At 44.3% G+C, this 107483-nt stretch overlaps 3 protein-coding genes across 3 annotated transcripts; all 3 read left to right on the top strand.

Moving 5' to 3' along the window:
* Positions 1-6545: 6545 nt before the first annotated feature.
* Positions 6546-63916, top strand: LOC119177009 (uncharacterized). Its single transcript, XM_037428357.2, has 3 exons — positions 6546-6812; positions 53917-54192; positions 63613-63916. The coding sequence occupies exons 1-3, from the start codon at positions 6798-6800 to the stop codon at positions 63775-63777; spliced, it is 456 nt and encodes a 151-aa protein (XP_037284254.2). The 5' UTR covers positions 6546-6797; the 3' UTR covers positions 63778-63916.
* A 22814-nt stretch (positions 63917-86730) lies between these two features.
* On the top strand, positions 86731-92469 carry LOC119176881 (uncharacterized). The gene is made up of 2 exons (XM_037428223.2): positions 86731-86795; positions 88250-92469. Exons 1-2 carry the CDS (start codon positions 86781-86783, stop codon positions 88766-88768), a joined length of 534 nt encoding a protein of 177 aa, XP_037284120.2. The 5' UTR covers positions 86731-86780; the 3' UTR covers positions 88769-92469.
* An 8103-nt stretch (positions 92470-100572) lies between these two features.
* Positions 100573-102760, top strand: LOC119175500 (uncharacterized). Its single transcript, XM_037426429.2, has 3 exons — positions 100573-100675; positions 101606-102010; positions 102528-102760. The coding sequence occupies exons 1-2, from the start codon at positions 100664-100666 to the stop codon at positions 101984-101986; spliced, it is 393 nt and encodes a 130-aa protein (XP_037282326.1). The 5' UTR covers positions 100573-100663; the 3' UTR covers positions 101987-102010; positions 102528-102760.
* Positions 102761-107483: the final 4723 nt, after the last annotated feature.

The raw sequence follows: 107483 nt of genomic DNA, 5'->3' as shown, positions 1-107483 counted from the left end.
CATATGACTGCTTTGCCATGTCCGCAGGAATTTTCAGCAAAAAGTCTCACTTTTCTTTGACTCCACTATCTTCTAAGCTCACAGCAGCACGGGGTACGCAAAGTACATGTTTTTTAAACAATTGTCCTCCATCGATTCATTCCACCGTTTCAGTTGTACTGTGCTGAGTGATCCAAGTGCAGTGGACGAAGTTCATGCCCACTGGCAAGTTTTTTATAAGTGCATATTCTTCCCTGTTATGCCGCCATGGCGACGAGAAAGTACGTATAGTGCAGCTAAATGCAGGAAAGACCTGTATATAGTTTGCAAAAACGATCTCGTTACTTCAATCACGTCATAAGAGAACGCTCGTTAAAAAAAAAACCAAGGTGGTCAAAATTTTAAGAGCCCTCCACCACCGCGTCTCTCATACGTTAAACCCAATATATCATGAGTAGCATAACGCGTTCATAAGTTGCATAAAGAAGCAGCATGATAACACGAAAGCTTCAGTTGGCCTTGTGCCTAGCGATGTGAACGCCAAAGTATGATAATCTGATAAAAAAAATGGCCCGAATCTTCATGTTACACTGTAGAGGTCGTTGAAAGACGATAGTCTTGCGTCTAGAGAGAGTGAACAAAACGTTTATTTGATGTTCTGCGCAAGAAAATGAGTGAATGGTACTCTGCAGGCGCTGCGTTAGAGTGCCTCGAGCATGTAGCGGAGGCGAACAAGCGCATCTAGGCATGTTAGACACGAGTGCCATCTGGCCGTTATCTTCGAAAACGAAGGCGTGCGTGACCGCGGAGAAAGATGCGCGCCAGTCTTGGAGGTGATAAGGTGTAGAATTCAAAGCGACGGGCAGGTACCACCACCGTGTCGTCGTAGCAAAGCGTTGGAAGCACCTTCTTGATCATCGCGTTGCACTGTCAGCGCAGCGCGATAAACGCTACAGTCCTTAGAGTTACTTGTGGGTGACTCTTCTAGTATAAATGCAGACATACAAAACATTTCCAATGGAGGCGGAAACGTTGTAGGCCCGTGTACTCAGATTTGGGTGCACGTTAAAGAACCCCAGGTGGTCAAAATTTCCGGAGCCCTCCACTACGGCGTCTCTCATAATCAAATGGTGGTTTTGGGACGTTAAAACCCACAAATCAATCAATTATACAAAACATTGACGTGTTGTCATGGCGCCTCATATATGCGCAATATTTGCTTTTTATTGAAAATCGCACAACTATAAACGCTAAACCTTGAGCAATATTGGTGGGCGCTGTGGATGGGGTTGGCTGTTTGGTGCCGTTTAGAGTAATGTTAGGGCAGACAAACAGACAAATGTACAGACAGACACACAGACCAAATTTTTTTCGTTGAAGGTCCCCAAGAATGACTATCGTCTTAAAAAAAACACTATACCTCAGCGAAACACGCAGCAGTGTCACAGCAAAACCTGGAAGAGCGGCCATTCTAGAGCCTTTTTAAAAACTTCTTGGGGTAGCCAGGAGAAGCCGGCGTGCATGGCACCCACTATAGACGCCACAAATCATAATCTATGTATACTACAGAAGCGTCTATTATACCATCATTCGTCATCCTTCGGATAATTTTTCGTCACCGCAGTGCTGACACGTGGCCATTCGTATACTGCTGTTCGACTTTACGGAATACACCACGCAGAGAAATATCCGTGTTAGGCTTTCAACAAGTTAGACGACCTACCTTTATCAGAAAAAAAAAAAGACTATTAACGCCCTCATCCATACCTAAAGTCACAGAAGAAGGTCTTACACAAGCGCTATCCTGTGATCTACTGGCCTATCAAAACGACTCTGAGTGGAATGCTCTTGCTTTTTCTCTTGTGATTGTTTTTCGCCATATTATTCATAATTTTTTTTTTCTCTCTCTCTCACTTTAAACTCCCCATTCGCCAACACCAGTGCAGGCTAGCATATTTTCTGGTTTACCTCTCTGCTTTCCTCTTTTCTTACACATCTCTCTCTTCGGAGAAGCGGGGTACCTGCTACAAACTTGTAAAGCATTTTGTGCCCTTTTTTGATGTTGTGGCTCACGACTATGAAAAATCATACCTGAGGCTTTTGTAATGAAAGTCTTCTCGCGATTCGCTTTGTGTGCCTACACCGTTTTATTGCACATGTTAACGCGATTTCTTACCCGACATGAAGCCTGCATAGGGTAGATTTGCAATGGCGTGTCAAGCACAGAATTCTGGGCTGCCACGCAGTGGGCCAGGGTTCAAATCGCATTCTATCCTCGGTATTATTTATTTAGCTTTTTTTATTTCGCGTGATAGTGGTTACGCACATTGGGGGCATCGGTGCTAAAATCAGTCCTTGCTTTGATCTCATAACAATTTTTGATTTAAAATGTTCGCCCCGCCGCGGTGGTCTAGTGGCTAAGGTACTCGGCTGCTGACCCGCAGGTCGTGGGATCGAATCCCGGCTGCGGTGGCTGCATTGCCGATGGAGGCGGAAATGTTGTAGGCTCGTGTGCTCAGATTTGGGTGCATGTTAAAGAACCCCAGGTGGTCGAAATTTCCGGAGCCCTTCACTACGGCGTCTCTCAAAATCATAATGTGGTTTTGGGACGTTAAACCCCATAAATGAATCAATTGCTTTAAAACGTTCGTAATCAAAAGAAAAGAATGCATGCGTGATAGTTTGACACATTAGTATATTTTATAGTTTGGTCGACATGTTTGATACTAGCACGTTCAGACGTTACGTGAAAACTATACACATTTTGAGTGTCTCCAAAGTGGATGACAGACAGTAAAAAATTATAGTTGACATGATAAATTGGTCACCATAAATAACACACATTGTCTTTAGAGAGGGAAAGGAATCACAGGATATTCACGGAGTGAATGATGATTGGTGGGGCGCAGCGTTCGTCAGTCCATCCGTGCTTCCATTCGTCCATTCGTTCTCACTTCCGTTCGCCCATGCGTGCGTCCATGCGTCTGTTTGTGTGTCCGTCCATCCGTGTGACCGTCGGTGCGTCCATCCGTCCATGCGTCCATCCATGCGTCCGTTCGTACGTCCAATCTTCCGTCCATCCATTTGTTCGCCTGTCTGTCCATCCGTCCCTCCATGTGTCTGTTCGTGCGGCCGTCCGTCCATGCGTCCGCCCCTTTGTCTGTCTGTCCGGCCATGCGTGTGTCAGTTCGCCCGTTCATCTGTATGTACCTCCGTCCGTCCGTCTATCTAGTGAACACTCAAAGTACCGCAATCTCACATCTTTTCAGCATGTATTTATCATAAACAAGTGCCGCCATCGAGCGGATATTCTATAAGGACCACTATTTCGGGTATGTGCCACCGGTGGTTACGCACTAAAACGAGGGACCCACAAGCCACGCCATAATGAGCTTTGCGCCTAAAAGTGAGAAAGGTCGAAGGTAGTCATGGCTGATAAATTCAAGGTTGTTTTATATGCCACCAGTTATGATTTTTTTAAAAATTACACGTTGAATACTTATCATGATTGCTTAAATTCTAAAAAAATGGAGTTGGGGCCCTGAAAAGTTTCTGCTTTTAAATCGCTCATATAAACACATGTCCTTTTTTAATTGCTGTACACACCCCTATAACTGGAACATACACACGATACACGAGAAAACGTATGGGGACCTAAACTGGTTATTTGGGTGTGCGATTATTGCCCGAAGATCCCGAGACGTGCAAGTGACCACGTTGACACAGTGAGTGTCTTGGTGGACGGAGATTACGTCAGGATGATCTGTTCGGCGCCGCAGCATCAACAAGATACGCTCTTCCCACAGCAGGGTTGATTACTCGATAGGTAAGTGGCACGGGGTGCGGCTATTTTTAGTTTCCTTAATTTTTTAGCCCTTCGTGATTCATCGTTGGCGCGGAATGCTACGCTCCTTAAGTCGGCCACACGTGCAACGTTTGAATAGATCGGTAGCTGCGCACGCACCGCCCCGAGGTGCTTCTGTTGGTCGCCGTGGCTCACATATAAGAGCTTGGGAGGGGTAGTAAAGAATGCGCCCTACTTTATGTAATGAGTCTTCATCACGTGAAGAGGAGTAGTAGATGACCGAATGAGTGTATAACATGCTCAGAGCCACCCCGTTATCGAAGTGTCAATGCTCACTCATCCACGTTAACGACTTTTAATGAAGGAGAATAGTTGTCTGGCACATATTATTGTCTACGGTGGCTGCTCTCTCACCATTTTTCCCACAAACTTCCACCGAACACGTGCATAAAGACCATCGGCTGTGTTTACAAGTTTCATTCGCTTTTAGGACAAAAGCCTTGAAACAACACTAAAGTAAAAAAAAACTCGGTCAATTTTTATGATTATTCATATCAAAGCTCTCCTGCTGGCTGTTTACTTACAGGAGAGAAAATAAACGAAGAAAAATTTCAATTTTATGTTTCGCGTCAACTTCGTGTGCATGTATCTCGTCGTGATGTAACGGCTTTCGAAGTGTTCTTGCGTGTTTTGTACGCATTCGTTTCACGCAGTTTTCTAAAAATTAAGGCGTCAGGTTCCTGACCTCTTCAGGGGACAATCCATTTCATACGTAGGTCCTGGTAGATGGTGGGAAATGTATAAAATTGCAGGGAGTTTGTGCGAGAACTTCAAGGTGACGTCGCCCCCTGATCTCCTGTTCGTACGTTTTATTCGCACGTCAGACGTTTTGGTATTGTGGTGTAGAGTGGTGCATCTGGCATCTTAGAAGAGTGTGTAGCAAATACGATTTTCTTTTGCTCCGCCGCGGTGGTCTAGTGGCTAAAGTACTCGGCTGCTGACCCACAGGTCGCGGGATCGAATCCCGGCTGCGGCGGCTGCATTTTCGATGGACGCGAAAATGCTGCAGGCCCATGTGCTCAGATTTGGGTGCACGCTAAAGAACCTTAGGTGGTCGAAATTTCGGGATACCTCCACTACGGCGTCTCTCATAATCATACGGTGGTTTTGAGACGTTAAGCCCCACATATCTATTGCTCCCAGAGTGTCATCAAGGCTACGTTACGCTATGTATCAAGGCTACGTTTTTCCTTGCCCGTACTTCGTGCTCGAGGAAAAAGGTCTAGGCAATTGCAGAGGCACACAAGGAAGTCGCTTCAGACATTCCTGAGAACAACGGCAGTCTTACGATTGCTTCAAGCTTGTCGCAGATTGTGCGGGTGTTTGCGATCATTTTGCGTGCGCGGCTGCCCGTGAGCGAATGTATATACGAGTACGTTGCTCCTCATCATATACGTGCTACGAAAGTGAGCCAGATAACAACTCCATTTTCTGTTGCAGTTTAAACGTGGCTTGCCTTCTCTTCATCACGCATCTCTTGATGTCATGCTTCAGTGCGCTAATAGCTGTATCAGCCTACGCTAAGCGGGGAAGCTTCTGCGTTTCTTTTGTGCAGTTTTGAGCTTTTTGTCTTGTTCGTTGTGCAGTGCATCCGTTTACTTTATGTCTGCCAGATTATAGTAATTTGGACCCGTGCACAGCCCTGCAGTCCACACCTGTATCCATAGTCGGAGGCCGATTGTAGTAACTAGGAACTCACTGCAAGCGCTACAACTGAGAGTGAAATCGAGAGAATTTCACACCCTGACATCTCAATGGTTCCAAAAAAAAGATAAACGTCCTGATGCTTTTACTGATAAGTTAGAGGATATGCGCATACGGGGAAAGGAAAGGAAAAATTCTGTGTACATTTAGAATGGCAATTAAAGGGGCGAGTACTATACGCTATAGCTTCCAAAGCGCGCAGGAGTTCTCTCGTCTTGTCTTAAACGCGCTTCTAGCGAATGGTTTCACAAGCGCGCATCCTTATGGAGAGCCTTGGCTGGACGCAACAGCATCGTTGGGAAGATGTCGGGCGCTCCGGGTGAAATTGGGTCGGTGGTTTTCAGCTCGAGGGAGGGAAGCCGACGGTAGGAGGAGGAGGGCGCGCGCGCTGTCACTGCAGTGTTTTCAAGGCCAAACAATTCTCCGAGCTCTCCCTTCACTCTTCTCGCGTCTGCGCCCGCTGATTCGGCCGGCGGCAGCGTTCACGGTCGAGCGATTTGGGCCCCCTTTGTTTCTCGTAAGGAGCACCGCGAGCGTAAAATAAGCAGCCCAAGAGCGACTAGAGGAGGAGGGCAGCTTTCGTGCAGACAGATGGAAAAAGATAAAGAAAAGAAAGCAACTAAAGGCGACGAGCCATCTCGCGAAGCGCGCGCACATGCCGGTATGGCAGCGTTCTCGCGGTCAGCTAGAAGTATCCCGGTAACCAGGTCGATCCCTCCACGCCCCGAGGCCGCCGGGTAACATACCCTTGCGCCAGACTGGGAGGAGCGAAAATAAAAAGAACGATAAGGTGTGCGGCTCCAGGGGGAGAAACCCATGCATTACGCTGTTTAGCCTCTTGTGGCAGTCGCCCAACTCTCCTCTGCAGGCGGCGAACGGATGAGTGCAAGCGGGAGCGAGTTGCGCTCCGAGGATCGCCTGACAAAAAAAAAAAAAAAAAAAAAAAAAAAAGTCACTGAACCGTTATGCGCCATAAAACTGGAATTGGGTGATGCTACCGAGACACTCTGCGGCCAGGCGGTACACGGCACAGTTCTTTGAGTTCTGATGGTGCTTTCGTGCTCATCCTCGTAAAACTCAGCGACGACAGTGACGCAGCGGCTGTCGCCCCTTTCGGCTCATCGAGCCGACCACAACTGCCACGGGCGTGGTCTTCGGACGACGATCACGGACGTACACGCGTGCGAACGCTGATCTGGACTGCCCTCGTTGATCTGAAACCGACCGCAGTATTTTTATTGGACTGGTCATGAGGACTCTCACGGTAAGAGCTTAGTTTTACCGATGTCTGACAGACTCATGATTTGTGTTTTCAGTGGGAGAGAAGCTGTATTTGTCCCAACATTGACAAAAACAGGCCCTCCTGCAAATGTTTTGGTATTGGTTACACTGTATATCTTTATGCTTTGTTTCAACGAGAACGTACGGTATGCTTATGTTCTCGTGTTTTTCTGGGAAAGTCGCTTATTTGCGAGTAGAAATGGTCTATTTTTTCTTTAAGGTAATTGTATCTACATCGAAGCAGTGAATAATAACAGTAGAAATAGGACCACACCCAAGATTTTTTCTTTTTTGTTTCATACAGCAAATGCAAATTGTTACACAGTTCTTGCTTCTCCCGCATAAAACATCAACACTTGTAAGATGTTAAGGCCAGAAATAAGATAAGCAAAAAGTATGTAAATAAGTTATATTGTTGCTAAGTTCATGCTTTTCGTTCAAACTGTTAGTGACCAAGACAGATCAACACCGCTTGAGAGGTATGAAATAAAACAATGTATGGCGACTTCTGCTAGCTCAGATGAAGAAATGTTTCAGTGAAAAAGAAGAATTGTTTCATTCAAAGTTATGGTTCTACAACATTAATCCCCTTTTCTTGCAAATTTAAAAAAGCTGCCTTCTAATAAAATCTCCAATAAATGTCACTAAAATCTTTTACCATTCAAAGTTAAGTTGATTGCTAAAACGCAACGTGCTTCAGGTACACGAGAGCCGTGATGCAGAAACCCCAAGCCACCCTCGCAATCTACCATATAATCATGGTTACCCTTGACAACGCATCAAAACACGCGATCCTCTTTTTCTGAAAGCAAATGAGACACAGCAGCGATTTATGAAGACAAGCAGCTCCCAAAACTTTTGAGTAATGTACAACGCGTTGACAGTAGCAGAATCTCTAGAGTGTTATCCCTAACTGGTATTTCACCGAAAAATGTTGAACGTTTATTACCCATTGCACGTGCCCACACACTTTTACGCACACAAACGTCGCCCCTAACTTACGCACCCATTGTTCTAGCAACTGAAAAAACATACACCAGTCGTCATCGAAGTATACTTTAGGTTAAACGCCTCATCGAATCAGCCTTTTAACTTTCATATACAGGGTGTTACAGGCAACTTTAGCCAGACTTAAAAATATTCCGGCACACGCAATTACGACGCGACTAAATCCATGTTGCTCTCCGTTGCCTGGAATTAGTCAGACTATTTTTTGTGTTCTCAAACATTGTTTAATTAGATCTGCTTAATTAACTAACTTTTGAAAGAACGAACATGGATCAATAATTTCATTGAGAAAGTTGTAGAACAGTCTGCAAGAAGTCCGAATAGATAGTTTTTAACATTATATCTGTTAAGTATTAGTGTTTTTCTGCTAATTACAAATGCCCACAATATACAGAAAAATACCCCGTGACAAACCCGCTCGCCCATCAGTGCGCATGATGATTCTAGTGCTCCCTTACGTTCCGCATTCGAACAATACGCTTCCCTCGCATCGGTTCATGACAGCGATAAGTAGTAATAGTGATTATGGTTTTTGTGGCCGATAGCAAAACGTGTTCATTGTAAAGCCACCACCATCGTTGCGGCCCTGTCGAGACAGCACAATCGAGCAAATGGTATGGTCGTTCGTACGTGGAACGTTAGGAAGCACGCGAATCATTGTGCGGACTGGCGCACGAGCGGGTTTGTCACGTGTTATTTTTGTATTTCGCGGGCATTTGTTATTAGCAGGAAAACACTAATACATAACAGATATAAAGTTCAAAACTATCTAATGGGACGTTTTGCAAAGCGATCTACAACTTTCTCATTGAAATTTTTTATACATCTTCGTTCCTCAAAAAGTTATAGAATTAAACAGATCAAATTAAACAATATTTGAGAACACAAACATAGTTCAACTCCAGGCAAGGGTGAGCAACATGCATTTGGTCGCATCGTAATTGCGTGTGCCGGCATATTTTTAAACTCTGGCTAAAGTTAACTGAGACAACCTGTATAACGTTCCCATTGTTGCAATGCCACGCTATAGCCTTGATGCGCCGGGTGAGATACGAAAACGTGACCTTGATATAAGTTGTGGTTCGAGCAGGAGCCGAATACCAGCATTGTGCGTGGCCATTAAGTGTTCTACCACACATTCACGTCCACGCTTCGCAATTTTGTTTTAAAAAGATGCACTATACAGGCGTCTTGTCGTTACTTTAATGACATCATATTGCGTTCCAGAAGAGTATAATCGCACCAGGTGTCACAGCACGTAAAATGCTCGACTAGTTGGTGGTTTAAAGCTTCCTATACAATACAAAAGGCCCAACCACAATCTATCGTCGTCATGTATCGTCAATCTATCGTCGTGAAGGAAGCACCACCATGATGAATCATCAGCCTACCTACGATCTGGGCTTCATTCATTTACCAGCACAATAGCAGTGTCATGTGAGAGAATAAATGTGATTTAGGTGTAAATGACGTACAGTACACATAAGGTGTTGGTACTTTAACACATCGACAAGCAAGAACATATCGATAAGGCATAATTCATACACCGTCTTTCAGGTATAATCAAACGCTTTCTGGAGAAAGGCAGTCGCATTTATTTTGTAGCCTCAGGAACGTGGTTCGGGAAAGATATAATGGCAGAAAATAATAAAAAATGAAGATGTATTGATTTAACTCACTTTAAATAAAGGTGTTACTAATCATAATGTCGGATGTTTAAAAATGAAGTATATAAAACAACAGTGTGCCACCACGAGACAAGCAATAAGACAAACAATGAATCTTCACGAAGCCACATTGAAGATTGAAGCGAGGGCGTCTGAATTTTAAATGACAGGTAAAAGGTATGAGGTATAGCAGAAGTCACTTCGTAATGATTGGGACAGCATTCTACAGTCACATCGAAGAAAGCAAGCTCTTCTCAGGGGCAAGCTTTTTGGAATGAAATGTAATAGATCACTGCCTTCACTGGCTTTCACTTTTCGATCGCTGGTATTTCCGAATAGCAGAGTACAAGCACTTTACTATGCAAATCCACTGCGTTTCTCGAGCATGTTAGAAATAACTTGACAAGATGGCGCGTCCTATCGTTAACGCAACGTATCGGTTGCCATTTTTAAGCTTCACGCTTGCAGCCGAACTTTGCATACACGCGTACCATAATGATTATGATATACATGGTCACACAAGCAGTATTCCCCTTCATTGTGAGCACCCTGTAGGATGATGAGGATAGTTGCTTGCCGCAGGCTAATCGAGCCTTCCATGAGCGTGTGGCATGCAATTGCTCTTCTCGAGTGCCACTTATCAAGGGCGGTACAGGGTCGCCATCCTCTGAGACACGATTACGGAGAGAGCCAATTTACAAGACGCTTGATTACCATCTGAAGTTACCCCCTCTATCTCTACACACACACACACACACACACACACACACACACACACACACACACACACACACACACACACACACACACACACACACACACACACACACACACACACACACACACACACACACACACACACACACACACACACACACACACACGCACGCACGCACACGCACGCACGCACGCACACACACGCACACACACACAAACACACGCACACACACAAACACACACACAAACACACACACACACAAACACACACACACACGCACGCATGCACGCACGCACGCACACGTGTGAGCGCGCGCACGCACACTCACAGCGTGCATACGAAAAGAAAAAAGTGTGTGAGGACTGCTCAAAGCAGATTGTAAATTAAGGTCAGCAATATATACGTAATTTCCGCCACTTTCGCAATTTATTAAGCTTGAGCGCGCCTAGAGAAAGAAAACAGTGCACTTCTTTGCCACGACTTTTGTTAATATCAAAAAACAAGTAAAATACCATGCTATGACTTTATGTTTTTTGTTGCCAATCCAAGTGCATCTAAAAAAATCACAAACATGCCAAACAACACCAAATACCATAATTTCAGAACTTTGTTGCGGAAAAGAATTTCTCAAAACAACTTGGGATAATAAAGCTCACTACGTAATAATAACTCCAATACATTCACTCCAGTTATTTTCGTGGTTTGATCGCTCTCTGTTTTACTTCAGATTGCGCTGAAACGTGATTGGTTTACCAAAAACGGCAAAGTCTGAAAACAGTTACCTCAAATAGGACAGCAAATAGGCCAGCAATATCACAGCAAGGAGTGTCTTACGATGCTAGGAAGTGAATTTTTACATTAATCAACTAATTAAAAGTACACATGCGACCCAGACTACAGCAACGTCAATGGCTCTGGGCGAATCAGTGACATTCGTGGCGTCAAGATACCTGATGTTATTGTAAGGTTTTCCCAGGAAGAGTTGCACGTCACCGCTCTCTTTACAGGTTCTGTTCAGAGTCCCTGTAGTGGTCGCGAAAACTTCACCTGGCGCAACCACACGGCCGCCCCTTGTGAACACGCGCTATGCACCTCGACGCGCGGCGTTCGGAGGTGGCTTTGCAGTTGCTGTACAAGTTGTCACGGGATCATAGGGGGATGTGACAAGTTTTAGGCTGGTCGTCGGAGACAACATGCTGCGGCGCCGCTACAAGAGCTTCAGTGTGTCGACGGCGCATACCGATGTTTACAAACATAGAGTAGGTCCATACGTGCGTCATGATCACGCATAGAACTGTCTTTGAACACCTTTGTTATTCCAACGAAGAAATCTCACAGGGTCCCTTGTGCATTCACTAAAATTTACCTGAAGACCAAAGACGCGTTATTTTCCTTCTCAGTCGATTTTGGCTCGCCACCCGCCGAAAGCTTCTTGCACCTCACCTGGTTTTTCACTGCCTCTAGGATAGCAGGTACCTCACCTGTTTCCATATTTTCATCATGGCTGATCACCCATTGACCATGTGGCCATGGTATAACAATGTTGCTCGCCAAAATGACGTCATGGTGACGCCATATGATGACAACATCGCGTGACAATTTTTCTCTATCAATCGTTTTGTTACTGGCCCCGTGGGACGCCGACGGCCAATTTTTTCGTTTGATGAGATACCCAAGACTTCCGCCTTTCAAACACAGTTTGCCTAAATTTTCCATAGGGATGTCATAACTATGGCACAAATGAAAACAAGCAGATAATGAAGCCAAAGAAAGTAAACTTGAACGTTGCAGGTTAGGTCGCTTTTGGCAGCAAGTTGACTTTTCATCCACTCTACTTCTTTCACATCTGTATTGCAGCCTACCTAGCCCCCCATTCAACCTGACTACCTCATTACCCCAATTATTCCTGAATATTGCAGTTTATTCCTCCTCCTTCTGCTCTTCCCACAAGCGCTTATCCTGTAAGGCGATGTGACATCTGCTGGTAGACAACCTGGTGAACCTCTACTGCAGGCGACACGTATCTCGATAGCTGCAACAAGCAGGAAGTCAATATGGCGCTGCGAAGAGTAGCGCACAAGTTGCACACGGGGTTTGTGAATCTCCCTGAAAAGATTGCGCTCGTATACAGTTGAAATCGTACATGCTTTCCTCAAATATTGGAAATGCAGATGTCACAATGTGCCTTCAACCCCCCCCCCTCCACCACTGGAGAACCCTGCACATGCCAATGTTTAGAACTACATCAACAGTTACACATTTTAACATGAAAGTGTTTTATGCCGGGATACACCATGGTTCCGCTAGCGTACGGCCGTCACGGGAGTGACATTGAAAAATATATAGAGTGAGACTGCAAAGAAGGAAAATTGGCAGATCCCACGTACAGTGGGAATCGATTATATGCGAAGCCCGAATGAAGAAGGCTGATATGTCACTTTGAAATCAGCACAACGTTACGAAGCAGATGCAAATTATGCCGTACAATACTTCCATGCCATGATTATAATGTTTGAACGTGTAATTTATCATCGTCGTCTATTCACGTCAAGTGATACCAAATTTGCTATACGCGGAGCTAGCGATGCCCCGCCGCGGTGATCTAGTGGCTAAGGTACTCGGCTGCTGACCAGCAGGTCACGGGATCGAATCCCTGCTGCGGCAGCTGCATTTCCGATGGAGGCGAAAATGTTGTAGGCCCGTGTGCTCAGATTTGGGCGCACGTTAAAGAACCCCAGGTGGTGAAAATTTCCGAAGCCCTCCACTGCGGCATCTCTCATAATCATATGGTGGTTTTGGGACGTTAAACCCCACATGTCATATGTGAAGCTAGCGAAACGGCCGCGAGCCCATCATGAGTGTGGCATGTAGTCATGTTTTTACATGACATGCATCTCATGATTATCATGTTTGAATCGGTCACAAGCCTTCGCCATTCATTTACGTGACGTAGTATCAAATTTTCGTAACATGCGAAGCTAGCGAAATGGCGGCAAGCGCATCATGAGCGTGGTACGTTGTCATGTTCAAACATGGCACGCATGTCATGATTATTATGTTTGCGCCAGGCATATACATTCGTCATCCATTCACATCACGTAACACCAAATTTGGTATAATTGAAGCTAGCTGAACGACCGCGAGCGCACTAAGAGCGTAGCATGTCGTCATGTTTAACTTGACACGCATGTCATTATTATTAAGTTTGGAGGAGTCATCTACCTTCGTCGTCCGTTCGCGTCACGTAATACAAAATTCCGTATATGTTAAGCTTGCGAAACGGCCACGAGTGCATAATTGAGCATGGCATGTAGTCATGTTTTTACATGACACGAATATAGAGTTTATCATGTTTGCACCAGTCATATACCCTCGTTGTCCATTGACATCACGTAATACATTATTTAATATATGTGAAGCTAGCGAACCAGCCGTGAGTGCATCATGAGCGTGGCATGTAGTCATGTTCTTACATGACATGCATGTAAGGATTTCCACGTTAGGGTCTATCACGTTTGTCATGCAGTTATGTCATAGCATGCCAGTTTTGTTTTGCAATATGTCATGTGAACGAAACCCCCGAAAGAAATGCACGACCATGAAATGTAAATTATGACATTGATTACATACATGTCATGATTTTCATGTTATGACTAGCCACTTATGCTCGTCATACAGTCATGTTATGCCATACCAACTTTCGCATCGATACCTTATCGAAACGGCCAGGATAGCTGAAAGTCGTAGGCAGCTAGATAGATAGATAGATACGCTCCAAGTCACCAAAGTTTGCTAAGAAACACTTCGAATTTAAAAACAAAAGGCAAAATCTCTCGCGCGGAATCGAACCCATGACCTACAGATTCCAAGCGCGGGCCGTAACCGCTATACTACGGAGCGTACGATGACTGAACAGCTAACGGCAAGCAATTTCTATACAGCAAACACCATTTGGTAGTCCTCAGAGCTTAGAAACTTTAGCGCGTAATCGTTATCAGTAGCGAGATGGCACGACAGGCTCGCGTTGGGTGAAGCGCAACCTCAACTATATATAGAGTGGCCTCCACGGAGCATGGTCTCTCCTGCGCGCGCGCTTATACCAGACTCGTAATGCTGGAGAGGACGAAGGTCATTTCGCACGCGGCCACGACTACGTTTACAAAAGGAGTGCGCTGCTGACACACGACGCAGGAAAAATTGTGACAGTTGTTCGTGCTTGTCCTGTGCAGTGGCGTACCAACTACTTGACCAGTAGGTAAAAAGGGGGGGGGGGAGGCAAGCTTACCTAATTCGTTCGCGGAATATATATATATATATATATATATATATATACATACATATATAAATATATATATATATATATATATATATATATATATATATATATATATATATATATATATATATATATATGTTTATTTCTTCCAAAGTTGAGAGCCTGCCTTCGTCGGGGAATACAGGGTACACGCAAAAACGCACTTTTTTAAAGAGATGAGTACGGTGGGGGCCACTAGCGCGCGTCGCTATTATCTTCATAGATATGGCATGCCCCATCACGGTGGTCTAGTGACGAAGGTACTCCGCTGCTGACCCGCAGGTCGCGAGATCGAATCCCGGCTGCGGTGGCTGCATTTCCGATGGAGGTGGAAATGTTGTAGGCCCGTGTGCTCAGATTTGGGTGCACGAAGAACCCCAGGTGGTCGAAATTTCCGAAGCCTTTCACTACGGCATCTCTTATAATCATATGGTAGTTTTGGGACGTTAAACCCCACATATCAATATATCATATGAAATATATCGTGTCACTATCAATAAAAACAGGCACTTGTGCGATATGGTTATGACTGTATGAAAACATTGCAAGCAATACACAGTTTTCTGCTACAAAGTATGTGGTATGCGCAGAAACATGCAAACGGACAGTGCTGGGATGTATACTAACGTTGTTATGTCTATATATGATGATGGGAGATGCACACGGAATATTCGTGGGTTGCGCGATCGACTCCGAGCAAGCGCCTCTTACATCACATCACTTTGTCGATATGGCGGCGATTTTTTATGCATCACCTCACAACTCTCTGCATAAATACAATTGGTTTATCCTTGCCGAAAAATAGAGAGTAATAAGCAGCGCTGAATGTGCGCGCTTCTTTAAGTCTACTTAGTGCAAAAAACCACGGACTTCCCTGGTTTGTGGGATCAAGTTCAAGAACTATCTCCCTGGTTTGTGGGATCAAGTTCCAGCGAAATACTAGCAGCTGAGCTTCCCACTGCTCGATTCCACCGTTTTATTCGTCGCCATTTTAAAAGCTGCTGCCACCGTTACAAGGTACGATAAGCAAAACTGATCACTGATTTGGGTGATTGGGGACTTAAGCGCAAACCTTTTTTCCCTCTTTCATTACGGCAAAACCAAACATTGAAAAGAATTCATCCCACTCATAGGCTCACAGCAGCTTAGACAGAGCAGTGGTGATGCTATTCTTTTTCTACGGAAGAAAATTATTTTCGTGAAGCAGAAAGTGGTTTCATTAGTTCACAAAAACCTTGTTCATTCCCATCTGTAGCCGCTTGAGCCAGGCAGGCACAGCAGAATAAAAGCGTGTGATGTAAACTTATAGGGCCCTGTTCAGGGCTAGCCTGCTCTACAATGTTACAGCACAAGGCGCGAAACCGTTGTACAGCGGTCCGCACCGCAAAGAGTCTACTAGAAAAATCTTCACAGCAGATTTGTTGGAATTATTTCATTATATGTAACATTTTCTCGTAATATATTGATCCCCCCATAACATTATAACTGAGTGATTCCTGACCACGGTCAATGAAAACATTTCCTTTGTTGTTCGTTTCCCCATCGTGCAGCCAACATTGACGACTGTCGAAAGTGGGGGGAGGGGCTCAGCCCCCCTACCTCTTTTTGGTGGAGGGGCTAGCACCCCCCTTACCCCGTTCCGCTGTTTGCGATCGCTTTTCACTTGACTCAAGCTTAAGATGAATGACGAAAACAGCATCGATAATGCTCGTAGTAAAACGACTGAAAACTTTTGTTTAGTACAATCACCAACGGTTACCGTGCTCCACCGTACATTTTGATCAGTTTTGTGTTGTCGCGCTGCTAAACTCGACAATGGGTCCGATTCTCGGCCGCAGCATTCGCATGCCGACGTGAGTGAAGTTCAAGAACATGTTTGTGCTTAGATACAAAGCTATTGTACGACGTGTCCCGTATTCAAGTCGTGGTTTTCACACATATGACAGCATATTTATACTAATACGTCACTTTCTTCTCAAGCGGTTCTTTTCTGAGGCATGATGTTCTCACTTCCAAAAGCTTTATTTGTATCGAACACTCGTGAATATCACCCCGCCGCGGTGGTCTAGTGGCTAAGGTACTCGGCTGCTGACCCGCAGGTCGCGGGTTCGATTCCCGGCTGCGGCGGCTGCATTTCCGATGGAGGCGGAAATGTTGTAGGCCCGTGTGCTCAGATTTGGGCGCACGTTAAAGAACCCCAGGTGGTCGAAATTTCCGGAGCCCTCCACTACGGCGTCTCTCATAATCATATGGTGGTTTTGGGACGTTAAACCCCACAAATCAATTAATCAACTCGTGACTATCTGGCCGTGGGGGTTTTTTTTTTCGCCTGTGTAACAAGCTCTATATGCACAGTTGCAAAAAAACCATGCAGTATCGAGGCTTGCAAAGCATCTCCAAAGCGCTTGGACGGGAATACCACCGCAGCAGTTGTATTTGTTTTTTTAGGTACTTGCTCACTCGTAAAGTAGTTTGACGCTTTCCTCGCAGTAATTTAGGGTCTTCATTTCACTAAAAATAACGAGTTGAAGTTAATTTCAAAAACTTCATGCAGCATCCTAGCAACAGCACTCTTACACCTACACCTGATCTTCATCAACTTGTATGTGGATATGACCTGCGAGACCAGACACTGTCTCACTGAGCTGAACACCGTTTAATTATTACGTGGGCCACATCGCTGAGAACACCATCAAAATCATTCACAACACTCATTTCGAGTTTAAATTGTTTGGCAAACGATTGTAATCAATAGTGCTCCCACGGGAATTGACCATTACCGCTTTTGACGCGGTGTTTGATCGGGCAACAAGTTCATGTAAATCGGAATATATGGCCACGTAATTTCTGGTGACTAGCTGTTTACAAAAATTACTTAGGTAACTAAAGTACACTAACATATCTCAGCATTTCTCAGAACGTTTTGTGTGTAACCGTATACATTCTGGATATACTAAAAAAATTATGGTAGACCATCAAACATTCCTTTTAGCGAAAATAGCAACTTTGTCAAATCACCCTAATAATGTGCGTAAAAACTGCGAATAAATTTATTCTTTGTAGTTTTTGGGGACACATGTATTTTAATCCTGGAGTGCACGCCAAGTTGTAATCAAGTCAGAATCATCAGCGTAAATACATTCAGCACTAGTTTCTTGGCGTAAGCAGTGACAACTGCGAATGACTTTTTCTAATTCCCCACCATTATCACAGTGAATCTCCTGTTTAGGCGAGAGTCTGGTTTTTAGAAAATTGCAACTTTCCGCAGCTCAATTAACTTTCGATAGCAGTGTAAGCAGCCGCATTCTACCTTGGTAGATTTGCATCGCAACGATGAGCAGTTTTCACCACCGCATCGCGTAAGAGTGGGCGCGGGAAAAGGTGATAGTCAACCATGGAGCCAGCAAGTCCTTGCTGTGACGTCATTTCGCCCTGACTGCCACACCGGCATTGTTGGTTCTCGGGGCTAATACAAGTGAATTAAGCTTGTCTACTTGATGCTAAAAGTTTCGTGCATTTTGTGAGCACAGAAATACGTCAACGCTGATTCAATGAACAGTGTTGCTATTGCCTTTTTAACAAGGTTCATATAAAAATTTTCATGAAAGCGATAGCAGTAGGCCCAGCAAATGTGTCACTCCGGTAGCGTCAAGGATAAACAAAAAAAACGCATATTGTGAACTAAAGGCAGCGCTTGTGCACAAGAACTCTCGTTGTCATGCCTAAACAAAAGAAGAACATCATCCACCGCATAAATGGCTGTTACAGCAGGGTTAGCTTTTAAAATCACTAAAAAATTGTCAACACATTTAAAGGCGTGCAGCACTTGGCATGTTGGCGTCTTCAAAAATCGAAGCCAACTTTCGGCCAATAGTAGCTAAAAACAAACAACAAAATTGGCTGGAGTGATGCACCACCCATTCCAGATACCTTGACGCTGGATATAGTAGTGATCCTCGCAACAAACGAAGGTCGAGGAAATATGGAAGTCTAACAAAGTATTGAAGTTATCAACTGAGATGCCTGTGCTACTATCAAAAGAAAATACTTTATTCTGTTCGATGCAAAACTGAAATATTGAGAACAGTTCCGCGTGTATAATCGAATATAACAAATAATCATCATCCAGAGAAGTCGGAGCCACCGGTGTCAAGATTTTGCAGAAACTTCGGGACTTTTACTGTTGTAGGCATATTTTAATAATGTGAAACAAGATGTGTGCATCAGTGACCCGTCTGTCACCCTGCGTAAAGCAAAACCGCAATTTTATGATATCATGATGTCCTGAACGTGTGATTGTTCGCCATTGCCTTGCAGTGTGCAGCTGGAACTGCGAACATGTCTGCATGTATAAAAAGGAGCCTTTCTTCAAATAAATTTAGTTGCAAGTGATGTTCTATCTTGTCCTCTTTTTTTTTCGTCTACGAGGGTTGCGTCCTTAACATTTTTTCAGTATGAACTATCCCAACAACACAATATATAGAGGAAGATATTATACACATGAGAACATAACCATGAATATTTTTCATCGCCTTCGAGAAGAACTACTTATAGGTTACCAAAAAATACACGTGATTTGCACTTGGGGCTAAAAACCCAGAAGAAGCGAGCTTCCTTCAAAGGAAGTGTATTTGGTGCCGTTGCGGACGCGAAGTCTCTTGCGTCTTGTACCTACTTTACGATCTCATAAAAAAAAAGTTGGCCAGACATTTTTCGACACTATGGTGATGGCGGACGAACAATCTCAAGGTTACTTAGGAAAGATCAATTTTGCACGTAAGAGACCAGTTACTGAGCATGCGTGTGCAGCACGCAACTGTTGATTCTTAAATTTTAGTATAATGAATCATTGGCTAAAGGTCCTTCATGGACGCTTGAAAACCACAAGTATATGTACCTAATTATCTCTAGAACGAAAACATATACACAAAGTTTACATTTAAACTTAGTGATTAACTGCAGAATATTTGATTTGAAGTATTTCTAGTTAATTTTTACCGTATCTTACTTGATTCGGAAATATTGTTATATACGAACGCATCTTTTTTGTTGTTCTTTCCTCCGTCATTTAATGTTTTGCGGGTACTCATGTTAACTGCTCGATTGTTCCATTACATGACCATCCTGAAACGTGAAACCACACGAAAAGAGCCTTACTTGAAGAGCTATCATTTACTTGTCTGCGTGCCATGGTTGCGGCTGGAACGAAGCCTGTGAAAGGGGACACGAAAAGCTATGCCCGAGGCTATCCTTGTTTTTCATCGCTGGCAACCATTCCATGCAGCGTACACAATGCTCCATCAAACCCTTTATTTTCATTTGAAGTCGTGGGCAGATCTACGTGTCAGAAATGTCCTCGTGAGACTGGAACACACGCCATGGTCGTGGAGTCATTATTTGGGAGCTTCTTCCTGCTTTTCTGTCTGACAGGGTAACACAGATGCGGCTGTGTTGCGGCGTAGGTCATGAAAAGTGTGGTTTCCGTTCGCTGCGGCTCGTGCCCATCCTGTCGAGTCGATTGGAGGCCGGCTGACCGGAATCGCGGCCCCGAGAAAAAATGAAGAATGACGGGCCTAGAAATGAAACTGGGCAAAGTTAGGCCGAGAGAGAGAGAGAGAGAGAGAGGAGAGAGAAAAACGTCTGCAGCGCTCACACGAAAGACATGGGAAACACACAAAGAAAAACTCCCCGACTTACACACGCGTGCAGAAATAGGTTTTAAAAAAGAGAAATAAGTTTTTAAAAAGTGGTGTTGCTAATGTGTGCGCACTGACGTGCACTGCCATCAAGAGCTTACCCAACTCACTCAGGAAGGATTTCGCACCGAGCACAAAAACCTTTCTTTCTTTCTTTCTTTCTTTCTTTCTTTCTTTCTTTCTTTCTTTCTTTCTTTCTTTCTTTCTTTCTTTCTTTCTTTCTTTCTTTCTTTCTTTCTTTCTTTCTTTCTTTCATTCATTCATTTAGAACAAAGAGAGACGGACACGTCTATCCGCCGTCGGTGTTGCGCGTTCGGCATGAAGCAGCAGGTGGCCCAAGCTTGCGTCGCCCATGAAATGACCGCTGTGTGGTCCGCACAATGCAGAAGTGGAAGTGCAATCACCGACAATTCCGCGATTCTGTGGTTGGCGGCTTCGGAAGGCTTACTGGCGGCTGCTGCAACCGCTGCGTTGGCCGCTGGAACAAAGGCAAGTGCAGCATCAGAGAAAGCGTTAGTAACACCAACCGTATCAGGTAAAAAGAAAAGCAAAACCAATCAAGCAGCTTGTGCGTCCGGAACTTTCAGCAGAACAAAGCGTGCTTCAAGCAACTGCTCTTCTAGAGTCGCTCGAACCGCAGGCCTGCGTGCACGTAATGGGGTGTTGTATCGTGATACGGGTAAACCACTACCGCCCAACCCTTCAACTGGGGACAGACTGCAGATAAAGAACAAGTTCTGGGGAGTTACTTAGTTTGTCTTTGTACGTTCTTTCATCGCAAAAGTGTATAGATATTTCAAACCTAGATGCCCGCACATCAGGAGTACGATCAATGAAAGCATAGGGGATAAAAGTACGACACAGTACCCCCTGAATAAATGACAGGACAATGCGCTACATCGAGAGTCGATAAAAGAACGATGTTTTCGCTATGTATTGCGTGTTAAAACGTGAATTCAGTCCAACGGTATGCACACGAAATAAATAAGTTTGGGTTAGTATGAAAAGGCGAACAAAATACTTCGCTCAGAGGTAGATGCGTGTATCCTGCTAAGCTGGGATCGATGGCCGTTTATAAAGTGTTACTTTTCTTAGAGCAGCGCCCAGAAGGCGGTAACACCAGATAAAGCACTCTACTGGACAAAGTGCGAAACAATAAACAACTTGTTCAGACTCACATTATATTGCACAGTATCGCTGTATACGAACATGCGCACTAAAATTATTGCTTCTTATCTGCATACGTGAAAGGATATTGATATACCACTCGTCGCTAATTCCATACTTCTACGATGCTTTAAAGGCCAACTCCGGCAATTTTCGAGGTCAGTGGATCTCAATGAAATTCGCTGGGTACGTTCGATTAGATATTTCCGTCATTTATGCCAAATCACAGGCTTCAGAGATGCGCTCATTCTTTGAAAATGAATTTTAAAGATTGCCTTAAAAAGCTCACATTGCTTGCCAGAATTATTGACAACACTGCATGTGTGACGTCATGTTTGGCTTGTCAACGGAAGTGAAGCAGCCGATGGCATCGCTACTTTGACCGCTACAACGTTTATTGTGCTGGCCACAAGGTGACGGTGTTGTTGGTGGCACGGATAAAGAACGGGAGAGCTTTCTTGCTTCCTGTGTGGTGTTTGGCCGGCGCTTCGATGGTCTCGCTTTCACAGTTTTCATACTACGCGCTGGCAGGACTATTATACGGCCTCCAGTTTTTACCAAATAGTACGTCATACGCAGACAGGGCGCCTGGTCTGGTTTCGGTTTCGGTGTGGCACCTTCTTGCTTATTAAAAATTATTCTCAAACTTCCTGAGCATTTCAGCTATTGGTCTTATGACAAGAGTGTCTAAGGAACATAAAAACACAATTACCTTGACATGGTAAAAAAATTGCCGGAATTGGCCTTTGAAGAACAACACCTAAATCACCTAATCACGGAACTTGCTCAAGGAGCCCCAAACTTTGTTCTTTATAACAAAATCAGGTTTAAAAAAATTGGCAGATTCCACGTACAGTGAGAATCAATGATATGCGAAGCGCGAAAGAGGAAGGTTGATATGTCACTTTAAAATCAGCACAACTTTACGAGGTGGACGTAAATGATGCCGTACATGACTTCCATGTCGTGATTATCACGTTTGCACGTGGCATCCCGTGGCATTTGTGTTTTTCGTCCATTTAAGTCACGTAATACCAAATTTGGTATATTTGAAGCTGGGGAGGCGGCCGCAAGCAGACTATGAGCGTAGCATGTAGTCATGTTTGACATGACACGCATGTCATGATTATCATGTTTGGACATGTAATTTAACTTTGTCGTTTATTCTTGTCAGGTAACACAAAACTTTATATATGTGAAGCTAGCGAAACGACCGTGAGCACACCATGAGCGTGGCGTATAGTCATGACATGCATGACGTGCATGTCATGATTTCCACGTTAGGGCCAGTCAGTTATGTTCGCCATGCAGTAATGTCATGCCATATCAGTTTTTCAATATGTCATGTGAACGAAACCACCTCAAGAGATGCAAGACCATGAATTGTAAAACATAATATTTATGGCATACATGTCATGATTTTCATTTTGTGACAAGTAAATTGTGCTCGACATACATTCATGTTATGCCACACCAATTTTGGTGTATATCCGCTTATCGACACGGCCAGTCGTAGGCGGCTAGATTATATATATATATATATATATATATATATATATATATATATATATATATATATATATATATATATATATATATATATATATATATATATATATATATATATATACTTCACATTTACATTTCAATTTTGTCTAATAACTTCCCTATGCTTTTCTTGGCATTATTGTCTGTTAGATCCCATTAATATTGTGTGAAACAAGGGAAAACGAGCCCTTAAAGGGGCCCTGCGTTACAATTTCAGCATGTATTTTTCATCGGTTCTTCTGGTACTGTGGAAGGCGCCGATATCGTTGTGCACATGGTAACGCTGAAATCGACCCTGTTATAACTTTATTTCACGGGCCAGACTACCATGATTTCAGACTGTAGCGACACACATCGGCTATTTTCGTTGTAAGAAGTGGCGTCGTATCATGTGACGTGACGACAAACTCCGTTCGCTTTTGATTGGCTTGACGTAAGAAATGGCGTCCAATATTCACGTTGGGGTAGCTAGGCCATGCAAGTGAATGCTAAAAACAGGAAAAACTTTTTTTATACTTCTTCACAAAGAAATTATTCTTGTTTCTAAATGATGTATTTTCAGAACAACCAACACAACAATTAAAGCCTGCGATCGAGGCTATACGCCAGCAACTATAAGTGGGAACGCATGCCGCTTTTTTAGCGAGCCTAAAAAGCGACAGGCGGTGGGCGCTGGTGTCACCGTAGAATGCGTCTTGCATGCAAGTCGAGAAGTGACCCCGTCCAAAGCGTATGTGCGTATCTTGCACAGTGCTACCCGACGCACGCGGTTCGTAGTAACAATGCCAACGACGCCGTCAAAAATAGCGGTAGCCTGGTATTTTGTGAAGGCCGCAATGAGGTGACAGTTCCGGAACGTTTTTATAAAAAAGCGTGGTGTGATAGGAAGCGGTCTTTGACGTCAGCAGGCGAGGGAAATGCGAAAGAGAACGTTTCTCGGCGTCGTCTGCTCGAGTTCTGAACTTTGAGGACTCATAACTTAACTTTCCGTGCACCAATTTGCACAATTTTTGTTGCATTTGTCTGAGTAATCATCGCTATACGCGTTCCGGGGCTAACTAAGGCTTTGCCAAAAATGTCGCAGGGCCCCTTTAAGTATAGACTTCTTTCCTTAATTTATTAACGGGGGTCTCGTACGGGCAGACATGGTGCCTTAACTTAGGTTGTGTATAAAGGTCTATTGGTCAGCTGCCAGATCGTAATGATTTCACGTGCTACGTGACGCTAAAACAGGCGCATAAAGAGTGTGCTACACTCTCCGGTGTGGCTATAGGTGGCGCTGACTGACTGGCTGGGGGATAGCCGCCGTAGTAGCTCAGTTGGTAGAGCATCTAACGCGTTATTCGAAGGTCGCAGATTCGGTTCCTGCCCACGGCAAGTTATCTTTTAACTTCTCCTATAGATTCCTTGGCATTATTGTATGTTAGATCTCATTAATATTGTATCGAACCACGGAAAAATGAGTCCTAATGTATACACTTATTTCCACACACAGACACACACACACATATATATATATATACTGAAGTTCACTCAGAAACAGAAATGCCACGCTTGCTGTTAACTAAACCCATTGTTTCGACAATAACAACTACGCGAACACGCTGAGGGATTCGAATGACAGTAATGTCGCCAATGGAGACGCTAGGTCTTGACATAATTGACTGTAGCATACAGGAGTGGCGCCTATGGTATTGTGGCCGCTCCTACCAGATTACCACTCGTCTCTTATTCATGAAGTCGGCTGGATGTATTGCGAATGGCAGTAACAGGATCCGCAAATGTGTGCGTTATACTTTAAGGTGACCTTGCCATTTCCCCATCTTTTCTTTATCTTTTTATTGCAACTGTTAGTTTTAGGAAGGCCAATTTACAACGATCCCGTGAAGAGATCATTCAGTTGACAAAGTAATCTTCGCACGGCTGAATGGGTTTTTTGAATGGGATGGCTATGTATAAACAGTATGAGTGGGGCAGAAGGAAGCGCTCTCCATCAGAACAAATGCTGGCCTTGAAGTGCACTTGCCAACTTCGGCCCTTTAGATACCTAAAAATCCGAGTAAGCTTAAGCAAGCTTATCAATAAAGGCATTCTTACACATTGATGGATGACAAAAAAAGCTTTATTAAGGTACCTCGTTGCGCGCTTTGTATAGCAAGGAAATAGAAGGTACAAGCCAAGTTCTTAATTGAAAAACAACAACAACAAAAAAGGGGGGTAAGAATTGAAAGAGTTGGCTATGACTTTGTTCAGATACCATTCACAACAAGCATGTCTGCTGAAATACAATTTACAGAAGTGGAGCTCTGCGTCTGCTCACCAGGGAGCAAGGCCGGATAATGAGAGGCTACCACGAATCGACTTGTTTTCTGCCACTTCAATATACACTTAAGCTTTAATCTGTGCAGTGTCTCACCTCTTTTATCAGTATGCGATCGACCATTCGCACAGGCAGACAGCAACAACGTAAAGAAAAGAAAGCTGGCCAAGAGGTGTAGTCGCATTACACTGCGCGCTCTGCTAGGTGTAAAGCTCAGACGGTGATCTGTAGTTTTCCTTACGCCAACGAAAATACAGTGAATCAACAACCCTCAACTCATATTCTCTTCTTAAAAGAAAAAATGAAGGAAAAAAACAAGTTCTTGCAGTGTGGTTTCCTAGGTGGTGAGTTAATACCTGTGCAGACTTTATAAGACGCATGGCTGCCAGATAGATGAACTGCAGCATCAGAAATGGCCGACACTGGTTGACTGCGGCCAAAATCCATCGCACAGTTGGCATACCTCGCGCATGGAGCGGCCCGGCCATTCGGCGAAAGCCTGTAATTGTAGCGCGTCGCGTTTTCTTTCTCCAACGCCGGACAATTTGCATGATGGAGCACGCGGTGCCTGACACGCGGGCGTTTATATATAGCAAAAGTAGTGCCACTTCGTGCCACGGATGGGGCCAGTTTTTCGGAGCTATTAGCGAGCAGACCCTATGAGTACGCGCATAAATACAAGCTCCCACTGAAGCCGTGCAATCAAAATGGGAAGGAGGAAAGCCATTTTTCCTCTGGCCCAAAATTCTTCTCGTATGCACGCTCGAAGTTGATGACTACCACGTGCGCGTCCCCCTTCATCTTGCCTCATCCTCCCAAAAATTCTCAAGGGAATTATGAAAATAAAGAAGGGAAATGATGCAGGAGATAGTGGATGAGATGGGGAATGCTGAACATGCATATATTGCACGGCGCTAACGAAGAATAATCAATGAGGCGCATAAATATACGGTCTCTGTGCATCTATTTTTGGCACTTCCTTTTCTTCCCCCCTCGCTCCCCCCTGAAAGCCTCGCAGAATGCATCAATTACAAACCTGCTTGAAACACCTGTTTGACACCGCAAGAAGACTCTTTTACCCCACGCATTGTCGAGCTTTGCGGTGGTGCACTCACTAACTTCCGGTAACATGGTTTTCAGGACCTTCAATGTTAAGCTATCTATAAAAAATAAACCCCCAACGCGCTTTGATAGAGCAAGATCAATTTTTGAGACAAATCAGGGTGCCTGAATCATAAATAACGAAAACTGTGAGTGGTTGTTCTCTGTTACAAAGTATCAGCAGTACGTCGTGAACTTAGTGCTTGGTTGTTTAATACTGACGCTCTAGTGTACCTGCGTTCAATATTATTGCACTCAGCAAAAAATGATGAAACAACACTCTGAAACAAAGCTTGTACAATTTTTCACCGTCTTCACTAAAGCAATACTTGCAAACACATCATTACCAGTGTTTCAACCAATCATATTGACGTCAAATATGGCAGAGGCAGAAAATCCGTCGTCAAGCTTGAAGACCCACAGTGTTGCACATTGGAATCGGAGCGACCTTAGCAGGTTTTCACTGATTTACTATTTTTGTTCTCCTCATTATTTTTACTGAGTGCTTCCCAAAGCAAGCTTGTTTCGTGCGTAACAATGTTTACTACCGTGTGACCTAGCCCACCAGGTTCTATTTTGGTACAACTGAATTAGGATACAACCTGCTGGTGCCTTCTGCGCAAATTGGCTTCAGAGCAACTGGAATGCACGCATATTGAAGCCCCCCCCCCCCCCCCCCCCCCGTGCACGTTTTAATTTTTTTTTGTACTTGTATCCACACTAGAAGGGTGCGCATAGCAATCTAGAAGAAGTCAGTGTACGCTGCCGACAGTAGGAAACAAACTTGGCACGTGGTGTCCGTCGACCAGCTTCCGGCAAGCCTGCAGTCACTCTAGAAGTGAGCGAGTGTACATGTCTGTGTGTACGTAGAATGCGCATCGAACGACCCGGGAAAGAGTTTTTTTTTTCGTACACAAAGCTTGACGCTTCAGGAATAGCAGCTTACCCCGTCCGGATCAAGTATGCGCACGTCCAGCGCGTGCAGCAGGCGCCGCTGCTCTCTCAAAAAGCGCCTTTATTTCTCCTTCCTTGAGGGCGCGATGTCGTTTAGCGCTGGCAGCGACATGTACCGACTCTTCGGGAGCACACACGGCTGCTTCCATCGTCGAGAGCAGCGCAAAGCTCGTTGGCGCTGAGAACCCAAAGCCTCGCTGCAGGAAGCGTGCTCTCCTCGTCCACCGACAGCGCGTTGTATATATACCGACAGCGCCAAGCTGCGTCGGTATATATGCAACGCGAGGAGGCCGATTCCGGAGAAATTCGCAGGAGGAACACGGGCAGGAGACGGCGGCTTCCCGCCGGCGCTTTTCAGCGCGAGTGCCACTCAATATTCCGCGATGCGGACAGCCCGCCGAGCGTCCTCGACCGCTCGCGAGCGGCGCAGCCGGGCATTTCCGCGTTCGCGTAGCACGCGCGGGAATACGGGGGACGACGCTGCTGCCACCGCCACACCAGCGGCGATAAGGGCACGCTGCTGCTGACGAGGGAGCCCTTGTTCAGTCCGCAGTTGTCGTGAAACCGTGCTGGGAAGTCACGTGAAAGTGAACAGCGTTAAGAGCGGTGCCGTTGAGGGCACCTCTCCACCGAAGGAAGCTAGATCTCAGATATGTTCTGTGGGCTCCGCAGTTTCGGGCGTACTAGCCGTCCGAATGTGTATGCTAATGAGCCACAAAAAAGAAGTAAATCTAACTGGGGCACCACTGCATGAGCAATTTTCACGACGATACAACGTTTTGCATGTTTAGAGAAGGTGTGTCTCGCGCGTGCGTGGGCCAAAAAAGAAAAATATTTAACTACAGTAATTGCATGTTCTTCAGAGGTAATTTACTATTCGTTTGGCAGGTGGTTTGAGCGCCAAGTTCTCACGCGCCGTAGCACTAAACGGTGCATGGGAATAGAGCCCTACTTATGGGCATAGTATCAGGATCATATACAGCTGGTGCGATGCGCAGGCTGAGTTTTACAACTGGAACATCTTCATACGCATCACCACAGAGTGGTCACGCGTCGGCACTATCTCTGCAGCTTCATGACACCGAGCAGGTGATAAATCAAGACAAGGGCAACCGGCTTCAATACAGAGGGTGTATTTGACGTGCAGAACTCTATTAGTGATCTTAGCGGTTTTCTGGCAGGCGGGTTGTGCCCATAGCGTCACTAGCGTAGCCAGAAATATTTTTCAGGAGTAGGCAAAAGGGGGTTCAATAACACTCTGTGTATGCTTGTGCGTGTTTGTGTAGGTGGTGGTAGTTAGAAGAAGAAGGCGCCTAATTTCTGCAGCCGGGTAGGGAGCACGGCGTAGTGCCTGTGTGTATGTATGTGGGCGCGTGTACTCACGCAATCTAAAAAAAAATTAGGAAAAAAAGGTTACACCCCCCCCCCCCCTATCTGGCTACGTCACTGCTTAGCGTTGATTGCATTGTCTTCTATGCTCCGTGTGTAACACATAGGCATGCACCTTTCTGCTGCCCACACGAGTAATAAAACATATTTTCCCTATTAATGGCAATCGGCTGTCTACAATACTGTCCATTAAGTTATATACTACAACTACCTTATTCTTTTTTTTGTCTGTACTTTATGTGGGTGAGAATAGCATCATCTTACTAACTTTCTCATTTAAGGGCACAAGTTGTGTCGAGATGTAAACATGTTCACCGACGGATGAATGCAAGATTCTTATTTTCTTTATTTATTTTTATTTCAAAATACTCCTAAAGGCTTTCGAGGGTATAGTAGGGGGATATATAGAAATAAATTGAAAAAAATAATGAAGTGAAAGCGTCGGGAAAAAAGTACAGTTTTGACAATTGGCTGGTATACATTTGGTTAGAAAACAACAAGAACAACAGCAAAGAAATAAGTACAAGCTACAACATACTTTGAAATTAGAAACTGAAGGAACTAAACACAAGTAGTAATAAAAAGCTAGAAGTGCAAACATAGACGGCAATTACAGGATGCCTTCTCAAAGCGGGTACATCAATAACACGAAATGTAGAAGGAAGTACACAGACACTAACAAAAGGGATACGCTACAATACATAAAAAAGTCGCGTAGGACATCATATCTAATCATGTAGGACACCGAATTTTATTATGTTTTTTTCGGGTAGCTACGTGAGATGGTAAATGGTTCCATTCATTGATATTGAGTGGTATGAATGAATTAGCGAAACGATCAGTGTGACATAAGGCTCGTTTGACGTTGTACTTGTGATTGCGGCAAAGGAAAATGACTTCAGAGGGCTGAAAGAAATTGTCAGGAAAAATTGAAAGGTTGTACAGTTAATGAAAAAGCGAAAGGCGAGCTGCTTGGCGACGATGGGATAATGGTTGAAGTTCGGCGCGATCTCTTAGTGCAGTGATGCTTGAATGACGTGAGTAATCTAAAAAAGTGAGACGCACAGCGCGGCTTTGGAATGATTCAATATTATGGATAAGATAGGCTTGAAGTGGGTCCCAAATTGTGTGAAGCGTATTCGATTTTGGTTTTAACAAGTGACAAGTAGACGAGCTCGCGTATATGGGGAGGGGTATTTTTTAGCGAATGTTTGTTTGATAAAGCTAAGTGAACGATTAGCTGAAGTAAAGATGACGTCAGTGTGATAATGCCACGTGAGATCGGACTGAAAGGGAACACCGAGGTATTTATAACTACTACTGAGAGCTAATTCGGCATTATTTCAAACGTAAGACGTTGGTATGCGGGCTTTACGTAGGGTAAATTACGTTAACTTTGTTTCGGATTCATCAAGGTTCAGTAATCATGAGGTACACCTAGTATTAATATTAATATGGTCAGCTTGGAGGACTTGCAATTGAAATAAATATATGTTACGGTACAGTGCACAATCATCGGTGAATAGTCTAATATGGGAGGATACACAATTAGGCAAATCATAATTATAGATTACAAGAAGCAACGGACCTAGAGCACTACCCTGAGGGACACCTGATGCCACTTTCACATAAATAGAGTGAGAGTTTTTGATAACTGTGTACTGTGTTCTGTGCAAATGGATTCTACAATTCGTGAAATAACATTGGGATGAATGTTAAGTTCGGTCAGTTTTATTATAAGTCTGTCGTAGAGAACGTGATCAAAGGCTTTTGAATAATGCAGAAAGATAGCATCAACTAGCAAACAAGAGTGTAGTGATGAGTGCAGGTCATGTACAAAACCAATAGGTCGAGTTAGTAACCAATATATCGTGCTAGTGTCCTAGACCGAATCGGGCCGCTCCCATGTTGAGACCAAATTACCTAATCTTTCAGCCGCTTCGATGAATCATTGGAGTGCCCGTAATTGTCCCACCGACTCACCAAACTAATAAATCTTATCACTGCTGTAGACCTGTCCTGTACAGCTTGCATGTCTTAAAATAAAAATAACATAGTTTATTTGCAGCAAAAATACAGAATTTTCCTGCGGGCGGCAAAGACTAAAAGCTAAAAGCCTGACGAGATCTCACCCCCTATTAACCAAATTAGTCTGCACCAGTGTCATATACATTTACACATAGTAACACACAACTATATACATCGGTTACATATTTCACACGTATTTTACATACTTCATTGGTAGAAGATACCGGCATACCCCATAATATATTCATTTTATATATTCAAAATGATCAAACATTCAGAACATGAATTTTCGGCATATACAAACAAAAGCACACTACGTGCCACATAAAATACATTTAGAATACACTCAGCACTGAGAAAAAAAAACCCTTTCACGTACGGTGAACAAGGAGAGAAATAAACAAAAACAATGTTCAATAGCTCACTATAGCAATAGTGCCAAAACGATGCCACTTAGCTGAACTATTAGGATAAGCTCAAAGTCAAAGCAAATCAGATATGCCTGCTTCATGTCCAAAATTTAAGCGCATCTATGCAAGGAAAACAGTGCAATTGAATGTTACAAATAATCTAAACACCAATCAATCAATCAATCAATCAATCACAAATCAATCACTCATGTAATGCAATGCCTCCTGAACAACTTGTTTCTAGAAATTAGAGCAAAGCCCATTACTTGATTCTTTAGATGAACCAGGTCATGAATTAAGATCGGAGGTCGGAACAGGATGGCCTCCTCCTTTGTAGCTCTCGACGTATGCAAAGCTGCACCACTAAAAAAAATAAAAGAATGCCAAAATAACAAAATGCAACAAAAAGGCAAAACACTACAATTGAGACCAGTTACTCGAGTATTTCATACTTTTTGCAAACAGATTTCAGTAGCCCGAAACGGAACTCTGTTTTCTATTAAACTGCGTAATTTACGAGGCAAAAAATACGAAGCATATTCAACATTCAGGTACTTGTGTCATCACCAGTTCGTCTCGAAAGTTCATAATGATGTAACACACAAATGGTATCGTTACAAAGAAGACATCTTGTGTACGAGATATATGCCCAACAAAGAGTGAGAGGACATTTTTTAAACTTGAAGAGCGAAGAAAATATATATTTGAAAAATGTCTAAATGTGGAAGATTCTATTATTTTTGCTGCAAAATAGTTGCTACGAAGTTGATAAGACTTATCTGCTTCGTTTTTTCAAAAAAAGTTTTGCTTCTTTCTTTCCGCAACGGCAGCTGCGTTCTCGAACATGGCTGTTCCTGAACACAGAGACACACGCTCGCAAATTTTTGCGGTAATTATGCAGGCTAAAGTAAACAAAAAATGTTTATGCACAAATATGTTTTTCCGTGACTGAGCCCCAAATCGTTTCCTTAGAGCACCGTGAAAATGGGCCTTTCCTAGTATGTCGTCCGCGCATGCGCACCGGCATTGGCGAGGCACGTGCCGTAAGTTTTTGTGACCCAAACGAGACTGCGAAATGGGACCAACAAACATGTGGGGTCACAAACAAGCTGATGCCACCCCCCTCAAAAATTAATAAAATAAAGCACCATAGTATGCAAGCCTCTGTGATTTCCAACTGGCATGCAGCGGGCAATTTCAGAGCCCAGGACGACCAGCTTCAATTTCGATGATCTCTTCGGGAGAAGCTGTTCGAACTCAGAAAAAGCCGACTATTGTAAATTTCTTGAGAGTTCAGTGATGTTTTCATGTAGCTAGCGTAGATTATTTATTCTCTAATCTTTTGTATATGTTGCTTTTGAAAAATAGCTTGGCCATGTGCCACGAAGTCACCAGCTATCACACGAAACAAGCAAATTCAAACCACTATAACACTGCTAAGCTCCGGTACAGTTGCACGAATAATACTCGTTAAATGATCATTTTGAACATAATCTTTTTTGGATCAAAAGTTTCATAAATCTGGAATAAACATTTGTTATCGTGAGTGTTTGTAAGAAAGACACATCGAATAAAGTTTATGGCTGTGTAGTAATGACAGAATTAACGTCCGTTAAATTTTTGGGTAATGGTAACGCCTTACTTAATTTTGTAGGTATACATAGGCTGGTAACACGTTCCTTTTTTGTTGCAGTAACGAGCAATGTATTTAGTTACTTTTTTTATTGGTAACGAATACAACACTTCTGATAAGCAACGGTGTAGAGGGTCTTTTGTGGACACCCGGCGTTTCACCTCGAGCAACATTAGCTTTACTCCGAATAAATAGAGAGCGAGAATATAGTAGAATAAATTGGACAAAAATTATACAGAAGAAGGATGCACGCCAATAAATGTCTGTTAGCGGCGTTGAAATACCCAAAGTGCCCAGGCAATGGTGGTCTACACTGATGTGCGACTGAATCGTGGAATGTGATCTCTGATCACGTCAATACTTTTCTCAAATATTTGAGGGTTCAGTAAGATTCAGAGAGATGTGTGCGAGCAGCATAGTCGATGTAATGAATAAATACTTGATGTCAGGTTTAATGAGCAGCTTCAACATTTCAGTGTGGCATCAGTAGCGTCTGAGCATTGTAGGCATTCAGCATGTTGCCGCTGTAGCTTATAGGGAGTGGCAAAGCGGAAGAGGTGCGACGAGGAAGAGAAACCCGGGCAATATCGGCGGGTCGAGGCAGGCTGCCGGGCGTAGCAGCAGTGATGACAGCCGATCGGTGTAATCGCCATGTGGGTCTTTTGATGAGGCAGTCTCCTGGGCACTTGATTAATGGCACCCGTTCGTAATTCCTTCATCGACGCGCCTCTCGCGCGCCCTCTTGTCAATGCGATGCGCGACACGCATACGGCGGCTCGCTATTTCACTGTAGGCATGAAGCCGCCATTCCCACACCTTTGCTGTGGAGGTCTTATGTGGGTAACAGCAATTACGAGAATGCTGGAGTCTTGAATGCCGCCACTCAGCGCAGAAGGAGATAATAGGCCAATGGCTGCGCTCGAGCATTCAATCTTGCTTTGGCATGCGTACGCAGTGACTGTTTATTGAATGGACCCTTAAACACAGCAAGCCGCATGCCAGATCTGTGTTGTGTCTGCCGGTTCCGTGCCCTTTAGCGATAACTCTCTTTGTTGGCTCGAAGGACTCCTCCCTGAAGGATTCAATATCCCGTCCCACTTTCATTATTGGGCGACACTATAACGTATTGCTCGCTACAAGACGCCACCTCAATAAGTGGAAACAATTATGGGGAAACAGCTGGTCATACATAAATTCTCTTGCTGACCCGCAGGGCGCGGGTTCGAATCCCGGCTGCGGCGGCTGCATTTCCGATGGAGGCGGAAATGTTGTAGGCCCGTGTACTCAGATTTGGGTGCACGTTAAAGAACCCCAGGTGGTCGAAATTTCCGGAGCCCTCCACTACGGCGTCTCTCATAATCATCAGTGGTTTTGGGACGTTAAACCCCACATATCAATCAATACATAAATTCTCATCTTTTGCGTTATGTCATTTGCCAAGTCATGCCAACATTTGCAAAAGAACAGCGGCCTTGCGAGTCGTCGCCATCATCGCCGTCGTCCTCATCACGGCTATCGACTACAGCGGCAGCCACGACATTGTATACGCTAAGCTTCGTTTTGATTCTACAGATATCGGAAAGTGTAATGTGAAGATACTGTAGCAGCATCTCTCCCTTCGTATTGTGATAAATTAAAGAGCCTTCGACATGCGTGAACAAAATTGACAAAATTACGAGTATTCACTATTCAGACAAAAGATATGAATGCAGGATGATTTGATAGCCAAAAAGAAAACACAGGACCACCTGCCTTCGTACTTATTGTGCGTATGTGAAAAATGACCAATTATTATAGATAATAAAGCTTGCAAAGTATACTGCCGCTTGTGCTCTGGGAGCACAACGACAGCATATCCTATTGCACTAATTAAACTTAATACAACATGGGAAGAAGTCGTCCAGCATCTCACACTCCCGAATTGTGGTTAGAAATCCAAAATCCTATAACAACAATCTGCTACCAACCCGAAATAACATGTGTGACCACTAAAGCCACCCTGAAACTACGTATTCTTGTGGACGTAACATTTAGGAATAATATGAAAATATAAAAAATATAATCGAACAGCTTACTTGCACTATGACGGCACCAAGATAACAAAAAAATAATGCCCTCAATTCTCCAGCAAAAGCATAAAGTATCGCAAAGTGCGTGACCACATTTTGATCCTTGTTTGCTCAGGCATGACACTTGGACACCACGCGCAGAAATTGTGCAATGCGAGGACTACCTCCAAAGCTAAAGACACAAGAGAACAATGAGTTCGAATTTCTCGCTTGTACTTGGAATAAAGAGACGGAGGGTAGAGCTGGTAGATGAGCTAAGTGAAGCCTGGTTAAAAAATAAACAAGGTATGGTTGAATACTCTGCACAGAGCTGGGGGAATGAGGGTCTGAAAGAAGACAAGGCTAGAAGGGATAGTTCATTCGCACAGTAGTAAACGCCGTGAGACGGAACGCGTGTTTTCACGTCTGTTGATTTCAGAAGAGTCATTGAAGTACGTGTAGCTTTCAGCATTGATGGCAGATGAAGACAACTGAATCTGTGCAAGATGAGGAAAAATCACAACAGGGGGCCTCAATGAATCAACCCAAGCAGTTATGTCTGGTTCAGACTGTGGGGTCTGTGAGAACTGAATGAAAGAAGTTGGAACAAGAAGCTTCTAAATAAATTCAGCCACCAGGCACCGTGACCTTCAACAGTTACGAATTTTCCTTCTTTTTTTATTCGTGGTGACGTACAGAAATATCAAACACGTGGTCGCTCTTATACGTAAGGGCAGCTAGCAAATATTTGTCCCCGTTGTTGGACCCAGGCAATGCCGTTTGGCTATAAAACATATGACTTTCATTAATGGTGGTGTCCGATAACTTACGCAAGTTTCTGCACGCATGCCCATTTATCTCATCTTCGAAACGACTCAGCCTCCCGCGACCAAAGCTTAGAACAAGCAGCTTCTGCACGCAAGAGCGATTGCCTTACGCATAAATCTCACAAGCGCTACATACTCGTGCGACCTCGCAGCAGGACTTGAAATGTCGTTAAGATGGCGCCCCGCTCTTCTGCCCTTGGGTACCTTGGGGCTCAGCTTTCGAAGGCGCACACTTAAAGGCTAGGCGGGAATACACGTGGTGAAAGGAAGAAGCAATCGGACCAGGTCGTCGATTGCGCCGGCCACACCCGGCAAAACCGTGTTGAAATCTGCAGACGCTGACCCAGAAGAAACGTGGGGCTGGCCCTGTTCAGGCGTATACGTATAATTGGGGTGCACCTTTCAGTGAGCAGACGCAAACTCCAGCACCGCCTCACATTGGTGAGCGTGCGAAATAGGCCAGCGCTGCGCAATAATCAGCGCCTCCCAAGCCTTTCATCAATCGCCTTCGATGAGTTGCCTGCTTTGCAATATTTCTTTTCTTCATCGTGCAGAGCAGAATGAAAATCTTATTATTTACCAATGGCTACTCTGATTTGGCTGGTGAGACTGCCCGTAGCTCGTAATGACATTGGAATGATGAAGGGTAAGGGCAGAAAAAAATTTAGATAGACGTCCCTTCTCACAAAGGCAACCTGTCACGCTCACGTTTATTTGAACACAAGCGCATGTTAAGCGACGTGACACATTACAAAATTTCGCAAATAAGTTTTAATGGACAGTATTAGGTTCCGCAATAATTATCCACAGGTCTAGAATGTGGAACTGAACTAAAATCTGAATCTTTTAGCTCTGTAGGGCATTCATATATTACCTACACGTCACTGCAAAACATAATACTTTATGACCTTTCCTAAAAAGAGAACCACATGTACTTGTTTCGGTTGTATATTTAGGCAAATATCGTAAAGTAATAAAAATTGTGCAGAGAAGATAGCTGTCAGTACTGGTTTCTTCTTCAAGAAGAAGCGTATATTGCAGCTGCGAATTCAACAATTTTTTTCATATTTAATTAAACTTAAGTCGCCACATACTTTAGATGTGTCTATACAAAAAAAAAAACACGATTAAACAGCGTCAGTGGCTTCCTCACAAGGTTGTGCCATCTACTCTGTCAAGGCTACAATTTATGGTGCGATAAAATTGAGCTGTTTTATTTTTTTTTGCCTTCCTTCGTATTTGTTTCACGGCTTATGAGTGCTTCTCACGTGCCATTGGTTAATCACGAAATTAAAAATTATCTGATTTGTCGACACATTCTCTTTTTGCGAAATATCAGATTTTGAAGAAATGGTGACAAAGTGACAAAAACTAATAATGATGGAGAGCTCTTCTAAGGCCTCAATATTTATTACAGTTCGCGCAACCACAAGTACTCCTGTAATCATTCTTAAAAGTCATGATGCTCTATACATGCGCCATGCGACACTCTGTGGTGTAATGTGACCAGAAAAAACTCTGATGACTGTAATGTTGGCGGTGATTTCAAAGCGACGTATCTTGACGCACTTTTTCTCATTTTTAATACGTAGCTATTGTCTTGAAACCTTTGCTTTAGAATTGCTGTGCTGCTATGAAGGCTCTAACTATCGCACACACGCTCGCAGTTTCCTATAAGTAGTTCATAAGGCAGACGCTGTAGTAGTTTTGTGTATGGGCATGTGCTATTGATTCTTACTGTACCTCACATATCCAGCGATCATCTTCTCACAACTGCTTCCGCGAGGACTTGAGTGGACTAGATAATTAAGCATAACAAGATATCTGCAAACGCGTTTTGATGAGAAACATTCTTTGCCTTATTCTCGGGCCTTTTCAGATAAGTTGGTTAAAAAAATTCAGTAAAGAAGAATTCAAGTGCTAGATCTTAAAATCAAACAAAAAGTGAAATATCTCTTCGAGACATGAACTCTAAAAAGAGCAGGGAGAAGGACGTTGTTGGCTGCAGGCAGATCGATATGTCCTTGCAAAATTTGCCAGCAATCGGCTCGCCCAGGGGCCTACATTCAGGGAATTTGGATGAAGTTGTCGTTTACCACCTCAGTTCAGACAATGAAAAAGATGAAGCACTGCGTGCCGTGAAACAGTATACACAAACTAGCAGCCTCACTCTGAGCCGTTAATCTGCTAGCAATGTGGCAGTCCTATCCTTTCTTCCCTTCCCTCTTTTACAGTTAGTTCCGACACAGCGCCTTGAAATAGTATGCCAAACTTCACCAACAACGCGTTGACTTCACGTGGCTTAGAAACTACAGGAGCCATGCCTCTTTTCTGAACGTCCAGTGTCCGCGCAGAAACACTATATCATTCAAGCTGACACCTCGAAAAGCCAACACACTAGAGTGCATGCTTTAGACAAACATTTGCGAAAGTCGAGCCCACTCCGACAAAGGCGGCTCAATAGCACAATAAGTCTCGCAATCAGACACAATTGCTTCACGGAGAACAGAGGGGACTCTTAGAGGCCCTCGACCACTAATGCAGACGGTGGCTTGCCATTTTCGCTTTTAACGTTTGATACCTTACCAGCACTGTTTGACAGAAGGATTTGGCAGGCCAGACGCCTATATACTTCGTCGCATTTACACAAGGCCAGAATGTACGCAGACGTTGGACAGGGAACACATACTATCGTGAGAGAGCTTTGTGGTTTAACTTCTGGGTTCGGTGGCGGTGCTGTGTCGTGTTTCTCTACCGTTAAATGATGTCACGTCTGCTGGTTGCTGTGCGAATTTGCTGTTGTAGGCAACATATACTACTCGTATTTCTATGCCGTATACTTACAAACATATTTAGGAATACTTTCACTGCTCCTATAGAAATCACTGGCCGTCGCCTCTACCATTACCTAGTCTAATTTCGAAATCAGTAAGATTTCTGTTTCTATTGAAGACAAGCACCTGTTTTACAATAGCTTTTTTTCTTTTTGTATCTCCACGAGCGTGGGTAATGGGCGCACAACAGATAATTAACCCCATTTTATCCCGTCTATTTAATGCCATCATCTCAATATTCTTCCTTTTTGTGGATGGAGGGAACATGACTGGGGTCGTGTGTCTGTCCTCATTTGAGGTCACTCCATCCACGGTAAGATGATCTAAAGAGTGTTTTGGCCCAGTACTCGGCTGGCTCCGGTTTGATGTATTTGCTATGCCGGCGTGCCTTTGCTCAGCTTCAAATTGCCCTAATCTTTTATGGTGACCAAAGGGCCAGCAAATGGCTGTGGGGCATGCACCGCGTACTCCATCAAAGTGAGAGGAAAAGGAAACCGCCGTGTACGTATGTATCGCTGGAGGGCTATTCCCACGTCTCGTGACCTTTTTTTTTTTCTACTGCAGAGCTCAGTGCTCTACGCAGCGTCCATGCACTGCGTACTCCATGTTCGATATGTGTAACCATGACGTACATGTAACACTGTCCGCACTGATACAAAAATGAAGTTTCAAGGACATGCGCATTTTCTAGTTGGACCGTCCGTTGCCCAACGTAGACGATCATTGGCATCGGTTTAGAAAATATTCGTGTAAGAAGTATATTAGGTGCACGCCAGAGAAGCACATGTAATTCAGGCTACTCCAAAGTTGTTCATCATACGGCACGTCTCATAAAATACCGGCTTTGTGCAAATAAAAGCCATGAGTTAACTTTAATTTTTACCCCGCAAAGTCTTGTTAGGACTGGAAAAAAAAACGTCAAAAAGCAGGGAGGAAAGAAGTTTGCGAGAACAAAAAATAATTGCTACCCAACATGAAAGACAAAATCAGCAATAATGATAGAAATAGGAGAATGAAATATAGACAGGACATAGACCCACATTCACAACGCATGATTAGATGGAGCACACCACGTTTCATGGGTGAAAGATAACAAATTTTCAATACAATAATCTATGCCATCTTGATGTATATCTCCACCCTCGAATCTGATCAAGGTATTTATTCACAATAACGTTTTAAGCAAAATTTTCGTTAAAAACATTTCAGATAATTACAATGAGACGTATATATATTATTAGCAAAGCCAGCTGACCAATGCGAAAACTCATGAAATAAAACTTTTGGGAATTGAATCTCTCAACGGCGCCTGCACGAGTCTTGATCGGATTATCGATTATGGCTAGGGGCCACCTGTTTCGCTATTCGGCAACCAAATGACCATATAAACTGACGTGTGGCAATCGCAAATGCACCATAAAACAGGGTTTATGCAACTGTTCTCGGTAAAGCATGGACAGAGAAACGCGTATACGACAGCGCTAGCTCACGTTCATGAGCGATTATTGTCACCGACTCCCCAATACACGGGCGCAGAAAGTGATGATAGTATAGACAGAATACGCAAGGAGAACAAAACCTGCACCAAATACTTTCCCTTTGTTTGATAATCTGCCTGTTTATTTACTTAATTATTCATTCGAAATACTTCCCTCGCCCAGCTAGGCATCGCCTAAAAAGAGCATAAAATGTTGATTGATTGATTGATTGATAAGTGGGGTTTAACGTCCCAAAACCAATATATGATTATGAGAGACGCCGTAGTGGAGGGCTCCGGAAATTCAGACCACCTGGGGTTCTTTAATGTGCACCCAAATCTGAGCACACGGGCCTACAACATTTCCGCCTCCATCGGAAATGCAGCCGCCGCAGCCGGGATTCGTACCCGCGCCCTGCGGAGCATAAAATGTTATGCATATTGCTATACAGTACTAAAAAACAAACAATAAAAATAACGAAAAATTATAGTTTCAAAGAAACAGGTATGGAGAACAGCATTTAGTCTGAGTTATTCATATTCCTCCTTCTTACCTTTATTATGCATGCCGTTTACAGCAATAAGACGCAGAATATCAAAGGAAAAGAATAAATTAATTTACGGCCCACATATGCAAGAATGGAAGCACCATTAACACTTAGTTTTTTCTGTCACAAGACAAAGCTTTCATTACATTAAACAACCCAGAGCTCCATATTCACGAAAGCCTCGCACGCACGATCTGTTTCGTTGCAGCAAATTATCGATGATCGTGATGTTCAGCATATTACCGGTGAAGGTGGACAACCAATAAAATGCAGCATTTGCAAAGGAATTGTGAATTCGTTACCAGTTCTGGCCATAAGTGCTGCGGCTTTGCACGAAAGGCATTATGCACACGCTACACCACCTAACGCTTAGTGCAGAGAAGGACTGCACAACGTCATTTTTCATGATGGCAAAACGCACGGAAACGGAGTTATGCAAATTTTTAGTTTGCATGCCATCCGCGTTGAAAAAAAAAACTTACCTTATTGCTCCACTAAATAAATCATTGTTCGGAAATGTGCCCGTCGAAGGAGTATACATTCTTGCGATAAAAGATGTCGTGCACGCAACAAGCGCTCACTGAATGCTGAAAAGGAAGGCGGGACAAGCCTAACTGTCTTTTTTGTTGTTGTTGTATGTCTGCCAAAAAAAGGAATGGTCGGTGCACTGAAGACACGCACAACCACGCTCTCAAACCTAGAACACAGCAGAGGAGCACGAGGCTGCTTTTCTTCGGTCGCGCTCATCAATACGATGCAAAACGAAAGAAAACAAAAAAGAAAAAAACTAAATTGCTCCAGTTCTTTTAGTTGGCTCACTATAGGTAATAATATTATTATTCGTGATTTAACGTACCAAAACCACAATATGATTATCAAAGACGCCGTAGTGGAGGGCTCCCGAAAGGCGCATTACGGTGCATGCTAATTACATAGGAAAACAATTGCTCAGAATCCACTCAGGTTGTCTGCGTCTAGGTGAGAGCACCATCGGCTGTAGATTGTATTAAAACTTTTTTGACGTTATAGCAGCCTATAGCGAGTATTACCCGACATTAGCGATGAAATAACCCTACCTAGACAACATTGGTCAATATATAGTCGACGTTAGCCAGCGATTCTAGTAAGAGAATGCTTAGAGCGGGCCCATACTGCTCGGCTTAGCATTCGCACCCGTCGTTCACTATTATCACAATGTCACCACTCGTTCACAAATTAAATAGGGGCACGCTGAGATAGACCATATTGCATAAAACTGATGGTGAGGTGACACTAGTGTTTGAGGAAACACAAGCACTTCATTTAACGGCGTTGATATTCCACACATATAGATGGGCGAGGACGTTATGCGCTTGATGTCAACATTTGGAAGTTGCGCTGCAACTGTGAAAAGCGAAGAGGAGACAAAGGGGCACGAGCAAGAGGCACGGGCTGTGGTTCACTCGTGGCTCTTGCTCGTGCCCGCTCCCCTTCTTCCTCCTTTATCTGTATTAGCGCCTACATAACAAAATTGTGCCATTACGTGTGCTCCTGCAGAACAGATGGAGTTGTTCTTCTCTATTAGCAAGAAGCGTCGCAGTCTGCATGGCAGCAAACATTGCGCATTACACCTGTGAAGCAGTGAACGTCAGTTTTTCCCGTGTCTCTGTGAAGTGTCCATGTGGGCTGCATATATAATAAATATGTCCTTAAGTTTCCTCCCGAAACCTTATCCGTCACCAGCAATGTGCCAAAATGCATAAAACTATTTCTTCTGCGCCCTATTTTTGGTGGTTGTGTTTTTAATTTTTTATTCAGAATAGAATTGAAATTATGAATAAAAACGTAAGGTTTTCCATAAGGATAAGGGGGTAACGACAGAAAAAAATCACGAAATCATCCACTGTCACTCGAGGGGAGATGCGAAGAACAGGTAATAGTATGTCGATGATCATATCTAAGCAAACGAGCTACAAAACCAGAGGGTTATTGGAATCGAGAAGAAGCAAAAAAGTTTTGAATTGACCAAATGGCAGAATAATATGCCATGTACAGAATTTTTGGGATAGCACGTGGAAGCTTAACGAAGTGATTAAAAACACTTTCAAAGTCAAAATCCACTCTGTTATTCGTGACACTGCTCACTGAGAAAAGCACCCGGGGTCCAAAATGAGAACACGAAACAGAGCTTAAAGTCCATGCTTGCTTATGTGTCAACATTTCAAAATATAAAACTTGCGCCAGTTGAGATTTTCCCTTTTTTTTTCTCAGTCCAGCACCCGGTCCGCCCCTGCATGAGTGCACGCATCGCACGCATCATATAGGCACCGCGAAGGCAATCCCCCAGTGCGATATCAATATCTAACGGTTTTCATTTACTTTGTTTCTTCCCTCCCGGTCATCTATTACTGCGTAAAGAGGCAGCGCTAGTTGCGTCTACGCACCATTTTCTCACACTCGGCTTTCGTTTGCTCCGCGTCTAATTGGAGCACAGCGTCGCTGTGACAGAACCGCTGACGTTCGACTCACCCATCAGCAGCCTCGCACCAGAGGCATGCTCCGGCGGCGCGCAAACTGGACCGACCTCCAGCGACTGCAGATGCGGGCTCTCATCTACATAAATGCTGCGATGCCGGTCGGTCCGATTGCGCCCAGTTGCACTCCACTTGATCTTATAGAAGACAAAAAAAATGGCAGCAAGAAATTCCGCACCGTCCTGTACACTGCACTTGTACGAGTTGGCTTTAATTGCAGCGCTGCGATGCTCGCGGCGCGCGAACACCCGATTTTTTTTTCATGCCACCACGGCAGCAGAGCATGCGTTAACGTTAATCTTTCGAAGCTCATAGACGACCGCCTGAGTTCTACGTTTTTGTTTTTAACTTTACGGCGTCCTTTCTGTATAGCGAGCCTCTCTGCTCGGTGGATCGGAGTGGCAGGAGGAGGGGGGAGAGAAGAAAAAACACAGGAAAATTGAGTAATATTGAAATACAGTTTTCTACACTTTTAATCAAGGCTGTTCCCCCGATAGTCTAAGTGCATTATTAGGAGCCAAATCACAATATATCAATTGGCCACCTTACTTTGAAAGTAGCCGAACTGAATGCAAACTGCATGGCAGTAAGGAACTCTTCGATTCTATCTTTATTCCATCTAGCGCCTCCTCTATTTCAACTTGGCCTTTTAAACGCAGCCTTAATTTCGGTACTATGCATCCTTATTACGAGATAAAGCGTGCTTATCTAAACTTTTCGTGAATAAACGATGGGCTTGATGCCTGTTATTTCAACGCCAAAGCGTTGATGATATCGCTTCGTAGAAATTTTGTTGTCGATGTCAGTCGTTGCCTGTCAGCGAAAAGTCGGCACTATTCGTGAGTGAATAGTTGCGATGGATGGAAACAATAAGTAAAATCACCTGGCAGATCCGAAATCCAGCACAGGTTATCTGCGCGGCAAGCAGGCGTTCTACCACTAAGCCACAGCAATAATGCTTGAAACTGCTTCGAAACACACACACACACACACACACACACACACACACACACACGCACACGTGCCCCGCCGCGGTGGTCTAGTGGCTAAGGTACTTGGCTGCTGACCCGCAGATCGCGGGTTCGAATCCCGGCTGCGGACGCTGCATTTACAATGGAGGTGGAAATGTTGTAGGCCCGTGTGCTCAGATATGGGTGCGCGTTAAAGAACCCTAGGTGGTCGAAATTTCCGGGGCCGTACACTACGGCGTCTCTCATAATCTTATGGTGGTTTTGGGAACATCGCAACAACTGGGTCGTTGCGATGTTCTCCCTTCCTTCACAAAGCACTCAAGCCTAATCAATCATTATCAATTATCATCACTAATATAATCAACAAAGTGTGGTGCTGCTTAGGTGCCTGTATATAGGCGTAGTGGTTAATTCATGGAATAAATAGTTATTGCGTAGTCGGCACTTCACAACTGTTCTTGCAGTAGGCATTGTACGATATCTTGAAGCGGCCATTGTTACGCGTCCATGATGTTGCTTTTCTCGCGGCTCGGTTGAGGCGCCCGCTGAGAAGCGAAGCCTGACGTAGGGACGGAGAAATCGATGAGAATAGGGCCAGATTACGATATCGCGTTCTACTTTTGAAGGTGAAGCGCACGCGTTCTCCAAATTTTCCTGTAATATTTTCCTTTTGTTAGTTGATTCAGTGACGATACGAAGCCCAGGAGAAGAGCGAACAATGATAACAACATCGAGGACAATGACGACGGTAATTGAATAATGCCACGTTCATCATACTCCACGCTCCCTGAGATTCTAATTTATTCGTGCGAATAAAACAATATTCATAAATTTCACAATACGGCATGTCATTAAAAATAAAATAGTGCAATTACTTCCAAAATGCTGAGTGCAAGATCAGCGGCGTGTGGCGAGGATTCTTACACACCTTGCGTAAATGATTTTAGGCCCCTTTTAGGAAGAAAAGGGCTTGCATAAGTGACATAGCTATTTTTCGGTGGATTAAAGACAGTTTCCTTCAAATCGAGTGTATAGCATTTTCGTAAATTAAACATTGGTCGTTCAAAACGCTCTTTCTAAGTATAGTTTTCGGAAATTTTCTTGATAAAAAATGCTGACATTGATTTGTAGTGGTTCGCCTTCCATAGGCATACTTTGCTACTAAAGTTACTCGATAGAACCCACCTAGCAAGTTACACTTTGGAATGGGCCTTGGCAAACCCATCTCAATTCTTTGCGTTTGATCCTTGTTTACAGTACTAAAAATATGACAGTTTAATTCCATGTGTGAATAAATGATAAAGAAAATGTAAACATCTCCTCACTCATTTTGAGCAAAAACACCCACAAAATGAATGAAAGAAAGAAAAAAGAAAGGAAGAAAGAGAGAAATAAAGAAAGAAAAGCATATTTCAGTGCACAGCTGCCTTAATATTTTGCTACTCATACTGTGGAGAAGTCTACTGGAATTCTATATGTCACTTTAGGGAGAATTTTGTTATAAAAAAATTGCCTCTTCTTCCCCGAAGGGAATCGTGAGGAAATGCGAATGCATTTCTTGGGCCGAGAGTACACGACGTAGTAATCTTAATGGCGTAAGTTAATGATGAGACGAGGATTCGTACCGCAACCATTCATTTAAATATTTATCAGCCAGCGAATGGTCGAGAGTGAGGCACGCACTTCACTCCATCTACATATAGGTTCGAGCGAGCGTACGGGAGACTGGAGCGCAGGGAAGAGAGAGAGAGCGGGTGGCGAGCGAAGGAGCGGCGAAGCACTGCACCTGTCATTGTACCTGACCGCCATAATGTCAGCGTCTTATAAACAAAAACACTACAAACGCGTTTCAAACTCACTGCATTGAGGCGCTGCCAAGTTACGTTCAAGACAAGGAGGTGGGGACACTCATTGCTAGGGGCGAGGATAAGCGCGCGCGCCCGCAGCTGTTGCTGACAGCTGCCGACGCCGAAGCGTGACATGGTAGGAGCTCCGGTTGCTAGGAACGCGCGCGACCGCAGCTGTTGCTATGGGAGAGCGCGGTGGACGGATCCCGACGACCGCCTGACATAGCCCGACTAAAAAAATACATTCGCATTAAAAAAAACGAGCACGACAGGTCTGTGCGCAACCCACCGCACAGTCACTGCGAAAGCTAGAAGAACGGCCTTTCAGAGCCTCTTCTAAACTCTCTTTGGGATGCTACAAGGACACTGCTGAATACCCCTACACCTTAAATAATCATAAACTTTGTGTAGTAGACCAGCATTCACCATGCTATCCTTTGTCATTCTTTGTATAAGAGAAGTATCCACTCCACACTTGGGAATTTTGTGCAATATTTTATGAACCGGCTGACAACGATGAAGAAATATGCCTGAAGTGGGTATGCGCCACAGTTAATAGATGATCAAGAACAAGTTTTCTAATGCGTTGGAGCATTGCACTACCCACTCATTACGAAATTCGTATTGTGTGTCGCCTAGTTGTCCTTTTGACGTTCTAAAACGCTTTATTACTCCTAATAACGCGATTCTTTTCCCGACATTAAGCCTGCCTGAGGCCAGTTCAGAAACGAGTTCCAAGCGTTGGCTTGTCTTAGTGGTAAAATACTGGGCTGGTACGCAGTGGACCCTAGTGATAATCTCACTGTGTCATTAATGTTTTTTATTTACTGAGTTTTTATTCATTCTATTTCTTTCTATTTCATTCGATTTCATTCGATACTGGTTACATACACAAGCGGTGGTGGCGGCGGACAACTACGGCACCGCGCGTGACCCGTGTTCCAATCTCATAACAGCTTTCGCTGTAAATCAAATTAGGCAGTCCTCTTGATGCATCACGAACACAGGCGACGGCTGACGTAACCTACGAACTTTCTTTTGCAGATATAAAACGCAATGCTTTGTTGTTCCTTTTTAACACGCAAGACCAACGCTATGAACTCTTTTTTTTCTTACTACTCTTAACTCTGAAACGTACCAGTAAACCTGACGCACCATTTTGTGCGTGCAAGACAGAGTCGCGGATCTTGGAATAACTAGCGATAAGGGCACCATTCTTTCACGTCCACTTCCTAAAGGCCTTGACACGCTAACATAAGGTATACACTTGCCTGACGCCGTTATGCAGTGCGAAAAGTATTTTTAAGGTACAGAATAAAGCCACCCTTGGCTATATAGCAATCGCGGTGCGCGTACAGTCGTTGTGAAATCGCAGCTGCCAGACAGAAAACGCGTATCCATGCATCAAGTTGTATGTCTGACGAAGAAACAAAAAAATAATTGTAAGCAGTAATGTTTTCACGCTTACATGCCCAGCCCGCATGCGCGCGTGACCAGAAAAATTGAGCCGCCACGACGACCACATGCGTGTGTAGAGTAGGAGGGACGGTACACGTTATAGCCGAGCGTTGGCTGGTACATTTGTTCTTACGGTGAGACAAACTCCTTCCCTACTGCCCGGCGAAAACGTTAAGCTGCGGTGATTTCTCCACGCCGTCGAGACGCCATCTCACCATCCGTGCGTCTCTCGTCCTGTTCCTTCTGCATACGCTGTATAGCTCTCTGCTTACCAGTGGCGCGGCAAACTTCATCCACGAGAAACAGCAGCCGGCTGTATCCGTATAACCCTGCATAATCTGAGATGATTCAGTGATGTCTCGCGTGCCTTTACAGACATTTTTGCTTCTTACTTGTCTGGCCGCTTAAATTTTCGCCCGCAAAACGCTCGCAACCCGCGGCATGCAGGAAGCCTCGCCAGGCCCGCTGGACCGGCGAGAGAAACCGGCCGAAGACGGCCGTCCGCCCAGGTGAGAGCCCCGTGCACGCTCCCGACGCTCGCGGAGTTTTATGGCGCACTCAGCCGCGTGGGTTTCTCAACCGGCTCTTTCTTCCGAAGGCGCCTGTACACGCACGCGCCGCAGAGGCATCCGCTCTTCGGGCTGCGCGGAAGAGCGCATGTAAATTGCAGATCCATGGCGATGGGGGCAAATAAAACGTGCGGACACATGCGCGGCCGAGCTCTGGAATCAGATGCAAAGTAAAAGAAAGTCTTCCAGAGGCCAATAAACAAGAAAGCCCGGTTTCTCCTTCCTCGGCACCCACAACGCCTCTTCCTCCTTTCACTGCCGTACGTTTCTCTCGTTACAAATAGTTTAGGCAGTTTCCTCAGTCCTCGCATGCAGAGTATGTGAAAAGCATTGCCGCGGGGAAGACGGGTTAATGCTTCGATCATGTCGTGAGCTCAGCGTGCGGTCGTGATGCACGGACTGAGCGTTGCGCTAGCTCACCGTTCGAGGGGTCACTTAGAACGTTGTGCAGTACAGAGATAGACAAAATTTCCATCCCCCTGCTCACACTGTAGGAGCATTTTACGTGTGCCTGAACGTCCCTCGACTTCCAAAACGGATGACTAAGTGGTTTGTCGTGAGTTATTAGCAACGCTCGAGGTGTTTCCATGGGACACCTACGGGAGTAATAACGACCACTGCCACAGTAATTTGCACCATTCGGATGGGGTGGCGTCTATGTTGCGCGTATAAGTGCGCCCCTCAAGTATGAATTTTACCTGCGAGTCATTGAGAAATAATGCCATTCTTCATGACATTCAAATCATACATCGTCACTCGCAAGTGCGACATATATAAATACGGAGTTCAAGACATCAATAAATGTCTGGAGTGTTGAAATGTAAACAAGGGCATGAGGCTGTGAGGAACATGTGGTACCGAACCTGAGGTACATAAGGCTTTGTCAGTCATAATGCTAGGGCCAACACGACCAAATACACCGTGTAAACGTGAGTGAACAAGCTAAGTATCACATGTAACAATTAAAGATAGGTGCTGTATGGTGAGAGCAGTCAGCTCAGTGCACTCGACGTGAATTTAAACGACACACTCTTTTTACCACCGACTTTCTCGTTATCCTCATATTAAAATTGTTTCTCTCTACCTCTCTCTTTTGACACTTCATTTAAAACGAAACTACAGACACTTTGACTACTTAGAAGGGCCGAAGTCATTATGATACCAGAATTTTCACCGCCAGAACAAAATATATTTATAGCTGGTGAAAGAGTTTCTATAGGCCTGCCCCGCGATTTGTTGCAACATTTTGCTTTGCATTCCTCTTGTAATTAACTTTAAATACCGATAAGACGACTTGGTCACTTTCAGCTGCACCAATTTTAAACCACAAGCATGCACCACCAACAGATGATCTCATATTGAATTGCCGTTACATCTTCCTCCTTCCAGTTTTTTCAGCCCTCGCATTCACTTGCCATTGGCGGCCTTCACTTTCCATTGGTTGGCAAGCGAATGCCACCAGTGCGCACGTGTATGATGATATCATGATGCCTTAGCTACGACAGATACAGTGTTTTCCGAACAACAGTCACTCGAAGCATCATATATGTCTGAATGTCTGATGACTCTTACACCTGAAGTCCGGACGTGCGTTCGTTGGTACACTGAAGTGAAAGGCGTTTTCGTTGGCACACTGATCCCGTCTGAAAGGCGCTGAATATATTGAGCTGCTTAGATTAGAAGACTAGGGTTTTGTACCGCATCTTACAGTACGCACCAGCTGATGTTGTGTAGTACACATGGGCTATCTATAGTGTAGACCGAAAAAATACTAAACTAGATGTGACTGAAAGGCTTGACCAGTAAATTTAAGCACTTAAAAGCGTCAAAAATGGATTTGGATAGACGTGTTATCCTTTGCGCACTTCAAAACTGATAATGAACCAACAGGTAATCTTTTACGCAGTTCTTGATACTGGGCATATACGCAACCGCGATCAACTGCTTCGTCTGCTAATGGATTATTTAGCAGGAATCCAGCCATAGGGTTTTATTTAACGATGCGGCGTCCTGTATTGCAACTCAAAATGGGAAAAGAGTCTTCCTTTAGTGTTTTTTTACCACATCGCTTACCAGCTGTGAGAGGAAGACAGTGCCAGTCGGTTGAAAGATGATGTACAACGCGAAACGCACCAACTTTTTTTATATTACTTGACATATACCTCTTACAGAGTTCTGAAGCGAAATATATAAAACAAAACACGATAAAAATTTATAGCTGTGCCATGTTCCTGGGCAAAAACCTTAAAATGTCGGTACATACAATGCTGTAATTGCAAAGGGCAGATACAGCTAGCTCTTGCTGATCAAAACCTGTCGAGAAATGGTTATTTTTCGCATTTAACGCTACTCAAGCTTCACAGAGTGTTTAGTTTTCCGTAACCAGCATAAAAAATAGCAACCACTGGAATAGCTGCAACTATGCGCTTCAAGTTGGTATAAACATGTGTTGTTGCAGATAAGTCGTTCTCCTTGGAAAAACATGGCATATGCCTTAGTTGGTAAGATACCCGTCACGGGTGCCTGGCTAAGGCACTCGGCTGCTGACCGGCAGGTCGCGGAATGGAATCCCGGCCTCGGCACCCACGTTTTTGATGGAGGTGAAAATGCTTGAAGCCCACGTGCTTGTTTAGATTTAGGTGCACGTTAAAGAATCCTAGGGGGTCGAGATTTCTGGGGCCCTCCACTACGGCGTCTGTCATAATCATACGGTGGTTTGGGACGTTAAACCGCAACAATTATTATTAAGATATGGTAAAATTTTTGAGGGCTCTTGTATCTCTGCGTGCAAGTGACTAGTCGCGGGAACCTTCTTTTCGTATTTCGCACTCTTTTTTTAGAAGTCCCGAACACACATACACATACTAATTAGCTATTATACCGGGAAGAAATAACTTCGACGCTAATTAATACTCTCTACAACTCCTCTTCTGAATAAAACGTACTAAGAGCGATATTTTGAAGGTTGGAAAATGAGTTATTGTAAAAAAAATACATGACCTTTTTAAACTTACTCCGAGTCAGTTGGACTTTCGTGACTCGAATATATGTTTTTTAGCGTATGGTAGCTTCAAGACCCCATGTTTAGCGCGACCAAATAGACACTGTGCTTGAGCAGTATGAAAGCAGCTTATCACTGGCGTTTTCAATTAAATAATAAATAGCTGGTTAGCCCTTGTTACAGGGACAAGTAAAATGTGTCAGACCTTCTTTTCCGGAAGGTAATCTACAATTCATATATGGAACAAAATTGGGTTGATATAATAATCAGTATCTTCTTCGACATCATTCTAATGGACGAGTTTAACTGAATGCTTGGGCGTGTTGGTACGACAGATTAGAAGAAAACAGCGCGAAAAACGAGAAACCAGACGAAGAAGGACACATACAGATTGTTCACCAACAACAATAGTTTATTCTGAAAACCACGCATATATACCTATGCAGTGGAACGAAAAAGAAGACACAAAATTGATAATCAAAGAAAAATAAAAAAGTAACATCATAAAACCAATCTCGTAGAGCGTGCCAAGAATCTAATAAAATGATAACTTTTTTTTTTTGGAGGCCTACTGACTGAAGCCTACCGACACATGCACCACCCAGCCTCTAGCTATCTCGACGGCCTCCAGTATTTCACGGGTAACGTGGTCCCGATGACGCTTAACAACCGCACATCAATGAAAATCAGAGACGCACCCAGAATTATGGCAATGAATGCCTCAGTGTCCGGACACAGTCGAGGAAACGCTTTAAGCGTGGTCCTTGAGACGTTCATTCAAACATCGGCCAGTTTGGCCTATCTATTATTTACCACAAGACAATGGTAAGGAATGCATCACGTTTTGAACGCATGGAATAAACAACTTATTCCGATGCTTAGTCGGGCAGGTGGTGGTCTTCCTAGCTCCTGGGTTGATGGCCCTACACAGTCTAGCCAGCTTCTCAGGGGTCAAAAAAAAAAAAAAAGATCGACGTAACACCTGCCAACTGTCCTCTTCTGGTTATGGGCAGTGCCGTGGATGTAAGAAATGACAACGTACTTATTTAGCCGTCTACTTTCACTAGTCTGAGCCGGTAACCCTGCGCTCATTTTTTGTTCAGCAAACATAAGTACTTGGTCATTCCGTTATCTTTGTCTCGCTACTCGTTTTTCACGTTGTTTCCTTCCAATAGAACGAGTTTAACTTTCGCAAAAGGGTCGCGTGAAAGCGACGCGGGAAATTTGTCCAGGCATTCAGCGTAAATGTTTGCAACTGTGCACGCGTTCTAATGTTACGTCGAAAACCTCAAGTACAGACAGCGAGGGTGTGGGGCAAATGCTGGTGCCATGTATGCATCGAAAATCAGAAAAATGATAGTATTGTGAAGAAAATAATACATCTCAACGAAAGTGGGTCCTCATACTTTTGAGCTCATGTGCATCAAAACCGATGTTGGCGCATGCCACCACAATTTCGGCGTTCGCAAGGCTCATCGAAACCAACACACTTCCAGCGCGGGGCAATAGGGTGTACCAGAAGTAAACTTTCCACCGCGCAGCATTTGACATAAAAATAAGGCAGCCAAAGTCAGCCAGAACGATTTACTTGGCCGTTTCGCGCATTCGCACCGCACGCACAAATAAAGCTTCGCCCCCATTGCACCTCGGCTTTCCACTATAAATCTTCCGAATTGTTTTCTCTCACGCGCCGCGTGTGTTCAGCGTTCGGGCCACCGCGCTTGCCTCGGCTGAGCTGGCCGCGCAGTGAAGTATAGGAAACGTCCTGCAGTGATACGAAGCCGTACGTGGCTCACGCAAAACGCTGTCCCGGATACACGACACGCAACAACGCGAGACGCTCTCGTTAACACCTACCGTGCATGCAACGGAGCGCCGACCGGCGAACGGGCGTTTCGCAACGCATGCTAATCGCGCCCGGCTCGGCGCTCTTAATCCGTCGCCTCGCGGGGAAGACGACGACCAGGGAAGCGGAACGCTTCGCGAATAATGACGTGACACGGCACATTCGATGTGTTGCAGTGTGTGAATGCTGAGGTGCGTGTTTTCGGCTTTTCCGGGAGATAAATAAATAAAAAAACTGCGTAATGTACACCTGGTAGGACGTGGTTTAGTACGTCTAGTGGAAAGCTCTGGGGCCATATTCACAAATTGTTTCTTGTGCAAGCGATCTTTGCTATTGGCCAACCGGCTTCTCTGATTATATGTCTATTAGAGTGATTGCTTGACATCTCTTTTACGTGCAATCTCAGTGTAACACCATTTTCAAACTACTGGCTCCAGTTGTTGAACGCTTTTCGACAATGCTCTACGCGTTAGCTTATAGTATGTCGAGTATAACAATTATGTGGAATTTTTTCGAAAGAAATTTTCTCGCACAATATTTTTTAACACACCCCGAAGAAAAACATGATACAATAAAGAGATGCCACAGGTAGGGGCTACCTTTATTTATTCGAAAGCCACCATTACGCCAGTATAGAACACAGACAAAAATACTTTGTATTCGCAGTTAATGCACGAAACACTGAAGGAACACGTAAAAGTCAACACAAAAGAGCATGTTGGTCGGTTGCCTCCGCATCTAACATGTACAGTTTTCTCTCACGAACAATGCTAGCGTAAGATTGTATGGCTCCCATTGTAACTTAACAGATGCAGGGACAATGACACTCCTGTAAATATTGCCATGGATGTCACAACAAAACGTGCGTATATGAAAATGTCGACGTTCATAGCCTTCATTTTATCTTGCACTCGACAAAAAATAAAAAAAACGAGTTGCTCAGTAGATTAGCTCAGCTCTTCTACGAAAAATTGAGCAAGAATGGCTGGTATACGTGACATGCTCGTGGTCTCTTAATTGTAGGCAAAAAAAAAAGATGAAATATGTTGCACGGATATACCTAGTATGCAAAATTCTGCTTTTCATAGCACCGGAATTAATGGCTCTGTGGTGTTGCCCATGATAGGCAAGGCACCGCATGTGCCATGACTCGCTATATACGATTGTGAACGAGAGGGCTGTTTTTCTTCGCAGGTGACCGTGCTGCTGTGTGCGGCCGTCGCGCTGGTGTCGTGCCGGCGGCGCTATCGCATCCGCTACCTGGATGCTGACGACGTCGACGATGCACCGGTGGTGTTTCGACGGGGCCGGAGCCGGGACCTGCTGCGAGACCTGGAGGCTGTGGCCAGCGGTTCAGACCGCCCCGTGTACGTGATACGCAGGCGCAAGCCCAAGGACCGCCGCCCACTTGGACATAGCAGCCGTGAGCGGGTGCGCTTCGAGGAGCCACCGGAGGATTTCGACGCTGAGGTGAGGACACACTGCGACTTTTCTAAGGACTCTTCATCTGCATTCAACGATACGTGCCCTTTAATGTAGTCAACTACGATAAAAAACAGCATAAACATTTCAGAAAGCTTGTACACGCTGTGATGCTCACAGAAACACAGCCATTTATAAAGCACATTTAATTTCAAGTGCGGTGTGAAACCAAACTCAGTCATTCTCCTCAAAGCGATGACCGCTACAGTTTGCGCATAGATGTTGAGATGCATAAAGTGATTTTACACATATGTGTCGAAATGGCTAGATGTTAAAATTCAATCATAAAACATAGGATGACATCCCGTTTTGTGCTAGCGCGGCAATGGAAGTACTAAACTGCAGACAGCGCAATGAAATCATTCGATCATTTGCTGCACGAGTGAAAGTTGCAATATAACCGAATAAATGCAGTGGTGCGTGTCTTGGGTCACATCAAGGGCGAGAAGTAAGGCTTTTGGGCATCGCTATGGTGCAGCAATGGTACTTATAAAGCAAATAATAGTGTATCCTACCACTGCCACTTATTGTTTATATATATTATATATTAAAATACGTGCTAGACCTAATATTCGCCAGAAGCCTGAACATCGAATGCAACCACGTGTAACTTCGAGTGATTCAGTAATTTCATAGAAGAGCATACCATCGTTTAAAGCATCGATGTTTGTGGAGACGCAGAGTAATTAATTTTTGTATATATATCGCATTCAATTTCTCATGCCATTTTTCATCTAGATATCTCACTTCATAATTTACAGTCGTAAAGATGCAGAGTGGGCACCTATAATTTTTTGCTCATGCTAAGTAGCTTCACTTCAATGCACCACTTCATATGATCTAACACTCCTTTTTCTTTAATACGTTTCTCTAGAATATTCGCTTTTAACGTTGGCATATGATTGTGTGTATATGCTTCAGAATCGACAGGGCTTTGAGGAGACATCGCTTCACAGAATTTTCAATGTTTAATTTTCATCACAAATAAAATACGTGTTTAATGATGATACCTAAAAGTCACCTGATAAAGTCATTTTGCTATCACGGAACAGAAAATGAGAACAGAATCAATATAATATTTGTGAGCAATGCAATGCATTCTTGCTGAATGTCACATATGCAGTTCATGGTAGGATCCCAATTAATCTTAAGCCGGATGGTCAAGGACATCAGCAGTAATGCAGGCACTACAGAAACAGGGCATCGAAGAACACTACATACACACTGGAAAAAATCTACAGTGAATCCACAGCCGCCGTAGTTCTCTATAAAGAAAGCCACAGAATCTCAATAGACAAGGGTGTAAGACAGGGAGACAATTTATCCAATGCTATTCAGCAGTCGTTTACGGGAGATTTGCAGGACACTAGATTGGAAAGAGTTAGGAATAAGAGTTAATTGAGAGTATCTTAGTAACCTGAGATTCTTTCATGACATTGGCTTCATAAGTAACCCAGTGACAGCTTTTAATTACTGAAATGGACACGCAAAGCAGAAAAGTAAGTCTAAAAATGAATATGCACAAAACTTAAGTAATGTGCGACAGTCTCGGCCCAAAACAGTACTCAGCAATATCTGAAGAGACACTGGAAGTTGTAAAGGAATATATCTACTTAGGACAGGACTACCAAGCCTAATCATCCGAGTGAAATAGCTAGAAAAAAAGAACAGGGTTGGTAGCATTCAACAAGCATTCTTAAATCATGAATCGTAATCTGCCAGTAACTGTAAAGAGAAACGTACATAGCAGCTGCATCTCACCAGTACTTAACTATACAGAGGAGAAACCTGAAGGCTTACAAAGAGTGTTCAGCTTAAATTGAGGGCGGCAGCTTTCCACACCCCCTTTTTTACAGAAGAATTTTTCCGGAACAGATAGCGCATAGCTGCAAACATTGGTCATATTTGGCGACACTCATACACATGGTGTGGACGTGCACACACACAAACACCTTAGAGTATCGGGAGTCCTTCTTGCGTGCCACCGAGCCAGAAGACCAACGCCGGCTCATCCAGCACGCGGTGCAGGCTGCGGTATCCCAAGGGATCCCCGCCGACCTTCTCTGAAATAGTGCGACCAGTCTCTGTAATGGTTTCCTCTATTTGCTTTAATTTTTTTTCTGGGAGAAATAAAGATACTACCACCACCACAGTGAGCGATGGAAAGGAAAATGATAGGTGTAACTATCAAGAAGAGAGCAAAGTGGGTAGTCAGGGAACAAACCGGGATTAAAGATATCATTGTTCAAATCAGAAAGAAATGGACATAGCCCGGGCACGTAGCACGTAGGCAGGATAACAGCTGGTCATTAGGAGTGACTGACTGGATTCTCAGAGAAGGCGAACGCACGAAGGGGTGACAGAAAGTTAAGTCTGTCGATGAGATTAAAACGTTCGCAGCTATACCATGGCAGCAAAAAACACAAGACTGGGTTGATTGGCGGATCACGAGAGAAGCCTTTGCCCTGCACTGGGCGTAGTTAGGTTGATGATGATGAGATGGTCATGACAATCTCATGAATTGCCTAGAATAAAGCACACGTTTACTAGGCAGTACAACCAGTGTTGCTAAGCTTCACGTAAATACGTATATTGTGGGGCAGTTATCTGCTTGTTTGAGTCATGGACTGAACTAAACAGTCCATGTTATATTGAGCAGAAACTACTGAGTTCATGGTAGGGGCAGTCCACGATATTCAGTAGTGAAAGAAGGGAATGTAGCAAAATAGTAGGGCGGTATGGCAGGGTAAACCCCCTGAAATCAAATATGCAATTTTGATATCGAAAAACTTGCTGTACTCTGAGGAAGAAACGTGTGGTAGCCAGATATCGAGCGGCGGCTAAAAGTGCTTTAAATACGGCGCCAATGTGCACCTGTGGCCTCTGACGCAAGCACGTAAAACTTCGTTTTAGTCAAATTTCATTTTGATTTCATAAACTTTTCAATGTAAGTGTACTTTTTTGAAAAAAGTATTTTTTTATCAGACTTCAGATTTTTTTTATTGGTACGAATACAAGAATGTGACATGTGTTTAGTATACAAAAGGAGGTCCCAAAGTCAAAGACTGTACCGGGACCTCCTGTTAAGGGCAAATTGATGTCGAATGAATTTCGACAAAACTTCGAATGCTTGAGCTACTACAGATTAGAAACAATCTGAACTAGAAATTGCTGGTTTTGTAAAAAGTGAAGCTGTAAAAAATACACCAAAATACGTGCCCTCAGTGGCCTTGTGCATGTAGTAAGTTTATTTTTTTTCTACAAAAACTGCAAGAAAATATGACATTTTTTAGTCCAAATATAATCTACGAGTCTGTAGAATAACACGGCTAAATATAATTTCATTACATTACTTTTGGTAGTTGCAGAGAAAAAGTGCATTGAATAAGTGAACCCCTTTAAAATTTGGTAGTGAATCATAGGAAGGATAGGCAACCTAGGCATAAAAAAAGGGTGTCACTTGAAACCTAGTAACATTTTTTGTGTGCACATAACATTTTAGTGGAATACTTGCAGCCGTTTCCAACATGTTATGCTAAAACTGACATATACCATTTACCCTACCATAAACCCTAAAGAAACCCATTTATACAGACTACTTGTTGCGATTGAAGCATATGGTTTACCAGATAAAGGCAAATACCAAGCGATAAAATAATGTAAAAAGGAGTGAGTAATTTCGGGGAGACTCCACTCCCAAATGTGGTGCGACTTTCAATGGTGCACCTCGACAGCCGGGTACTCATGTGATCTGAGTCGCATGAGGAATTCCATAATGAAGTAAGATTGCAATGTGGGTGGTTTACTGTTTATTTTATCACTGATTGAGCTAAAAATATAGTGTGAAATATAACAGGAGGGAAATCAGGCAATAATGCCACGTTAAATAGGGTCCCATAGCTCACAGCTCAGTAAGGTGAAATGATTTTTTTTTTTTAAATGAGATCGCAAACATGCCGAGATAAATAAAGTTTGATTTGTTCGTCCTTGGGCACTTTTTGTTTTAACTGCATTTCCTTCCCCTTTTTACCTTTCTTCCCTCCGTGGTCGCCACTGTTTCTCTCAAGGTGAGGAGAGCACACAACTATACGGCAACACCAGACCAGTGCTCTGTAGCCGGCAATTGCGTGCACAGGCCGATTTAAGGCACCGAGGGCTGGTGACTCGGCAGCGAGGGAGGAAGATCAGGCCCCTCTTTTGGGGCTCGAACATGAGCGCGATAATGCAGCCGGAGCAGATGTAATCACAGGGCTAAAACGAGAGACTGGATATACTCTTGAACGTTGCCCAGCCTACCCCTTGCGGAAGCAGTTCCAGAGCGCCTATTTTTCTCTTGTTCCTGTTTACTTTAATAAGCAGCTTCGCTGTCGAAGACGTGAAACGGCTATTTTCATACGACACTTTAACGCGGATGCTAACCTGACAACACGCCCGTCATGACCTTCTGCAGTTGGCATTTTATTTACGCTGCTTCATTTCAGTACGTTCATTCATGGTTGCATTCATTCTTTTGTCCTCGCAATGGTGGAATTTCATAAAAAACATTCTCATACCCTATCAATAATGAAATTCGTTAATATCTTTTTGTTAACTGAAAGGTCAAGTCGGTTATCGAAGTTGTAGACGTTTTTCATGAAACTAAGAGCATTGAGGAAGAGGAAAGAAATATGCAGAAGGACAGGAAGGTTAGCCAGTTCTTAGACAGGCTGGCTACCCTGTGCTGGGGAAAGGGGTTAGGGAAATAAAAGATGTCAGAAAATAACTGTTGCAAAGAGAGAAAGAGAATGCTAAAGATATCGGAAGAGGAAAAGCCAAATCAAAGAGAATATCGCACTAAAGTTTGCCTCTAAAGGCAGTTGCCTGAAAAAAAAACGTAATAAAACTTTCGAAGCCTTCTGGGCTGAGGATGGACTCGGCCAATGACCCAGAATTCTTTGTTCTGACAAAGGCCGATCATCTAGTCTATCTAGAGCTTCGGCAAGTTTTTGTCTTGGCGCGTTGAAAAGGGTACACTCACCCAGAAGATGGGCTCACGTTTCTTCACAGCTGCAGTAATTGCATGTATACAGAGCAGCTGCCCATTCCAATAAGAAAGAAGTGTGCGTTCATGAAGGCCACGCCAAGCCACAGGCGACACAGAAGAGTCTCCTTAGCTCGAGACATTTCTGAGGGAAGACGAAGCTTGAGATCGGGATCCAAGTTAGGCATGAGAGCCACAAAAGAAAGGAACAAGCAAGCAAGTTAGGCAGGCGAGCGTTTGTGAATTCCGTCGAGTTCCACTATACCAGTGTAATGTCACGTGCAAGCGAACGAACTCTTGTAGCTGCGTCGGTTCCTGAGAATGGGATGGCTGTGTATTGCGTACCGTCATGTGCAGACCTAGTGGCCTCATCTGCCTGGTCGTTGCCATTTATACCGCAATGACGTGGTATCTACTGATACGCTATGCTGCGTTGTCTCTCGATTGCTTGGTGGTGAAGAAGCCTCATATCAGCTACTAACTGTTAATTAGGTTCAAGAGAAAAGGGTGACATGAGACATTGAAAAGCTGCCTTCGAGTCCGAAAAAATAGACCAGGTTTCCGGATGTTCTTCCACTCTAAACTTAATAGCTGCACGTATGGCGGCGAGTTCTGCAGCGGCTATTGCGTCAAATGAGATGTCATAAATTTAATTGTGGTGGAATTGGCGATAATAACCACCACCCCTGTTGAGGTTACTGAAGAAACAGAGCCATCCATGTAAACGTGAAGGGGTCCGGTGTGCCTCTCGTGCAGAAACAGTAGTGTGGCCTCTTTCAGGGCTAGATGTGGCGACCGTTTCTTATTTTTGATTTCATGAATCGTAAGAAAAGCTTTGAGTGAGTGTAGGCACCACAATGGCAACGGCAGCCGTGCTGCATACGTGAAGTGCAATGGAAGCACTGCGCAATGCTGAGCTACAGTTGCGCTTAACGCTGAGTGGGGCCTAGAAGTTCGAAGTAAGGCGAGGTGACACGATGAAATCGGAGCGAAATGTCTCAAGTGCATTCTCAAAGCGTCTACGCGGAGCTATGTGCGTGTTGAGTGAATAATCACCCGCGATGACGACTGTCGCTGCTGTATATGCGCATATCGGAAGACCAAGGCTTATTTGCAGTGCTTGGGCTTGAATCGACTGGAAGACGCACATGTTTATTCTTTGGATCCGACAAAGCACGGGTAAGCTGTAGCACATAAAACCGAGGAACAGAAGAGTGTGTAGAGCTGAAGCATCGCTCGTACAGAGGCACCCCACGTTTTTTCAGTAAGAAACATGAGTTTGTGGGTGATCATGGCGAGTTTTGTTTTCATGTAGAAGATGTGAGCGCTCCAGGAGTGGTCACGATAAGCTACGATTCTGATATATCAGTGGGTCTTCACGTAGTTGATCGTGTGTTCATTGACTTTAATAACATACAGGCCCATCGCCTTATGCGTGAACGATATAAACGAGCACTTCTCCAATGACAGCTGTAGTCCCCATCCGTCAATGTACTTTGTGGCCAGTGTAGCCCCTCTCTGAAGCCTATCACGCAAATATTTAGAGATGCACTGATCATGTAAGTGCATCAACCAGGCCAAGGAGCGCTAGATTGAAAAGTGCAGGGCTGAGAACACCACCTTGAAGAGCATTGAAGAGCACTGAGAGCGAATGTGCTGTCGTGGTAGTTGAGCCCTCGTGCAAGATCCACCGAAGTATATCGCGATTTATCTGTAGTATAAAAAAGGGAATATTTAGTTACTATGGCGTGCGCACATATTCGGCAGCGCCAACTCTGTAGAGAGCCTGAGGCCAAGGCAAGGAATGAGACCAGCAAGAATACAAAGGTCTACTTGTCTGTTTTTGACGCGTTTCCCTCGGAAATGATGACGGTGTTTACAGTGATGCCACATTTAAATGAAGGGTTAACCAAATGACAACCGAATGAATTTTAGGCCCAAAACTGCCTATTTGAATTGGAGATGTCATCTTAACCATGTACCAGAGCATATCACAGAGACGCTTCGTTGAAATAACACGTATTTTGAAAAACACGCGACATGTGCACACGCACACTAGCCGGATGTTTTTCGCTCACCATATTCCGCCGCTTGTACTACAAAGCTTTGTTCGGGCAAAAAAAAAGGAAAAGAAAAAAATTAGTAGAGTAGAAGCCAGCGCTGGCGTAATTAATAGGGCGGCGCACGCTGATCGCGCAGCCCCAGGCTCATCGGCGGAAGTGGAAGGAAAACGTCCCTAGCGGTTTTCTCACATCTTGCGTGCGCACCCGAAGCGTGTAAAGAAACAAAAGACAATAACGCTATCGGGAAATGAGCTCACTCGCCCGTGGCGCCGAAACGTGGTTTGACAGAGCACCTGGCGATGCGATCTCCGTCGTTGGCGCCTCTAGCGTGCCTCAGCTAGATACAGCGCCGGTATAACTGCCGTGGGAATGGCGGTGACTCCGGGGCGACGCGGTACAGCGCGCCCGGCGAACGCTCAGTGAAATGAAGAGATCGGTGGCTCGTTGAGAACGTCGCGGGAGCCGCGGCTACACGCGTGGTTGCCCACGGAAGGCTTGCGCGATACGCTTTGCTATACAGCCATCGAACCACCCTCCTCACACGCAGCTCCTGCTTGGCCTCAGCCAGAGACGCTTGGACGGACAGACGTGACGAATCCGACACGCTTAAGTTTTCAAACCGGAAAAGAAATCTCTGCGTGCAAGCGTATAGAGAAAAACACGGACGCACACTTTTTGTATTCGAGCGTATTTTCTTTCGTTCGTGTTTTCTTATTTTCACCAACGTAGCTCGAGAGTTCTCAATTCCACAGTTCCACACACCGCGCAATAGGTGCGAACGAAGTATGGCATTTATTGCCATAACGTGTGGGTAACTGTGCGTGGCTCGTCAAGGGAGGTTGCGTGGCACTAGATTTAAGAAGCGATATTATCACGAGACACGCGAAGACAAGGTGGATGAAACAAGGACGGCGAAGTCAACCAGGGCTTAGCCTGCTTGGCTACACCGCTTTGGGGAAGGGGGGGAGAGGAAAGAAAAGAAAGACCACTGCTGGGCCGCCAACGTAATGCCGAACAGATTTAGTATGAACAGTGGAGTTGGCGGAGATAAAAGGAAATTCACGCCAACATCTCATGAACTCAGCGGCTTTAATGTCAGAACGATCTTGCAGCGATACATCTTGCCTGTTACGCGTTCAAAAAAAGTTTACTAAAAAACATGATTGGCATATCGATTACGACACAATATTACAAATGTTAATGACTCTTTACGAGCATTGCTATGCGTCTGCGACGTCAAAATGAGCAAACGAGATAATTTATTATACTTCATTTGATTTATTTGAACTTCCACTTTTATGCAGCAAGAAATCTGTTTCAAATAGTTGGACGCAATTGTCGTGCTGACACTCTCGTACATTGATGCGAAGTTATTTCAAACCGATTTTCTTGTGAAACTGGTAGCTCACTATGAACAATGTGATACAGCACATATACCATAAAAAAAAGGTTGCACATGCTTCACTCCCGTATGCGGAACCTCAAATAGAAAGGCACCATTTCGCAGGAGAATGTTTTTGCCCACCCATGGCGAAAATCTTTTTTTTTTGTACAATGTGGCAGACACCCTATCTCATCTCTTGCTGCAATGTAAAAGCGGCAATTCAGCCACACAAGCAGCAGCAATAAACTCAGACCCGAACCTTCTCAGTGAAGCGTGTGAGGCTGTGATCTCCAAGGCGGAGCTGGTCGACCCGCGCCAACTCATCATGCGGGCCCGGCAGGCGGTACAGGCCAAAGAGTTCATTGAATAATGGACCCTCCTGTCGTTGGTCACCTAATAAACGTCTTTGCTCTCTTTCCCTCTTCTTACCAACTGGATCAATAAAGAAAAAAAAACATAGGACAAATGTCAACTAAAGCTGAAGATCTGAATGCGAGAAGGGGGAATAAATGATCAGGTACTTATAAAGGCTTTTTTTCTCGCCAGAAAATATGGCCTAAAGCTGCAATTTTAACAATGACTGAGTAACTATAACTGAGCGAGTGAGTTAGTGAGTGAGTCGGTGAGTGAGTGAGTGAGTGAGGCAATCTTATTGGGAACACAATAGAACCAACGTCACCTGTCTAGGGCACGATGAGCACACTTTTTCCGGCTATCCTGATGTTCTAGCCGCAAGGTACCGAGCCCCAAAAACTGTAACCCCCTAAAATGTTGAATCCTTATGTCAAAGTACAGCACGTATCTAATGGCGCTCCAATGCAGTCGATAATACTTTTCGCGGACGCGGCAAGGCAAAGTTGGCTGAGCCGTATCACTGTGACTGTGCTACACTTAGTTTGTGCCTAACGTTTATATCCCTTGGCGCATTCTACTCTTTCCAGGAAAGCAGGCGGCCGATGCCACCACTGCCTGGCCAAGATCCATTCCGCCCAACTTTTGTCGTCCAAGGCACGTACGCCCTGCACCCCAGGTCTCAGAAGTTGATGCCCTACGAAGGCGAACACCCGATACCCATCCCTCGAGAAGTGTTCTCCCAGATTTCGTAGAGTGCCACCAGGCAGGCCTGGAAGGCACCGTTTCCCTACTGAGGGCAACTGAGACGTCAGGGTATCGAGTGCACAACCAGCGACAACCGCTGCAGTGCAGAAAAGCAAATGAGCAAAATGTATCAACCTTTTCAGGGCTGGAAACCCGCGGGAACGGACAGAAGGCATTACGGTCGCTCACCTGATACGAGAGTGGTATTCATTAAAAAAAAAAAAATGTCGCGCGTTGGCTTTTGACGCGGGCGTCTTATATTGCACATCACACTTTTGCTGTTATTTTTTGTTTTATTGTTTTTTAGTTTTTTGGCACAGGGCAAATGTCTGATGGTGTCATCCCAGTAATTTCTTTTTTAATTTTCCATGAAACCAAATAATTCCAGTTGTGTATACATTTTTCGCTAGAGCATAACGCTTTGGCGAACAAATAAATACACAAAAAGGTTTTGTTCTTTTTCTGCATTACATCATGACTAAGAGGTACCATCTTGTGCTGTCTTTGACTGAGGCTCAATATAGGGTATATTTATTATACGTACCTCACTGACAGCGCTTCGCCTTTGCCCAAGCATCGCATTTTGTGCGGACCTTTCAATAAAGACTTTTTCATGTGCAAGTTGAATTTCTGTCTGTTTTCTTTTATATGAAGGACAACTTTTCTTTTTTTCTGAGGGACACCGTTATAATAGTAAATAATTACGTTTCAAAGATTTTCACAGGGTTATTACCTGGTTCGCCTCTATTTTCATGCTTTTTATTTGCCTTGAAATTCTTTTAAAGCAATGATTTGTGGCAGCTTTGTTGCAGTATTATAATTCTTCAGTGGAATGACTGCGAATGAAGAACGTCAGTTGTAGAATAAAGTGCAACGTCCAACCAACAAATTAGACAGATACATATTTAGCTTCTTAATTATTCTTACTACGCAAACAAAAAATGAATTCTCATTTGTCAGGCAGAACATCCCAGAATGTAGATCATAATGACTAATAAATATTACTAGTAACTGAAACGCCAATGTATTAGTATAATATGTAACAAATTTTTGAGGCGGAAAGTTTGTCCTGGTTAGAAAAAAAAGACAAGGAAAATGTATAGAAAAACCAATAATATTAACTAGTAATGGCCGCTTCAATTTGCTACGGGAAGGAGAAAACAACAAGAAAGAAGCTCAAGCCAAGTGATTGCAACAGTGCTTAAATCATGTGTTCGTTACCCTAGGTGAACTTTCGAGGTCTGTTTTGTAGGCTTGTGAACGTCGGGGTCATGAAGATATATGCTTCCGAGATTACATGACTGCCACTCCCTATTAATAAAGGAATTTCAAGGCACTCCCTAAAGCAAGTGTAAATTAGGAGGTTATCGTGAATAAGGCTTTAATAAATCCTTTCAAATTCGCGTTTTGACGTGTAAGTAAAGGACGCCTCTTCATTTTACATACATCTTATGAAAGGAAACTGAAGCACTAAAAATGGCGCTGAGATGTGTAACCACAGTTTTATCCCAGCTGTCATATCAAACCATTGTGGGAATTCTCCAAAAGACAATGCGAATGACATTTTTTTTTTTTGGCAATAAACTGCTGCTGCGGCCATAGTTGAGGAGCACAGTAAACGCGGTGATTCCGTCTTCGGTATGCAGCGTCATCTGCAACAGCTCCATGATTCAAGAGTGGCCTCCGTGATTAGCCCCGACAATGGCACGCAGCCTTCTTATCAAGGTGGCCACATTTACAAAAGGCATTTGTTGTCCTTATGGCAGATATTCTTATGCAGCTGCAGAACGTTCACTGTTTCTAGGCGTACTTGAGCTTCCGGCACATCGACAGTGCTCTTGCAGTTAGTTGGGATCAGTAGTCAGTATTGATGTTAGAGGGGATCAGTGCTCTTGCAGTTAGTTGGGATGAAAACCTATGCCCCCGGAGTAAGTCATGACTCCATCAACAAAACCGAAAGATGACGCAGTTCCGGATATTTCATTTACAAGCCAAACATTCAATGTCGTCGCACGCTCAGAGGAAACAGTCTTTCCTTTCGTGTACTAGAAAGTGCCTGCTGCAACAACTGCCAAAAAATTACATTATTGGCAATGATGTCCTTTCTTGTCAACCATGAAGTTTGACAAAATTTAGTTCGACCAATTCTAAAACCACTTCAGGTTCCCTTTAACAGATTAATTTTAGGCAGATATAACAGCCCCGACTTCTGTGCGGTGAAAATTTTGAAATTCTGCCAATCCAGATTGTGCGAAATTCCGCGGATATATTTATCAGGCATCAGGCACATGTAACGACTTATTTAATAATCTCTTCCCACCTGTAGACGTTCTTGAATTGTTAAAACTGAAAGAATGTGGTGGGGCAAAGCATAAGTTTTGGCTTGTATTTTTTTTACCATTGACCAAGAGAATGACGATCGTAACTCACAATATCACCGTAGCGCCTGAACTATTTTCCTGTATTAACATAGTTGGCCGTTACATATAGGTATTTGCTGAAAATTGAAGAAAGTAATGAAGTGTTTCATTCTTGTCTAGAGAGCCAGAACTTTTAAATCTACACATTACTTTTCTTGTTAAAAAAATAGTGCTATTGGTGTCGCTAGTCTGTGTCGCTTAGTCCCTGCCACTAGCAGCATTCAGAAAGGCTGTTACTTTATGCTGAAAAAACTAATCACAGAGTGGCGGCATGAATGTTTGTAGTTTTAGAATGGGTGGCTGGGTGGTGGCGGGTGTATCATCACTAAAGTATCCGCTTGACGAAAAAGGAAGCATCGTAAGAGCGCTTCAAAACCAACAGTGCCTGGGCATCGCAATTCATGAAGAGGGCTGGCTTGAAGATAACTACAGATCACAGCTTGCCTTCATTCCACGTACAGGTGTTATTCGATTCGAATTTGAACACGAATGTTCACACACTCCTGAATTTGGCACATTGCCTTGAAGAACTGCAGAAATATTCGCGGTATTCCGGAAAACTAGAGCCTCTAGTGCACTTTGTATCCATTTTTTTCCTGTTTTCACTCTAAATCAACACCACAAGAGATGACAACTTGCAACTTTATTGCTGGGACTATGGAAGCGTAAATTTTTGTTAAGGATTGACCGAAGCTCTGAACCCGTTAACGGTGCAATAGCGGAACAAAAAGACACAAAATCTCTGAAAGCTGACACATAATATCATAAATGTAGAACCGTGGTAAGGCGTGCTTGCACGGCAGTTTTTAGTTTACTGTTATTTACTTTGTGTGGTAAGCTTGGGGAGGCATGCCAGCCATTGCATGTTTTAGAGGCATCAATTCAGAGGCATCATTCAGGATTGCAGCGTTTATTAACTGCTAAAACCCGCTCTACATGTGATACATAGTAGCAATCTTCTTAAGGTATTCAAATGGCAAAGAAACAGGCTTGTTCCGCGGCACGCATGCAGGTCACGACGCAGGCGTTGCCCTCCTTTGGCGGTCAGTGCTCTTCCAGTTCGTTTCGCAGGTGGTTCTCTTGCACGATGTAACAAGAAAAAAACAAGATATATGCTCCGCACGTAGGGTAAATACGCAAACAGGTGTCTGTCACAGCTGCTAGTGAGCTTCCTGTTCGATTCTATTAGGCCTTTCATGTTGGTCGGAAGTCCTGCTTTCAGCCAAGCACATATGCCGATAAGGTTAGGCAACAATAGAAGCTTATGTGGTAGAACCTGTTTTTTTTGTGTTGACGAGGTGATTCGCATGAACACCAACAAAACAGAAATATGTTGTTCACTTCTGTGTATCTTATGTGGGCAAAGAAAGAAGGACTGCGATTGAAAGTTGCGCACACATTGAACGTCACATCTGCGCTTGTCAAGCGTACCATTTGTTGAAAGGGCTCCAAAATTTGTCAACTTTCGTGCCAAGACTTCTGTTTTGCATTTGTGTTTCGTTTCAAATAATTGAAGCGAATAAAATGCTCTAATGGTGGCTTGACGATCCTGGGGGGAACTCTAAAAAACTAGCTTCCACCACTATCAGTAATAAGTACGAGGCCAGATCACAGACGCGTGAATGGCTAATTATAAAGTCCTGTGTACAAACAAGCTATCACCTTTGAAACAAACACGCGTTATTATTTAACCTATAGCCCTTAGTAACACCATCAATGAGATGAGTTTTTTTTTTCGGTATTGAAGTGTTTCCAGTAGGTAAGTGTGAGCGATTCCGTACGAACTTCTGCGTGACACAACACATCCCCTGCTATCGTATCACACTGCGAGCGCAAGGTGCGGTATAAAATAATAGCTTCTGTTTATCGAAAAAGGCCAGTAGCTGTGCCCTACTTCTGCTGTGACAATGCCTTTACAGCAAACACAGGCTATTACTTTCATTGCGCGAGTACAACTAATCCTATAGCCATCAGCTTCCACACAAAGCCACATTTCCATAGAACGTAGTGAACCAGTAATACGCATTCAAATATTGACCCTGTGGAACGATTGCCTCGCACCCGTATAGCTGGCCTCTCAAGCGATCTACGCGTGCAGACATACAATCACGTCTCATTGGGCACCTGAAGAATTGCTTCAGAGCTTGCTCTCGTGTAGGAATCGCGTGACTCAATCAAAGAATGAGACACGGTACGTATAGTATTCTCGAAAATGAAAGAAGGCTGGTCTCAGCCTTTGATGATTCGTTTCTTTCAAGGGCCGTGTGCACGTAGGTCAATATGAGTGCCGACTCAACTGCACTGGTCAGCGAGCGTTTTCGTCGGTATACGACTCGCGAAACAACGCCGTCATGGAGAACTGGAAACGGGTCATGTGAACGTGCAAACCAACCGGCCTTTCAGCTGTACTGTCTCCTCACGTGTGCATGCGCAATCGCGTTGCCACACGATTCTCTGCTCTCTCTCTCTCTCTCTCGCCTGCTTTCTTTTTTTTTTCTTGTAGACAGAGGAGTACAGGTGAGGAGGCGAGAGGAAGCACGGAGTATGGGATCTCAGAACAGGAGTCGTGTTCGATAACCTGTTGGTTCATCTTCCAGTTTGACTGTGTTCTTCACCCACGTTCGTACTCACGGCTTGTTGAAAGCCAGAGGTCGCATAAAGAACGCCTCACCCTCAACTAAATATGTGGAATATAAGCTATTTGCGTCACTAAAAAAGTGGCGAGAGCCCGTGAGATCAACATTATTCAGTTATCTTCAGCATTAACCAGGCTTCAGCTAGATTGCACAAAGATAGAATGATGCCATTTTTCCTAAACACTGATGAGGTAAGAAGACTGAAAGATTGTGGAAGCTTAGTCAAAACACCTAAGGAATGCTGCATAGTGAACGGTAAGAAACATTGAAGTGCTAACATATTAGTACAGGAATGAATCACTTGTTAAATAAACAAACTGGATGAAAGACACCTACAATGAATAAGAATTTTTCAAGGCCAAGATCTGAAATTCGAAGGAATGAGCGGAAATTGTAAATAAATTTGCAAACACACAGCACATAAACAAGATGTTTCCGTGTCGAGGTTTGTTCGGTGGGATTTCGGTTCTAAAACCCTGTTGAATAATATTTCTTTCCTAAATGTAATATTAACCAACATTTTTTTTACATTTAAGCGAATGCCCGAAAGCGAAGCGCCGCTTCTTCTGCAATATTGTCATTTTGTCAGAAACTGTAGAGGCTATAATGGGTGCAATATGCCTTTTTTTTGCGCGTGTATTACTTGACTGAATGATGTAGGTTCCGTGATGGTTGACGGAGGAGCTCGAAGAAGTCAGTTGACATAGCGTTTACGGCAAAGGATTTGTCTGTATATCGGAGTTCGCAGCTTTCACAAAGAACTCAAAAACGCAATGTCTACTGCGCCTACAGTGCTGAAGCTAGTAAAGCCCCACCATGAAACCACCTCTTTGCATCACTGCTGAGCACCCTCATAAATGGTACGCCAGTTATGCTAAAAAACCTGAAAACGTACCTGATTGAAACGCACTCAAAGTATACTGAATTAATGCTAGTACTAGCACACTCGCGAGTGAGCAGCCATTCTTACTGACGTGAGCCAAGGCAGCTTTTGTCACCCAGTAGAATGCAAAGGTCTAAAGTGATGCCTGTCCTCATTCGCATGAACCTACACGAATTATTGCACTACTGACCACTTGCAAGTATCATCCAGTGATGTGAATTAATGGCGGTGACTGTGTGCCGGCCATGGTTCCATCTTTGTTTCTTTCGTTTTCATCTTACTCGCTCACACCCTATGCGGAGGACAGCGAACCGGATACTTCATCTGAATAACCTCCCTAATTTTCTTTCCGCTAATATCTCTCTCTCTCCCATCATTTACTATACAAAGATATACGTGATGCTTACAGCGCCACTGTTTATCGGCGTGCACGTGTGAGGGTATCGACTTAACAGAAGACCAGAACTATACAGATGACACGGGAATAACACTGTATCCTGCTTCCTTCGCTCTTCGAGAAATGATAGCGTACTCATTTGCATGTGCTTTGGATTCTCGTAGAGTGTAGAGCAGCTAATCGAAGCTAAAAATTTACATGGAAAGTCAGACACGCTTTCTCGGGGGAACGAAATATATAGCTACTTATTGCCACAAACAAGCTTCCACCACCAGCCTCTAAAGAGAGACTCCAGAGGCGTCGGCTGTATAGTTTCCTTCTTCCTGCAGCAAGTCGTATTCAATTTACATAGAGCCGGACTATTCGCGTCTACTAGGAGTCGTGAGCCGTGACATGACACGAAGCCTTCGTGAGTCTGCCGCTATAGCAAGTGCCGTGCAGCATGCACTACCTATAGGGTCGGCGGGCGAAAATTAGGTCGTAAGCGTGATAAGCATGACAAAGGAACTGTTCTCTTCGTATCTCTCTCTTGCTCAACAGCTGCGCGCCTTGTGATGAGTGTATATATTGTTTAAGCAAATGTTTCATTGGGCAGTGACCCGAGGAACTGAATCTCCGCCGCAGGATGGGAGCGCCGAAACTTCCCGCATGGTTTCTCTCTCTCTTTCTCCCGCTTTCTTGAGTGGAGTGCACACACTTGCTACATTGGCTACTGCCGCCACCACTGTGCAGCCGTAATTGGGCCCCTCTGATGTGAGTGGCAGCGTTTGGCGAAAACAATGCGTTCGAGTGCAGTAAAACTAATGGCTGCTCGGCTGTTCCATCTGGGAAGTGTAAGAAAGAGAAAGTGAGGCGTGCTAGTGCACTCGCGTATATCTGCGTTCAACGGCTGATACCCGGCCCCAGGGTGCCTGTCATAACGCCGACTATATAGAGAATGAAAGTGCTTGGTCCATATAGCGGAGAAGCGTTTTTGAAACAGGTGTGAAGCGTACCACACAATCCTCCTGATAGAACAATGGAAGTAAGCCGTCGGTTCACCGTGAGTGCGCATTACATGCCGCCTACGCGTTTCGTTGGCTTTGCTGTGGCGGCGGGCCGGCGGCTGTCAGCCGGTGGTGCGGAAAATGCTTCCACTGACATCTTCATGCTTTGTCGTCATGTATTTCGACAACTAATGTTCTTTAGTAGCATGGGCGAAGCAGTATTCTTTCTAATAAACTCCTCGTTTATGAAAAAGAGATTAAACCAGACATGCCATGGTTGGTAATGACATGAACTCCAGGCGTATGTACTCTTTCAAGAACAGAGACCTACGCCCCGATGACTCGGCCGAGATTGTCCGCAGTGAGGAATAGATCTTGGACGCATGCAGTATACGTGCAGCGTCAACACGTGGGCGTCGACACCTGTATTAGCTGACACAAAAGGCAGGCTACCATCCATCTGTTGCGCTGTTCTCTGGCCGCTTCGTTATACCAAGTAGTGTATTTTGGCAATTATATCTCGCTTCCCGCTTAGCTTTACTTCAAATATGAAATTTAAAGACAACGTGCGTAAGTTGTCGCTGCACTGGTCCAAGCGAAATCACAAAGTTGAGATTTGAAATGGCACTCATTCACTCACTCACTCATTAACTCACTCACTCAGTCACTCACTCAGTCACTTCTTTCTTCCTTTCTTTCTTTTTCCTTTCTTTCTTTCTTTCTTTCTTTCTTTTTTAATGTACTATTTTTTCTATGTGATACGAGGAATAATTTCGGATTCGTACAAAGTATCTTCAACGTTAAAGTGATATCCGTTTATTGTAAAATACACCTTCATGTGCGATAAAATTATGATTTATTCTAACACATTGGAATAGTTCTGTCTCGAATGCTGAAAAAGAGGACGAAATAGAACAATTGTCCTCATCAGTGCCTCGGCAGGAAAATGTAGTATGGAACGAAAACACTCGAAGAAGAGGAATTTCTTATACCGCGAAGTTAGGTAGTGTGGTTTTTAGCATGAACAAGAGAGATAAGAAAGACACCACTCTAGCTACCTCATATATATGCATCCACGCTGACGCCCAGTGACACAGAAGAGAAATAACAGGCACTGAAAGCTTATCCAATATAAAAGTTTTGAGCACTTAACGATAAAATAATCGTGGCACGTGTAGAAATGAGCTTAACAATACATGCCATTTTTACCCACGGAACACAATATGCGCACACTTAAGCAATAAAACAAAGCATGTGTAGCCCATACACTTCAAAGAAATAGAAGAAAAAATAAAAAAGTACAACTCACACGCGTTGAACACGGAAGTCGGCAACAGGAACCAGTGTTACAAATGTAATCATGCGTACTTTGAACGTAATCCTACGTATTTAAATAAAGTCCCTCTATGAAGGTGATGTCCCGATGACTCAATGAAACCGATGATTGGCTAACGCAGCAGTCTTTCCTTTTGTTAATGTAAAATGCTTCAATTATTTCTTTGGTTAGTTTGTTTCCGTGACGAAAAACCAGCGTGGTGTCATCAAATAATGGCACGCAGCTACACTGAAAACAGTGTTGCTTAAGGTGAAAATAATTATTTTTTCCGAAATATCTCTCAAGTTCTAACAGCCTGGTGTACAGACAACGACCAACTTTCCCGCACGACCGGAGTAAACAAAATACAACCAATAATATGCATATAACAAACTTTGTTTGGTGATTTATCTTGCATCTGTTAACATTAGAATTTCCCGTCATTGAAAGTTTCCGGTCCAATTTTGCACGTACTTTACTGAGCTTGTTAGGTGCCGAAAAAACAACTTATCCACGTTTTTAAGTTGTGAGCTACACTGTTCGCATATGGTATAGACCACCAGTATATACCTTTTTCGGTCGGTTGTTGCTGTCATTGCGTTTCTACAATTACCTCGTACGTACCTAATCAGCCTGTTCGCTGATCTACACAGCACGTGTTTTTCATCCCTCTTGTCCACGTTAAAAACTGCGCTCCTTAACCATATGGTCAAATTATCAATTACCATCTAGCCCAGTTATCAACCTTATTGAATTTTTTTATAGTATAGCTTGGTCCTTATACAATAAAGGCGGCACGCGTGAGTCGATCGACACAGGGTTGAAAAAACAACAAGAAAACAATACAGAAATACATTAAAGAAACTCTAAGCAAGTGATGCTGCAAGAGGGCCAAAAAAAAAGCAACAGTTGACCGAAGACGAGAAGAGAGACAGCCGTTCGTGCCGACAGCGACCGCAGGCGCTGGTAACGGTCAGCTGCAAGATCAAGTAACGCCACCGCTCCTGCTGCCCGCTTTAAAGACGCGCTGTCACAGCGTGCTAGAAAATTTCCTCTTGGAGCCTTCGCCAGCGCCCCGAAGACATGTACGCAAGCTTTAGGGAACGTATACCGACGGGACAGCATAAAGTAAATAAATAAATATATAAATAATATATATATATATATATATATATATATATATATATGTATATGTATGTGTGTGTGTGTGTGTGTGTGTGTGTGTGTGTGTGTGTGTGTGTGTGTGTGTGTGTGTGTGTGTGTGTGTGTGTGTGTGTGTGTGTGTGTGTGTGTGTGTGTGTGTGTGTGTGTGTGTGTGTGTGTGTGTGTGTGTGTGTGTGTGTGTGTGTGTGTGTGTGTGTGTGTGTGTGTGTGTGTGTGTGTGTGTGTGTGTGTGTGACGCTATGATGAATGGGCGACGTGGCCTGGCTCATACCCCATGTTTATTCCGTTCTGCACTTCTTCCTCATCTACTTCTCCTAACCATCCCTGCCTTCTTACGTCACACGATTCCCCCTCCCCCCGACAGATGGCACCGTTTATAGCCTACAAAAAATTGAAGAAGCCAATAAACAGACAATGTCCAAATTCGCAGTATCACGTCCCGGCGAAGTTCCACAGTCTCTTTAAATCTTCAAGCCCGAGGGAGCAGTCCGGTGAACTCTATAACAATTCTGGTGGGCGAGCTTGACTGTTGCGTTCCGGACAGAGCGGGCTACACATGGATACTGACAATACTGCTTGAACTCCTCTGGGGACTGAGCAAGGATGGAACGCATTGTTGCATCGGCAGCTCGGATGTCGTCGGGGTTGTATTTTTCGTCGCGATTGGTGCGATCCCGGAGCTGGTTGCTTTCGTGCTTTTTGACAGAATGTGATGAAGTGCCTGAGTGCTTGCGGTGTGCAAGCAGTGCTTTTGCGTCTTTCTCGGCGTTTTTTGTGGTGGTGCAGTCGGTGTAATAGCAGGTACAGGGAGTGTTTCTGGTGACTTTTCTTTGTGCGAAAGTGCCTGACATCTTGAATTGGTCTTTGGTTTAGAGATCCTATTTTCCGATGTTCTTTTATTGGTGAGTGCGCTTCCGTTGAATTTCGCGTCCGTCGATGCCCTCGTTGCAGTTTCTCTCGTTGTAGCATGGGTTTATGAACTTGGCTTTGCTTGCTTTGCTGAGGCTGCTCAAGAGATGGCTGTAGTGGCGCCCCTTCCGGAATGGGACATACATTTCCTTCGGTGTTTGACGTGTACTGTCGACAGCTGATGCTTGGTGAATTGGTGTCTTGCTTGTCGGGCATAGTTGGTAATGCATCATCATTGCTAGCAGGCTCTTCAGAGGCTTCGGTGACGTGGTTCATTACGCACGCTTCCGAGAGACAACTGTGTACGAGGTTTGATGTATCATGTACTTCTGAATTTGTTCGATTCATGAATTGGTGAGTTCTGCATGTGGGCACCACAGGTGACATGGCATTACTATGTTTGGACTGCAGATTTTGGCAGTTCTGCGGTGCCGTAGAAAAGACAGGAAGCTCTTCAGGGGCTTCTTTTTCGCTGTTCACTGCGAGTGGTCCTTGCGCCTGGTAGCGTGCGACGTTCGATGCATCTGAGCGTCCCGTTTTGTTTGGACTGTCGAGGGTGTCTGCACCGGACGGTGATGCATGAGCCCGTGCGAAAGGAGCATGGCTCGACTGGGTATTTTCTCGGTGTGTGAACTTGTCTATCGTGAACATGGTTTCCTTATGAGGCAAACGATGAGCGTCAGGAGCGCTTGAAGAGCCGCGTGATGGAAAACCGCGTGGTGGACCGCGTATGCGAGACGAAGAATTAAGAGCATCAGGTCGGTGGGCAACGTCTCGCGTCATACGCTGGAGTTAGGACTTTAGAAATGCCGGCTTTCGTGAAGAAGGGAGGCGTGCTTGATGGTTAGGTTTTTCCCAAAACACGCATGGTCTTCTGAAAGTAAACTGATGTGCCACTTCGTCTTGAGGTACTTGTCGATTCGCGCTGGACTTTCGAATGCTTGAGGACTGCTTATGAAATTGACGATAGTGTGCAGTTGTCTCTAGATGGTTGGCAATGAGTAAGTCTTCGTCGTAGTCGTCATCGTATTTTTAAAACCAAACGATCATTTCTTGTTTTATCTTTTGCCAAGACTCATCGTTGTCGAATATGTGGGTGAGGTAAAATTTAAATGCCTCACCGGTGACGTAGTCGCTGAAGTTCGTAACCATTTCTCGTTCCGACCAAGATGCAGCGGTAGCGTGGAACTCGAACAGGTCGAACCAGTCCTGTACAGGTCCATCGTCCGCTGCTCCGGTGTACTTAGGGATGGGAAGGTCGGTCGACGATTATGTCATGGTGCTGGTCACTGTGCGTGGCTAGGAGATGATTCCGTAGTCGATGTATGGTCAGGGCGTCTTGTGTAGAACTGCGTCGATGATGAGACACTGATGAAGTGGCTTGGAGGTCTTCATCCTGCCGACTCGTGTGACGCTATGATGAATGGGCGACGTGGCCTGGCTCATACCCCATGTTTATTCCGTTCTGCACTTCTTCCTCATCTACTTCTCCTAACCATCCCTGCCTTCTTAAGTCACACATATATATATATATACACACAGGTGGAGAAATCCTAAGAGCTGTGACGGCAAAACTGCGCATAGGCGAAATTCAGATGTTTCCATAAAAGGGAGACAAGGCAGTCAAGATCACAGCCCACCAGTAACGAAAGGGGTAGTAAAGAAAGCCCTAGATGGAATGCAATGTCTCAGGACATCTTTGAGCCAGCATATAGCTCATTTTTCAGGAAATGTCTGGCCAGAACAGTGACTACTAGGCTCACATACAACAACATACAAAGCACGCAACCACCAGTAAGTCTAACGCTACAGTACTTCTGTGTCTATTCCTTAACTTCACGTCAGGGCTCTAGATCAGGGCTTCGTCAGGGCTCTAGATCCCACGTATGCAATAAAGCATCGTTTTTCGTTTGCTCATTCGCTTCTTCTGGTGACTTATAACTCGACCCGAATCCAGGAAGACTTTCAAGAAATATATATATATATATATATATATATATATATATATATATATATATATATATATATATATATATATATATATATATATATATATATATATATATAAACGTAAACTGCGAACAGTGCTTGATAACAAAATCGGAGGATAAGTTAGTGCTGCGCCACGTTACAACCAACCTGTACGATGGCAAAGCAGAGCCATATGCTGTACTTTCCGCATTTCGCTTCGTAATGACACTAACCCTCCACTGACACTAACGCGACTGGGATCTCTCACACGGGTAATTCTGAGAGATTCGCAGCTTTATTTGGCGCATGAGAGGAAAAGAGATTTTTGCAGTTTTTGATATCATAACAAAGCTGAACGCAGTGAGAGACACCACTTAGGTTTCAACCACTGCCGACTCGTGTGACGCTATTTAAACAGACGGGCATTTTTGCATTTTGCGTCCACTGAAACGCGGCCGCTATAGCTGGGAAGTGAAGCCGTGCACACAATATTAGCAGCATAAAGCCGCTGCCGCTAAGTAACCATGGTGTGTGCATCAAAGGAATGATCTTAAGTAAAGCAAAGACAGGCTAAATATATAGAAAGTACAAGAAGTGCGCGATACAGAAACCTCACTGCATGACACCATATTCTAGTGGACTTCAATTGATTGGGACATTATGTATAGAAAGTGTCACGGGTTATGCCAGTCATGGCATACCCCACTCAGAAAATGGTATTGTCTGAAATACTCACAGCCACGAGTGCCTTTTTAGAGAGAAACGTCACTGAATGTGGCGCTGTAATCACAGGTTACAAGTATAGTGCGGAAAATGGCAGAACATGTGATGGATCCCAAGAAGTAAAAAAAGTCACTTAATTTAAACACTTCATCGAGTCGTGACTCACACTGCCTATTCTAAATTCGTCCTGAATATTATACCTTAAAGATACGAAAAGACCTGATGGAGCTGTGCGGCGATTCTAAAGACTTGTAAAGATTAACATCGTCATTCACACCGAAATGTCTAATTGAGATGCTCTCTATTAGGAGCCTTTGGCGAAAATTGCCGCTCTAGATTGAAGACTCGACCGATAAACGATGGTTATTTATTTTTTACACCGTAAGCTTTCAGGACGCTTTTCTTTGTAATTATAGCAAAGAAACTTACACTTCTTAACAAAAGTATCTATCTATCTATCTATCTATCTATCTATCTATCTATCTATCTATCTATCTATCTATCTATCTATCTATCTATCTATCTATCTATCTATCTATCTATCTATCTATCTATCTATCTATCTATCTATCTATCTATCTATCTATCTATCTATCTATCCACCTACGTGAGCGGGCTCTCGTGATCACCTCCTTGACTTTCCGTAAACCAAAATTAGTATGGGAGGGTAACATGGTTTGACAAATATGAATCACTGGTCATGAAATGGATGTCATCATCCCGTCACGTACGTTGTCAAACCCTTTCTTCCAGACGTGTGGTACATACCCATGGGTGGTTATGTGCCACAGGTATGCGGCCATGTGCTACAAGTAACTGACACTTCGTATCTAGAAACGGCGAGAACAGACATAGGAACACCTAACGCATGAGCGTTAAGGAAAAGCTGACATCGGCAGCGTTGACCCGACGAATAAAAAGAGTGAATGTCTGGATTCCAGTAGGAATAAAACCCGAGCATTTTAGTGGTGATTAAGTATTCTACCACAGAGCCACGCCAGGTGTTGTAACTACTTTTCAAATGGACCCTGTTAGTGACACATCAATTGTAGTTGCAGGGCTGGCTACCCAATTTTATAAACATTGCATACGTACTCCTGTGATACAGCCGTCACGATGCGCGCTGAAGTTGATTTATGCAGCAGTGTTCCGCGCCATCCTTGCGGGCACCCGCGTTTTATACCAGCTTGCGGCTTCTGGTGTGGCTAACATCCATGTTGCTGTAGGCATCGCTAAGGAAATGTAGAAAACTGGTTATAAACCGTAAACGTGTCTGTTTAACGTGTGTCTGTTCGTGAATTGTGCATATCTCTATATAGCACCCCTTCATAAAGTTTTGCTCAATAAAAATTACAATACATTCATGTTTCATCGGCATGCTTCACTTAGCATCGATTCCCAAAGTACGTGAGATCTGCCGATAAGAGTTCGTAATGCCGTGAGGAACAACCTCGCAGTCGTGTGCGCCGAGATGTCCAAGTACCCAGTATGGTCCGAAGTGTCGTCATAAAAGCTACTCGCTAACTAATTCCCCTTCAGCGCACTGGCGTCCAGACTCATAGACGATCAGCTGGTTCGTGGTGACGTCGAAGGTTGTAGCGACGGCTGATGGTCTTTTGCTGACTCTGGATGCGCAGTTAGGCGAGTTGTCTGGCTTCTATAGTACGCTGAAGGTACACAGTGACATCGATGTCTTCGTTGTCGGAGACAATGGGCAACATGGCGTCGAGTGTCGTTGCCGGAGTCCATCTGTATACCAATCTATACGATGTCACCTGCGCCGTTTCTTGCTCGGCCATGTTATATGCAAAGGTGACATGCAGAAGCATTCCATCTTAAGTCTTGTGATTGATGTGGACATACAGCCACAGCCACGTCTATGTAGAGTGCTCGAAAAGCACGTTTTTGCTCCGCGGGGCGAAACCTCGAGGAGGCAATTTCGGGCTCTGATGTGGTCAGCCTGACAGCTAGGCCGCACATGCTTCTGATACAGAACTTCAGAGCCCGAAGCCGCCTCGAGGTTTCGCCCCGCAGAGCGAAAGCTGGCTCCTCACGTGTTCTACACAGACGTGGCCGCGGCTGTAAATGGCCAGCATACCAGCGGTGGTCTTATTTAGACACTCGGTGAGACTATTGGTCAGTGGGTAGTAGGCGGTGGTCCGGAGGTGATTCGTATGGCTGTGCCTCTGGATCACCAGAATTAGGTCCGCAGTAAAGGTCGTGCTTCTGTCGGTAATGAGAACCTATGAGGTGCCATAAAGCAGTACTATATATGTTCTCGACGATGAACTCTGCTACCTCGGCGACACTGCCGTTGGGCAGAGCCTTTGTCTCAACGTAGTGAGGGAGGAGTCGAGGAAGTCATCAGCAATGACGATTCATTTGTTTCCGGAACTTGTCATTGGGAAGAGCCCCGGTAAGTGCATGCCGATTTGCTGGAACGGCCAGCGCAGTGGCTCAATGGACTGCAGAAGCCCGGCTGGTCCAGTCGGCGGGGTCTTCCACCGCTGGCAAAATCGGCAAGTCTTAACGTAGTGGGTGACATCAGCACTGAGTTAAGGTCAATGGTACATTTCTTGTATCCCCGCGAGTGTACATGAAAATCCAAGGTCCAGCCGTCGAATCATCATGCCATACATCCAAGACTGAATGTGGAAATATCAAGCAACAATGACTTTATAGTCATGGAGGGCTAAGCAGAGTGAAGAAAAAAAGGAACTGATGTTCTCGCTAGTGAATACTAGAGATTTTTAGTACTGTGGAATGGTGCTACGTGTTGCACCGCCACGGTGGCCTAGTGGCTAAGGTACTCGGCTGCTGACCCGCAGGTCGCGGGATCAAATCCCGACTGTGGCGGCTGCATTTCCGATGGGGGCGGAAATGTTGTAGGCCCGTGTACTCAGATTTGGGTACACGTTAAAGAACCCCAGGTGGTCAAAATTTCCGGAGCCCTTCACTACCGCGTCTCTCATATTCAAATAGTGGTTTTGGGACGTTAAACCCCACAAATCAATGAATCAATCATGGTGCTACGTACGCATCACGCAAGCGCCTAGTGTTACGTGGCATCGTTTGCCATGAATGGGCTGTTAGTACGCCATAGTACCTGCGTACGAAACAAACGTGAAGCGTGTTCAGCCATCTGGTCGATCAATATAGCCGTACGTGTTGTTAAAGGCCAATCTGAGCCAATCCAAGTGTGCTAGCCGGATTATGGCCATATTTTAGCCACTTTGATGCCGCCATTTTGCGAAACGAAGTCTCGCGATGTCGCAAACATGTTCGAAAGCGGCGCGACCACCTCATAGGTACGCACGCCCGTATCACATCCGTGCGTGCGTGGCGGCCGCGTATGTAGCGCGTACGTGCGCGTTGCGGTCTGCAAATGCGCACTGCGCAAACCTTAGCGTTCTTACGTACGCAGCGCCTCCACGTACGATACTTGTTCAGTACTAAAACTCTCTTTGATAGATGGCGAAGTAACGATATGCGTAAAAGAAATGACCATGTCTTGCATCAAGGCCAATGGCGCAGAACAGATATGCGAACGAGTTGCAAAACAGAACAATGACAGCATAGCGAAGGCGCAGACGGTGCCATAAACCCACAAGCGTGACATCAGCACCCATCAGCGTGATCGCAACACACACACACACACACACACACACACACACACACACACACACACACACACACACACACACACACACACACACACACACACACACACACACACACACACACACACACACTCACACACAGCAAAGACGAAAAAGTATTCACAAGCACTGCACCAAGTTCGCGTTCGCCCTAGAAAACCAACGTGGAGTTAAAATGTAGCTCAAGTTGTTGCAGAACCTGCACGCAAAATTTCCAGGCCACACACGCTTGCTGTACGAAGCCCTCGTCGCGCGGAGAAAACCATGGACGGAGTTTTCCTTTCGCGTCGCAGTAAGGTCAAGTAAACAAATCACGGTAAATAAAGCCTCATCGAAGACCACGCGAATGGCGAGAGAGATGTAGGGGCATGTTCATGTGCACAGTTTTCTGCGAGTTGTCTTTCATATTACTCTGAAGTGTATATGTATACGCCAGGATATACTATAGTGTGAGGCAGGAAAAAATCAGCTTGGATAATGTACTAAAAGCTAAGCCCGTACTTCAACCGTCCTCTATGTTAATGGGAAAACATATTCAAACGCTTGTGATACCTTTTTTATCGGGTGGACACCTCGTAATAATATCCTTATACGCGACAGATAGCAGTAAATGTAACTGTGAATGGATCACTGGCTGACCGTGAAGACACAAAAATAAATTAACCAATTTAGACTTGTGCTCTTATCTATCGCTCTGTGAAGCATCAAATACCTTACATATACACGAACGAAAAGTTACAGGTTTGTATTATTGAGAGATTAGAGTTTGCAATAGGTTGTAAAACACTGAATTAGTCGATGTGCTGGAGTTCATATTTGCAACACAAAAAGAAATGGCATGATGACGTCTTACATGAAGGTTTCTTGTTTCGTGATGTTATATTTTGATTTTTGCAGAGAAATTTAGGCATATAGCCCCTTGGCTATGCCATATATGTTCTGAAAACAGAATGGGTATCCGTAAATGGAGTTCCGTTTCCATGGCTTCATTTTAGACTTCGCGTCGTGTTCATTCACGCTGTTTTTGCAAGAAGAAATGAATGTAAACGCGACTTCAATAGCGGCTTTAGTGTTCTCCTTGTGTTATCATTCACATGCCCCCCCCCCCCCCCCCCTCGCTCCACACAGACACATACACATCGGCCATGTAGACATGTAGGCATTTAGTCCAACAGAGTGTAACAGTGGTTGTAGTGCTCGGCTGTTGAGCTGAACGCCGTAGATTTGATTTCGGCCACAGCAGTCTTATTTCTATGGAGGAGAAATGCTAGACGCCCGCGTAATGTGTGACGACAGTGCCTGTTGAAAAACGCCAGATAGTCGCAATTTCCAGAGCTCTCCACTACAGCGATTTTCGTAGTCGTATCTTGGTTTTTGGATGTAAAACCCTAGATAATCTAATTACTTTTGTTGTGGGACGACATAACGCCGGCACTCACGTTCGAGTGCATTCACCATTTTTATAGGATAGAGGTGAACGGTGTATGGCACGTGCACGTGCGTATCATTCGTGTGAAGCCTGGCAATGCCAGGTTAAAGGAATGGAACTATTACAGAAAATGCTTACTATAGTGATGTTGGACCAGATAGCCAGCACTACGCGACTGTTACAAAAAAAAAAAAACTTATGACAGCTTCGCGCTAGTGGTGCCAAGCCTGAAAGAAGACCTGAGCAAGGTGGTCCTTCCTTTATTACTCTTTGCTTTTTTTCTTGTTCTCTTTCTTTGTGTTTATCCTACATCTTTCTTTTTATTCCCTTTCTATTTCTTTCTTTTCACACTATTTTTTCTCTTTTTTTCGACTTCGTTCAATATTTTTTCTCTCTTTTTCTGTCTTGCTATGCTTTAATGTCTTCATTCACTTGGTTTCTCTAGCCGTGTTCCAGTTCTTAGACAGCATCGTACACAGTCTACGCAGACAGCTTAGAAAAAGCACCAAGCCAATGCTGTCCGAGAAATGGAACACGGGTAAAAGCTCACGCCTGTGCTTTTACGCCATGATACACCACCTCGCGTCGGGAAGAGAAAGCAAAGGTAAACAAACTAACTGTTGTATTTCCTGGCATAGTTCGCGTGGAAAAAAATTAAACTTTACTCACATTCAGCGTCTGGAGAAGCGTCTGCTTGTGTGCACACGACCATTCTGGTGAGATCCGATATATCTGAGTGATTCGCTGAGCCGCCATCTTGTTTGGACAGCAAAGTAGCCTGCATTGTATTTCCCTGCGATGCCGTTTTCTCGGAGCTGTCTATTTTGCCGGCTACGGGAGAATAGAATTGTGACTTTAGAGGGCTGCCGTTCATTTTGCCGTCTATCGAGTCGTCTACGGTGAGTATAACACACCCTCTCTTTCTCTTTCTTTGTATAGATTTTTGTTTTTTTTTCTCTGTCTCTCTATCTTCTTTCTCTCTCTCACACACACATGTAGGACGAGTTTGTTGGTACCTCGCCCTGGCTGTACTTGGTAGTGCGGCTTGTACAATTCCTGTGGCACTTACCCAATAGTGGTTTTTCGGAACACCGCACAAATTACGGGGAGCTAAGAGAGCTTTGCTGTTAAAAGGCACCACTTGGCAGCAAATAGAGGGCATTTAGCCAGTGAAAGTCAGAACTACGCCTAACTAAAATTATCCACATTAGTCAGTGCTAGCCGACAGTTTGTTAATATCAGCGAGTTCCACTCTGGCATTAGCCAACATGAGCAAGCACTAGCACATTATTCAACTTCATCGGATAGTTAAGCAACACTATACCCGGAGGTAGACAAAGCTGCCGCTTAACATAATATAGCAGTAGTCCGCACATCCAACATTGGAAAGCACTAGGCACCCCTATCTGGCAGTTACCCACCACTAGCCAATAGTGGCCAATTGGTGCTAACTCTGGCTATCTTCCCCAATCCTGGCATTATACAATAATAGAAGATGATAGTTGGACACTTGTATAGAGAAAGATAAGCTCTAATGATATTGTTGTATGTTTTAGACTGCTTTATTACCTGGCTTGCTAATACACGTGTCGGGGGACGACTGTGATATACAGAATCATCATACCATCACAAATAATACGTATGGTCACAAACAAGCATTTATACAATACAGTCTTGCATGAAGTTTCGTTGCGGTCAGTAGTCCAGGTAAGAAACACCAACAAGGTGTTTGTGTTACGCATCCCAAAAACGCTGTTTTGCCATAGATGGAGAAGGTGCCGCAGCACCAAGATCATGCCGCATTGCCATCAGAATCTGTAGTTCTTTCTCGTAACGCGCGTTAATACAGGGGGCAAGTTTGAAGTCCTCCCGAGCAATACGCGTGGTGTACGAAGGAGTCAGACTGCGTCGTCTTATGCTTCGTATAGGCATTATCGAGCTTCAGCCTGTGAATGGTGTTACCTATATGCAAGTAAATACGGTACATGTCAAGGTATATTCTCATGTCGTTTGTGCTTTGCCATGCACATTGGATTATCTCCGCTGACAGAATGGCTTAATTAACTTATTATGATTTGTGCCATTCACGTATGATTATGAATTCAATGCTGCATGTTTGTCATTTATCAATGCCCATGCGGGTGTGCGTCTTGTTAATAGAATGACTACGGCGGCTTCGCGAGGTATTCATCACGCCATGAGAGCCTATCTATTTTTATTATAAGAGAAATGAAAAAAAGAAACGTTTATGGCGTGACCTGTCAATTATGTTTGTCATCCCCTCACGTTATGTATACATGTTCTGACAGCATAGAAAGATAATGAAACGACCAACCTAGAATCCCGATGGTACCTTTTTATGTATATAATACGATTACATGACGTGACTAATATGCAGAAATGCCAACGAAATATATTCCTTGCAGATAAGTTTAGGTAGAATGTGGTCCAGGAGCTAATGATACAGACAGACAGACAGACAGACAGACACACACACACACACACACACACACACACACACATACACACACACACACACACACACATATATATATATATATATATATATATAAAGTCCAGAAGTCCAGTAGATTCTCCGTGAGTGGTCCCAACGTGGTTCATTTCGACGTTTCGGCCTAGAGTCTGGCCTTCATCAGGATCCTGATGAAGGCCAGACTCTAGGCCGAAACGTCGAAATAAACCACGTTGTGACCGCTCACAGAGGATCTACTGGACTATATGCAACGCTACGGCCACTCAACCACCATGCCTGCCTATATATATATATATATATATATATATATATATATATATATATAGTGCTCTCAAATAAAAACTTGAGCTCGAAAGACGGTACCAAGGCTCAAGAAGATAGTTCGCTAGCAAGTGGTGTAGTAGTCCCCCGTAAAAAAAATCCGCCCGGTGAACAGGCAACAGGTTGAACGTAACTACAATCAGTCAAGTATCAGAAGTGGAAACTATTCAATTGAAGAACTCTGTTTGCGAGAGTTAATATTGAACTATCTCATGCAGCAATGAGAAGGAAATAGAATGGAAGGAAGAACTACACAAAAGCACCCCATTACCTGTTAAAAGTAGTAGCCGGGGCTTATATGTTTGAATACGCGAGTATTAATGTATGTATGTTCCATTATGTATGTATGCATGCATATAATGTTCGCGTATTAAAATGTGTTTTTAGGTTAGGAACTCACACAAGTACGAAACCTCGCTCCCACACCGAACTAAAACTTCTCGGTTCCTGTTTGCGCATTCAGTGAAACAATACCATCACCACTGCTTGCGAACAGCCCACTCGGACACCTTTAGCTACTGCCCTAATTCTCAGATGTAGACTCGACGGATGCACTAGGAAGTATACATTGCCGCCCGTGAGAACGCGACTCCGACCGTTAGTGGCCGTCTGTGCGGGACACTAGAAACAAAGGGTTACAAATATTTCAAATGACAATCGAGTTCCAGATTAAACAAGAGGAAACCGGCTGTCAGCGGATGAGCGTACGTTGCGCTCTGTATAGGCACTCTCCTATTTGCGATAGCCTTGACAATGGACGGGCAAAGCGATTTCCAGGGTCGCACGAGCGTGCGCCGCCTCCAGGATAGAAACCAGCACGACAATCCACTCCCGTCGAGTGCGTAGCCGATCTCACAAAAGGAGTGTCGGATCGAGCTTCCTTTCTACGGCCGCCGCGTTCACTTTTCAAGGTGAACAACCTGAGCGCGCGAGGAGCTTCCTCGCGGAGGCAAACCCGAACTGTCCACGGCACGATCGAGGGTCAAAGCATTTGCTGTTTGCAGATCCTCTCGACGACGCAACAACATATGTCCCTCCATCGGCGGCTGTGAGAGAAAGCGAGCCTGGGCACCCATTACGCCGAGCCCACTTTCTCCGCGTGGTCGCTTCATCTGCCTTGCGATTCTGCTCTATTTATGTTTCGCTTTTTGTTTTCTTCGCTAAATATAGAATGTGATGCGGGCCGGCCGTGGCGCCGCATTATTCAGCTCTTCTTCCACCACCGTGGCGAAAGAGGAGATCCTGGTACGAAACAAAGAACGCTGTAGCGGTGCATCCTTTTTGGCCGTGTCGTATGCGCCATTCCCAAATCTAGGCCATGATTCGCGTTGGACGCCGGTCAGAGGGGGTGCTGTTTCTGGCCACACGCTTTTCCATTTATTTAGTCTCAGGGGGAGGGCAACTTATGGGCCGCGTACTCTTGCAGCACTGCGGTGTGTGCTGACCGGTTCACGGTCTGCGGTGCGAGAAGGCGCCATGTGTGGCGATGCTGCTCGCCCATAGTTTCTTGTTTGGGCTGCAATAAGCGCATCCTCACAGCAGTAGCCCATTGTTTCCTCTACTGCCGAGGAGGATATGCCTGGCGATGAGAGAAAGGGTCAGCCACTGGCGCCATGCTTATAAAAAGCAGCTGGCCCAAGGTTGGCTGCGAACAGTGCCTCTTTTGGAGTGAACCTGACCAAAGTGAAAGCACGCCACGTAGCCATGACCCTCGTTCTGGTGAGTGAAGGATGCGGTGCTGGATGAGACCCGTTACAATACGCTGAATGATACGCTTGGCGCTACACCTCCGTTGAGCGTGCCATTCACGATGTTCGATGGTTTCCAGAGTGGGATATGTAGTTTAGACTTTTTTTAATATAGTGTGGTGCGAGGAATCCTGCAAATTCATTCTTTATATTTGGTTCAAGTGCACGAGTGTTTTTCTCACTAAAGCGCCATAGGATGCTCTTCAGGGAGAGACAAACATAACCTATCTGTTAGATATTGATAACAGCAAACTTGTTAGCTTACTGGGTTGTGTCTGGTCTCTGATAACTGAGAGTATGCTATGCGATTGAATCAGTGCATTGGTGTAAAGAGGGCAAGTTGAAAGGTTCCTCACTGCCAATGGATAAGTGCTTCGCAATGGTGAGCACAGTGTGCCCCCTACAGCATTAGTGTTTACCAAACAGCGAGGCAAGCTTTTTTTTTTTGCTCAAACATCTTTTGTCAAATCGATGAGATGGACATAATGTGCGAAACCGAAAGCAGGCTCCCAGCCATCAAGCTTGAATTGTTGTCTGTTACTCAGTAACAGACTACAGGGCTTCTCGTGCGTTTGAATTGACCTAAGGCTACACGATATCGCCGTTAGTATTCGTTTTACTGTCTTATTTACATACATTACGTGCGAGTAGCTGTAGCAAGGTGGTTAGAAGAAACGAGTATTAACAGGAACCTTCTTTGGTTTGATTTCCAGGATATTTGCCAAATAGCCTCAACCAGGCTAGTTGACAAGTTACTTTTTATCTTTGTTCGGTATTTGTTTGCTTGAAACAAAAACTCAATTGAAACACTTCTATTCATTTTGCCAATCAAAACGAATTGAGTGCTAAAGTTCTAATTTTGCTGCATGGCAACAAGAATAATGCTGATGCGGTGAAACGGGGATAAGAAGAATTATTAATATCACATCACGCAAACTGTACTTATAGTTGTGTTTAGAAGAACGCTTACTTTGGCGAGTTTGTAAGCTTTCATCATGGTACTAAGAAGCGCAAAAAGCCAACCAAGTTATTAAAGTTTTCCTGGTCATTGTTCTATAATTTATTATAAGCATTTTTCGGCAGCTCTGCAAGAAAGCATTCAATAATGCTTGGAAGAACGAGAATATGATGCAATACTAGTTTTACAACTTGCTCACGTAGGTACGTAGTAGCAAAGATACAGTTTATTACCAGATAAGCAAGTAGGAAAGTTCGGGCACAATCACTAAAAACTCGGTTGGCCTTTTATTTTTGTTCAGTGACGCATAGCAGCTTATTAAAGCCTAATGTGAGCCACAAGGTCTTGGTCAGAACAAAGTATCATAGTTTGCTATACATATTCCAATCAAACAGTAAAGTCTAAATGTGTATGTATCCAGAGCAAACGTCAAGGGGATGTTCTCCCTCTCTTTTGTTTATTTGCAGCTGCTGGCCGCAGTATGCTGCACAATTCCAGGAGCATTTAGCGGTGGATTCGGAGGACTTGGAGGCGGCGGATTCGGTGGTGGCGGCTACGGGGGAGGATTAGGATCAAGCTTTGGACCCGGCTTCGGCGCTGGTTTAGGAACGAGCTACATATCAGGAGGAAGCTATGGTGGTGGCGGCGGCGGCGGAGGGGGCCAGGCTTATGCGGTCGGACCAGCGTACATAGTCAAGCCAGCGCACGTTGGTGGTGGATTCGGCGGCGGCGGATTCGGCGGTGCCATCTCACCTGGCTACGGCGGAGGAAGCTACAGCCCCGGAATCGTATCTGGACTCGGTGTTGGCGGTGGTTACGGGGGAGGCCTCGAAAGTGGTGGTTTTGGAAGTCATGCTGCCAGCTCTAAAATTGTGGTCCTCAGGGGCAGCGGAGGTGGAGGGTATGGCGGTGGTCTTGGTGGGGGAATGGTGGGTTTTGGAGGAGCACACGGCTTCGGCGGCGGAATGACAGGTGGATGGTGGTAACCACAATTAGAAAAGAAGTTTGCTTAAACGGTAGAGTGCACTGAGGTGCACAATGTTACCAAAACTCAGGCTGAAAGATAAGGTTTGATCGAGAACCAATGGACACCGGAGTTGTTTTCAGGCCGTAGGAAAAATGAGCGAATCAGATGTGTGGTCTGATATCATGAAATGTTTATTAGAACAACACGTAACATGCGTGGATCGAGGAATCAGTTGATTTGAGAGTAAGCACTGAATGCGTCTCGCTTTGTATATTTGTACATACGTCTTCTTTATTAACCATTCTACAGAGTCTAGCTCGTGCATATAAGCACAACACAATATAAGTCTCAGTGCTTCACACAAGTATACATATGGTGGTTATGTTCTCATGTTCACTTCTAATACCAGAAAATGTATGATGCAGTTTAACCAAAAACATCGTCGTACTTTTGTCTCTTTTGAACTATTTTCTTGGTGACGTAAACTGCGTACGTTTTGATAGGGTCGCAAGCTGCACGCTATTGACACAAGTGCCCATGAAAACCGCTCTTGTACGCTCTTAAACTGTGTCTTAAGTTTAAAGCAGCGCGTGGAGTGAACGATGCACCGCTTAAAGCTCCGTGTCCTGACAGTTCGGCTTGCATCACTGTGCTTAGCTGACCACTCTGTTCGTACATATATTCTGCTGTTGATGTAGTTACGACACGAACGTATAGTTTGTGTTTCAGAACTGCAAAAATTTAGATCACGATTCTATACAGCAATTACCTGGCGAAAGAAAGGTCCCTGTAATTTTGTTGTCACCTCACTGAGCTGTATGACCGAGAAACAATGACGGCATGTTTGGTCTGCATTCTGAAAAGCTATCCGATTGTATCCCATCGAAGGTTAAGCAACAGCGATGGAGGGTACATGTTGTTGCCGGGCCAGACTGTCAGATAGACCAGGAAGACAGCTCACGAGAGATATCGCGATTGCACCAAGCACCGAAGGGGGTCACGTGTTCTGCCTGACGTTGCTGTCCACCCTTTCAGCGCCTCAGCTAGCCTGAAACCACGAGTCGTCTTGCGAAAAAACTAGGCTAGTGGTCGAACAGCAACCGCTACAGGAATGTCCGTGGTTCAATTGAGGGTCAAGGCATTAGGGCCGGAAGACTCGATGATCGTCTTTGGGCAGGTACGGCACATGAAGTTTTGCGTCGGTTCTCGTGAGTTATCAAGGAAGGATGTCGGCTTCGAAGTTTACGTGCACCTTTTCTGAACATAATGTGAAGAAAATATTAAAAAGAAACAGACTTTTTTTGTTTTTTCAGTTGATAAGATATCACGATATCTTCTTCTCTATCCCTCTGCCACTCTTCAATGGGCCTCAGTACTTGAAGAATACAGGAGCTTGTATACTACATATTCCAACTTTCGTTATAGAAAGGAGTAATCACTATTTTTTATGTTGTTTTCATAAATAATGTTTGCTCAGTTATGCACACATTACCAACCTTCTTAGGTAGCAGGCAGGCTGTAAGCACACATTGGCACACCACGTCTCAAAAGGAAAAACAACAGCACAGTACATGGTACATCAGGACGGCTGCCCATTTGTGTAGTAATCGATCCCCAAACTTTTTTCATCTCGAGTGCCAAGCATGTCGCAGGTGTTACTTGTTATTCTGCGATGCCTGCTTAGTGGAAATGTCTGCAAATGCTCGTATGACATTTATGGCCTCCAATTTTTCCCTATGGTCTTAAAGTTCTCATAAAAAATAAACTTTCTATGAAAAGACTGCTCAGGTGAAGGGACAGGGAGAGGGCACATAAGTATAAGTGGGTGCTCATCTTGCTGATATGGAATGCACACATGAGCATTAATACGTTGAATATGCTTCCTCATACTTGCTGTTTACGCAGTAAAACGTGATAATTTTGTATACGGGATGAAATAAATATTGACAATTGCCATTGACAACTGTAGACAGATTTTCAGTTAAATTATAAAGACTTAAAAAGCATTATTGCACATGGCTTATCACAATGGTGTATATTTACTACCAGTGCAACTGAAAGTAAACCTACTGGTCAAAATGTAACAAAAAAGAATTTCAGTGCAAAAACAAAATACGTTTGACCCCGTTAAATTCACAAGCGTACTAACCACCTCTAAATAGTTGCTTAAAGCTTCATTTGACCTAGACTCCATAACGGGAAGCCCAGAATGCCTGCTGTGCACTACTTTGTACCTGCTCCCAGATTCCTTGTACATGTGACCACTCAGTTGTGATGATCGAGAGGACCACTCCTTTGCACTTTATTATGCCTATGTGCTGTAGCATTCTAATAGATTGCTTTTATTAGTTGCATCTCGGTTGTAGTTATTGTTGTGCTAGGTATTCGGCAATCGTGAAGGACGTATGCTGATCGTCAACTAAGATTGGCGACAAGAAATTGAACGCGCGCCCAGTTATAGCTTGCTGCGACAATACAAAGCTAGAATAGAACTCAAGCTCTGATGTGCTTCAGCGAGCATAGGGCTATTCAGATCTTAAACATTTAGTGCTCGGTTATGCCGTACGAGAGCATCCACCTACTAGCCGAAGAAGCCTTGATTGTCACTGAGCAGGGAGTTACAAACGAGTGTTCTAATTACTCCGGCAGCGCTGAGAAGATTCAAAATCACGTTGAGGTTGAAATGACGTGCGTCGAAAGCTGTGGGCGCAAAAAATAGAAATGCCAAAATAACAACACCAAAATATATTGAGTTTGCACATGGCGACGTGCAATAAAAAATATTTGTCTGTTCGAGAAGAGATGTGCTGTTGTTCGCGCAGTGTCAACATCATTCCGAATGATTGACGCTCAAGTAAGCGCATGCTGGTGGAAAAGTTAACGCCCTTTCTTTTGCTGTGAAGTCTAGAATAATGAAATGCATCAATGTACATATTCAAGTCGTATGCAGTGCTAAAAGCAGAAACACCATTTTCAGTGGCATGCGAGGTTGTTACCACTCCATGCTAAAAAATTCAAATGTCGTGTGCACTCAGCATTTGCTGAATGAATGTATCTTATTGTGTGCTTGGTGTGGAGCGTTTGGTCCCAGAAGAGTTATTTTCAAGTGTTAGCGATCATAAGTTTGAGCGTGTGGTTGGGTGTAGTGTTTATCATATAAGCACACGGATGCTCGTGTGCAAAAAAGACTCATGCCTGCAATCTTTCAAGCTCATATGGCGCGCCTACTTAAACAGCGCCTGTTTCATATATTGCTACTTATGAACAAGGGTACATTACAGCCGTTTATAATAAAAACGGCACAGCTTTCGTGCTATGATACACAGCTGCAGTTTGAGATATCGAAAAGGGGGAAGGGTGGGCAGAGCAGAGGAAGTCTGTTCTTTTGTCCACTGGGGCAGCCCACTGCTGGTTCTCTTTCTTTTCTTTTATGCAAGGGTGCGTATACATAAACATATTTAAAACGGACCCATGTACATCTCTAAATATTAACCTTACACGAATATTAAATGTGTTAACAAGGTTACATGGTTATGGAAATACCAAACTGACTCTTCGTGCCTGTACTCCGCGCAAACGCACGTTTCTTTCTGTAAATAAAGGCATGACATTTTCATTACTATAGGGACAGCATGCGCAGTCTCTAAAAGACAAAACATTGTTTCGTTTTCTGAACCAGTGCATAAGGTGTGTGTTTGAATAAACAAGTCCATTCAGTAACAGTCTTCGCCACCGGATATCTTCCATGCTGTGCTCGACTCCAGCCGTGCCAGCCGCATTTCGATCGAGGCGAAATGACTGTGTACGGCTCGATGTCAGTGCACATTTGCGAACACCCGATGGTCTAATTTCTAAAGAGTGTGGAGCTACGGCTTCCCTCATAAACATATCGGGGTTTTCGGACATAAAACTCCACTTATAATATTAACCCCACTTAAACATTCAATGATAAATCATAGGAGCGATGGCCGCCATCATAATACTGTCAGAACATACTACATGTACTGTCCACGAGATTGACACCAACACGTTTCAAGAACCCTTTTCATGTCGTCGTTGAAAGTTGCGCGCACATGATGGCAATAAAGCGGAAGCTGAATTTAAACAGATATCAATGTTTGCTTTTAGCGCCATTGCCACTCTTTGGATGCTTTGCTCGCTCTGCTAGATGTTACCTTGCTTATGCTTATTATGATTCAGCTTAAGTTGAATTTCTGCGTAGATTGGGGTTCAATGTTCGAACTACGAACCGCTTCGCTGAGTAAATGGTTTTTAAAAGTTGTACAATGATAGATAGTTATATGGCTGCGTGAGAAAGTGCGCCCACCTGCGAAGGTAATTTTCCACTTTGTTGCTAATAAAGATTGCCTGTGAGTGCGAAACGTAGCAAAGTAACTATAACCTCTGGGAAGTGTTAATACTATAGCTGCGTTTGAATCATAGCGAAGTCTCACAGAACTCACCCGAAAACAAACGGATAAAAATTTGCTACATAGAAATGCGGTGCCATGTGGTTGGAAACACTAACAGCGTCATCTTTCGGACGCTTCAAAGAACACTCAGGGCACTTTGACCTGACCCGACCCAACTGACAGGCTCTAGGAGACAAAAGATTTAAAATTTTTAGGCCCGTATTTATAAACCATCCTCAGCCTTACCTCGAGTTTTTATCATTCGTTATAAGCCTATTTATTGAGCTTGATGTACAAAGTAGGCCAGTATTCAAGAACCAGTCGTGTAGTGATCTTTTACCTACTTACCATTTTTGGGCCCTTATAACGCATGTAAAGCGAACAGAAACTTGAGGAAAACTCGAGGTATGTGAGGAAAACTCGAAACTTGAGGAAAACAAGGTTGGTTTCTGAATACGGGTCTTGGAGTTAGAGCCAGATTACTGAGCACAGAGAGTGACTGATAAAAGTTATCTCAAAGGCCCTGAAGTTAGCTGGATGATGAACATTCCCTTTGGTCTGGAGTAGGGGAGACAGAAATGTAAGAAGGAAAAGTATGAGAGATGTTGACACAAACACACACACACCATCACTAACTCACTCACCTCACTCACTCACTCACTCACTCACTCACTGACCCACTCACTCAGATCATTCAAGAAGGCATGATTGTAGATCTTCCAGAAGCACCTTTGTCGCTTTGATTTGTGAATGTCTAACGCCCTGGTTATTCAGTGCTCGGAAGGCGGCTCGTCATCCAGTCGTGAAAGGTACTGTGTTAGGGAGCTGCAGTGAGAACAAAGCAAGAGTAGGTGTGCAATGGCTTTCTCGCTGCCGCAATGCTCGCAGGCAGCACTGTCTGTCATTCTATTACGGTAAGCAAGCATGTTTGTAAATGACACTCCACGCCAAAAGTGGCCGTGAACGGCCGCCTCGTGTCTGGGAAGCCCAGCACTATGTGAGGCCACCCTAGAGACAACAGAGTTTGTTTGACTCGGTCATAATTCCTTCAACCCTTTGAACTGCGTGTTACACAGCAGACAGTGGCGAGGTGTCAAGAGTATACAAAGGCGCATTCAGCTGGCAATAAATGACTAAGGTGCATTAATTGGATGCACTTTAACATCCGAAATAGAAACATCCCTGCTTTGTGGCAAGCTGAAGAGGAAGGGCTCTGGAATAATATATATATATATATATATATATATATATATATATATATATATATATATATATATATATATATATATATATATATATATATATATATATATATATATATATATATATATATAGGCAGGCATGGTGGTTGAGTGGCCGTAGCGTTGCATATATATAGTCCAGTAGATCCTCCGTGAGCGGTCACAACGTGGTTTATTTGGACGTTTCGGCCTAGAGTTTGGCCTTCATCAGATCCTGATGAAGGACAGACTCTAGGCCGAAACGTCGAAATAAACTACGTTGTGATGGACACAGTGACTATGTATGTTTAGAAAACAATATTACACTACAGTGGAAAAATGCGTTATGGATATATACTTGAAATGTGTTTTATAATTTTGTTATTATTGACAATAGGCAACAATATATATATATATATATATATATATATATATATATATATATATATATATATATATATAACTCCCACTTTCTTTGCACGATAGCTGTCAAAAAGAAATGTTGCCAATAGTCAATGTATCATTGACGGGTTTTTGCACTGTAATGTAATTGTTTTCTACACATAAATAGTCACTGTGTCCCCCGCGGTGGTGTAGTGGTTATAGGGTGCTCGGCTGCTCACCCGAAGGTCGCTGGCTCGATTCCGGCCATGGATGCAGCATTTCTATGCAGGCGCATTGGTGGAAGCCCGCGTTCTGGGTGATTTCAATACACGCTAAGGAACCCCAGGTGGTCGAAATTTCCGGAGCTCTCGACTACAGCGTCTCTCAGGATCATATGGTGCTTTTGGGACGTTAAACACCACATATCAATTAGTCAATCATAAATGATCCCACAGAATAAATGTTCAAGCAACCTATAAGTTCACACATAACAAAAAAGTTGTGCGGACATTTGTCACATCATGTCAAGGCCCCGGGTCATTGCACATGTAGTACGACATATTTTACGAACGTTCTATGGTGTCACATAAACCCGTATAACGTTTTTTAGGGCGATACGAACAAAATTGTGGGCAGCAACAAGATGCGCAGCATTCAGTTGAACGAAGTATTGTTCAGCCGCATACAACTACATCAATACATGCTGAGTTTCAGCGAAGTGTGGGCGTGCGTACGGGTCACCGGCGTAATGTCAAGGCTGCGAAAGCTAATCGAGTGCCGCGTTCCTTCAGAGAGGGAACCGTGGTCGCGCGGCGTGGGAAGTGCAGTATTGAATGCGACACAGTGCAGCAGAGTCTGACCGCTTCACTGGCTTGCGAGTTTCACGCAACGCCACTTAGAATGCATTGCGGTGCGTGCTGTCGGCGTGCTCGTTGAATACACAAACCCGCAAATGTGCCCCTGGCTACGTGCCTTTCGGCCGCGGGAAGTGCAGCATGTGCGCAACTCTCGTTATCTGTCGTGTTTTCAATGCGCGCTAGAATACCGCTGCACCAACCACACTCGAGTCAAAACGCTTCGTTTATTGTTCGTGGTGGAAACAAGGGCGACTCTTCCAGGTTTCGGCCACTCGAGTTTAATATCACTCCTGTGCTCGACTCTTGGTTCACATTACTTAATGACCCCGATTGCGGCATCGCTCGCAACCCCTCGACGAGGGCAGTGCTTACCCACGGCTTCTGGCGCACGGAGCGACACATTTACCGGGCCGATTATGCGAGATGCAAAATAAGGCAATAAATGATGTGTCATTTAATTACAGATGACAAAAATGACTAAAGCAAAAGAAATTGCTAAAGCTATCCAATGCCTTATGTTTAGGTAAAAACTATTTGTCAAGTTAAAAAACATAAGTTGTTCACCTTTTGTTCTGTGGGCATCGCTAGCCACGAGAAACTTATGGAGAAAAATTGCTTATTTTATTACTGTTACGGTGGCATTCGGCGTACGGTTCTTTACTTAACAATGATACAAATAATGGAAGGTGACAATGTTTTCACGTTAGTAAGGCAGTATTTAGCTATTCTTCTTGCGGTGAATGTTCGACTTGCCGATTAGGTTTTGTCCGTAAAAGTTCAGCGGATGCTAGATCTGGAAGAACATGCACCTAGCGCCTAAAGGCAGCTAGGGCTATCTTAGGCTCTAAACACTTTGTTAGCAAAAAAAAAAAAACAAAAAAACTTGTATATCCCTGATTATGACAATACATAAGCATCTGCCATTGCGAGTCACTGCTGTTATCACCGATGAAACAGAGAATCTCGCAGAAGTAACCAGCCAGACGAATTACCCGAGTTCGATGCCTTCCGGTGTTTTTTGAAGGGTCAGTTGATGCATATTACGTCTAGGGAAACAGTGCTGTTTACGCGCGCTTCTTTCAGTGCTATTTTCGGCGCTGTTTAAACAGGCCTTGGAGTGTCATGCAAAGACGCGGCTACACGAAGTAAGAGAGAGTGATTCGTGCTCGTGGGAGACAGACACTTTCCGCAATCGAAGCACCTCGCAAGATCTTTACGAGGGCATGTTGTGCTCTGGAGGCTATTAACGGTGCGACCATAAACTGTCGAACCAAGCGTCGCCACACCACGGTGGTCTAGTTGCTAAGGTACTCTGCTGCTGACCCGCAGGTCGCGGGATCAAATCCCGGCTTCGGCGGCTGCATTTCCGATGGAAGTGGAAATGTTGTAGGCCCGTGTGCTCAGATTTGGGTGCACGTTAAAGAACTCTATAGGTGGCCAAAATTTTCGAAGCCCTCCACTACGGCGTCTCTCATAATGATATAGTGGTTTTGGGACGTTAAACCCCACATATCAATCAATCATCACAACGATACACCTAGTTAGACGAATGAAGTGTGTTGCAAATGTGTATATGGACTCTTTCATGCCAGACACATCATTCACAGTTACGATGCCGTGCTCATGTCTCGACTATTTACGCCAGGCTCATTATTTAGACTCGAGTGGCGCCAGTAGTTTACAATGCGATACATTATCGATGGTTTCAAAGTCTCTGTCTACCAGTGAGTGACGCCACACACACACACACACACACACACACACACACACACACACACACACACACACACACACACACACACACACACACACACACACACACACACACACACACACACACACACACACACACACACACAAACACACACACACACACACACACACACACACACACACACACGCACGCACATACACACACGTACCACTTTCTCCTTTCTTGCCTAATCTCTTTCCTTGGGAAACTTCTAAGATCAGAGCGAATTAAGCATCGAAGCACAGCGCCGATAATTCTCACCGGAATGGTGGCCATGACGCTGTATGGTGCCTGGAGTACGGGGGCCGCAGTCACATGGCTTTCGCTGAAGATCAGCTCCCTGCAACGTCACAGACACCGCTTTTTCACTCGCTTACTGACTATAACCGTTCTCCGTTAGTGGTTTCTCTCTATATATACATTTCGTTCTATTTCTCGCTCCTTCCATACCTTTCTTTCTCTTTCCTTTTATCTATTTCTATCTCTTTATATCAGTCAATCAATCGACCAAGCATCGAGCTAAACAACCAGGTGCGCGAACCGTCAGCCTCTCGCTTATAAAAGATGACAGTGCTTCCTTGCTATGAGCCGCCATCGAAAATGCTGATGTGCTGTTAAGCAGAGGCATAGAGCCGCAGCCACTCATTTCACAACGAATCACGCGTACGACTCTTTTCCTCAAAGCACGGCTGAGAACGCACCAATACATTGGCACGTGAACGCAGTCATGTGGGTTCTTCTTAACACGAAAGCTGTTATGAGATCCCAACAGCGGTCGCGTGCGCCGTAGTTGTCCGCCGCCGCCTCCGATGGTGTTCGTAGCCAGTATCACACAAAATAGGAAAATAATAAGCAAAGAAAGAGCACCAAAGGCACAGTGGGATTAGAAACCGGGTCCTCTGCGTGTCAGCCCAGTATTCTACCACTGAGTCACGCTGGTGCTTGAAACCCCGTTCTACACTAGCCTCAGACAGGCTTGGTGTCGGGAAAGGAATCGCGTTGGTATGAGTAAAAAATGTTTGATATGAGCAATATGAGTAAAAGCAAATGTACAGCCAAGCATGTGCATTGCGTAATGAGCGGGCCATCGAATGCTCCAAACCCATTACAAACTCTTCAGGCATAATTCTTCTTCGTCCTCTGCAGCCACAGCATATAAAAACGCTTAAAATTTCTTGCAAGTGTGTAGCGGGTACCACGCTTCTCCGATAAATGACGAAGGATGACAAAGTCAATGCCTTCAAGCTACACAAACATTATGGTGAATAATGGCATAGCGGGTACTTTGGAAATAGTAGTTACCAAAAGGGTGTTTAAAAAGGCTCTGAAAGGCGGCTCTTCCGGCTTTCGCTGTGAGTGTGTTGCGCGTCGCGAGAAGGCCTGGCAATTTTTATATCTTGCTGACTTTCCATAAACACCAGGAAAAAATAACTGCGCAGCATGTACATCACATTGTCATAAATTAATGGATCAATCATTTTTGAATATCTTCTACAACGTAATGAAACAGGCTATGCTGCAAAATTGATATCATAGGTTTTGTATTATTGATCATTAGTTCAATAACTAATCAAGCAATATATCAAAAATACGACAACAAGCACCACATTACGAGTATGCAAACAAATACGTGTCACATTCAAATGTTTCGTTCTCGGCCTTTTGATATTCCTGCCCATATTGTATGCTAAAAAGTTTAGCAGGGCACGAACATGTGCAAACATATTTGAAATCGATACCCTCACAGCAAAATAGTTGGGCTAAGGAACTAAATGCACATTCCTGCACATTCCAAAATGCAACGGAAACCTTAGAAATGAATAGATCTAGATTAGTATGGTAATAAGCTGCTGGTGACCTGTATGCATGCGTGCCGATATTTAACATGCATGCCATTATTTATCGCGGTGTCACTTTTAAATGCCAATTCTGCAAAGGGTGTCACCACACTTCCCATCGTCTGCGTGATAGAGTTCCTTCAATGTAAAAAAACAAACTCACGTATTCATTAGGGAAGTAGCGAAACGATGCGTTTTATTTGACGTTATCAGGTCGCTGACCAAGTCAGACTCGAGGCGAGGGGCCACTTAAGCAGTCCAGTAGTAGCGAGAGGCATTATTGATGATTGCGATGGTGGAGCTGTTCATAATTTCTTTTATTTCTTTCTTTTGGGTACGACCACCCAGCCCTGACCGTTTACGCAATGAGGACCAGCTACCCGTGTTCCGGCACGCACCACGCTCATGACAGCGCTTTCATACGACCGTGGCAGATCTTGACGCGAGATGACGGATGTCATTCCTGTTTAGACAATGTGGGCGTGGTCACTGGACACTGCCGCAGGGTCCAGTCTCAAAGCGCCGCCAGGCAGCACCGCTCGCCCAAACTCGCGAGAACTATCGTCAGCACTGTCGTCACGAACCAAGAGTGACTCACCTGTTGGCTACCCACACGTGACAGTGCATTCGCGTTGATTGAACAAAGCTGCTATGTCAAACTATAGAGGGTGGCCGGACGCTCCGTGGGGCCAAACGCGACAAATGACAGTGTCTCAGTTGTTCGACAGGTGGTGCCGGCTATCGCGCGATCAATTCACGATCATTCGAGAATCCGTGCATTGGCGCCGCAGCCATTACAACGCTGTCCGAAGCACTGCGGTAACCCGGAAGTATGAAGCATTGCGTGACCCTTCTTGTTCTTGCTCGATGCTATGTCGCTTCGAATTTTATTTGTTTGTTGCAATGGGCGCCTCGGCAGTGGGCTACGTCAGGTGTAATAACAGCGTCCAAGTTCACGAGGGCTCTTGCCACTCCGGCCCGAAGCGTGGCAAGAGAAGTCGCACCCGAAGGAGGCGAGGCGGCTCTCGCTCCGCGGCGCGCTTTTCTTGTTTTTGCTTTGAAGCGTGCAAGAGCGATGGCTTGAAGAATCTCTTTCCTGGACTGCGCCAAGTAGAACACACGCGTGCCTTTTGCATTTCTCCCCTCCCGGCTGCAGTATACCTTGCATTTCAGTTCCGCTCTTGTTTTTTTGCTTCTTGTGGCCGCCGGCTACTGCTGCGTTTGCAATGCATCTTCCACTCACTTTCTTTAATGGTTGGGGCGTAAATTGGCCATCTCATTGTGTAGTCGCGTCCCTCTCCCTTCGGTTCGCAGCTGTGCAAGAGTCACCGTTTTGCAATTCTCCTGGCACGATGACCTCCTCTTCCGGCGCCATGCCTCCCTATATAAGAGAATATCGTGGAGCAGAGAAGTCAGAGCTTGCAGTCCCCGCAGAGGAGAGATCTCCAGGATGAGGCTTATGGTAAGCTTGTCTAGGATGAGCCACAGTCTGGCGCTTAGCGCATGCAGTAGGGAAATTTACCTGGCACGTTTGAGCGCAAGAATACGCCTGTATGGACCAGCAAAAATTGCTATACAGCTGTGCAGTAAGATTGGTTGTGAGTTATTTCTTGCTATAAACCCTGGCTTTCTTGGATGCACTGCGTCTTCAGAGCAAATTGTTGAGATTTTTCATACGCAGTGTTGCTTGCCCTAACTTTTAACAGGATTTATATTAAGAAGATGTAAGAGGATATGTAAGAGGATTTATATTACAATACTCTTCAGCTCATCATTTCAGTGGAATCATGTGATAGAATGTAATCCAAAGGCGAAGAACGAGGGTAGTTCACTCTGAACCTCAGTGAACCACCTTCCAGCCTTTATTTATGCTTTCCAGACGTGAAGCCTTCGTGCAGAAGTATATTTGCGAGGGGAAGCTTTTCAGTGCACGCACAATGCAATATTGTGAATTGTAAGAAGAACATACAAATGAAGGATCAGGGCCCACCTTCACAAAAAGTAATGACGAGATAATTTTTCGTGAAAGCGAACATCAGCCAATCATCATTCTAGATCTGAAATAGTGAAGGCGGCCATTTACGAACGATGGAATTCGGTTCCAGAATACCAATATGCCGTCTTGTAAAAAAAGTGTATTGCTAACACATTATACTGTGGTGAAATTGTTCTGCATATGCCTTTGCATAGCCTTGTGACTCAAAGGCACTGATTACGCCTCGCGAGCTCTATTTTGTGATAATTATGTGCCTTCATACGCAGAAAAATGATTAATGTGCATAACGAAGTAAAGTTTGAAGAGGCCATTTTCACTAAACAAGTCCAACATCCTCTTTGTGGACGAAAATAATGCGTTCATTTGCTTTCGGTACCGCCCTGCCCATCGGTACAGCTAAGTGCTGTGTTCTGTGGCTGCCTGGTGGCAACCGCAACCGCCGGTTCCCTCGGCGGATTTGGCGGGGGTGGTTTCGGTGGCGGCGGCTATGGCGGTGGTGGCTACGGCGGCGGTGGCTACGGCGGTGGCGGCTACGGCGGTGGCGGCTACGGCGGTGGCGGCTACGGTGGTGGCGGCTTTGGAGGCGGTGGAGGCGTCGGCAAGATTATCATCATCAAGACTTCTGGAGGCGGAGGTTACGGCGGTGGTGGATTTGGAGGTGGAGGCTTCGGCGGTGGAGGCTTCGGCGGAGGCGGAAAGTATGGTGGTGGTGGATTCGGAGGATTCGGCGGTGGTGGTTACGGCGGAGGTGGCTATGGTGGCGGAGGATGGTGGTGATCCTCTGGCCTGCACTTCAGTTTGGTACGTATAGGCCTATACATAAAATAATCGAATTTTTACATCGCCATGTGAAATTTCATTTGGCTTTATAACGTCATTGTTTGAAATGGAAGCGGAACCGAACAGGCAGCAGTTCATGGGCTTCATGTACTCTGGTCCTCTTTAAAAAAGGGTGTTATTCAGCTTAGTCAAGAGACCAGGTGATTGTTGCAGAGTTTTTTTCATTTTTGAAATAATACTATGTGGCTTTGCGAATGAACGTTTCCAGGGAACTGAGTGATAGACAAACGAACTAGAAGAAACATTATTTTACAATGTCTTTATATATTGAGAGCACGATGTTACTGAGAGCGTTTGGTATCGGACAACATAGTTGCATAGGATTTGTATAACATATGGATTTGGGGTACGCTTTCCCGCTACATCTGTTCTAAAAGGCAAACGACACCACTGAAAACAGGTAATGCATAAAACGCCGGACATAACATTTAAAATGCAATAATTCGTCGTTCACGTGGAATCTTCATCTCTTGCCCAGTGTTCTGCAGAAGCCGCCTTGAAGAGGTCCGCGCTGGTCCCAAGGAAGTTTGTATTGTGCCTGGCGTACTCGTGTCAGCCGTCTGAAGGAACTTTTCGCGAGTTGTCACCGATTGCCCTGGAGTACACCCATGAAATACCACTCGGGTCGAACCAGGAAAAGCGCTCGCTTGCATGCGCCATCACTGCGAGCTGCTCCCTTTGTGAATAAAGAGACGTTCTATCCCCACAGAATCCTGGTCTCTTAAGTCGCTTATCTCGTAAAGAACGTGCTTGTCAAATACTTGGGTTTCAGTTGGCTAACTTAAAGGTTAGCACTGAAATGCGACTACTCATAATAACAACAACGTTGAGAGGATGAATCATTCGCTGCAAATGATTATGTCAAGGGCGAACAGCTACGGCAACGAACAGTTCATTTGCAGGAGTCCACTTTGCAATAGAACGTTCACAGGCACGCATTCCTGTCCAAAATATACCCTCAGTATACAGAGTAGCACTTCATATATAACTTCACACGGCTGCTCATCATGAGCGCTTATGCAGTGCAGCACTCACTAACTCATTTAGGAGGATGTTTACCTTTCGGGGTAGTTGCTTTGGATTAAGAGTAGAAATCGGTGGTCAAGTTGATGGTACATTATACTGACAACTGCGCAACAAAGGAACTGCAGTTTATTCTGAAACAGCTGCAGTTTATTTCCAAAAGCGAACAGAATATAAAGAAACCACATGTCAACAAAAAAAATATTGCAAAGCGTTATCTTCTGAGTGCAAATCTTTATTCCAAATGTACCCAGTGGTGGGGCGGTGTGGTTTTAAATTAACGTGTATGGCAATTTAGGCAGCAGGAAATGCGAGACTTGGCAATAACTGCACGAGCATCCCGTCCATTGCCTTGACGAAGAAGTTCACTATATGTCCCGCGCGCATGACCGCCGAAAGTGATGTAGGCTGATATCACTTTTTTTTGCAAATAGTGCTTTGCAATCCTTTTTCTTTTTGTCTACGTGTCGGTTTGTTTATATTCTGTTCCGTTTAGAAATAAATTGTAGTTCTATGTTTACTGCTCGTCTGTGTTTCTTCCCAGTCTCTTGTCCCTTGTTTCGCTTTTGTCAGTAAGACAGCTTTGAGAAGCCGGTGTGATACAAACCTTCGCCGCCCTATAGCAAGCAAGTTAGAACAGAACAGAACAGAACAAAACAGAACGGAACCGAACAGAACAGCTTCTGCAACAAGTGCCACGTAAATGGACGCAGCAGTGACAGTTACACAAGGACTAACGAATGCGCTGAACAGCATATGTGCTCACCAGTGAAGATATTGTCACCTGAACGCACACGAGGCTCTTTCAGTTTGCTGTCTTGGGGCAATTTTATGGCGCTTGATTATTTCTAGAACATGACAGAACCAAACTTAGCGAGGGACAGAAATGTGACAACCAGATACGGATATATAAAATACAAGAACATTTTGGTCCTTTATTCAGTATTGCCACACAAAACATACCCGAACTTTATTCGCTCGTGCATCACGAAACCAGATCGTTAACATACCGGCAGACAGGCATATATTATCGACGGAGCCACTCATCCTGTTTTCATTTTTAAGAGCGTGAAATCCGGGCACATGTACTGACTCAGTAGGGTGGGTTGTTCGGAATAATGAGACAGAAAAAAAAAAGAACACGCAGGTTCAAAGCCCTACTTTATTATACACCAGTGTACGGAAACTAACTTGCCGTATGCTGCAGCCCAACGGTATATATAGTGTGCTGACAACGTAGACCTCATCCGTGTCACTAGCACCGCATGTATAAGGTGCCTGGAATATGTGGTGGCAGGTCCCGTGAGGGCGCCTGTAAAGAGCGGTAGCGCGAGCATATATTGGGGCCAACAGCAGCAGCTGTGTCAGCGTACTTATATATAGAGAGTCAAGACGCGCCCTTCGTTTTGTACTGTTGTGAATGCCCTGCATTTTCTGACCAGGTTCTGACGAGGTTCATGACGAGGTTCTCAGCGTCGGCTACAATGGCTCTGTGTTGAAACCCCGGTGGGGAGTAGCAAACCGGGTACTATTATCCGGTTTACCTCCCAGCCTTCCTTTTCTCGTCTCTCGCTCTCAGCGTAAGCTTGCTATACCGCGAAATGTTGCTGTGGTTGCATCTATTTTGTAGGAATGTGTTATCTGCAGAAGCAGTGAACACTGCCTCAGTTGCTTCATTTACTGCACACAGGAAATATTAGTTTTCTTGATATAAGTGTCTTACATAGCTTGATATGTTGCATAACAAAAATATGCGTTCTGAACGTAGCAAGAACGTAGCAATGACTACCAATTTGAGTACTGATATTATTTATTGTTTCAGTTATGCCAGGCTATTCAATGTATTACTATTTATTGCATGCTTGTATTGTTTGTATTCACTCCTGCGTGGACGCGAGAGAGCCTTAGAGAATCTGCAAGTAGGCAAAAAAATGTTACAGACACAAATTTTTCTCTCGGCGGGAGCGAAGCCACAAAGAGATCTGTGGACCCAGCTGCTGCATCGAAAAAAGTCAGTTATAGGCTCGGTTCAGGTTTTTCCACTGAAATGGCTTTAGTTACAAATGGGCGTACTCGCATGCCGTTAAGCTGTGGAGGCAAGCAGAGTTTAAGAAATGTGCATGATGTTCGTGCAAGTAAATTAAAATTATAGCAGCTTCAGAGTGGCATTTTGGTGTTAAAACCACTATTTAGGCCTGGAGGTTAACTACTGATACGTTGAAAGTACAGCCACTGGCAAGCGTTAATCACCTTAGAACCTTAAAGCATGAAAATATGAGAGTAGGGTGTTACGCTGACAGTAATACGATGATGTCTTGCAGGCCATCATGCCGTTATACACCTTCCTATTTAAGGACATATTTTTACGCGCTGAGCAGAGAGTGAGTCAGCAGAAACTTTCTGGAAGTTGCCCGGCGGTATTGAGTAGAGTGGAGCTACAAGCACAACGGGATGGGGTTATGGCCTCGAGTCTTTGTACGGATATTAACATTTATTGTGGGAGAAGCTGAGGGACCGGTCTCTGCTGAAAACTTCTAACGTGCTATGCGCAGCATTGACCAAGGGAAATCGGTCCAAGGAGAACGAAAGAGAGAAGACGTGGATTATGAGAATCAAAATGGCAAAACTTCAATGGTCAAATACGCTTCAAGGTATTCGATTCAGTCCAGCCTCATACGAAATTCTGTTGGGAGCATTGAAAGCGTCCTGCTCATGACAGAAATTCTACTAAAAAACCTACTGGATTGTCCTTAGGTAATGGTTGATGGACAAATTTTGATAATTTTTTATTCATGATTGTTTTTGCTCCAAATAGTGTGGTTATAGGCGAAGTCATGTTCGATGGTCTCAAGAAAATATCGCATACCTCGCAGTCAAAAAAATTCTTCTCTCATGTTATAAGTGGGAGATATCTCCGAGTGAACGCTAAACGTGTACTCGTAACCAGCTTAGCAAGCTTCCATTTCACTTACTCGTAATGGGTGGTATCTTTCCTCAGTCGAGTTTGTCAAAGTAGCTTTGAGGATAACTGCTACAGTAATAAAAAAATCTGCTACAGTAAAATAAAAGTTGTCATTTTTTAACAACATATTTAACTGATGTCGTTTTCTCTCGCCTCACAGAGCGGCGCTTCAAATCCAACTCCTATAACATCCTTTGTTGACGTCACGCGCGATGTTTTCTAGACCCTTTTTCATCGAAAGCTTCGCGACTGTGTAAATTGACATCAATTCACATGCTAGATTATGCACCCTTTTTCCCTTTTCATGGTGATTACTTGATAATGTAACCGGCTGCGGCGTTTGCCGAAAGAACGTGTGATATTTTTGAAATCGTTATGCTCTCCTGAATAATGAATATGCTTTGATATGCTTCACCTTTGTAGAGAAGTATAACGTAGTGAAGCATATTGTTGACACAAATGAGAACCTGGCACGTTGGGTGGAAGTCAACAACAGTTATGAAAATGTCATGCCTAAACGATCTCGCCATGGAAGCTGCCTATTTTCAAATTATAATTCTCACATTATTCTTGTTTCTGCTTTTTCAAAATTAAATTCTTCAACTGTTCATCTGTGAAATAACGAGTCACTCGCATGCACCATTTTCTGGGAACTAGAATTGCAAAACAAAAAAGAGACAAAAATGAGAAAAAAAGTAGCCCAGCTGAGCCGATGGAATTAAAAGTAGCCAAAAGTAGCTACGCGTATGTGAAGACAATGACCACGCTTATATTTATATTCCTGTCTACAGAAACTTTTTGGGAAAACCAAATTATGTAAAGCCTGAATCCTTCAAAATAAAAAAAAAATGCTGGGACTGCGGCATGAAGTTCTGGCATGATTTAGCTCAAGATAGCGGAGTTTACTGCGTTGTAGCAACCTCCACTCTCTAAGGAAAGACGATGATAATATGGTCTGTGTGTCATTGTATATAGCCTGCGTGACACTGACTTTAAACGCCGCCATCATCAACAACACCACTTGTTATCACTGGTTCAGAATCTGTGCATTGAAAAATGTGGGCATATGTTGCCAAATCATGCGCCTGCATTCTACAATGCACACATTTTTATACATATAGTATCGGGCAAGGCGCCTGTGCCGTACCGGAGAAATTGAGTTCTTCCTGTGCCTCGTTGTACTGTTTAGACGAATGAAAAGGAATTTTTGAGTCTCCGTTTCTTTCTTTTACCTGAATGAGAACCTGAATGAAAAGAAGGAGATAATGAAGCCAATGAAGGTATAGGATACATCAACTGTACTATTTGTTGTGATGTAGTGATTGTGATAAGAAGTGAAGCAAGTTAAGTGGACGAAAAGATGACTTGACACCGGCAGGAACTGAACCGGCAACCTTTTGATTTCACCTACTTCTCAACTCTGGTGTCACATAACAGTCACTTATCGTG

Source organism: Rhipicephalus microplus, chromosome X (genome assembly GCF_043290135.1).
Source record: "Rhipicephalus microplus isolate Deutch F79 chromosome X, USDA_Rmic, whole genome shotgun sequence".
NCBI lineage: Eukaryota > Metazoa > Arthropoda > Arachnida > Ixodida > Ixodidae > Rhipicephalus > Rhipicephalus microplus.
This window is presented reverse-complemented; position numbering and strand designations above follow the sequence as displayed.

What these genes read in the sequence shown, in the direction of transcription:
- LOC119177009 (XM_037428357.2), top strand. An exon ending in CGGAGGATTTCGACGCTGAG is followed by an intron (nt 54,193 to 63,612) that starts GTGAGGACACAC and finishes TACTCTTTCCAG; the next exon opens with GAAAGCAGGCGGCCGATGCC.